Raw genomic sequence first — 144,179 nt, 5'->3', positions numbered from 1 at the left:
GTCAAAATGAACTTTAACTAAATCACGCAAATTTGCTAAATATTAATGAATGAAGAATTAAAAAAATTATATATAGCCATACAGTTTCCTCAGACAAACAAACAAATGAATGTTCAGTGAGCTGGCTGGTCATAAGTGCAGCAGATGACATAATCCCTCCAATGTCCTAGAAAAATACTTCACAAAACAAACTCCATCTAATAGGAGGCATAAGCACAAAGAATGTGCAGATTCATCCACATCTGTCCCGAAGCAGTGTTATTCCACAAAACAAACTCCAGCTGCTAGGCGGAACCAACACTGAAAGAAACAAAAATGACACTCAGCTTCCTCAGACAGCCAAGAGTAAGTACAGCGAGTCAATACACTCCCCTGAGAAACACCAAATGGTTTACTCACCCATTGTTTCTATGAAAGACAAGACTTGTTTGGCACATGTAAATATTTGTGGCTATACTTAGTATCTATTATCAGCTTTGCTGGTAACATCAGAGCAAAAGCGATCTTCCGTTGGTATAAGAGTTTCTTGCATTCATTGAATCGATCATGCTTCTCACTTGTCGAATCCGCAAAACAAGAACAAGAAAATATTGTGGTTCTTCCAAGAAAGCTTTCCTTTGCTGCTCGCCTCATACAAGACAAGATCTTTATCGGATGATCTCAAAAATTTGGCCAGAATCTGTTGTGGCCTGTCTCCCTCAGCGGATCTGCGAGCCGGAACTCCGTGAGCTTGCTCGATTTCCAGCTTATGGCCTGTTATGTCGAGCATACTTGGGAAAAGCTTGTCTAGGAATTTCATCATATCTCGGCCTTCCTCATGGTCAGGAATTCTAACAATTTATACGTTATTTCACCTACTTCGGTCACCAAATCTTCCAAATCTATTTTGGTCATTGGCGAATTAGCAGCTAATTCTCTCTCCGATGTCTCCAGATAATCGATCCGTTTCTCGACATCTGACACTCTTTAAACCTACTCAGAAAATTTTGTTTCCATCGCTTTAATCGATTGACGTATTACAGCAAGATCCTCTAAGTTGGCAACAACTTTCGTCAGCATCACAAACATGTTGGACAGTTGATGCTGTATTTCTCCCGCTGCACCGTCCAAACCAAGTCCCTGGTTTGCAGGGCCATCAGAGGTTTCAGCTTGAACACGTAAGTGTCTATTTATATCTTCAGAGCCCAAGGATTTTGACTTCTTTGCCATGTTGATTTCAAAGCACATATATGTAGCAGGATGTATGAAATATCACCGAATTATGTCAAAATAAAAAAAATAATTCATATCTTGAAAAGTGCGCAGAGCTCGCTGTTTACACGTCTGCTCCTTGCATGGCATCACATGACTCAAAGGATGGAGTGTTCTTAGAACATTGAACATTGCTGTCTGAGTATGGCTGCTGAGTGTAAGTTTGGGGTGAAATGTTGGGATGTCTCTGCATGTATGGAGCTGGGTTAGATGTTAGTTATAAGATGCCACTTAGTCCTGATAGCAGTTGTCCCACATGTCACTCATTCAATCTTGAATTTTCCTCCACAAGACTTGTAGGAGCCTCTCATCACGTTGATGGCTTCTTTCCGGTTGTTGTTCCATCCAATCATTTTGTTTCTCCTGCATCTTTTTCAAGAATGGCTGGTGCTCAGATGACCACACAAGTATTGCTTTTTCATAATGAGAAGTCATTCTTGGTGTACAGTAGGTCCTACAAAGGCATTTTGGATTACATCCACATTATGATATAAATTTAGCATTATCCTGTACATTTTGGTTCAGTCCAGTAAAAGTCCAGTACTAACAATTTCACATTATTTCTTCACCAATTTAACAAGCGGTTCCTTTGTATTTATAAAATTTAAATAATGCTGAAATAGAGTGTAATTTAATTTTTTGTGAGATTTTCAGAATATATGCTAATCCATAAGGGAAACAAAATTCCAACATGCCAAAATAATTACAATTTACAAGACAACAAAAATGCATTGTATATAATCAGAGCTAGTCATATATCTTCAGGAAATCCAACATCCACACCATTCTTTTCTGTGTTAGCATAGGATGTTCTTCCATGAAAGATTTAATAATGTCATAAAAAGGATGGGTTGCATCCACTTTTATCGTTTTGGATCAGTATTGGAGTTAATAATTGTATGAGAATGAACAGAGCACAAGCATCGATAATAGTACGTATTGTAATGTAATATAATGTTATAATATAATTTGAAAACTGAAAAACACATAGTGTTACATAAAGCATTAAGATATGCTCACAGGAGTAATAGGATTGCAGAAAGAGCAATATAATATATAACAAATTTGTTTAGAGTGAATTGTAATAATTTAAGATGTGTTATTGAAGATGCAATTTATATTAACTTTACAGATATGACTAAAAATAGTGAACATTTTCAAGTAGGTGATATTGTCTGGATAATGTTAGATGACAAAAAATTCTAAGAAAACTTTTAAGGATTTAATTACTAGAAAGGGATAAACAATCAAAATAATTGACAATCATACTATTGAGTTATTAAAAATGGTTGTTGGAATAAGAATATTTAGTTTAAGCAAAATGAAAGTAAATCCAAAAGCGTACTTCACATAAAAGCTTATGAGAAACACAAAGAAAACGTATTAAGTTATTGAGCTACATAACAAAAACAAATTATTAAAACTAAGACTAATTTTATAACAAAATAAAAAGCTAATTATATGTCCACAAATGTCATACACAAGACAGTTAGACAAATGAGACAATAACTGTCACCAGTAAAGCTAAAATGTGATAAGGCATATAATGGACAAAATTGTGTTATTTGAGAATGTTCCATTAAAAATGTTTGGTGCAGTAGAGCGGTAATAAAGCCTAGATCTATAAAAAAAGAATTAAGAAAGTATAACTTACCTGTAACATCTTGGATCTTGTAGAGCAGTATTTTTAAACTGCAGGATGAGTAAACGAGGCAGTTTGCCAAGAGTTCAGGCTCAGCAAAGTTGATGTGATAATGTCTCGAGGGATAAGAGGCAGTAATTCTGAGGGCTGTGAGTGTGACTAGACCAAAAGTGGGACCAAATGGATTAAGTGTTTTGAATGTCAGAGAGATGACTCAAAACAGGGCATGGAAAAGAGAAAACCTTTGGCGATTTGAGTAGCAGAGGTAAAGCAAAAAGAATCAAAGGAGTATGTGAATAATTTGAATTATTCATAACAGCTTGGCACTACCGTCGTTAATTTAGGGTCATGGCGTATTTTAATGACTATGGATGACATGCGAAGCAAGTTGGTTGCTAGCCGAACACAAGGGCCCTGGGAGAAAGCTAGAGAGCCTTAAATCTTGCTTTAATGGAAAAAGAGCAAAATGTTCTGACCAGATAAAAAAAATCAGTTGGTCAAAAGAAACAATTGCTAGAATGCTATTAGAGGATAGCGAGAGAAACGCAGCATAACATCACAAAAATTTGACCTTACAAGTTGGAGAATTGTAATGAAAGAAATTATGATATGCATTGCCAATTTGGTCAAATTGGATGAACAATAATGTCGAAATATAATTATAATTAAGCAAAGTCGGGTTTTGTGTATGCCAATAGAGATTTTTCAGAAACAGAAGATCTATTGTCACACTTGAAATCTCTGATCCACAGTTTATTGTACCTTGGAATTGGCAGAAAATGTACGACTCGGAGCTAACTTTACAATGTTGGATGTTTTTTTTTTTGGTTTGTTTTTTTTAACACTTTTTTAACAAGTATAAAAAGAAACTAGTGAGCGAGAGCAATGGGCTAGCATCAATTTGGCATTTAATTTCACTATGCAATTAACTGTAGTGGACTAAATTACTGAAAGAAACATTTTGTACTGCAAATTGTGATGCACCAGAAAAAATATCTGTTCTCAAGTACAACTGCATGTGAATGTAATATATTGGAAAAAGGTAGCCAGTGTGAGGAAATATTTGTTTAAGATAATACTGTTGGAGAATCTACATGTAAAAATGTAGAGGTGTGAGAAAATATATACTTTATAGAGCACAAAATTTAAAATTTGAAATGCCAAAGCATATAATGCAAAAAATACAATAAATTGTCCCTAGAGAAAAACATGATGTTATTGAAGATTGAATTATCGAAAATAAGGAATAACAAATTGATTCAACAATGGTAACAATAGATAGTACAATGGCTGGAAAAGAAAAATCAAGACTTTATAATCCTAAATAATCTTTCAAAGAAATTGTGAAAAATATTATAAACATTGTTTATGAAACATTATAAATAGTTATGGGAATAGGGAGTACAATATGCTAGATTAAATAAAGAGCTTAATAGATATTCTAGAAAGTTGGAAACTTTACAAGTTAAAATTTACAGCAAAGAAATTTGAGAATATACAGATAGAAATACAAGTAAGTGTTATTTACAAGTAAATTTTACAAGTTAAAATTTACAGCAAATAAATTTGAGAATATACAGATAGAAATACAAGTAAGTGTTATGGTGCACAATGTGATTGTAGTTTACGCACCATTATAGTAAAACTATAGCAAATCATAATGGTATAGATAAGGAAAGAGGATATTCTAGTTTGTACTCAGAAAAATAAAGTAAAAAATGGGATTAGGGAGAACATTATTTGGCCAGAGCTTGATTAAAATGGGAAAAGGTAAAAGAATAGATATCTAGTAATCACACATAGCGGTGCAGCAAACATGGTAGTGAAACACAGGCAAGGAGTCACTCATAAATGTCTATGTAACGTTTCCCCACTAAGGAAGGGTCGGAAACAGCGTCAGCTTCAAGGGTAAGCTTTCTTTTAATGTGTATTTTGGTCTTTTACAACAAATGACATCACAGTTAATTCTTGGCATTGGTCTCGGGCTCTCTCTCTCGAAGTTCTGTGGCTGCTGCTTTTTATCCGCTCTCCTCACGCTACTGCAATTAGACACAGGTGTTAGGCTTAATTTAGCTCAGGTGTAAGCGCCCTTACCGCTTTTCTCTCCCGGACGGGTGCTTGACCACGCCCCCGCTGCCACATACCCCCTCCACCCGACTCAGGCCGGGGCGTCATCCGGCCTGCCTACCACTCCCCCCCATTCCTGGAGAGGAAGTCAGCGGCAGCCATCTGCACCCCCGGTCTGTGGACCACCTTGAACGTAAAAGGCTGGAGGGCCAGATACCAACGGGTGATCCGGGCGTTAGTATCTTTCATGCGGTGGAGCCACTGCAGTGGGGCATGATCCGAGCAGAGGGTGAAGGCCCGCCCCAGCAGGTAGTATCGGAGCGTGAGGACCGCCCACTTGATGGCCAGACACTCCTTCTCTACGGTGCTGTACTTGGTCTCCCTCAAGGAGAGCTTCTGGCTAATGTACAGCACCGGGCGTTCCTCCCCCTCCACCACCTGCGAGAGTACGGCCCCCAGCCCTCTGTCTGAAGCGTCCGTCTGCAAAACAAGTGGAACCCCAGATACCGTACCTCCACACGCCCAACCGCGCACTTTTTCGGGTTTGCTGTGAGCCCCGCCCGCCGCAGCGACCTCAGGACGGCCCTCAGATGTTGCATGTGCCGCTGCCAATCTTTGCTATAAATGATTATATCGTCTAGATAGGCAGCGGCGTAAGCAGTGTGCGGTCTGAGGATCCTATCCATGAGATGCTGAAACGTGGCTGGTGCCCCGAACAAACCGAAAGGAAGCATCACGAATTGGTGTAATCCGAACGGCGTGGTGAAGGCCGTTTTTTCATGGGATATTGGTGTCAAGGGGATCTGCCAATAACCCTTCGTTAGATCCAAGGTCGAATAAAACCGAGCAGTACCTAACCGATCGAGCAGTTCATCAACCCGGGGCATTGGGTACGCGTCAAATTTAGACACCGTGTTGACTTTTCTATAATCCACAGAGAAACGTATAGACCCGTCGCTCTTGGGAACAAGCACGACCGGGCTAGACCAATCGCTGTGGAATTCTTCTATTACTCCCATCTCAAGCATCGCGTCCAATTCTTCCCGAACTATTTTCTTCTTATGTTCGGGCAAGTGATAGGGGCGGCAACATACCACCACGCCCGGCTCGGTCTCGATGTGGTGTTGTATGATGTTTGTGTGGCCCGGTATAGGAGAAAACACGTCTGCAAATTCCTTTTGTAGTTTTGGAAACCTCTGCGAGTTGGCGCGGTGAGAGGTGGTCTCCACAAGGAACCGGGGTGTTAGGATTGTAGGCTTTGTTTACCTCCGGTCCGAGCTCCGCCCTCTCCGGAACTACCGTTGCCAACGTCACGGAAGCCACCTCTTCTCTCCACAATTTCAGGAGGTTGAGGTGATATATTTGACGTGCACCCCCTCTATCGGTACGTTTAACCTCATAATCGAGATCCCCTACTCGTCATGTGACCTCAAAGGGTCCTTGCCACTTGGCGAGCAGTTTCGAGCTCGATGTTGGGAGTAATACAAGCACCTTATCTTCCGGTGCAAATTCCCGTAGCTGAGTAGCGTTCTTGAGCCTGGAGCAAATTCTCCTTTGTTAATTGCCCCAGTGTGTGGAGTTTTGCTCGAAGATCAAGAACGTATTGAATTTCATTTTTACAATTAGAAGTTCCCTCCTACCAAGCTTCACAGATGACGTCGAGGACCCCGCGTGGGCGTCGCCCGTACATCAGCTCAAATGGGGAAAACCCTGTGGAGGCTTGCGGAACCTCTCGTACTGCGAATAACAGGGGGTCCAGCCACTTATCCCAATTCCTAGCATCTTTGTGCATGAATTTACGAATCATATTTTTGAGCGTTTTATTAAATCGTTCCACCAGTCCATCTGTCTGAGGATGGTACACGCTAGTGCGAATCGACTTAATGCCCAGTAGTTCGTAAAGTTTGTGAAGTGTTCGTGACATAAAAGTAGTGCCTTGGTCGGTGAGGATTTCTTTCGGAACCCCCACCCGGGAGATTATCTTGAAGAGTGCCCCGGCAACACTACGTGCTGAGATGTTGCTCAGAGGCACTGCTTCCGGATATCGCGTTGCGTAATCCACCAGGACTAACACAAAGCGATGTCCGCGTGCCGTCCGTTCTAATGGCCCGATGAGGTCCATTCCAATTCTCTCGAAGGGGACCTCAATCAATGGAAGGGGGCGCAAAGGCGCTTTTGGGGTGGCCGGTGGGTTTACCAGCTGACATTCGCGGCACGCCACACACCACCTGCGGACGTCGCCGCCAATGCCCGGCCAATAGAAACGGGCTATTAGACGGAGAAGTGTCTTCCTTTCCCCTAGGTGACCGTCCATTGGATTATAGTGAGCCGCCTGGAAAATCATTTCCCGGCGGCTCCGTGGACTCAACAATTGTGTCACCTCCTCCTTCGTTTGAGTGTCCTGCGTCACTCTGTATAACCGATCTTTAATAACTGCAAAATATGGATATGAAATGGCAACGCCCGGCCGGAGTTGTTGACCATCGATTACTCTCACTTGGTCAAACGCATGCTTAAGGGTTTCATCCCGTGACTGCTCCAAGGGGAAGTCCCCCTCCGGGAATTCCCTGAGAGGAGGGGCGACAACCTCGCCCCTTCCCTCGTCATTCGGAGCAGCTGAGGTCGGCCCCGGCTCCGCCTCCCCTGCCAAAGCATCGCACATCACACATCTCTTCACTTTCATGCAGGACCCATCCGCACAAATTCCCTCTAATACATTTCTAAAATTCGGCCAATCAGTACCCAAGATTAGCGGATGGGTGAGGCGGGAACTAACCGCTGCCTCCACACTATGTTTTCCTCCCCGGAATTTGATCGCCAAAGTCACCATGGGATACTTGTGAACATCCCCATGCACACACCTCACCCTCAACCGTTTAGCTGAGCCCAAAGCCCCAGGTTGAACCAAGCGTTGGTGGATGGTGGTCTGGTTACAGCCTGTATCCAACAATGCCTGGTATGTAACCCCCTGGATCCTTACCGGAATCCGGTATGCTCCAGCCCGATCGGAGGCAGCCTGCAGGACATCGGAGACCCGCACCACCGTCCCCACCTCCATCAGCGGACACTGATCCCGGAAGTGGCCCGGGTCTCCGCATCTCCAGCAGGCCGGCCCATGCGCCACGGCCGCACCTGTGTTGGCGGGCACCCCCACCTGAGGAGGAGAGCGGCTGAAGGACGGGGAAGGGGTAGGCAGATTCTCCAATGGCCGGGAAGTTGGTCTCGGGTATCCTCCACGCCTGCGCGGGGCAGGAACGGGCCCTGGGAAGAGAGCAGAGCGAGAAGGCACAGGGGAGGGGAAAAAACAGGGGAAGACACATGGGAAGGGGAGAGAGAGAGAGAGCTCATCGCCGCCATGTGGTCCTCCGCAAGACGAACAGCTTCCTCCAGCGACGCTGGGCGGTGGCACTGGACCCACTCTGCTGTTCTCCTGGGCAAGTGCTGAACAAACTGCTCCAGTACCACCTGATCGACAAGTCCGTCGACGTCGCGGTCCCGCACAAGCAGCCACCTCCGACAGGCATCACGGAGCCGCTGGGCGAACGCAAACGGGCGGTCGGACTTATCCAGTATCATAGCCCGGAAGAGCTTCCATTCTAATTTAAACCATGACCCAGTAATACCCATAAAATGTAATCATAATTAAATGAGTAGCATTTCTCAGATAATTGATAAATTCATATGTGGCATGTGGAATTAGGTAGCAATATAAAACTCTAAAATATCCTAAATTTCAGTGTCTGGTCAACATCAGAAATGAATCCAATTCAGCAGATGGTTTCCAGATGACACTGGTTCATGTCACTCCACTGACATGGAAGGTCTTCTGGCTCTGGAGGGTATGATATCCAAGAGGGACTCCGGTAGCAGGACGGTGGAGACGATCCTGGTCTTGCCGGAGCTCAAGCAGGGATTCTTGGTGGCTCTGATGGAGTGTAGCAAGGGACTGGAGGACTTCCGCCAGCTGGGAGGACTCTATGGGGCGACTCTTTTCCATAGCTTGGACAAAAAAAATATTCCTTCTTTTCCCAGGTTTCGGCACCAGTGTAACGTTTCCCCACTAAGGAAGGGTCGGAAACAGCGTCAGCTTCAAGGGTAAGCTTTCTTTTAATGTGTATTTTGGTCTTTTACAACAAATGACATCACAGTTATTCTTGGCATTGGTCTCGGGCTCTCTCTCTCGATGTTCTGTGGCTGCTGCTTTTTAATCCGCTCTCCTCACGCTACTGCAATTAGACACAGGTGTTAGGCTTAATTTAGCTCAGGTGTAAGCGCCCTTACCGCTTTTCTCTCCCGGACGGGCGCTTGACCACGCCCCCGCTGCCACAGTCTATGAGTTGGGGTCATTCAATTCTTGGGAGAACAGAGCAGTTCATCAAAACCGAGTGGAGACAATACTAGTAAAATGACATGGTATATATATATAAAGTAAGTTATCTTGAGATTTCAGAACAGAGCGTTGATGAACAAATAGGCGATACGCAGAGAAGCAGTAAATCCCTTTGTCAGCGCAGAGGGAAGGTCCAGGGTGTCTACAACAAGGCTAGACACTGACTGAAGGTGAAAGTGTGATATAAGTGAGTGAGTGTGATATAAGTGAGTGTTCTGATGAGTTGCAGGTGTGAGTGATTAGAACGCTTGTGAGTGAGAGCGAGTGACTGACGGTGAAGGAGAGCCCGGTGTGCTTGTGACAGTACCCCCTCCTCAACAGGCCGCTCCTGCAGACCAATGATCCTGATGTCGAGGTTGACATCTACCTCGAGGCGCTGGGCGGTTAGGGTGTAAGGCATGGAATCTGGTAAGTAGAGCGGGATCAAGGATATCCTCTCTTGCTACCCATGATCTTTCCTCAGTGAAGTAACCCTCCCAATCGACCAGGTATTCGAGGCGCCCATCACAATGTCGGGAGTCAAGGATGTAATTGACTAGATATGCCGGTCCACCGTCCAGGAGAAGTGGCAGTGTAGGGCCATCAGCAACACCGGACTCTGTGGTGGAAATCAGACAAAGAAGGTTGTGAGGTTTTAAAAGTGAAGCATGGAAATTAAGGTGAACACGATAGCTGCTGGGGCATTTGAGCAGGTAGGTGACAGGATTGATTTGTCTGACTATAAGGAATGGGCCAATAAACCAGGGACTTAACTTTGAAGCTGGATGTCCCTGGTTAAGAGCCAGACCTTCTGCCCAGGTTGGTACTGTGGATCTCCTGACATCAGCCTGGCTCTTTTGGCTCCGTACTGCCCTGCTCAGGTGGATGTGGGCTGTATCCCATACCCTCTCGCTCTCTTTAAACCAATGGTCCACAGCTGGAACCTCTGATGGGAAACGGGTGGCTGAAAGCAGAGTATGCACTGAAAGGGTGCAAGACCAGTAGCTGCCTGCCAAAGTGAGTTCTGTGCGTACTCGGCCCAGGGTAAAAACCGACACCAGCTGTACTGATTAGCATGGCAGTCCTCAGGAAGCGACCAACATCCTTGATTTTCCTCTCCGCTTGCCTGTTCGTCTGTGGATGGTAACCAGAAGACAGACTCAGTTACACTTAGGAGCAAGAAGAAGCTGCGCCATACCTGTGAGATGAATTGCGTCCCCCTGTCCAACACAATCTCCTCGGGTATTCCAAAGTTTCTGAACACATGGTGGAATAGCAATTCGGCTGTTTCCATGGCAGTGAGCAGTTGTTTTAGGAGGACCAGACGGCAGGCCTTCGAGAACCTGTCCACTGCAACCAAAACACAAGTATTACCTTCGGATTCAGGTAGGTCAGCGATGAAATCAACTCCCAAGAGTGACCATGGATGTTGTGGTACTTGCACAGATGTTTTAGCACCAGGACCACATGCTGACGATAGTCGGACAGGGTCCGGGAGTAAATACACTAGAACGAAACTGTGGAGGTACTCCCGGAACACCGAGTTCATAATCCCTGAAATATGGAGGGGGCATTGACCAGGCCATACGGCATAACTCTGTATTCGTAGTGTCCTCTTGGTGTTACAAAGGCCGTCTTCCACTGATACCCCTTCTGTATACGAAAAAGGTTATGAGCACTGCAGAGGTCGAGCTTTGTGAACACAGTTGATACTTTTAGCAGTTCCAGTGCATCAAGGACGAGGGGAAGGGGATACTTGTACTTGACTAATGTCGTTGAGGCCCCGGTAGTCAATACATGGCCTCAGGCCTCCATCCTTTTTCTGAATAAAGAAGCTTGATGCGACCAGGGAAGTGGATGGACGGACATAACCTTGGGCTAAAGCTTCCTCGATGTTCCCTTCCATGGCCTTCTGTTCTGGGAGTGATGAGGGGTAAATCCTCCCTCTGGACAGTGGTGCACCTGGCAGGAGATCTATGGCACAGTCCCAAGGTCTATGTGGAGGGAGCTAGGAAGCTTTCTTGGAGCAGAAAACGTCGAGATATTGTTGATAGCTTTCAGGAATGTTCAGGGGACTGTCGCTGGCTGGGCTCTCAATGCTGGTAGAAAAAACACATTCACAGGCTCAACCATAGAGATCTCCTTTTCCCTTTGAAGACAGAGTACTGGGCATATACAGGTTTTAAAACACTCCTATAACCACTGGGGGAATGACTACACAACCAGGGACGGCCCAGGATACAATCTGCAGTCAAGCCCTCCAGAACCATTAGCTCAATATCCTCTAGATGCATGAAACTCACCTGCAACGTTACCGGGGTGGTATGGTAATGGCTGTATCCCTTGCCTAGCGGTTGACCAGTCACGGAGTGTGTGGGGAGATCGGTGTCAAAGGGGACCTTAGAGTCAGAGCTTGCAGCAGAGGTTGCCGGCAATGAAATTACCTGCATCCCCGGAGTCAAGGACACGGTGACTGTTAAAGACAGCTAAGCAGAGGACACATTTATTTGTGCATGACGGAACATTGGAGTGAACAGCAATAATAGAAGTCACAGGGGTGCATGAGGGTTTCACAGGGCATGTGGCTATGAAGTGTCCCTGATTGCCACAATATAAAAGTTATTTGTGAATGTCCGGTTTCTCTCCACTGGGGCGAGGCAAGTGTGGTCAAGTTTCATAGGCTCTGGGATGGGTTCTGGAGGACAATTACCAGACTGGTGGTGAACAGGAGGAAATTGTTGGATGGAGCGTACGGTTAAGCAGGACTGCATGCGATGTGCCACTCGTATGGATAACTGGATGAATCCAATAGTTTTATCATAGGCAGTTAGTTGGAGTCTCAGTGGAGGGTCCAGACCCTGGTGGTACTTTGTCATTGAGGCAGGTTCATTCCAACCACTAGCTGTCACCAACATGCGAAATTGGAGAGCATAGTCGGTGATTGGTCATTTCCCCTGACGAATACATGAAGCTGTTCGGTCACAGAGTCACCTGATGGGAGACAAAACACTTCCTTAAAGTGAGTGAGAAAAGTTTCTAAAGTCTCTGTTACGAACCTCCTTGGTCCCAGATGTTTAAGCCCAGTAGCACTCTCCCAGTCAAGAGAGAAACCACGTAAGCGATCCTCGAGCACTCCAAAGGGAAACGCCAAGACTGCATCTCTAGAACAAGCTGGCACTGCTGGATAAAACCATTTCAATCTCCTGTGTATCCCCCGAGTATGGAGTGGGGTTCACTATAGGACTGGCGTGAGGAGAAAGAGAAGCTGGCTCTGGTGCAGGAGGCGTGGCTGGCTGTGTAGGTTCAGGTGTGTGGAGAAGGGCTGCCTGGAGTCGACGTACAAGATCGGTGAACGGATCATCTTCCACACTGGCGGTAACTTCCGCTGTGTTCATATTCCTAATCTTTCTGTAAAGACACAAACACAGGAGCTTTGATGAACCCAGATGCGGGAGTTTATTTCAAGTGAACGCAGGATAAACAGGTAAGTAGATAACACAGAATATGCAGTTAACACAGAATATCAAAAGTCTTATGCAGTGGTCTTCAGATAAACAGGACAATGGTGGTGAAAATAGATCCATAAATGGTAACATAATATTAGGCACTAGACAAAACAGGGACCTTCAGCATCAAGCTGGCATAAAGGTGAGTATCTTCATGTAACACAGGAGCAGGAAATCATTAGAGAGCTTCAGGCAAATGCAGGGTTAACAAAGTCACATATCCAGTAATCACACATAGGGGTGTGGCAAACATGGTAGTGAAACACAGGCAATGAGTCATTCATAAATGTCTATGAGTTGAAGGTCATTCAATCTCCTCAATTCTTGGGAGAACAGAGCAGTTCATCAAAACCCGAGAGGAGTCAATACTAGTAAAATGGCATGCCATATGCTCAGTATATATAAAGTCACTTATCTTGAGATTTCAGAACAGAGTGTTGATAAACAAATAGGCGATATGCAGAGAAGCAGTAAATCCCTTTGTCTGCATGGAGGGAAGGTCCAGGGTGCCTACAACAAGGCTAGAAAAATAATACTAAAATTAAGAAAACCTGTGTGCTAGACTTAAAACTGAAAGTAAAAGATTAAGAACTAAAGCAGAACAATTACATGGAAGAGGATGTTTGCTAAAGCAGAAAGAGAGAAAATAATATAGAAACAGAATAATCATAGATGGATATTACATGACTATATTTAAATTTAGTAATCCTGGCCGGATGCTTTTATAAGGTCCGAAAAAGAGGAAAGGTCCGGGAAAAAGAGAACGTAATGGTCACCATAGGAGGAATGTAAATGATACTGTCAAAGGATGATAAAGTGAAGAAAAAGTGTGTGATTTACTTAAGCCTGAGAATGAAACATAAATGAGTCTGGGTAATTGCATTGAAGGGGATTTTGTGTAATATGGAGAAAATGCAATTACACTGCCTCCTCATTTTAGCCAATATATTAAATAAAATATTTTCCTTACAAAAGATAAATAAAACTGACCGAACTGCTGTTATCTATAAAATGTTATTCAAAGAAAATAGCATTTGTTACACATTAGTGTTGTATAAAATAAATAAGTTAAACATACTTTACTATATAGAGTTAAGATCACAGTGAACATGTCTGAGCATGTTGGGATGTCTGCAAGATGAATTTAAAAAGATCAGAGTGAGAAAAGGGATTAAAGAGTTAGATGTATGACCCAGATGCAAGAAGATGGCTGCATTGTTGAATTTAAAGTCAAGTACTTTGGAGGCGGTTTCTGTGGGTAAGTCCCCCAAACAAAACCAAATGGGAAATTATAGATAGACGTCATCTATAAAAGAGAGATGGACTGAAAGGAAATGGGGCTTTCACACTGGGCACGTTTGATGCGGTCCGATTTCGAGTGCGATTGTTCCCGGTGCTCCCCGCAGCATTGGTCTGGTTTCACACTCACTTGTTTCTATTGAACCCCGGCTGATTTACGTTCATCTTGCACTTACGTACATTCATCTGCATCTTTGTTTACACTGCACGCTTACTTACACTCATGTCCAAGGTTAAGTTATCGCCACTGTCATCTCATATTATACCCTATATTTATAGCCTTTAATAGTATTTTTATATAGTATTTATAAGATAGATAGACAGACAGAATTTATAGTGTTGATTGTACTTGCATGTTATTGTGGTGTCATTACTTTTTTGGGACTCTCAGGAATGAAAAACGCATGCGCAGGTTACTTTACTTCCTGAACGAATGCGCACCCGAGTCCGAGTTGCTTTCACATTCACGTGAATTGCGCTACAGTTCCATTGCAATGGTACTCAGCCCACCTCCTACAGGTAGTCTCGGGTTTGGTACCGTGGTGCGTACCCTGTCCACATGACAGCTTTCACCGCTCTGTTTCAAACTAAACTGCTAGTGTGAAAGCACCCTTAGATGCTGCATCATCTTGAACAGTTTCTCCGATGCCTAGGTGCCAAGCTGATATTACCTTTTATTAAAATATTTTTTACATTTTTTACTTTGTTTTTCTTAACTTTTTATTTTACCAAGAACATTTTTGACTGCTAGAATATAAATTATAACCAATAAATTACATTTTATTGATTACAAGTAATTTGGATATTGAGGTTTTGATTTTTTATGTTTTAAGTTCATGAGCCAGAACAAACTACGAAGGAGTCTTCTGTCCTTGTTGTAAGTATAATTTATGCTTTTAATTTAGGCTAGATTTTTACTTTACCTAACTTAGGTAGTAAGTTTTGTTATGTGAGTTTTACACTGTTTACCTTAGTTTAACTTACCTATGTTAGCCTGTTGGAAACAGAGATAAGAGATCCTAGAGCCTTTTGAGGCTCATACTGGGATCAAACCCACATCACTGGCTTTATTAGCAGCATGCTCTAACCAACTGAGATAACCGGCCAACAACCTCTGAAGCTATTGGCTTAAAATCCTATAAAACACATGAAGAGATGTCATTCTATAGCAGCTATTGTACTGAATCCGTTTGAGGGGCTCATGCCAAAGTAGGCCCCCCTAGCAAACCACACTTTTTTCAAAATGACAGGTGGGCTCGTCCGGAATTTGTACCTGGAACCTCTCGTACCCTAAGTGAGAATTATACCCTTAGACCAAAGTGCCACTGGGTGCTATTCAGCTGGCATCGTCTGGTGAAACAATTTAAACCGCACATGGCTTCAGCTGCATGCTACTTATTAAACCTGTGTCGGCAACTTCTGGTAAGCTGGCATCACCTAACCACTCTATTCAAACTGCACATGGCTTCAGATGCATGGTACGCTCAAACAATCTGTCAGTAAATTATGTGCCTGTGGCATGGTTTGATCAAAGTTATGCTAACAGTTTGTTCATACATCATAGACATAATCAGATTGTTTCCTTCCCACAATTGGCATAAAAGGTCCCACTGAGGTTTACACTTGGATTGTTGATTCAGAGTCCAGACCATTACACCATGGAACCAACTGAGGATGTACACCACTGTTGAAACCCAAGATTGAACCAGATACCTTTAGATCTTCAGGGTAATGTTCTCCCTACTGAGCAATTCAGGCCACATTAGCTGTTTCCTATTCATTCATACTTCATACGTTAGCCTGTTGGAAACTAAGAGAAGAGATTTTATAGCCTTTTGAGGCCTGTACAAGGTTTTGCAGATATTAAATTCAGAGTTTGTTGGCCAATTAGCTCTTAGTAAGGTCTTGGATTCGATCCCTGTACTGGGATCAACAGAGGATGCACAACGCTGCCAAAACCCAGGATTGAACCAAGGTCCTATAGATCTTTAGCCTAACATTCTCCCAACTAAGCTGTTCTGGCTGTGCAGTTTTCCAACCTATGTTAACCTGTTGTAAACAGAGAAGATATCTTAGAAATGTTTTAAGCTTTAAACTACACAACCGAAAGACAATTGTATAATAGCACCACGCTCTAACCAACTGAGCTAATCTCCAACAACCTCTAAATTTAATGGCTGGAAATCCTGTAAAACACATGAAGAGATGTCATTCAATAGCAGCTATTGTACTGATACCATTTGAGGGCACATGCCAAAGTAGGGAATTGAACCCAGGACCACTCACACCCTAAGCAAGAATCATACCCTTAGACCAATGAGCCACTGGGTGCTGTTCAGCTGGCAACGCCTCGTGGAACAATTCAAACTGCACATGTCTTCAGACAAAAGGTGCACTCACACAGACTGTGTCGGTAAATGAAAAATTATAAAAGATGATGCCTTTGGCAGGTGGTTGGATCACAGTTCTGCAAAATCATCTCACTGGTTTTATAAAGCAGAGGGAGCTGTCAGAGAGGAAACGTACAGTTTGTGGGCATCATACATGAGTGGGTTTCTTCCTTTCCACAATTGGTGTAAAAGGCCCTACCAAGATTTGAATTCAGAGTGCAGAGTGCTGACCATCATACCATGAAACCTACAGTGGATGCACGCCACTGCAAACCCAGGAATGAGCCATGGACCTTTAAATCTTCAGACAAACGCTGTCCCAAACTAAGCTATTTTGGCAGTGCTGTCTGATACCGGTGCAGTTTTCCTCCCTATGTTAGCCTGTTTGAATCAGAGAGAAGAGATCCTAGAGCTTATTAAGCAGATTGCTTCCTTCCCTAAGTTAGCCTGTTGGAAACAAAGAGAAGAGAGATCTGAGCATTTTGAGGCTTTAAACTCCACCACCTAAAGATCTTTGGCCTGTACGGGGATCGCATCCACGAATTTGCCATTATGAGCTTACCAGCCAAAAACTATTGTTAAATAGCTTGTTTCATATCCTTCTTGATCTTCGACTGGCATTTCTCCGCTGACAAGTCATTATTTTATTGGCATGTTAGATATTTAACCAATAAATTAAGTAATATTGTGATATTAAGTAGCATTTTAAATGTTAAAAGAAAGTAGAACTTTTTACATGTTTAACTAAAGTGAAAATTGCCTTTGAAATATGTGTGGAGCTTGGCACAAGGTCAAAAGATGAGATCGAAAACTGTCACGCTAAGTTGCTGGGCAAATGCTTTGTATTGAAAGACAAATGTATTAGAATAGAGAAAACTTTAAAAATGTGAATGTGGGAGTCACGTGACGCAATGTGAGGTTCAGACATGTGAACGGCGAGCTCTGCGCACTTTACTAGTTTTGATCATTTTAATTATATAAACCAGTGAGATTTGATACACCCTGATCCACAACTGTTCTAGGAAGACAACATGTCAAAGAATTCAAAATCCTCTGGCTCTGGAGACATTAAAAGACACTTATATGCTCAAGCAGATGCCCCATCCAGAGGCCTCGGATCAGGGAGTCAATTTGGCTGGAGAGTTGAAAGAGATTCGGCATGAATTGCTAAATGTGTCGGCAGTGCTGACGAAGGTCATTGCTGACTTGGAGGATCTTACTTCAATACGTCAATCGATCACTGCCATGGAGACTAAATTAACTGATGTGGTTACAAGAGTGGTGGATGTCAAGAAATGGATTGATTATCTGGAGTCATCATAGAGGGAATTAGCTGCTAATATGCTAATGACCAAAGTAGACTTGGAGTGTGTCTGGTAAAAGTTCATAAATCCTACTCGACGGAACAATGTCCGAATTGCTGGAATTCCTGAGCGAGGAGAGGGTCAGAATATGGTGGAAATTCTGGACGGGCTCTTTCCGAGTCTGCTCGACAAAACAGGCCATAAGCTAGAAATCGAGAAAGCTCACAGTGTTCCGGCTCTGCGATCCACTGAGGGAGACAGGCCCCGATCAATTCTGGCCAAATTTCTGAGATCATCTGATAAAGATCTTGTGTTATGCAAGGCAAGGTGTAAAGGAAGGCTTTCTTGGAAGAACCACAACATTTTCTTATTCCCAGACTTTGCAAATTCGACAAGAAGGAAACGTGATCGATTCAAAGAATGCAAGAAACTCTTACATCAACAGCAGTTCGCTTTTGCACTGATGTAATAGATGCTAAAGATAGCAGCAAAGTATTTACATGTCCCCAACAAGCATTATCCTTCATAAAGTCAATGGACTGAGTAAGTCATTGTGCAATTCTCACATGGTAGCCGAATGGGGCTGACTCGCTGAACATTCACATGACCTTCTGAGGACACTTGTTACCTTTATTGTTTTTTTTCTTTTAATTCACAGGAGGGAACATGACAAACTGTCAGCCATATGGGATGTTTGGGATTGATGGGTTTAGCAACTGCCCCTCTTCTATAACCCATGTCCCTATGTGACTGTCGATGAATGTCTTGTTCCGTTCAGAGGAAAATGTCCCTTTCGGCAGTATATGCCAAGCATGCCTGCGAGATATGGTATAAAGATATGGGCAGCTTGTGATGCCAATAATAGCTATGCTTGGAAATTACAAGTCTACACAGGAAAACCTACTGGAGGTACATCAGAAAAAAAACAGGCTATGAAAGTTGTGTTGGATGTCACTGATGGGCTCTTTGGCTATAATGTGACATGTGACAACTTTTTTTTACTTCATATGCACTAAGACAGTCCATCCTCAGTTGGTTCCATGGTGTAATGGTCTGGACTCTAAATCAACAATCCAAGTATAAACCTCAGTGGGACCTTTTATGCCAATTGTGGGAAGGAAACAATCTGATTATGTGTATGATGTCAACAAACTGTTAGCATAACTTTGATCAAACCATGCCACAGGCACATAATGTACTGACAGATTGTTTGAGCGTACCATGCATCTGAAGCCATGTGCAGTTTGAATAGTGTGGCTAGGTGATGCCAGCTTACCAGAAGTTGCCGACACAGGTTTAATAAGTGTAGCATGCAGCTGAAGCCAGTGTTTCCCAAACTGGGGTATGCGACAATGGAGGTAAGCAAATAACATTCTGAGATTTACCATTTCAGTTTAATCACTGTCTAATATAACATTCAAACCCAGTTCATGTATATCTCACTTTCAACAATTATTTTGTGTGCCCTCTAGTGTAGAAACACCCAAATGGTTGTGTCATAAAGGTCAGAAAATATACAATGAAATAACCCTAACTTTTGCATAAAAAAAAATGCATTTACTCATGTGTCGTGCATCACACAAGTATCTTTTTTCGCCAGCCCAGTCCAGTGCTAGGTGATGTAGCTTAGTTATAGCATGTAAAATACTCCACACTGTTTTACAAGACTCGCACATGTCAGTTGTCCACGATTTTAGTTTAGTTTTTTTTGTTTCACAGTTTAAAATGCAATTTATATTTAAGGTTAGATGCATAGGGAGTTTTGATACTGATGTTATTAGTTCAAAAGCTTTGATGACAGTTGTCAGACATTCAACAGCACCAAATAATTTTCCATATTACATAAGTTTCAATCACATTTGCTCACACGGTAGAGACCTGTTTTTACATTGTTGCATGATGTTTTTTTCAGCAATTGAGCTCAACCTTGCTAACAGTGCCAAATGTGACATAAAAAAGGACCTTGAGCTCCTACAATTGCACAGATACTTACCCGCAATGCTCGAATTCGGCTGGCAATGCCGTACCTGCAGTGATGCGCAATTCCAGGCACAGAACCGAATGCTGTTTTTGGGTTCCATGATGCAATGAAGGAGGAGTTTTCAAGTTATGCAGTTATATCTTATCTAGCATTACCATCTTAATCAGTTAGACATTTATTTAGTTTGTGTATGATTAATATAACATGTACAAAACATGTAAAAATATAACATAACTTATGTGAATTTTATCTACGCGTTAGAGAGGGGGTACACAAAAGGATGTTGAATGTTTGAAGGGGTATGCAACTGTAAAAAGTTTGGGAATCACTGCACTAGGATAAGAACTGCTGAAAAGAAAGCTTACAATGTTGGGTACAATAAGAAAAAACAACCAGAGCTTCCAAAAGAGCTTGTTCAGACTAAAGCAAGGGAGACAACATCGTCCATCTTTGCACTCACTGACACAACTACACTTGTCTCCTACTGCCCCCCCCAAAAAATACAAATGTCCTCCTGATGTGCACATTGCACAGAGATACAACTTTTAGCACAAGCGATGACAAAAACAGACATGGTGTTAGATTACAATTACACAAAAGGAGGTAGACAATCTGGACAAAGTGGTTGCCACATACAGCTGTCAACGAAAGACTGCTCGTTGGCCCCAGGTAATATTCTTCAACATCCTGGATATCAGTGCATACGTAGCGTTTGTGATATGGTTTGCCATTAACAATGAGTGGTGTGGTGGCAAAATGAAACGGAGGAGAACATTCTTGGAGCAGCTAGAAAATGGGGGCTCGTTATTCGAGATTGTAGCTGGGATCAGGTCAGTAATGCCCTTTAGGAATATTTTTTAGAATAAATTGCATGACAGGTATTGTGCTAGAGTGTTGGTTTGAAATATCTGGGTGGGCCTGTTTATCAATTAGCAATTTAATCATTTAATGGTAATTGATTGATTGTCAATTGGGCCTATTTAGGATTGAGGAGTGCTGCATGGATTTATTGATTTGGGGGAAAAATTATTATTTTGTTAACTTTGAAAGTATTTGTACCTTTTTGTTGGATTGTTTCCCTTGAGATGAAAATGCCAAGATCATCCTGCAGTCAAAGTTCTGGTACTTTGATGGGGTCAAGATTTTGATGCATATGAGCGTTCAAGCTGGAGCATTCAAATTTGGGAACAATTATTCCCATGGTTCCTGTCTCAACATCTTCGCCGTGCAATCACCAAATTTATTTCTGAAAACTGCCAGATACTTGTGACAAGATAATCTAAAAGCACATATAATTGGATAAGGGGTTACTGGGCATGAAAAATAAATGTATCGTCATCATCATCTTCATCCTCCATTTGCCTGAGCGGTGCCAGAGTGGATGCCCCCGGAGATTACCTCAAGTGTTGGATTTACTGCTTCAAATTGAAAACTGAGGCAATCTTTCGAGGTAAGACAAGTTATTTAACATGTGTTGTCAATATTGTCAATTGAAAGTCGAAACATTTTAATTACGAAGCATTTATCTGTACAAGTAACGCTAATTATTTCTGGAAAAATTGCATGACCGTTGGCGAGGAGGTGGTGATGGGTTTTGCCTCAATTAATTGGTGTTTGGGCGTAAGGTGAGGGGTCCATTGGCTGCTCTGCAATTTGACATGTAAAACCCATATTGCCTTTTTTGACCCAAGTTACTTTTAGCAGTAGGATGGCCAGTAAAAATCAATCAAATCTTAAAGCCTGGTTTGATCATAGGGCTTAGTGCAGGGACTTTAGCCCTGGTGATCAATTCCTTGCATTGTTCCCCATACAGGTTCACCTGTATTAGTGAAATTTGTGGACCCTTATACAGTTGTTTGTCAGGTGTCGGAATAAAATTATGTACTGTCAATTCCTGACCGTAAAAGATCTACACTGCTCTGTCATGTAAATCTATTGAAACCTTATTACAGTTGTGTGTCCAGGTCAGAAGACACTGTCCAAGGTGCTGAAGTGAAGTCCATCACGCTGGTCACAGGAAATGTATCCGCCTCTTCCTCGCATATGGTGGCAGCTTGTGCTAAGGAGAGGAATGTTCCTGATGACTGTGTTGTCCAGCCTCTGCTTCGTAATTCGGAAGCACTGCTGGCTCATGATGTGCGAATGGCTTGCATGTGCTGCACGAGTCTGTTGGGTGGGTATTCTGCAGTCTTGTCACAATTCTTTGTTTAGCCTCCCATTTAGCTCATGAAAACATGCTGCGTGATCATGAGGAAGGATTACATCAAGATGTAGATTGGAATGCAGGTGAAGCAATTCATGTAAAAAAATAGTTTACTCCTCTCTCGCAATTGCCTCCATGTGACTTATTGCAGCAGTAACCTTATCACAAATTACATAATAGAGGTTTTCTCCCCTATATTCCACTACATAATACACACTGAACATGTGCTACAGAATTATTATTATTATTATTACTGGAAAATCTGTCATCATTCACCATCATGTTGTTCCAAACCCATATGATTTGCATGGAAGAAAGTAACACAGTAAGGAGATATTAGACAGAATGTTTGAGTCACTCAACTTTCAAGAATCACTATTTACTTTCAGTGAATGTTTTTTTCCTCCATATTTTGAAATTGAATGGTGACTGAGACTGTCAGACTATAACATTCTGTCTAACATATTTTGTGTTTCACATAATACAAAGCATCACACAACATAATTTGTAGTTTGGAACAACATAAGGGTAGGGAAATTATGACTGTGCTATAACTTTAAAGAGAGAGTTTGCCCCAAAATGTTTCATTTAACCTCATTATTTACTCACCCTCATGCCTTCCCAGATGTGTATGACTTCCTTTCTTCTGCAGAACACAAATTAAAAATTTTGAAGAATATTTTGGCTATGTAGGCCACAATTTTGATGTTCCAAAAAGCATATAAAACAGCATAAATATAATCCAAAAGACTCCAGAGGTTAAATCCATATCTTCAGAATTGATATGATAGGTGTGGGTGAGAAACAGATCAATATATGTATTTTTTTGCTAGACAGCAGGGAGCGATATGCAGAGAAGAATGTGAATCACCAAAAACACAAGAACATGAACGTTTATGGATTACTTTTATGCTGATTTTTGTGATTTTGTTTAGCTTTAAAATGTTGCCACCTATGGACCTACAGAGCTGAGAAATTCTTCTAAAAATCTTCATTTGAGTTCAGCAGATGAAAGAAAGTCATACACATCTGGGAAGGCATGAGAGTGAGTAAATAATGACAATTGTAATTTTTGGGTGAACTATCCCTTTAAGGGCTCTTGTCAGATCTGGATGAATTTGTCAATAATTGAAATTTGGAAAAAAGTCTAGTAATTATTACAGTGATTAAGTGAAAATGTCCCACAAGGACATTATATATAATGCTGAAATATAAACCAAAGCAAGATTGTGTTTTATTAATGCCTACATTAGCTATTTCATAGCTTTTAAAGTCCTGTGTGGATTCTTATTTCAGTGTTGTTACACTTTTCAGTGTCAAAAGTATTTAGATCATTAGTTCTGTACAGCAGTACAACTGCTCTCTAAATGCATATACACAACCTAGATTATAGGGCACCAACCCCAGTCGTAGAACACTCGCTGTGTCTGAAACTGCCCCCTATATAGTGCACCATTTCAGGTGTCTGCCATTTTGTAGGAGTGTCTGAATTCTGAGTGAGCCATTCATTCCCTACTTTTTTGTTCACTCATTATTACCCATAATGCACTCTTAATTTCGAGTGTACTTTTGATGTATACTCGACGGCTAAGTGCCCACAATCCACCATGGGGAAGATGTACGAGCTGAGAGTTTACCGCTTCCCGTAAAAACTGCTCATGACATGCAGGATGCGGGACAAAGCACACTGATATACTGCTGCACTGATTTAAAAATGTATAATTAAAAACTAGTGTCATACGAGCCCAGTTACATTATCACATTGAAAATGAGCATTTCAGTACACAGAAAAACCAGAGTTAGGATTAGAGCCAAAATGTACCTAAGTGTGCTGCCTTAAATTTGAGCTGTGATTTTAATCTTGCAATATCAGCATGTCTTGGTGTTAAATGAAGGCATTGCATGACTGCGCAGAGTGAAGAATGTGTTTCACTTTGAAGAGCTTGATGCTGAAGCAGTGAATGAGTGACAGTCTTGATGCTGAAGCAGTGATTGAGTGACAGTCTGAGCACGTGCAGCTGTGTGAACATCCGCTCTCGTAAAAGTTCCATTCAATAATCTCTCAATAAATTGCACATTAATTAAAATTAAACCACCCATTGTAAAGAAGTAAATGTAAAAAAATGTCATTAGAAATTTACTTGAGTTAGAGTAAAAAGTACCCACTTTTAAACCTACTCTAAAAGTAAAAACTATTTCCCAAAAGTTACTCACGTAAATGTAATGGAGTAAATGTAGCCTGTTACTACCCACCTCTGAATATAAGTTTGCAGACTATAAATACATTATAGGATTCACCGAAGGTCAAAATATTGCAGCAGTAACCTTATCAAGAGTTTTATGGGTTGAGTTTACTGTGACAGACCCAAGAGAGTGAGAAAAACCTCACTACCAACCTGACAAATTGTCTTCATGTTGAATCTATAATAAAACAATTAAACTGTAGATTATGCAGTTTTTAGATTAAATTTGCAACAAAGAGCACATTTTTTATCCCAAGTCAATATTGACTTGGGATAAAAATGCATCCTCGCCAAAACAGACTCATAAGCTCGTCTGGAGGAATATACTTCTGGGAACTCTAGGAGAGCTGGGGATGTTTTTTTTTTTTGTCTCCAAAGAAGAGATTCTTTCAACACAACAACAAAGGGGCATTTCAATCAGCTCCTTTCTTGTGACTGGGGGAATGGTGCACTTTGATGTCCCATACTTTGATGACTTAATATTGGTGTAAAATAAGGATCAGTCACTTATCAGAGGGAATTAAAAACATGCCAATTTTACACTGAAACTTCTCACTTGTTTCATGAATTTTTTATGACATTTAAGTTGAATCAATACAATACCCTCAGAGGTATGTGGCATGTGCAGAAAATCTATGACTCGAAAACACAAACCACAAGACTGCAAAAATACAAATATAGCATAGAATTTTGAAGACCAAAGAATGCTCTTGAGCACAGAGGAAAACATTCAAATGCTTCCAATATTTATTTATTTAAAAGCTTTGAAAAAGGGGACATTCATTTGAAGGGGAAGTTTGTAATTTTATTCATTTTAAAATATTTCTCCTATACCAACTTCAAATGCAGAAAAAAGTTATATGAACACCATTTGTAGTTTGATTTCCCTGTGTAGTGGGTAGACGCTGTAGCTCTTTGGCACCATCTAAACATCACTCTGTTTGTTGGGCATCCTGAAAAATAATAATAATAATCATAAATGTATCCTCGCCAAAACAGACTCATAAGCTCCTCTGGAGGAATATATATCTGGGAACTGTAGGAGAGCTGGGGATGTTTTTTTAGTCTCCAGAGAAGAGATTCTTTCAACACAAAAACAAAGCGGAATTTCAGTCAGCTCCTTTCTTGTGACTGGGGGAATGGTGCACTTTGATGTCCCATACTTTGATGGCTTAATATTAGTGTAAAATATGGATCAGTCACTTATCAGAGGGAATTAAAAACATGCCAATTTTACACAAACTTCTCACTGGTGTCATGATTTTTTATGACATTTAAGTTGAAAAAATACAATACTCTCAGAGGTATGTGGCATGTGCAGAAAATCTATATGACCCGGAAACACAAACCACAAGAATACAAATATAGCATAGAAGTTTGAAGACTAAAGAATACTCTTGAGCATGGAGGAAAACATTCAAATGCTACCCATATTTATTTAAAATGTATGAAAATGGTGACCTTCATTTAAAGGTGAAGTTTGTAATTTTATTGATTTTAAAATACTTTTATACCAACTTCAAATGCAGAAAAAGCCACATGAATGCCATTCGTAGATTGATTTATCACATGTAACTGTTGGGCCTCATGTATTCAGATACAAGACAAAGGCAGGCCTAACAGTCATAAGTCCTGACTGAGGCCTACAAAAACAAAGTCATAAATCTTACTGATAAAAACCATGCTAAAATCAAACAAAGGGAGTACAAAACCGACTACAAATCCCAAGAAGCCTTGCTCACTTTACAACTGTTTGAAATTCCAAAGGATCGAACTCTCAACTCCTATTGGATGAGGCACTCAACAGAACGCACCTCAACTATGATGTCATCAGGAGTAGAAATACCTCGGAAATCGTTCTGTACCTTGCTTCCAGTGACTTCGCTCGCCGTGCATAGATGCAGTTAATCGCTGCTCTCAGGTGTTGCCTCGTTGCACAAGGAAGTAACGTGCAACTTGAAACTGCGGCCATACAATCTCCATCTTGCTGGAAGAGTTGAGATTAAATTGTGTTCCACCGAACACTTAAACAGATCCGAAGGAAACCGCCGCGCAATCTGCATCTTCATCCGTTTGCCTGCAGAAGTGAAGAAAGAAGGATCCCCTTCCCTCTTCAATCAAGTTGACTGATTTCTCCGCCAGCCCACCAAGAATTAGCAGCTGCCCGCCGACAGAGCGAGGAAACAGCCTCCCGTCATCACCCGAGCCGCGAGGAACCGAGTCCGAGTCAAACGACGGATGAACACACGTTCTACATGCGTCCTCATGCGATCAAGTAAGAGGTTACGTCTGGGCAGAGATAGAATATTTAGGTGTGTTATTCTTGTGGATCAAGTTTATCGTTTGTACAGTTTACGGACCACAGAGTCCGCTCATTGTTGCTAATAATACTCAAGCTATTGATGTAACAAACTGTTATCACAAAAGAGAGTTTGCTGTGTTGTGAATCCAACCACGTTGGACTGTTGTGTATTTCCGCCATTGCGGATGAGACCGGCACACTGTGTTTATCCATTAAAGAACCAAAGGCCGCGGGATGGGTTACGCGTTTACCGTGAGCCGTTCATCGAATCTCTGAGTGATAAACTAACAGTTGCCTTCTCTCTCACGATCGCGAAACCGGCTTCGGCGCCGCCACTTTCTCTCTCTCTCTCTCTCTCTCTCTGTCGTACTAAACACACACGGACCCCTCACAAACATTTGGCTAGTTGATAACTTTGTGATAAAGCTCAGCTTTGTCCCCAAGTTATCGTACAAGCGAAGACATGCCGTACACAGGCAGACGCCATTAACCGGCTTCTCTCCGCCCACATTCGCGGCCATACTCTCTGGCTGGAAATCTCCACGAGAGTCATGTCCGCCATTTTGTGCGTGTCACTCCTCACACACACACACACATACCGTCCTCTCATGTGTTATAGGCTTATTTTGGTTACCATATCTAATCACGTCACTGTTTAGTTTGTAGTTATAGGTCAGATGTTTATTGACTGCATTGTATTAATTATTAATTGATATTACTGCATCAATAAACTTTGTTATATTTCAAAGAGTTTTGGTGTTTTGCATACACATGTGTCAAAGGCTGGCAGGGGATGCCAGTGCTCGAATTCAAACCTTCGTTGTTTCCTTTTGAATCTTGATGATCTACGGACATCAATTGTCCTAAGAGAACAATCTAATATTGAGACTGTTATACTGTCTGGTTATTAGTCCCTGATTCCAGGGTGGTGCCCCGTCGACATTAATCCTAATTCTATTGATTTTGATAATTGACAAGTATCTTTGATTGTTGAATTTGAAGGATCAATAAGCTAGTGTTAAGTCTAATCGATGTTTAATTAATCTTAATAATTAATTATTATCTTTGATAATAATTAATATTCTATTGAATTTGATGATTGTTGATTTAAAGGATTAAAAAGCTAACATTGATTCTAATCAATGTTCTATTGATTTTAATAATTGATAATTATCTATGATAATTATTAATTATTGCTAATAACCAAACCCGCTCCTAAACTGTGAGCCCTACATAACATATATTACATTACCATGTTACAGATATAATCTGACAAATACAAATCTAAACCAAAACCAACTAAGCTTCTGCACAGCGTTCCTCCTAGTCTGTTATAAACAACGCTGCTCGCATGTGCGTAATTTCTGCAGTGAACATGCTAATGTGATTACGGCACACGAGCATACAGCTGCTGACCAGAAGTGATGATTTATAGTTAAAAAGTACTTATTATTGATACTACACACCTGCATATCTAAAGAATCCTCAAAAAGTCCTTCCAGGATTTAGCGATTTTGCAATCACAGAAATTAACACAAAATCAAGCAAACTCTGCAATATTTGGAGGACCTTATAATTTTTTTAAATTACCACAGATTTTCCGCAGATATGGGCCAAGATGTATCATGTGACGTCATCACAATGGCAAAGCCCTCTTCGATTTACGCATGTCGAACACGAGTACAGCTAAAAGGTCTCATTTACCAACAAACTATATCTGCATATTTTACACGAAAGTGGAGGCAAACTGTTTTGTGCAACATTGTCATAGAATATAAAAGAAAACCAACTCAGGAGAGTCACTTTTCCTCTGCGAAGAATAGAAAAATGGCTGACTAAAAATCACCATGACTAAAGCGACTGCATCAAGGTCAGTGGCGACTGCTGAAAGAATCGAGGTGAGTGCAAGATTCTAGATCACGAAAGGCTTGATAGATTAGTCAAATGTAGACTGTGTGAGAGAGCTGGAAACTGGTTTAGGATTATGGGTGGTTTGGGGGCTCATGTAAACAAAGATATCTTACATTCCTCACAAAAATGCTGCCAGCAGGAAAGAAGGCCACCATGGCTCATATATATATATATATATTTAAGAAATGTAATTACATGCAAAACAGCTAGATTTAGCAACTTCAGACAGTCTGACTGTCAGTCAGATTTTTTCTTCGGAAAAGAAGAAAAGCTGAGTTTCACTACTGCTCCAATCACCTCTAACCAGAGCATTGCTGTTGGATCTACGGCGTGTTTCCAGCGGCTTTCTCCTTCTCTGCACACTGTGCAGTTCATGCCCCTCAGCGCTTCGACAGCGCTTCTGTAAAGAGTGAATACCCTCTAAAAGAGAAGTATTTTCCGCCCGAAATGAGAGTATATTTTCATTCTTAAAAGAGTAATAAACAGCAGGCGTTGAATGTCTTTTTAAAGATGCCCTTCCATCTCTGTGTAGTTCCTGGATGCGGTCGATATCTCTCCAGATCTGTGTGCCTGGGCAGCAATCACACCAAGCCTGCGTTTGTGGATGGCACATTTACTCACTGTGAGAATATGACCATGGCAACGTTGCGGTCACTGCTTTCATTTCTTAAAGTGAATGCCACTTCAGCCGCCCCCCGCATTGCTCCTTCTTCCCACGGGATTAAGGATGACCCGGTTGGTGATGGAGGCGATTTGGGGATGGCAGCGGACTCTGTTTCGCCGGGTACGTCCCCACAAACCACCAGCCACACTCGCTTGATTCCATCTGGGCTCGAGGTGAGGGTGGCTCGTATGATGAGGTTGCTGCAACATCGGAGAGCATTCAGGCATCTGACGCAGAAGACTCGACTGGGCTGACACCTTCAGGTCAGCCCGCCCAGTCTGAGGCTGATGCGCAGATGGCCGACATGCTTTCCCAGGCTGCCGTGAGCATCGGGTTGGACTGAAACCCTCCGTCCTCCCCCACAGGCTTCACAGCCTGACGATTGGTACCTTGAGTCAGGGCACCGCTCTCAGCCACGCGACTTCTTTGCCTCCCAAGACAATTCCCACTGCCCGCTCTGGTACTCCCTAACGGAGGTCCCTCTGGGGACAGACGCACTAGGACAAAGCTCGCCCCGGGGGCTGCGCAAGTAGGCATTTACCCCAGTGCACTGCGCCTTCTTGCACTGGCGCTGTGCAAGGTCAGGGAGTTTATCTTACTGGGTCGTTTACGCCATCTCCCCGGCCTACCAGACCCAGGCCGTGCCTGCCTCCTTGTGGGTTTGAGCACACTCGACGAGAAGTGTAGTATCCTTGTGGGCACTGGCCAACGGCACCTCCCTAGCAGACATCTGCAGAGCAGAAGGCTGGGCAACACACAACACCTTTGCAAGGTTCTATAATCTCAGGGTTGAGTTGGTCTCGTACCGTGTTTTATCAGGTCTGAGCCGGTAGAACTTGGTAATGCGGAACAACTGACCGGGTGCACCGCTTGCACTCTGCTCCTTTCCCCTCCACTGAGGTGAACACGTGCACTCTTATCCCAGGAGAGCCCACTAATTAGGCTCCCTGGATGGCTCCTCCATAGCCCTCTGTCCTGTGAATTCAGCGGAGGAATTTGCGACCAGACCCACTACGAGCTTCAAGTGCTCTGTACTGGGGTAGGGCTCAACAGGCCTAATTCCGTCTTCAGGCAACTCCCTGTGATGTATTTTCGGCGGTACGGTTCCCCTGTTGGCGGACCCGTGTCTCCCTTGGACAGTCTCTCTACCCCAGTCACTGTGTTTGTAGAGTTCCTCCCTTACTAGATAGGACCTACACAGCTACACAAGCCACCTCCACATGTGGCTTGCCAACCCATGTGACGTATTTGCCACATGTTACCTCCCCCAGCCTGGGCAGGATGTGGTCTCCACAGAGTCTTTTCCCCCTGAAAGAATAGGAAAGGAAAAGGATGCCTTCCCTGATGCGTTTTATAGCGTGAAACATAGAGAGAGAAAAGTCATGGTTATTGTTGTAACCTCCGTTCCCTGATGGAGGGAATGAGAGATTGTGTCTCCCTTGCCAAGACACTAGACCTACCACTGTAAATGGCCTAACCTTACTCTGACTCCTCAGTGCAAAAACCTGACTGACAGATGCATGTCCGCTTCCCTTTATACCTGTATGTCTGGGGGCGGGACATGCAAATTCTGTCTGACAATTTTTCATTGGCCTTTTCTCAAATCCAGAGGTACGCAAGGCTCTCAAGAAAGACCCCTTGTGTCACTACAATCGACACAACGTCTCAACCCTCCATCAGGGAATGGAGGTAACAACAGTAACCATGATGTTTTCACATATCCTTTGAGTTAATGCATTTTTTGAATTGTGTGAAGATGATGCATAGGTGGCATCCTGTTAAATGGATGCATTGTTTGAATAAGTTGATGCATTAGTTGCACTTTCTGTTATGATGATGCACTGGTTGCATCCTGTTAATATGATGCATTGTTTGCATTCTGTTAAGTTAATGCATTGTTGGCATGCTATAAAATTGATGAATAGCTTGTGTTCTGTTAAATTGCAAAAGACAGATTAACATAAAACTACATAATACAAACAATGGGCACTTTTATTTGGTGCAAATTTTTTATTAAAATGTTGAAATTTTATTTCAGTTATTTTCAGTATTCTCTTTATAAATTAGAGAGCCCAATGGTTCTTGAGGTCAAAAAATTTCACTAAATGTTGTCTGTGGTATACCTTTTAATCATAGAAAGTGATTACATAATGTGTCTTTATTGGTAGTAGTTTAAAAGAAATATCCTGTGCTTGCAATTTTGCCAATTCATGTAGTTTTCTGCCAAAAAAAGCACAAAAAACTGCAAATTATATAGCAAATTTTGAATAAAGCTGCAGCAAAATCAAGCATTTTTTTGCAGCAACAATCACAAAAAAATAAAATAAAACTACTGTACAATGGTCTGCTCAATGGTCAAGAAGCTCTTCTTCAAATTCAGAACATACCCTGATAGTACGACAATGCAAAAACAGCTAGATTTAGCAACTTCAGACAGTCTACTGTTTTTCAGCTCTCATGTTTCTTTTATAACAGTCAGTAGGTACAATCAGCAGAAGTGTTACCAACTGTTTGGGAGAATAATTGACCAATCACTTGATTCATCAGTTCCTGGTAACAGCAGGACAATCTCACTCCCTAATTCTCTCTCAATTGATTGTTGACAACAAACTGAAAGTTTCATACCGAAATAGATGGTAACATTTTTTTTGTTACGTTCATGTTTTTTCTTCAGTTGCACATTGTATATTTACATCCAAGTATTATTATTAGTGGTATTTGTCAAGGCAGGCATCACTTTTAGTATTGCACATAGTTATTTGAACAAATCTCTATTACTAAGTATTAAACTTCTGTGTGTAACTTGTCCCCCACTGTTTGTGCTACAGACAAGAATGATACCTCAAATTGTTCATAATTGAGAAGAGGTGTGCTATTATTAGCATTCCGATTTTTGTCTGGTGGATTAAAAAATAGGTGAAAAATGTCAAACATATATTGAAGGAGCGACCCAAGCCCTAGAAATGTAGATATGAAAGTAGTTTCTTTCTAACTAATTAATATGAAAAGAAGTGTTCAAAATACACCCCCTCAGCCAGCATCAGCAGGGAACCTTTTAAAACAAATCTAATTATGAATCACACAGTAGTAAAGGTTAAACACATAGACCCCTAAACTTGTTAACATATATGAGTGCGGACACTGTTAAAACCACTGCAGCCTTATACTTACAACAGTGATGCAGAAACCTTCTAATCCATCAAGCTAAACAATTCTATTTATTTACTCATATAAAGATATAATTAAAACAATAAAAACTATAATGTCAAGAGGTTGTTGCCAATGGCGATACTATCTTATGGGTCTTGGCTTTGAAGAAGAGGTTAACATCTTCCAAACATCTGCTGCAACCCAAAAAGGCTTGAGTGGTTCAGAATGACCCATCAAAGTTTGGACATTTATTTTGAAATTATTATAAGGCTTTCTGGAATACTTCATTCTGATTGGTCAATAGCTCCATATATCAGTCTGATAAGTAAGCGATAATATACAGTTAGCCTGTTGTTATAGCAATCCTGATGTGAAGCGGACTTCTGCTGGTATTTATTTTGTGAAAATGATCACCTGACTGCCCATAATCCAGCCTATTACAAGACTACTTGCCAAATAAACACATAAATGGACATGAAACATTGATTTGCATTGAAGAATGTAATTATGTGAGAATAAATAAATTGCTGAACAGTTGAAATCCACTTCCGGTTTGCATCAGAGTTCTGTTATTTTGGAATTAATATGTCTGACTGCTCATTGTGTATTTTATTACAAGACCACTTGCCAAAAAAATCAATAAATGGACATGAAACATTGATTTGAGTTTAAATATTTTTATTAGCTTACTTGTAGAGATTGCATAGTGATCCGAGAAGCAGGAAAGATGGCTTGCAAATACCTGCATGAGTGGCCTGATATGTGGTGTGGTTGTTACAGGGAAATATCAGACCACTAGATGGCGCCATTGACCAATCAGAATTGAGTATTCCAGAGTGTTGTGGAATAATTCTGAATTACAATCTGCAATCTGATGATTAAGTGTTATCAGACTAGTCATCCGGTTATTGTGGATAATCTTTTCTACTTTTTGTATAAATTGCAATCACGACATATTTATCAATAATAATAATTTTTTTATAATTTTAAATCAGATCACTGTCCTATTTATTTATTTGGCAAGTAGTCTTATAGTATGCAGGATAATGGGCAGCCAGACATTCATTTTCGCAAAATAAACACCAAGAGAAATCTGACACAACCTGGTGGTGGAATTCAGTTGTTTCTACAGACTCGGCAATTTCTTCATTCTAACTTAACAATTTTAATGCAAATCAATATTTCATGTACATTTATTTATTTATCTGGAAGTCAGGTTTATTTTGCATTATACCATGGGTCTGTTGAATGCTTGATTCTGATTGGTTCACAGATGTTCTAAGGTGTGCAATTATTTTTTAAGTAAATGCACAGCTATAAAGTAGTTCCAGGTCTTGACCGCGTAACGGTTCCATATAAATTTGCCAAATTATTTCAGTTATTTCAAAGCGCCCTACAAGCTACCAACACAAAATAACAATATAAACAAAGTAATTGGTTCAAGTAAATCGGTTAAGAACATCAAACAATGTCTAAAATATCCAACATTTATTTCAATTTCATTTAAAAAGAGCGCTCGTCTCCCCTGCACTTATACAACACACAGAGAGACTCGAGTCACAAACGAAAAATAGAGCTGCACCCCCGTGACTTGATCAATACAACAATTTCTATTTTCCGAAATAATTTTTAATGTTTCAATATATTTCACCCTAATCAGCCTCACATAGCTCTAGTGTAAAACACTGCACTACCCAAATTAGCAAATTAGCACTTGATTGATATTCCTCAAACATTCTGGTTAGGGTTGTTCTGGTTGATCAACCAGAACCGCCAGGCACTAACCCAGATAATTAAACATAAATAATTTAGCCTTAACTGCTTAATGCTTTATGTATTATTTATTCATTTACTATATATAAAATGTCATACTTTTTACAGTGTGATATTGAAGGTTTAAGCTGAAAAAAAAAAAATCTATAATTTTCCCAAATCTGTATTTTCAAATCCCAGTTTGTAAAATGTCCAATGTATTTAAATATCAAATTATCTGAGCTATGCCATCCACATTCATGCTGAAACTCTATGCACTTACTACAGTATATCAGGGTTGCTGCAGAGTTTTTAAATCAAATTTTTAAGACTTTTTAAGACCTTTTTCTGGACCTGAACAAATAAAATTAATACAGTATCCCCATACCAAAACAAATCCACACAATCTCAAAACACATGAGTCTCTTACTTAAACAGGCAGGGGCACACATTCAACATGGCCTTAACATTGCTTATCAGTAAATTCAGGATAGGAAATATGCAAGTTTAAAAGTTGTTTGTGTGTGTGCGTGCGAGTGAGAGTTAGAGATACAGAACAGAAATGAGAGGGCGAGCACAAAGGGGGAAGTGCAGGAGAGAAAAGAATAGGTGAAAGAGAATTTCAGAAACCCAGCTCACGCATCTCAGCACTCAGCCGCATTCTCAATAAGACAGCAGATGATTCCTCTGTTTCAGGAGATGATTTTCAATTTCTATCAGCCAAGAGTGAAATTATGCTGCTGCCAATACTATCTGACAGCCTCTGAGGAAAGGATACGCAACAATAAAATCATGTGTTTATCCAAAAACTAAAGCCCATCACCTGCCTGATAAAGCAGGGTAATTTCATCTGCATTCTTAGGTATTCACACTTAGACACATTTTTGCAATTTTTTTTTATAGACGTGGATATGTACAATATCAATTTATTGACAGTTTCTATATGTAAACCCTGTTTCGGATGTACAACTTAGAATCTTTTCTAGTCTGAACTGGAATATTTGCGAGGGTACCACCCCAGGTAACTGCTCAGACGCAAGCTCATAGCGGGACTATGTAAATCTGTAAATAATTAAGAAATTTTGTCTGAGAATGATCTTAAAAATGGCAAATATATCTAATGTTGTATTATACAGTAAATAAACAAAAAACTACTTGATAATAAAAGTAATAGCTGTAATGTCATTTGCACTATTTGGATGGTTGACTTGAAATATTATCAAAGCTCAATTATCAAAGTTTTTTTTTTTTTTTAAACAACTGACTCCAAAAAAAGAGAAAGAGAATTAAAAGATACATTAATTAATAACACATGGATTGCATGGATCTCATCTTTGGACACACATTACATGGAACGTGTCAAACAAAACTTTTCCTTTCAACACGCAGTGAAATTATCTTGGTGCTAATATTTTTACTGATGAGTGAAATCTGAAAATTGACCAGCCAGTGGCTAATCACAGACATTTTTTTGTTGCATAGAGTTACATTTGGTCAGCCTCAGGTAAGAATTGACTTTGGGATCGTTTTAAATCAAGATTGGGATTAATTGGAAACGTAATACTTTTACCCAGCCCTATAGCTAGAACCACATATTATAAATGAATACTTATGAGAGCAAATTGTATGAAGTGTATCTAGTCATTAACGTAAAACCAGACACATTCTATGGTAGGCAAATGGAGGTGGCCTTTATAATATTTGCTTTAAACATAACATGCAATTAAAATTTTGTAATGCCGCACTTTTCATACTACTGCTTACTTTAGATTAATCACTTATGTTGTATTATTCCTCTTTTGTAAGTTTCTTTGGACAAAAGCATATGCCAAATGAATACATGTAAATGTAAACATAAAAACTACATTTATCATGGTACGAATTGGAAAGTACAACTAGTACAGTAAAATCCGAGGATATATATGTAGAGAGAAGAAAAAGAGAAATGTGAAAAGAACAGAAAAAGTGAATGAAATCTTGAAAGTTTGCTTCTGAAGAGTTCAGCCTATCTAGTTACCGAGACACTCTTTCCCATTAAATAGAAAAGAATATTGATGTTACTATCTCGCAAAGCAGTGAGATTTCTCATTTGGGCTCCTGCACAGTGAACGAAACACAGAAGAAAAGCACTAGTCATTAGGTGAACTGCCACTCAGTAATGCAGGAGAGAGAGAGAGAGAGAGAGACTGACACTTTGACACGGTAAAAATGGACAAATACAATATCTGGCTCAAATTATTTAAGGAACTACTCCTGTCACAAAAAGACACATTTCTCTGTGCTATATACATTCCACCATCGCAGTCCCCCTACAACAGTGAAGACATGTTTAACACATTAGAAAAAGAGACATGCCATTTCCAGACCCAGGGAAATGTACTTTGGGGCTTGAATGCAAGAACAGGACAACAGAATGACTTCACGGACACACAGGGGAGTTCATATATTAAGAACAAATTGACGTGTATAAACAACAATTTTTATCATCTTCACAGACATAACCAGGACCGTATTGTCAATAAGAATGGGAAAGATCTCTTGTAGCTCTTTCAAAGTCTGGGTCTGTACATTGTCAAAGATAGGACACAAGGGGGACACTTTAGGGAGATTTACATTTTGCTTACCTCTTGGGAATAGCACAGTAGATTATATGATAACAGACCTAGATTCTTCATCTCTCAGCGCATTCACTGTTACTAACCCCTCTGTCCGATCACAGACAAATTACTGTATATCTCAAAAGGAAAAGAACTAACATTAATATCACATAACCCAGTAATCTGTACAATATCAGAAAACCATACAGATGGGCTGAAAACAGCACAGAAGTGTACCAGAAAGCAATAAGCAGCCAAACTCAAACTGCTCTTAGATAACTTTCTGGATACCACTTCCAGATTCCCCTTTTATTTTGGTTTTTAAAACTTGACTTAAAACTCATCTATTTTCTTTGGCTTTTAACCTTCCTTGAATCTTATCTGTTCCCTGTAAGTGCATCCTTTTGCAGTTTATAATAGAATGAGTTTGGCCCAGTAAGACTGAATCTCTATAACTACACACTTGGACACTACTTTTAAGTGATCGTGCACTTACATAAGACTGATATTATCAGGCTAGATCTACTGACAACAGAAAAAAAACATTGACGTGGGGCGCTGGCTCGTTGACCATGACGTGGGACAGCCCCACAGTGAAAGTAGAACCAGTGATCCACAGGGCTATGTTGATATACTGAGTGTGGCTGAGAGAGCCGGACCACCAGGCATTAAATAGGAAATCGGCTCATTCAGCCCAAAACGGAAACCAACGGACCACCTCATTAAAGTCCACCTCACTTGCCAGACAGCATAAGTTCCCCACATATTCCTCCAGGGATCGATTCCCCTGACGTAGGCGCAGGAGTCGGACTGCTGGGTTCATGGTTGGTGGTGAGGTATTCTGTAACGATGCTGATGCTGGTAATGACAAAGACGATGTTGACAATGATGATGTGATGAACTCAAGTGCAGTTTATTATAAATCATGATAACCAGAAGCCCTAACTATAAATGTGAATACAACAAAACATAGACAAGAAAGACTTGACTTGACTAGACTAGACTTGACATGACTTGACTAAAACATGACTTGGCTTGACTAAAGTAAAACAACAAAGATACATTTACAATACCTCACAAGAGAGCTTATATACACAAACATGGTTAACAAGACAACCAATTCACAGACAGAACTATAAACAAGATATCAAGACTATTAAACTAAACCAAACCAATGACAAACTAGAACTGATAACAAAGTAATCAAACAATGGAGCAATGAAAACAAGACATATGAACAGGGGAAACACATGACAAGATCACATGAGGGAACAGGAAATCACATGACATGACAACAGGAACTAGATTTCCAAAAAAAAAGACAAAAGAATAAACATGACAGTATGGCTCATAAAATAAGAATATTCTATAATTAAATAAAAAAGGGCAAACATATTTCCTCGTTCACCAAATACACACAATTTGTTAAATACATAAATAAATAGAGATAAACGTGTCAAATAATATGACTTTGTATGATGTTGTGTCAGTAGCAGGACTATACCATTCTTATTTAAAATTTCCACACTTCATGCTGGATGCAAGGAATTAAGTAGACATGTTTTAGTTAACCCTCAAGTTCTGTTGAGTTTGCCTTTACTAACTTTCTGTGTGGGGTCTCTGTGCTGAATGCATAAAAACTTTATTGAAATTAACCTGTAGCAGCCCTTGGGTCCAAAGAAACAAAGAGAGTCTCGACTGATGCATAAGGTGTCCTTTATTTAGTTCGTCAAACCAGCATGACGCTCAACTTTCACTCCATCACCTTAGCACCGTGAAAACTGTATTAAAAACATACAACAAACATTTCACACACACACACACTTGTTTTCACAGCTACAAAAGTCATTACGCAAATAAAACATTCAAAATGACAAACATTAATTATCAGCAAATAAACCATACACATGTACACACTTGTTGAAATATCCATGAATGAAAGCATATCATACCTCGCTGCACTCACCAAGGAATGCAAACAATATCCTTCTTCCGTCATAAACGGGCGTCGAGTTCTTTAAATTCATGCATAAATCACGGGATCTCCAGATAAAATACATATAGACTCACTCTAGTGTTGCCACCTGTCCCGGTTTTACCGGGATTGTCCTTCTTTTTAATAACCAGTCCCGGGAAATTTATCCACTCTCCCGGGACACTAAATGTCCCGGTTTTCGAAAGGCTACGTGAATATGTATATTCAACTATCTATTTTCTCTCCACTTGAAATAGCCTATGCGTTGTGCACAGAGTGGTCCGTGTCTCTTGTGTGTAGAATCCGCTATCATTGGCTCTGGGACGTGTGACGTGACGTGACGTAGGCTACGCCATCTAGCGCGTCTGTCTTCTTGGCAGCTATCCAGTTACTACAGGCGGCAATTTGAGAAGCAGTGTGAAGAAGATTGTACGTCAACGTCGTTCGTTAGCGTTAACATGGGTGGCGAGACGGAAGACGAAGATGACAGTGTGTTCACAAAGACGGACAGGCCAGTAAAAAGAAAATGAAACGTTCGACATATTTTAATAATGACTGGTTGAAAAATTACAATTACTCCACGTGGCTAAAGCCAACACCAGGCTGACCCACTTTATGCTACCTGCTCCGTATGCTCAGTTAAAATTCTGGTTAAACATGAAGGCAAAACTGCTTTGGATGACCATGCTAAAACAAATAATTTTTTTAGCAAGGCAACTGAATCCACTGAGCTGTTGAAAGTAGTTGCTTTTGTTTTTTCCATACCAGTCAGTAATGCCTATGCAGAAAGAGTGTTCAGTCATATGGAGGATGTTTGGTCCGATAAAAGAAACAGACTGTTAGTTGCAATGGTGAAGTCTGAGCTTCAGGTCAGATTGAATTTCAAATTGTCATGCACTGAATTCAAGACATTCATTGAAGAACAGAAACCACTGATAGCTGCAGCAAAGGGAAACGCCAAGTATAGATGGAAGACTAGGTAAGCTAAGGCCCATTTATGTATGATTTTGTTATTCCAATGTCTGATTGAGACATACTAAATAAAAGTGGCTATAGATGTGGCTAAGGTATGGTAAATGCAAATCTAATGTCATCCCTCTACTTATTTCTTTAGCAAAGCAAAAGCAAGCACAAGCACCAGTATCTAAGCAACCAGGTAAGCTATAAGTTAAGATAAGTGAGAATACTTGAGATGTTTAAAATATTCACGACTATGCACAATCTTACTGCACAACGACCAATTGTGTCTTCTGAGTCTAATGTCTAATGGACATTTTCACTTGTGAGCAAAGCGGTGGCCGGGTCATTGATTTGTCCAGGTTTTTTATCAGACATAGGTGGCAACCCTAATTCACTCAAACACAGCTGCCAACCATTCACGCCACCAACCACCTTTAAATATTCATCTTCCCTTATGCAAACTACGGTGCCACCAAAGGGACAAATTTCATCGTTACAGGTGCACCACATTTCTGGTCAATCACATACGAATAACATTAAACACATACAAAGGTAAAAAATACTTGAATAAGGTACAACAATTACACAAATATTTTTACCACTAACCCAAACCATACTTCATTTAATTAACAACATACATTAAACTCCAAAGTGGTCCTTTACATAACCTATTCCAATTATTTTCCCTTAATGTTTTTTAAATAGATTCCTGTGACTTAAATATAGTATTTGAAACAGTGAATGTGCAATAAAAAATAAAATAATAAAAAAATATATATATACACAGTGCATCCGGAAAGTATTCACAGCACTTCACTTTTTCCACATTTTGTTATGTTACAGCCTTGTTCCAAAATGGATTAAATTCATCAAGGATGTCTCTGTACATTGCTGCATTCATCTTTCCCTCAATACTGACTAGTCTCCCAGTTCCTGCTGCTGAAAAACATCCCCACAGCACGATGCTGCCACTACCATGCTTCACTGTAGGGATGGTATTGGCCAGGTGATGAGCGGTGCTTGAATTCCTCCAGACATGACGCTTGCCATTCAGGCCAAAATATTAAATCTTTTGTTTCTCATGGTCTGAGAGTCCTTCAGGTGCCTTTTGGCAAACCCCAGGCAGGCTGTCATGTGCCTTTTACTGAGGAGTGGCTTCCATCTGGCCATACAGGCCTGATTGGTGGAGTGCTGCAGAAATGGTTGTTCTTCTGGAAGGTTCTCCTCTCTCCACAGAAAAATACTGGAGCTCTGTCAGAGTGACCATCGTGTTCTTGGTCACCTCCCTGACTAAGGCCCTTCCCCCCCGATCGCTCAGTTTGGCCGGGCAGCCAGCTCTAGGAAGTCCTGATGTTCCAAACTTCTTCTATTTACGGATGATGGAGGCCACCTCGTTGGGACCTTCAATGCTACAGAAATGTTTCTGTACCCTTCCCCAGATCTGTGCCTCGATACAATCCTGTCTCGGAGGTCTACAGACAATTCCTTGGAATTCATGGCTTGGTTTTCCAAATCCTGTCCAATAAACTGAATTTACCACAGGTGGATTCATCAAGTTGTAGAAACATCTCAAGGATGATCAGTGGAAACAGGATGCACCTGTTGCCATGGCAAAGGCTGTGAATACTTATGTACATGTGATTTTTTTTTATTTTATAAATTTGCAAAGATTTCAAACAAACTACTTTCATGCTGTCATTATGGGGTATTGTTTGTAGCATTTTGAGGAAAATAATGAATTTAATCAATTTTGGAATAAGGCTGTAACATAACAAAATGTGGAAAAAGTGAAGCGCTGTGAATACTTTTCGGATGCACTGTATATATACATATATATATATATAGATATATAGGCCCAGCCTCTGAAGGCCATCCTGCTGCCAGGCTCACAATGGGAGTGAGCAGGAGAGAGAAGAGTCACATAGTTAGCAAGGCTTGTTTGGGCAGCGGGGTGGAACGAGGAACACCTGACGTGTGTTTGGCCTTGTCACCGCTACCAAATAAACATAGAGTGTGTCTCTTCTCAGGAAGCCAGCTCCAGTCTCCTTATATGCACACACTGCTATCCGCACAGATCCAGGAGCAGAGCAGGGAGGGTCCAACTGAGTAAAGCTGCATTCACACTGCCAGCGACTTTGTCGAATGTTCATTATATAATATGTAGAATTAACTGCCATGTATGTTTTTATGATTCAACATGTTATAATATACAGTTGTTCTTTGACTCTATATAAAGAAACAGTTTTATCTGTATTTTTATATATATATATATATATATATATATATATATATATATATATATATAAAACTGTCATTATATTTTTTGTAGGTCAATATGCTCTCTGCTCTATGCTGTACATATACATTTCTGCTTTGACCCATAATACATGTTTCCACAGGTTCCTTGCAACAGCGGATACCGCAGTTTTGCCTTCAGCTACCGTGTTGGGAACAGCACTGTAGCTGGTATTGTGGCAGATGTGGCAAAGGCCATTAGGGACTCCCTGATGGAGGACTACATGCCTTTTCCCAAAGATTGGCAGGACATTGTAGCAGAGTTCTCCCATCGCTGGAATTTTCCAAACTGTCTAGGGGCAAACCAAACCAAATGCTCTTTTAAGAACCACCCACATTATAATAAAAGATCAATGTTTCCATGTGTAATTTCTTGAAACAATGATATCCTGGCTACACTATTAGATATGCCCATTAAACACATCTCCCTAAAATACATAACAGCAATATGAATGAATAAGTATGAATAATAAAGCATAACACCTATTGACTGTAGTATGGTAATGACACTATAAAAGGCTATGAAGTTTAATATATAGTTTAAAATAGTTTCATCTATCAAATCAACATGGGACCCCACTGACTTTCACTGCATGGACAAAAATGCAGACATTCTTCAAAATATAATTTGTGTTATGCAGAAGAACTATCCCCTTAACAATAATCACAAAAAGAAACAGATTGAAAAGTCTGAAACAAATGTTTTTTTTTTTTTTAAATGACCTAACAGTTACTGTGATTTTTTATAACATAAACAACAAAAAACACCTTGCCTGCAGGGTACAGATGACAGGGCCATGAGGGTAAATAAGCTTACTAACACCCCTTAAGGCCTTGTCAGCTGTACCCCGCTCTCTTCCTGAAGCTGTCTGCACTGCGCCTCAAAGATTATTCTGTGTATTTCAAATGTAACCCTTTCCCTCCTTCTTGAATTAAGATTTTTGATTTGTGGCAACAGGCTCTGGAGGAAAAGTTCATATGGGTCTTCAGATGCTGGTGGGGGATGAGATGGTGCTGCCTTTGTCCTATTTAAGGCTGAAATTAGATGTTTCTTCATAAAGAGCCCCCACACACACACACACACACACACATTTGTTGGTTTTGGACTTGGCCAAAATGGGCTCCCCAACCCCTTGACACATGTTTCCACTGGTGACTCTGAACTCCATAAAGGGGTTAAGAAAGCCCATGATGGCACTGTACTTCCAAGTTTTAATGTGAACGCAGCTTTAGATGTCCATGTCGCCTTCCTCTCACACTCGCCACAGCTCCAGAGAAGACCGTCCGCCAATGAGCAGTCGGACTCGGAACCCCCCCCATATGTTAGAGATGATGTGAAATCTGCAGTGTATTAGAGAGTGTGCTGTAGGTAATAATCTGCTTAAGCAAAACCCCAAACCGCATAACCCTCAAACAACAGCCATTATGCTCCTTTAGCCACACGATTATTCCTCAACATGTCCCCTTTTCACTGTCTGAGAAGACTATTTAAATACAAAACATTTAAATCTATCTTTAGTGAATGCTTTTCTATTTATGCAGTATTATGGTTAATAGAATCAGTCACAATGCTGTAGCTTGCAGTTGCACTTTACTAAACCAATTCATGAGGCAGGGTGTCCCCTGTTGATTATATGTCACAGCATAAATGTGTTCATATTATGTTTATTCAGAGTGGAAAAACATAACTAGAGCACTGAATATATTTATCTGTCTCAGCAGATGTCTGGAACATTACATTGTTATTCCATTGAACATGACAGCCTTGGAATTCACATACATTGCATTATTAATGTTAAACGAATAATAAAATACAGTGTAATGATGTGAAATGCATTATCTGAGCAATCACAAAAATGTCTACTTCTACCACAATAATAAAGATATACTTGTAAACAATCCATCTTAAAAAATGCATTTGTAATTAACAACATCTTTCTCCATGCCACGCAATGAAAATAAAACAAATATGTTTAAGAATAATGTTTTTTATACAATTAAAATCACACTGTTATGAGGACAAAAATTACATCAAGTGTTTGTAACATTCAAATGTGACTAAAATGTGAGTAAATATTCTCATATTAAGAGTTTCAGTCTAAATCCACATTTCTAAAATCAAGAAACATGTGTTCCAGTTATATGAAATAACAATTTTGTTGAAGACATAATAACAATCCAATTCATAAATTAAATGAAAACACAGATGACTTAAAGAGTGGTGTTAATCCATTCTGTCTTTTTATATTTCTTGAATGTTGTCAGTCTAAGTGGAGGAAAATTTGGTATAATGTTCCAAATGAGCAGCACATAACTCTCTTGACACCACAACTGACAAGTTATGTTCCTGACCACTCTCCACTGCAGTGTACTTAATCAATACATTATTATTATTACCCTTCTGTGCAATGCAAGAGCGATTCTATTAAAAAAACTATTTAATAGAGCTCATGAGTAAGTTATTGTTGTTGCTGCTACAATAGGTTTTTGTATAATAGCATGCATAAAGATCACTTGAAATAGGTATTATGAGGTCTTAGTGACAGTTCTAGACTCTAAATAGCAAAAAAAACAAACAAAATAAAATGTTTAAGTAAATCAGAAAACTAACCAATCAGAAATGCATTTTGAGTTCTGGCTGATGTCGTTTGGAGGGTGGTATTTTAAAGAGTGGGGCTGTGGTCCATTTCATATTTGTAATCCCTTCCCTCGCTAATTTCTCTCCATCTCATTGACTCTGATGTACATCATTGCTTATGTTGCGTGAATATCAACTACTGGCGGAACCATTGCAAAGGGTTTAAGACCCTGTCCCAAATGGCACATTTGATGTGTCCTCCTTTGGACAATGGTCCAAATCGATAAATCTGTCTCGTCATTTACTCACCCTCATGCCATCCCTGATGTGTATGACTTTCTTCTGTAGAACACAAAGATTTTTAGAAGAATATTTCAGCTCTGTTGGTCCTCATAATGCAATTGAATAGTGACCAGACTCAGAAGGTCCAAACAGCATATAAAGGAAGCATATAGGTAATCTAAACTCAGCAAAAAAAGAAATGTCCTCTCACTTTCAACTGCTTTTATTTTTAGCAAAGTTAACGTGTAAATACTTGTATGAACATAAAAAGATTCAACAACTAAGACATAAACTGAACAAGTTTCACAGACATGTAACTAACAGAAATGTAATAATGTGTCCCTGAACAAAGGGGTGGTCAAAATCAAAAGTAACAGTCAGTATCTGGTGTGGCCACCAGTTACATTAAGTACTGTAGTGCTTAGTCCTCCTCATGGACTGGACCAGATTTGCCAGTTCTTGCTGTGAGATGTTACCCCACTCTTTCACCAAGGCACTTGCAAGTTCCCGGACATTTCTGGGAGCAATGGCCCAAACCCTCACCATCCGATCCAACAGGTCCCAGACGTGCTTTATGGGACTGAGATCCGGGAATTTCGCTGGCCATGGCAGAACACTGACATTCCTGTCTTGCAGGAAATCACGCACAGCACGAGCAGTATGGCTGGTTGCATTGTCATGCTGGAACACATAGCATTGAGATTGCCTGCAATGACAACAAGCTTAGTTCGATCATGGTGTGACACACCGCCCCAGACCATGATGGACCCTCCACCTCCAAATCGATCCCGCTCCAGAGTACAGGCCTCGGTGTAACGGTCATTCCTTCGACGATAAACATGAGTCTGAAAACAATGACTCGTCAACAAAGAGCACTTTTTGCCAGTCCTATCTGGTACAGTAAAGGTGGGTATGTGCCCATAGGCGACGTTGCTGCTGGTGATCTCTGGTAAGGACCTGCCTTACAACAGGCCTACACTGTAAAAAAGAAAAAGTTAGTTCACCTAAAATTTTCAAGGCAACCGACTGCACAGAATTTTTGAGTTGAAGATATCAACTTAATTTTTTAAGTTTTGAAGAACTACAATTATTAAGTTGCGTCAGCTAAGTTTTTCAAGTTCTGACAACTAAGTTTTTTTAATTCAAGTTACTGGAACTTTCAAGTCTGTAAAAGCTTACTATTTTGAGTTCAGATTACCATCCCCTGTAATAACTTACTATTTTGAGTTTAAATCCCCCACATTAAATCATCCACTGACAGTAAACCAGTTAATTTATGCATGTTTATTTGAACGACTTTGGCACAAACAGCTTTACAATTCCACAATGTAAACAAGTAATCTTATGCCCAAAGCAAATACATCAGGTTTCAGAACCGTAATATGGGCAGTTTTTTTTCTTTCCGACTCTTGTTGAGACTTTACAAATAATGCAACATTGTCAAAGATGACCGACAAACAGTTGTATATTGCCTAAGTATTAATTCAGAAATGTGTAAATCCCCAGCTGAAAAAGCCAAATTATCTGAACTTTCTGAATTATCTGAACTTTGAAATTAGCCAAAAATGCAAACATGCAGGCTTTAACAGTAATGGTGAAACACAGCTTGCTTCTACTGAACAATCAATACCGTAGTCTCTTGACAGTAATATGACAGCTACACATAAAAGATTTGTTTTTATTTCAAATAAAGCACTTGTGTGCAGAGCAAATAAGGCACGTGTCAATAAGTTGGGGAAATCAAAAGGAACAACATAAAAACTATAAGGTGGTCTATGTGAAGACTTACAAAATATCCAAACATAATAAATGAACAGACATTATAAAATAAATCTTCCCCATGGACACTTGCCACACCAGCAAAGATGCAGACTATAACAGCAATGCTGAAACAAAGTTTGCTTCTACTGAGAAACAATCAATAGTCTCGTGACAGTTATATGACAGCTACAAATAACAGATTTGTTTTTAGTCAAAATAAAGGAACAACATAAAAACTATAAGATGGTCTATGTGAAGACTTACAAAATATCCAAACATAAATGAACAGACACAATAAAATAAATCTTCCCCATGGAAAATGAATCACTGGTTTAACAGCTTGGTCTTGAAGCTCTGGACACGCTGTGAGCAATTGGTGGACATTTCCATGAAAATGTGCTGGATAGTTTCAAAGGTATACCTGATGTCTTTTGAGAACTCCATGTTGAGGGCATAAAGCAAGCCAAAAAGATACGCAAGCGCAGTCGGGGTGTCTGGGATGTCTTTCAGGACAATGGTTTCCTCCAACACAAGGGCAATATTAATGACTGCGTCGTCATCATCATCAAGCACTGTGAGGACCCCCATCTTGATGCCTTTCATCTGTTTGTCATCTGCATCAGTTGCCTGACAAAACAAAAACACCACTGAAATAATGTCCTGTAGAAAACTAGTCAATAAAGAGTGATGTCTATTTGTGTTTGGCCTCATTGCTATACAACACTACTAAAAGCTGAAGGTCTTCCAAGCTGCACTCACCAGGCATCTAGAGAAAAGCTTCCCAGTATTCTACCGCAGAAATATGGGAAGACCTTCCACAGCTGCCTGTCTGCGATGACTTGTGATTTCAGATGTCTGTTTTGGAAGAATATAAAGACAAACAAATACTTTTGTTTAGCTCTGTGAAATGTACTTGTGCATGTGCACTTGTGCCTGTACTTGTTCAATTTGTATTCCCATTTCTACAATTGTGCATGTAGGCAGATAAAATAATTGCAGCCTCTGTTAGTTTTTTAGTGTTTCTTTTTGTCTTTTAAGGATAAGTTCACTATTTTGCACTTTGAGCCCCCTCTCTGGGTTATCTTGGATGAAATAGAGTGTTTGACGAACAGTCAACGAACACCACTAACCAATCGGTGAGTTGCACATCTTTGAATACGAACATTTAGGGTTGATTTAAAGACAGGTTTGTGAATGCATGTAGCTAGCCATTCTGAAGCATGGCAGGGCCGATTCTAAATCAGCCAAAAGCTCAAGGCTGGACCAATAGTCAAAATTCTGGTGTCAAACACTCTATTTCATCAACCCAGAGAGGGGGCTCGAAGTGCAAAACCGTGAACGTATCCTTTAAATATTACTGTATTAAATAGTCAATCAAGATGGAACTCGCTCACCAATGTAGCTGATGCAAAAAAAGAATTAAGTTATATTACATCAAAAGTGCAGAGTGCTAGCTTGGTAGTTCCTTCTTGATTAATGGTTTAAATATTAGTGGACAAACTGAAGAAAAGGCCTTGTAGTCAATATAACAACCTGTTTGTCAAGCATTTCCAAAAGGGTTTCCATCTCTCGACTAAAGGCACCCTTCCTGGCACGATACAATTTCAGCAGACGAGTGGTGAACATCTCAAGGGCAGCTTTAAATGTTCCCATCAGGTCCTTGGTGGTCACACGAGTAAACTCTTGACAAATCTGAATGAAACAAATGCAATACAAATACAACAAGCTGATAGTGTGATTTCATTGTTATAATTAAGACTGCAAACTCAAAGCCATAATACAAATGAACCTACATACATTATGAAAAAAACATAACACAAATGTAAACAAATGCACCAAGTTCAAGAAAAAAGAAGATGCCTTACCTGTTCTTCAAGAAATAGACCGGGCCACCTCTCCAGAACCTCTGAGACCATGGGGTCCATCTCTACAATCTCCATTCTCCTAAGGGAGAATGTGATGTCCATCTTCTGTCTGATGAACTCCATGTCCTTGTTTTTCTTCTTCATGGCTTCAACCAGGGAAGACCTCAGGTCTTCCAAGTCATCCTCAGTGTAGCTTTCAGGATGATCTGGTACATGGTTGACCTCACCTCGTTTTGGTTTTATCAAGGAAAACCTTCAAGGAAAACCTTCCTCGGACCACCATCCCCATCATCATCATCTCTTCTTCGCCTGTTGACACCATGATCATCCGCCTCCTCCCTTCTTGATCTCCTGTTGACACCAACCTCATTACATCCAGCTTGACTTAGTTTTGATCTGTAGTTCATATGAGTATGTGCGCAGAGAGTTCCACGCATCTTGTGTGTGTAGAGTTTGCGTGTATGTGGATTTCATATGTATTTGTTTGAGCACTGACGTTGACGAGTTAATTCCTTAGGTATCAAAATCTGGAACCGAACAACATGTCATTTTTCGCTACTCGATAGTATCGAGGCAATTCGGTCGGTACCTAAAAAGTATCGAACTCGGTTCCCAGCCCTACACAAAGGTCACATGATAGAAGCTAGATCTATCTAGTTAACTACCATATCAAACCGAAGTTTTGCATCACAGTTTTAGTGCCTTGGTTGCAGCTCATGGTCACGAGCAGCAATGTGAACTATAACCACCGCCAGTGCTGAGGTTTCATGTCAATGAGCAAAGCAGACGTGCATAAAACAATGCCATCATTCATCGAAAATAACAAACATAATGGCAACACAAATCTTTCAGTTAATATGTGGACAATAATTATATTGAGCTTAGCTGTTCAAAATAAGCTAGCTTCTAACCGATTAGCTAGTAGGGGATTTTGTATTGCCATAAACGCCTCGCCTGGTTATGATTTATCGATTTTGTTTCCCGCAATGAAATGTAATACAAATACCAAATGCATATACATATTCATATGATTAGCTTACCCGTTAGACGGAATGTTTCTCTTCGACAAAGACGTCAGGGAAAGTTACCGCTGGCATCGTGAAAATATGGCGGACGCAAACTTTAAAACCATTTGAAACTGGAGCTCCTGGGAAAATCCTTGTAAATCCTATCGCAGCCGGTTGCCATGACAAATTTCAAATGAGCATGCGCAGATAAGTTGACCTCACTATAACTGGGTGTCAACTACAACTTCAAAATAAAATCAACTCTATTTATAACATAAGATTAACTTTTCCTCAGAAACGTCTGAAAGTGAGTTCAAGTGGCTTACAACAGATAGTTCAAGTTCCAACTAGCAATTTTATTGTCAGTGAATGCAAAAATCTTAGTAAGGTGAACAATTTTGAGTTGTCGTTTTTACAGTGTACAAGCCCTCAGTCCAGCCTCTCTCAGCCTATTGCGGACAGTCTGAGCACTCGTGGAGTGATTGTGCGTTCCTGGTGTAACTCAGGCAGTTGTTGTTGTACTTGTCCCGCAAGTTGTGATATTCGGATGTATCGATCTTGTGCAGGTATTGCTACATGTGGTCTGCCAATGCGAGGATGATCAGCTGTCCTTCCTGTCTCCATGTAGCACTGTCTTAGGCATCTCACAGTAAGGACATTGCAATTTATTGCCCTGGCCACATCTGCAGTCCTCATGCCTCCATGCAGCATGCCCAAGGCACATTGACACAGATGAGCAGGGACCCTGAGCATCTTTCTTTTAGTGTTTTTCAGAGCCTGTAGAAAAGTCTCTTCAATGTCCTAAGTTTTTATAACTGTGACCTTAATTGCATACTGTCTGTAAGCAGTTAGTGTCTTAACAACCGTTCCACAGGTGCATGTTATTTAGTTGTTTATGGTTCATTGAACAAGCATGGAAAACGTCTCGGGTTACATGTGTAATCCGGAACGAGATGCTGCGCTTTTGCTAAGCGCTATGGGGAACAATCCTGCATTGTGAACAGCTGTGAATTGTGTGTAACACGTCAATTAACATTGACCGGAATTTATAGCCTCGGCTGGTGATGATCATTAGATGCACCTGTGGCCAGGCTATAAAATAGAGGCGTCACCAGCCTGTCGTCAGATACCTTTTTCTGAAGAGCAGTCCTGGGACGTCGCAGTGCGGCAAAGAAGCGCAGCATCTCGTTCCGCTTTTTTCAGGGAACAAGGGTTACACATGTAACCCGAGACGTTCCCTTTACAAAAAGCTTCACTATGATGCTGCGCTTTTGCTAAGCGCTATGGGGAACGCAATACCCACGCTGCCGCACTGGGGCTGTCCGGACCCCTAAGGTTGTGAAGTGTGCTCACAAAAACGCGAGAGGTCTCAGACATGAGCTTGATGTCGACTCAAGGACGTAAGAGCCCGGAGTAGCATAAACATCTAAACTATAAAATTTGACAAATGTGTGCGGAGAGGACCAGCCTGCTGCATCACAAACTTGTTCAGACGTGAGCTTGAGATGTCGATTCAAGGACGTAAGAGCCTGGAGTAGCAGAAACATCTAACCCATAAAGTTTGATGAACATGTGCGGAAAGGACCAGCCTGCTGCATCACAAACTTGTTCAGACGTGAGCTTGAGATGTCGATTCAAGGACGTAAGAGCCTGGAGTAGCAGAAACATCTAACCCATAAAGTTTGATGAACATGTGTGGAAAGGACCAGCCTGCCGCATCACGAACTTGTTCAGGCATGAGCCTGCCATAAAAACTGATGAATGTGTGCGGAGAGGACCAGCCTGCCGCGTCACAAACTTGTTCAGGCATGAGCTTGGGATGTCGACTCAAGGACGTAAGAGCCCGGAGTAGCATGAACATCCAAACTATAAAATCTGATGAATGTGTGCGGAGAGGACCAGCCTGCCACATCACAAACCTGCTGCAGAGGGACCCCTCTAGCCAAGGCTTTAGAGGAGGTGACCCCTCTGGTGGAATGAGCCCTGACACTGATACTGGTGAAGCTTGACTGCGCACCTCATAGGCCAGGGCAATAGCATCCCTTACCCAATGTGACATAATCTGCTTGGTAGTGGCCACCCCCCTGTTGCAGCTCCCATAGCAGACAAATAATTGCCCTGACTTACGCCACTGGCTACTGCGGTGGACATAAGTCTGAAGGGCACGGACTGGGCAGGGTCCGTGAAGTCTTTCCTGCTCTGGCGTTAAAAATGGCGGGGAGCAGAAGGCTTCCAGAGTGACAGGGTGTAGTGTCGAAAAAGGCACCTTAGGAAGGTAGTCAGGATGAGGATGTAGGATAGCTTTGGCCATACCTGGGGCAAACTCTAAACAGGCCGGCAAAACAGACAGAGCCTGTAGATCCCCGATTCTCTTAAGAGAGGTAATTGCCATAAGAAAAACCAGCTTGAAAGTCAGACGTCTGTCAGACGCTGACTCTAGAGGTTCAAAGGGGGTCTCAACCAGACCCTCCAGGACTATTGCTAAGTCCCATGAGGGAGTTCTGGTCCTAACAGGAGGCCTCAGTCATCTGGCTCCAAGAATGAAGCGAGCGAGGGTGCCTCCCCAAAGGCACCCCGTCCATAAAGGCGTGGCAAGCTGAAATGGCGGCAACATAAACCCTGAGAGTAGCGGGGCATATGCCTGCTGACAGTTTTTCCTGCAGAAAGTCCAGAACTGAAACAATTTGGCAGTTAACTGGATCTGCACCATGTAAACTGCACCACTTTTCGAAGACACCCCATTTATTTGTGTAGATTCTTCTGGTGGAAGGAGCCCTAGCACTAAGAATGGTCTCGATAACTTCAGGTGACAGCCCTGTGTCCCTCAGTTGGTACCCTTCAGGGGCCAAACATGAAGTTTCCACAATTCGGGCCGGGGATGAATTATCGTCCCCTGTGCCTGAGGCAGAAGGTCCCTCCTGTCTGGAATCCAAACGAGGCAAGCCAAGGCGAGCCGTCGAGGCGAGATATCATCTCTGAGAACCAAATGCTGTTCGGCCAGCGAGGTGCTATCAGTAAGAGGCAAGACCCTTGCTGGCGAACTCTGGCCAAGACTCCCGGGAGCAGAGAAACCGGGAAAAACGCATACAGACACATTCTGGGCCATATATGCGCCATCGCGTCCAGACCCAGGGGGGCTGGGTGACTCAGAGAGAAGTAGAGGGGACATTGCGCAGTCTCTTGAGAGGCGAAGAGGTCCACTTCTGCTCTGTAAAATCTCTCCCAAATTTGTTGTACTACCTCGGGGTGGAGTTTACACTCGCCCCTCGGTATGTTTTGTCTGGACAGAAAATCTTCTCCCACATTTAGGCGTCCAGGGATATAAATTGCCCTGAGTGAGAGGAGCTTGCCCTGGGCGCAAAGGAGAAACCGACGTGCCAGCAAATTCAGGTGGCGAGAACGTAGACCTCCTTGATGGTTTATGTGGGAGACTGCTGCTGTGTTGTCCACCCACACAAGGACATGGCAGCCTCTCAGATGTCGGAGGAAGTATTTCAGGGCCAGAAATACCGCCATCAGCTCGAGGCAGTTGATGTGCCAATCAAGCTGATGACCCTCTCATTCCCCTTGGGCTGGACGACCACTTAAGACCGCACCCCAACCCGCCAGAGAGGCATCTGTCATTAGTATCCTGCGATGACATAATGCACCGAGAGTGGGACCCAAGGTAAGAAACCGGGGTCTGAACCACATAGATAGGGAACGAAGTGCTCGGCGCGTAACCCTTATTTGCCTTAGGGGACTGGCCCTTGGATGAAATCCCCTGGCTTTTAGCCACAGCTGAAACGGTCTCATATGGAGAAGGCCCAAAGGAATCACCGTGGACGCAGACGCCATGAGACCTAGTATTCGTTGATACTGACGAACAGTGCAACTTTGACCTAGCCTGAGATTGCTCAGGGAGTTCTGGATGGACCTGACATGAGCGGGAGACAACTGTGCCTGCATCGTGATCGAGTTCCATATAATCCCTAGATAGGTAATTTCCTGGGTCGCAGAAAGAACGCTCTTTTTGACGATGAGTCTCAGACCCAGAGAACCTAGATGAGCCAAGACGATATCTCTGTGCTGAACTGCCAGTTCTTGAGACTCTGCTAGTATCAGCCAGTCGTCAAAATAATTCAGAACGCGGATGCCCTGGAGTCGCAAAAGAGCCAGTGCTGCATCCATGCATTTCGTGAATGTGCGGGGTGATAGGGCTAGGCCGAATGGAAGAACCCAATACTGGAAGGCTTCGTCCCCGAAAGTGAACCTCAGGAACTTCCTGTGCTGTGGCAGAATTCCAATATGGAAATATGCGTCCATGAGATCGATTGTGACCAGCCAATCGTGATGTTGGATCTGAAACTTGACCGACTTGACAGTTGGCATCTTGAACTTGAACACCCTGACCGAGCGGTTCAAGCCTCGAAGATCTAGAATCGGACGCAACCCCCCACCCTTCTTGGGAACCAGAAAGTATCTGCTGTAATAGCCTGACTCTTTCTCTGGAAGGGGAACATGTTCTATGGCCCCTTTTACCAAGAGATTTTGCAGTTCTTTCCACAGTAGGCATGCCTGCTCCGGTCTTACGGTAGTGGGAAACATGCCATTGAAACGCGGAGGGCGGCGAGCGAATTTAATTCTGTAGCCTCTTTCTACTGTCTTTAGAACCCACATAGAAATACCTGGCAGAAGTTTCCACGCTGCCAGGTTCTCTGAGATGGGTACTAATTTCAACACTTCCTGTTGAGGGGGTGTTGAGTGTTCCGTGTCCTGGATTAAGGCAGGAAGCAACGGTACACCCAACTCTTTGTTGGAAGCCTCTATCACCCGAAACACCAAAGGCGGCGGGAGTGAATAGGTTTCGTGAGGGTATTGGGAGGGCCGAAGTGGATGATACATGTGCCCCGTCCCGAAGGGAACTACCCTCACAAGGTTGGGTACAAGACCGTCAGGGTTTCTTTCTTTTAGAAATCACAGCCCTGAGGTCTTGCTTGGGCGAGCACGACTCGCCACGCTCTGTTTTTGAGCCTCCCTCCTAGCAGAATCGGGGCGAGACTGGGTGGCCGATGGCCCCGCCCCCTGAGTGCGGCGAGGAAGAAACTGCCCAAAGGCTTCCTCGTGGCTTTTTGCCCCCTGGAATCTGGAGATAACCGTATTCATGGCATCTCCAAAGAGACCAGAAGGCGAAACCGGGGCATCGAGTAAGAAAACTCTGTCTTTATCCCGGATGCCTGAAATGTTAAGCCATAAATGCCTCTCCGTACTGACTAAAGCGGACATAGACCGGCCAATGGCACGGGCTGACTGCTTGGTCGCACGGAGAGACAAATCTGTAGCTCGACTAAGTTCTGAAAAAGCCTCTTTGTCGAGAGTTTCACCCGCACTCAGGTCTTTTCGCAGGTCAGCCTGGTATGCCTGTAACACAGCCATGGTGTGCAGCGCAGCACCAGCCTGACCTGCCGCTTGATAAGCCCTCCCCACTAGCATGGAGGTAGTTCTGCATGGCTTAGAGGGGAGAGCAGGTTTTTTCAAAGATGAGAGATAACCCGCAAGTGTCTCTTCGACCGCCGGCATCCTTGAATATCCTCGCGCCTCAGCACCCACGATAGTCGAATATAACGACGTCGAGGGCACGTGAACGCACAAGCTATAAGGTTTCCTCCACGAACGAGCAAGCTCATCGTGGAGGTCATCATAGAAGGGAAGGGACTGATGAGGCGTTCCCTTCCCTTGGCCACCAGACAGAAATCTGTCCTCTAACTTGGAGCGTTTGGGGGTTTCTTGGTCACATGGCCAGTCTAATTGAAGTCTGGCCACTGCACGAGTAACCACATCAAGTAACTCTTCAGAGGATTTTGTGTCATGCTTTGAGTGCTCGGATGTGGGTAACTCGAAATCTACAGATCCAAGAGAATCAAGGTCCGTAGCGCGCTTCAAGATCATGCGAAGGACCAGCCGGATCTGGGGAGAGAGCGAGCGAAAGGGACGTACCTGTCTCTCGCTCCTCAGCCAGATCCATACGAGAGCCCCACGAATGAAGTGCGGGCTCTCAGAAGTAAGCGAGGCGAGCGTGAAACATTCTGACCAAAAGAAGGTCACAATGCGTGAACCCGCCCTGCCCCAACGCGAGAGCAGCGTGCTCTTCCCCCAAACAAACAAAACAAAACTCATGCGTGTCCTTGTCAGTCACGTAACGTTGACGCATCGTTTGCACTATTTCTCCGCCATTCTCTTTTTTATATATATATATATATATATATCATCTCTTTCAGAGCAGAGAGAGAAAGGAAAGAAAGTTCTGCGCACTGCCTAACAATTTCTAACTCCTAACAAAAGGGAAGAAAGTTTTTTTTTTAGCAGGTTTGTGAGACACAACACAGAATGCTCTGAATGAAAAATATCTGACGACACGCTGGTGACGCCTCTATTTTATAGCCTGGCCACAGCTGCATCTAATGATCATCACCAGCCGAGGCTATACATTCCGGTCAATGTTCATTGACGTGTTACACACAATTCACAGCTGTTCACAATGCAGGATTGTTCCCCATAGCGCTTACCAAAAGCGCAGCATCATAGTGAAGCTTTTTGTAAAGGGAACATTGTTTAAACCCTTCACAATAAAGATTTGTGAAGTTATGCATTTTTACAAAATTATTTAATAAAATTAACAGTGTCCTGAAAAAGGGACGTTTCTTTGTATGCTGAGTTTACGTGACTCCAGTGGTTAAATCCATATCTTCAGAAACAGATCAATATTAGGACCTTTTTTACTATAAATCTCCACCTTTTACCAGCTCTGACCAGTAAGTGTATGTGCAGCATGTGAAAGTAAAAGTCACTTCCATACCAGAATGTAAGAAGGGAAAGTTTGAAAATGGTGGCTGAAAATTTTAACAGAAACGGTTACTTTAAAGGGGACCTATTATGCAAAATTCACTTTTACATGGTGTTTGTACATAAATGTGAGTCGGCAGTGTGTGTACACAACTACCCTACAATGTTAAAAGTCCACCTGCTCCTCTTTCTTATATTTCTATAAATCAAAAACAGTGTGTCAAAATGAATGTTTTTTGTTTCTGCTCTAAAGTGGCGTCACGTTAGAGCAGGCCTTGCCCACGACTGGTGACGAACTCCTCACTACTCCTCTGAGTGATTTACACACAGTCTGCCATTTTATACATGCTGAAGCAGATACAGTGAGAAGAAGAATGTCTCAGGTTCGTAAGCTTCATAAGTGTTCTGTTGTTGGATGTAAAATTGAACATAAGAGTCTTCATTTACTCCCGGTAACAGAGCCACTGAAAACGCAGTGGACAAGTTTTGTTTTTGACGGAAATGTGCCCCAAAACATACAAAAATTAGTGTGTGTTTGTGCAAATCATTTTACACCGGACTGCGAATGAGTGTCAAAAGCAGGTTTTCAAAACAATTTGATTCTCAAGCATGGATCTGTACCAACTGTTCATGTTCCAGCTAAAGTTACCATTGTTAGTGATTGTATTCACGGAGACCAGAGATATGTCGTTATTCTTAGCTTACTGTCTGTATAATTCATAACGCACCTTTATTATGTACAATACAGTAAGGTTGTCTTTTTGAAAACTATGTACATTTTCTGTGAATATAACAGAGTTGTACTAAAAGTGGAATGTTTACTTGCAAAGGCCAGCTCAACTGCACAACATATCAGTACCACGAGGGATGTTGGTTGTCAGTCTGACTTGAGTTGACCACAATTGTGTAGTGTCAATTAACCATTCAGAAACATCCTGGTTCATTCTAACAGTTGTGACTTCTGTCGGAGTCTCTCCTTCATCAGTGTCCGACTCTGGTTCATACATATATGGTATTTACGCAGTCAGTCATATTGGTTCTGATTTGTTGTTGCTGTAGTATATGTAGTATGCTGTTGTGACCATAATCGGCAAGCATCTTTTTTATATAAAAGTTTTTGCCAGTTTCTGTGAAATTTGCTAAATAAACATTAGCTAGCAATACTATGTAAATTTTTAGCTAAATATCAAACTTTTTTTGCAAATTTTGTCGCTTTGTGAAAAATCCGCCTAAAGTAATGCGAGTCAGAAAGCAGAATTTTATTTATTTTTTGACGTTGTTCACAAGCTTTAAAGACATAGCCCTCTTCCTGAAAGGGGGCGGGGAGCAGCAGGTCATTTGCATTTAAAGAGACACATACGAAAACGTTTGATTCCACCCAAAAAGAGACGTTTACAACATGGTATAATAAATGATCCGTGGGGTATTTTTAGCTGAAACTTCACAGAAACATTCTGGGGACACCCAAAACCTATATTACATCTTGTAAAAAGGGGTATAATAGGTCTCTTTTAAAATTTATTTACAGAAACACTCACATGGAGAAAAAGCTTTTTTATCCCATATTCTCCCCAATTTGGAGTGCCCAATTCCAACTACTAAGAAGGTCCTTGTGGTGGCGCGGCTACTCACCTCAATCCGGGTGATGGAGGACAAGTCCCAGTTGCCTCCGCTTCTGTAACCATCAGTCCACGCAATTTATAATGTGGCTCGTTGTGCATGACACCGCGGGGACTCCCAGCATGTCAAGGCTCATGCTACCCTCCGTGATCCACGCACAACTTACCACGCACCCCATTGAGGGTGAGAACCACTAAATGTGACCACGAGGTGGTTACCCCATGTGACTCTACCCTCCCTAGCAACTGTCTAGAGTCACTCAGCACACCCTGTATTCAAACTCATGACTCCAGGGGTGGTAGTCAGCATCACCCTGAGCTACCCAGTAGGTAAGAATATCCAAACACAAAGTATTCTCAGCGTTCTTAAAGTCAAGTTTCCTGAGCATACAGATATGCTCGTAGTTGAAGAGGTAAGTTTCAAACCGGTCAATAGATATACAGTGTACTTGAATAAGAACTAGTCACTTATCTTGTGTGTCTGGAGAGGATCATAGACAAACATGTTTCTACACTGGGAAGCAGAAAGACATTTTCTCAGGGTCACATGTTGGTTATATCAAGAACAGGTCTTAGACAAACTGGTGAGGATAATCCGGGTAATTAGATTCGCAGAATAACTCTAACCCTATACATTCAGTAGCAGCACGCACGGCTCATCGTGAAGCGCTGCTGTTTTTACCGCAGCTCAAGGTTCTTGTTGGAATGTCCCTCCAAAATAAAACCCCAGAGAGTTTTAAAGTTGAGAAATTATGACTGAAAGGTTATTGTAGTATAAAATAATTTAATTATTATTATTATCATCATCAAATTAATATAATTCATATCCTATATTTAAATTAATAAAAAAAAATCATTTTACATTTTTGGTTGATGCATTTTTTCGATAAAATAAAATGTTTGTCCATAAACTACTCAAAAACAAACAAATTTAGCAAAATTAATAGGTAACATGTTGCAATATGGAATTAAGTATATGTGTTTGTGTGGGTCTCCAAAAAATTACTTAATTTTACAATTGTTCATGAAATTTTCTTTTTCCATTTTGGGCTGGGTGAAATGTAAAAAATATTTTTTATGATAATCGCATTTAAAGTATAACGATATCTGATTATATAGGCAACCCCCAGGTCAGTGAATATTTTTGGTTTATTTATTTTGCTTTAAAAATTAAACTTAATTTATTGAAACAAGAAAAACTTAAACAAAAGACATTTCTAAATTCAAATTGCACTTTAATCTAAAATAACAAAGTGATTAAATAATTTTTATATAACCACCTCCCCAAATCCAAATATTTACCATTTCCAATGGCCCCATTTGCCATCATGCTAGTATCAGTATGTGGCAACAGGTGAAAAATTACTAATAGCATACAAATTAAGAACTAAAGACAATTATAAATGTAAAGATATTTATAATAATCATCATAATAAATAAGCCTAATAAATTCCCTTGTTTTCCCAAAAAATGCTGCCAAATGTGAGTTCTCATGGAATGTGTTTGTATTGCGTTTGTTAATACAGTTTATGGTGCCTAAAGAAAAGAAAATAGAACTACACTTTATTTTCAAGGTGAATGTGTCTTGTATTACTGTCACGAACCCCTTTCCTCTGCCCCATCTCAGCTTCCTCACACACGCACACTATCACCCATACACTCCACGAGCATGCTCGCTTCCCGCTCCCTCGCTCCGCCCCTTGGCTGCGTACGCTCTTTTCCTCCCTCGAGCACTCACGCTCCTTTTGCTATTACTGAGCTCTCGCTCAGTAAACTCTCTCCCCTCTGACTCATGCTCACTTCTCACGCCGCACCAGCCTGAACATTATGACCACTTGCACTCACGCACTTCCTATCCCCACACATTAGATTCACCTGCACTCGTCTCGTCACCTTCATTGTTCACACCTGCACCTTCCCCTATAAATATCCAGCACTTCCGTTTCACGGGTGTTGGTTATTGTATGTATTGTATGTATTTAGATTCCGTGTTTATGCCCTCGCTAGTCTCGTCTAGTTTTGCCCCTGCTAGTTTCGTCTAGTTTCGACCTCCCTCCTCTTGATTATCCTCTTAGCTTGCCAACTCTCTCGTTCCCCTGTCTTTGTTCCCGCTAGTCTCGTCTTGTCCTTCGCCCTAGTTGTTAACTGTTTTCCCCGCTTATCGTTCACCTCCCTCATTAGATCTGCCCCCTTGTTTATATCGTTGTTTCCCCGGCTTCCGACCTTACGCTCCCCCTCGACTACTCTCACTGGATTTCCCTTGTTTTGTACTTTTGCCTGCACTGCTTTTAATAAACATTAAAAGCAGTTTCATCCACATTGTGACTGTCTCATCTTGTGTGTGTGTGACCGGGTTACAGAATAACCAACCCCACCGTTGACAGTCACAATGCCCCGCGCTAAGGAGTCGCGCAGCTCACTAGAGCGGAGATGCACGTCACATTCGGCGCGCGGAGCTACAGTGTGGAGAGATGACCACGCGCTCACGACCCAGGGGCAGCAGGTATGCGCTATTTCTGATTTTTTTACCCGGTTTCACCTGTGTCTGCCCCTGAGCCCGTTCACGCATGTCTGGCGCCGTGAACTCTCCACCCCGGAGAGGTTTTATGGCTCTTCGGACGCAGACCAAGGGTTTTCTATGCAAGGCAGCGGTTATGTAACGCATAACCCGCCCTTGACATTATGGAGCCAGCGGCCCGACTATTGGTGTTAGCGTCAGGGAGTCAACCCTTGGAGGTTTATGTCACTGATTTTTGTGCCCTGGCCAACCAGGTGAATTTTGATGAGGTGGTTCTGAAAGACATTTTTCAAGATGGACTGAATGAGCCAGCCTCATCATACATGCCTGGTGGTCGATGCTCTCTCAACCTGGCTCAGTTTATTGACCTCGCCCTGCTGTGCGTTGGTTCCTCGTTTACTGTGGGGAGGCAGATACTGAACCAGCGCTCCACACCATGGCCCCGTCTCGAAGCCTTACACGGCCCCGTCTCGAAGCCTTACACGGCCCCGTCTCGAAGCCTTACGGCCCCGTTTTAAGCCTGACCGGCCCCAATCCGAGGCCTGTCACGGCCCCAGCCTCAAGCCTGGCATGGCCAGCGAGTCAACGCCCATGCCGCCACGGCCAGAGACCAGCGCCCATGCCCGCCACGGCCAGAGAGCCAGCGCCCATGCCGCCACGCCAGCGAGCCAGCGCCCATGCCGCCACGACCAGCGAGCCAGCGCCCATGCCCGCCACGGCCAGCGAGCCAGCGCCCATGCCCGCCACGACCAGCGAGCCAGCGCCCATGCCCGCCACGGCCAACGAGCCAGCGCCCATGCCCGCCACGGCCAGCGAGCCAGCGCCCATGTCTGCCACGGTCAGCGAGCCAGCGCCTGTAGCCTCGACCGCCCCAGAGCCAGCGCCTGTAGCCTCGACCGTCCCCATGGCCACATCCCCTGTTGGCCGAAGACGTCAGAGAAGGAAGAGGGCCCCTTCTCCCCAGCCTCGTCTTGTGCTCAAGACCGCAGAGACGCCCCAGAGTCTTCCACGGCTCTGCCAGGCTCTGCTCCGCCCCAGAGTCTTCCACGGCTCTGCGGGCTCTGCTCCGCCCCAGAGTCTTCCACGGCTCTGCCGAGCTCTGCTCCGCCCCAGAGTCTTCCACGGCTCTGCCGGGCTCTGCTCCGCCCCAGAGTCTTCCACGGCTCTGCCGGGCTCTGCTCCGCCCCAGAGTCTTCCACGGCTCTGCCGGGCTCTGCTCCGCCCCAGAGTCTTCCACGGCTCTGCCGGGCTCTGCTCCGCCCCAGAGTCTCCCACGGCTCTGTCGGGTTCTGCTCAGCCCCTCTGAGCCCTCCCAGGCTCCGCCTCCACGAGTCTCCAAGGGCCCCTCACGAGCCTCCCAGAGCTCTACCCCTCAAGTCCCTCAGGGCTCCACCCTTCAAGCCTCTCATGGCTTAGCCCCTCCCGAGTCTCTCAAGGCTCCATCCCTCGAGTCTTTCATGGCTCCCCCTCAAGCCTCTCACGGCTTCACCTCTCGAGTCTCTCAGGGCTCCATCCCTCGAGTCTTTCATGGCTCCACCCCTCAAGCCTCTCACGGCTTCGCCTCTCGAGTCTCTCAGGGCTCCATCCCTCGAGTCTTTCATGGCTCCACCCCTCAAGCCTCTCACGGCTTCGCCTCTCGAGTCTCTCAGGGCTCCTCCGCCTCTCACGGCTTCGCCTCTCGAGTCTTTCATGGCTCCACCCCTCAAGCCTCTCACGGCTTCGCCTCTCGAGTCTTTCATGGCTCCACCCCTCAAGCCTCTCCAGCCTCCCAGGGCTCTGCCTCCCGAGCCTCCTACGGCTCTGCCTCCCGAGCCTCCTACGGCTCTGCCTCCCGAGCCTCCTACGGCTCTGCCTCCCGAGCCTCCTACGGCTCTGCCTCCCGAGCCTCCTACGGCTCCCCCTCCAGAGCCTCCTACGGCTCCACCTCCCGAGCCTCCCAGGGCTCGGCCACTAGAGGCTCCTATGGCTCTGCCTCCCGAGGCCTCCCTACGGCTCCCCCTCCAGAGCCTCCCTACGGCTCCACCTCCCGAGCCTCTCATGGCTCTGCTCCCAAAGACTCCAGAGCTTCCTAGGGCTCCGCCTCTCGAGCCTTCCACGGCTCCGCCACCCGGGCCTCCTGCGGCTCTGCTCCCTAAGACTCCAGAGCCTTCTAGAGATTCGCCTCCCGAGCCTCCTACGGCGCCACCTCCCACGGCGTCACCTCCCCGGCTCTGCCTCCAGAGCCTACCAGGGCTTCACTCCTGGAGCCTTCTACTGGCGCCACCTCCCACGGCATCACCTCCCTCGGCTCTGCCTCCAGAGCCTACCAGGGCTTCACTCATGGAGCCTTCTCACGGCGCCACCTCCCACGGCATCACCTCCCTCGGCTCTGCCTCCAGAGCCTTCCAGGGCTTCACCTCTGGAGCCTCCTACTGGCACCACTTCCATGGGCTCCACTTCCTGAGCCTTCCAGGCCTTCGCCCCTAAAGCCCCCCTTGGCTCCACCTCCAGAGCCTTCCAGACCTTCGCCCCTAAAGCCTCCTTCGGCTCCACCTCCAGAGCCTTCCAGGCCTTAGCCCCAAAGCCTCCTTCGGCTCCACCTCCAGAGCCTTCCAGGCCTTCGCCCCTAAAGCCTCCTTCGGCTCCACCTCCAGAGCCTTCAAGCCTTAGCCCTAAAGCCTCCGTCGGCTCCACTTCTAGAGCCTTCAGGCCTTGCCCCTAAAGCCTCCGTCGGCCCCACCTCCGAGCCTTCCAGGACCCCACCTCCAGAGCCACCTCACGGTGCCACCTCTGATGGCTCCGCCTTTCACGGCTCAGCCCGGACTTCCTGACCCTCTACCTGTCCTGTGGCCTCTTCCCTGGCCTCCGGACCCTATTCCTGTCCGGTGGTCACCTTCCAGACCCCGGACCCAGTCCCTGTCCTCCAGTCGCCTTCCAGACCTCCTGACCCAGTCTCTGCCCTATGGCTGCCCCCTAGATCTCCCGACCACCCGCCTGTCCGCTATGTTCCTCCTGACCTTGCCTTGAACTGCCCAGTGACCCCCATGGACTGTTTTATTTCCCTTTTGTACCTTCTATCCCCCTTGGACTGCCCTCATATTATTTGTGTGTTTTGTGGGTTTTCCATTCCCTCGAGCTCACACGCTCGTTCTGCTCCCTCGAGCTCACACGCTCGTTCTGGTCCCTCGGGCTCACACGCTCGTTCTGCACCCCGCGAGCTCACACGCTCGTTCTGTCCCCTCGAGCTCACACGCTCGTTCTGTCCCCTCGCGCTCCTCGCAGCCGAGCGCGGCCGTCAGGAGCCGTCCTATTCAGAGGGGGGAGTACTGTCACGAACCCCTTTCCTCTGCCCCATCTCAGCTTCCTCACACACGCACACTATCACCCATACACTCCACGAGCATGCTCGCTTCCCGCTCCCTCGCTCCGCCCCTTGAGCTGCGACGCTTTTCCTCCCTCGAGCACTCACGCTCCTTTTGCTATTACGAGCTCTCGCTCGTAAACTCTCTCCCCCCTCTGACTCATGCTCACTTCTCACGCGCACCAGCCTGAACATTATGACCACTTGCACTCACGCACTTCCTATCCCCACACATTAGATTCACCTGCACTCGTCTCGTCACCTTCATTGTTCACACCTGCACCTTCCCCTATAAATATCCAGCACTTCCGTTTCACGGTGTTGGTTATTGTATGTATTGTATGTATTTAGATTCCCGTGTTTATGCCCCGCTAGTCTCGTCTAGTTTTGCCCCTGCTAGTTTCGGTCTAGTTTCGACCTCCCTCCTCTTGATTATCCTCTTAGCTTGCCAACTCTCTCGTTCCCTGTCTTTGTTCCCGCTAGTCTCGTCTTGTCCTTCGCCCTAGTTGTTAACTGTTTTCCCCGCTTATCGTTCACCTCCCTCATTAGATCTGCCCCCTTGTTTATATCGTTGTTTCCCCGGCTTCCGACCTTACGCTCCCCCTCGACTACTCTCACTGGATTTCCCTTGTTTTGTACTTTTGCCTGCACTGCTTTTAATAAACATTAAAAGCAGTTTCATCCACATTGTGACTGTCTCATCTTGTGTGTGTGTGACCGGGTTACAATTACTTTATAATTTAATCACTTTCGTCTCTGTTTCTTTAATACAAAGATACAGTATATAATAATGAACATGCAGTTCACAGTGCATATATTACATATATATTACTGAGTTGCATTCACAATGTGTAAGAGCAAACTGCTCCGTGGAAATAAAACAAAACTTGCAGTACCTTATGAGATTATCGGAGATCATTTGCAGCATTGTTATAGATTACATTATTCTTCCAGACAGTTTTCTGTCGAATGAAACAGAGAAAAATGACTGATAACTCTTTACATGCGCTTGCTCTACGAGACAGGGTCCTGTTGCATGCCTCTGAACAAACAGCAAATCAAACACGAGCATTGACGCCTTTTTTTGTCTGTTCTTATATAGTAAAATATAATAAAGTGTATTTCTTCCAGCGTGTCTTTTTGACTAACATAATTTCTTGTCATGTGTCACTCTGAGACGTCTTACAGGTCACCCAACTGTTGTGGGTAGATGAGCAAAATTACTCGTGCATGAAATACATTTGGACCAGGAGCATTTTGCGGGTGGCGGATGCTCCATCACACCCTGGGTGCACATAAATGAACAGACTTTCATAAAATTGCTTGTAGAAAATGCTCTTAAAAGCTAAGATCAATAGTTATTAAGAAATGATGCCCAGAACTCAATGCATGTGTGTGTGTAGGAGAAGCACTTTCATTGCACTCGTGAACAGCAGAGCTCACTGTACACACATCAAATCAGACGTGCATCGGCGGCTTTTCTTTCATCTGTTCTTCAAAATTGAATCACGTTTCGTCAAACACCTGTCTTTGTGTCTAATTTCTTGTCATATAACACTCTGAGAAGGCTTACAGGTCACCTTCCACAGTGGCTGGTACATCAGCAAAATACTCTGCTTGAAAAATATGCATTTGGTGGGTGTTCATTTCAAACCATGTTCACCACGAGTAGGCTGTACGACAAATTCTGAAGAAAGGAAATCAAAACTGCTGCGATGGACTGGCGACCTGTCCAGGGTGTCCCCCGCCTTTCGCCCAATGTTAGCTGGGATAGGCTCCAGCCCCCCGCGACCCTGTACACAGGATAAGCGGTTGACGATGGATGGATGGATGGATGGAAATCAAAACTGTGTCAGTGACTTCAAGCTTTGCAATTGCACCCACACTTTCTGTTGGAAAATAATCACTAGAAAGTTTTAAACGATCATGTGTTGGTGAATGGCGAGACACCCGGCGAGCCACTCGATTTTTAACAAAAAAAAATTTGTTTCCCACCCCTGCACTAAACTAAAGAATCTATTTCACATTCCAGGTCCACATAAAATGTGCCTATTAAGAAAACATTTAATGTAATTCTACTTTGTCGACTTTCGGAATCGGCCAAGAATTTGTATTTCAGTGCACTAATTATAATTATAAATAATTATAAAATAATACATGTAATGTTCCCATTGAAACAAAAAATGTATTGTACTGAACTTCACCTGTGGTTACTCTGCTAGAACATCTGTGTGATCTTGAGGGGAGCTGAATTCATACATCCACGAAAAATCACTTCATTGCTAAAATTATTCTGAAATGTGTACTTAGTTCTGGGAAAGGCTCTAACATCATTTGTTTGCAGATGACTCAAGCTTCAATATTCTGTAATATGACATTTAGACATTTTGATATAATAAGAAATTGATTTGCAGATCCTAACTATGGTATACATAGTATATGATGCATGTTTGTCTCCTGTTAAAGACTATAGAAAGACAGAACAGTGTCTGTTAAAGCACATCCTCGGGACACAGCACCAATGACAAATGCACATGAATATGTGACCGCCTCTGTAGTGAGCGGACCTCAATGTGACCTTGGGTACATTGTTCGGACACGCTCTCACTCACAACCTCAGGTTCATTGCTAGAGAGAGTGCTATATATAGCACCTATACACACTGACGTCAATGTAAAACAATAACATAGCACTTGCTCAGCAGCAGCTTGAGGGGATACGAGTGGAAATAAGTTTGCCTTGCTCTCTCTCAGAGACAGAAATGTAATTATTGCCTGAAAGGGGAAAGAGCAGAGGACACGTTTGCAGCAGAATTAGAAACACACTTGTAATTACAGAATCACTTTTCTTCTTTCAGTAAATATATTTGACTGTACTCTCTCTTCTGAGTGCAGTTTATTTCCAAGAGATGCCCACTTGCATGATAATACAATGTAAATATTTATTGTAATTATAGAAACCCAGACCAAGTGACAGGACATGTTGAGATTAGGAATATACTTTTTTTTTAATGAATTCTAGATTCATTATTAAGGCATCAGTTTTAATATATATGTGTGTGTGTGTGTAATTAATAATTATGAGTTACTTAATGTTTCTCAAATTTCCAAGGAAGAAATATTTTTTTACACTATTCCATACTGTCAGACTACAGTATACAGTATTTTTCTTCTTAAATAATCTTCATCTTCTACACATGTCTAAAGCATATAAAGTGATTAAACTAGTTTTAAACTAATAAACCCCAGTGCTGCTGTAATGGGATCAGTGTACTGTTGACTCGAGAACTGCTGCGAATGACTCAATGTACTGTTGACTCAAGAGTTGCTATCCCAGGATCAGTGTACTGTTGACTCAAGAACTGTAGAATGGATCATCTTCATTCTTTAATAAAACAGTAATTTCTGTTGTACAGCAAAATACATATAAACATCAATTTCACCTCTTATATACACGCATACTCAATGTCAGCAGCTCATCGGTTCTCAGTATGCCGGACACCTCCGAAAGAGGCGATTCTCATTTCAGTGTACTGTTGACTCGAGAACTGTTGCAACCGGATCATCTTCATACATTGATTAAACTGTAATACAATCAACTCGTAAACATATTTCCAGTATATTTTATTTGTTATACTTTCTGTTGTTCAGCAAAATACATCTGAAACATACTGTACATTTCGTCCTTCAATCACATGCATAAGCAATGTCAGCAGCTCATCAGTTCTCAGTATGCCAAACACCTATGTACCAGTTCAGTGTACTGTTGATTCGAGAATTGTTACATTTGACTTATTGTACTGTTGACTGGAGGACTGTTGTGACCGGAGCATTCGGTCTGATTTGATAACTAGTTTGAGTGGTTCATTGCAAAGAAAATTTAGGAAAAGCAGATATCACCAGTTCTAGTATCATATTACTCCCGGTTATCGGCTCATTTCCAGTCGGAGTGTTAGACACATCTGAGAAACAGGTTAAGATACAGTAACTTGTGGATCAGTGTTGACTCGAGACACAAACTGTTTCAAACGATTCAGTCCAATTTGGTGAACTAGTTCAACTCGTTCACTAAAAAGAACCAGTTCAAAAGAACGTTTTGTTCAAGAACTGGACATCACTACTCTGATCATATTAAACAATGTTGAATTGTGGATAGGAGCAGAGACAGACACAGTGATGACAGTCTTGAATAAGATATAACATGAAAAAAGTTAAACATCATGTCTGTATTGTCGTCTTGCTTTTCTGTGGTCTGCAGTCATAGCAACCCAGAGTTTCCTCTTGACACTTGGAACCTAGGAATATAGGTATATCAGAAAACTTTATAATATTTAACAAATATTAACAAATGTAAATTGCTCCAAAGTTGAGCACAATGTACACTTTCTCCAAACATTACAACAATCTAAACGGCTATTGTTTCGAGTAGGGATGTGAAGTTTAAATTTAATCATACTAGTTTCTGATTTTATTGCAATCTGAATTGGAAATGTCTGTGCCCTCACCACCCAGAAGAAAATGTAGGGCCAAATTACCAACCTATTTTTTTCCTTCCCCACAAACACCAGGGTCATTTGCTAATTTAATCATTGTTTCGCAGGAATCTCTTTAAGTTTACAAGCAAGAATTGGCCCAAAAATTGACCAGGGCTAATTGCAGTGAGGCTACCATTTGGCAGTGTGCACTGTGCAGTAATGATAATTTGGACATTTTTGGAACAATGGAAGCATGTTTCAGATAAATGTTTGATCAGATAAAGTAAAGTCAGATACATCTAAATGTTGCATTATAATGACAGCTACAATAGGCACTCACAATGTTGGACACCATCATTAATACCACATTGGAATTCACAGCTGAAATGGTCACCATATTATGTTGTGTTCAATACTATGGAAATAAAACAAACAATAATTGTATTTTTGAAGCCACTTTTGTATTGTCTAAATGCTTTATAATTCAGATGATTCAAATCAGAACATTGTATTGTATCATAATGTTTAATGGGCCAATAGATTATATTTATAATAATTTTAATGATTAAAAATGACCTTTCTCAGTAAATCTTGGTATTGTGATTAATTTGATTAATTAATTAGCAGATGAAGTAATTAATTAGATTACACATTTGAATCAGCTGACAGCCCTTATAGAAAGAGAGAGAGAGAGAGAGATATTTTGTACATATATTAAATATCATTTCTGATTACATTTCAGGGAAAGCCGCACTTCCCATGCAGATAGCCTGAGAAAAGACATGCCGTGCTTGAGAGGTGAAAGAACAGGAGAGAGAAGCAGACTCTTAAACAGACACCAAGCAACACACATATTGTGTACAAATGACAGTCATTGCGTGTTGTCAGCTGAGGTTGTTTTCCTGATGATTGCAGTGCACATGGGTAGGGGACAGCAGCACATTTCTGCTTGGCTGGCCACAGCGAGAGGTCAGTATTGCTGCTCTGCAGGCTAATGACATGGAGGACGGCCCCTAAGATAACAGCATGTGTTGCTGCTGCTGATGTGAAAACCATGAGAATCAGAATCAGCTTTATTGCCAAATATACTTACACATACAAGGAATTTGTCTTGGTGACAGAAGCTTCCAGTGCACAAACAATACAACAGCAAAACAAGAGATAATAATAAAAACAATTGAATAAAAATAAAAGTATAAAAAAGGATATATAGAAATACACAATAGGACTATATATATATATATATATATATATATATATATATATATATATATATATATATATATATATATATATATAGTCCTATTGTGTATTTCTATATATACTTTTTTATACTTTATAATATATACAGTATACAGAAGCAAGGGAATGTAATTGCAGAAGATGTATGGGATGTTGGATAAATATAAATAGACTAAGCTGTGTATTGCACATTAATTATTGCTCAGTTTTGCTGTTTTAACTGTTCATGAGATGGTTAGCTTGAGGGAAATAACTGTTCCTGTACCTGACAGTTCCGGTGCACAATGCTCTGTAGTGCCTGCCAGAAGGCAACAATTCAAAAAGGTAGTGGGCAGGGTGAGTGGGGTCCAGAGTGATTTTCCCAGCCTTTTTCCTCACTTTGGAAGTGTACAGTTCTTAAAGGGAGGGAAGGGGACAACCAACCGTTTTGAGCATGTTCATCTCCAGCTTGTTTTGACTACACCAGTGAGCCAGCAGGGCCTTGACCCAATCAAAATGGCGGAGACGTTGAACTCAGTTTCCCAGTGTCCTTCACAGTTTCCCAGCTGGATGTGAAGTACCGCCCATGGACCCAGTCTCAAACACCATTGGTCAAAAGAGGCCTATGACCGATGACGTCATCTTGTCAATAAAACCAGCAGACAGATGTAGCTCACTCTCTCTGTGCTAAGCTCCAGCTGGCTGTTAAAGAGACATGTGTATTTGTGGACATTCTGAAGGAGTTTCCCCTCCTTTTTGGACAAAAAACAAAGAGACCATGTTTTTCTAACCTCACAATTTGGCCACGGTAGAGTAAGATTAACTTCAGTCTAGTATAATTATAATAACCGGTTCTTTCATTTTTCACTGTAAGACAACAGTGAATTTATTTTGAAAACGGAAAAGGTGACACGCTTCCGTTCTCTCTCATTTTCTATCAACGTTGACTATCTCCTGCATTTCTCTCCAACACCGGACTCCAGCAATAAAGTAGAGATGCATCTTTTCGCTGATGAGCATAAGACAAGGACAAATCCAGACCGTTTCTCCTGATTGCTCAACACTACAGGAATTAAAATGGACAAACCTGTTCAAATCACACAGGATTTCCCATGTAAGGCTTGATATCTGGGCAGATTTAGTTTAGAAACTGAATAAAATTTTATTCTAAATGCTGATGTTTTGAGTATATTTTGTATGTTTAACTCTGATCACTTTTTGCTGATTTGATTTGTGAGATCGTCATTTCTGTGTGAGATGTTGTTTTGTTGAGTGATCTGAACTAGTAATTCCATCCCACTGTTATGAGCGGTCAGCCTCAATTAGATTTCATGCTCCCCTTTTTGTTCACTCTCTCTCTCTCACTCTCTCTCTCCCTGATATTCACAGAGTGAGCAGCGCTGTGGTTTATGTTGGACTCAGGATGGTGTTTCAAATTCTCCCACTTGTTTTGTCTGTTCCTTCGTGTGTTCACTCAATCACATTCATCACGCAGTATTAGCTCCACAGCTCTCGATCTGATCCAGCCATCTTTATTATGATCTTTGGCTCTGCCATTTTGGATCTTTTTTGTTACAATATCTAGACACACACACATACACACACTAGCAAATAACTTCACTATGTTTTGTGTTATATTCAAATAGTATTGTCAGTACTCCTGGTTGTTTTTGCTTGAATATTGTGGTAAAGCCAGCCTTTGAATGTCAAGAACTCCCATATTACCTCAGTCTATTGTTATTTTATTGGTGTTAGAAGCTAACTGTAATTAAGATTACTGTTAGAATTGTATGGCAATAATTTGCCTAGTTCCCCCACTTTTTTGATTATTTTGATTAATTATTAAAGTACTCAACCTTCAGGGTAGATTTTTATGAGACTCAGAATCAGTAACTTACTATAAAACTCACCCTCACCTGTGTCACCCTCACAACGTTCATAATTCAGAAGTTTCAGAATTGTGAACTCGTAAAGAGTTCCTATAGGGTTCCACTGTACATCACCCTCTCACCTGTCTAACCAGGGAGATATGAGTTGCCAGTCCCCATCAGCATTTGGAGCTGAAGAACCCTGGTCAAGTGAGGAAACCTCACTGACCAGCTGGATCGCTGACCTCCTCCTTGTCTCTAGAGAAGAAAGGGAGGAGCTTAACAGCTACACACAATCCCAGTTTGACGCTGAAATGGCCGCCATCCGTGGTGGATATTGCACTCAATCCTCAAGGGAAGGTAACCACTATCCAGGAAGTAGTTGGTAGACTGTTTCTATTTTACCACCACAAGGCCCAGTTACAGATAGCAACACTCAAGGGTGAGTGTGGCAGGGCGGAGGGCGGGGCCGGGTCGTGATTCTACACACCCGGTCCCTTATCAGGCTTATCAAACCTCCGAGAGGGATAAAGGTCGACTGCGGAGGATTGTGCGGGAGAGGTAGTTTATGAACATGTCCGTCATGTGTGTTTGTTTGTCTTCTGTTTGAGTATGAACATTAAACTGTTATTTATATTGACAAGCTGGTTCTCACCTCCTCCTTTCCATTGACTGCTTTACATTGAGGTAAAGACAATTACCGCCCATGATAGTCAGCTCAATGCATGCAATCGCGCCTTACACAGAGACTTCCAGACCAAAAATACGATGCTGGAGGAGTATGTAGAACGACTCCAGCCAGCTGAAAAAGATAGCCGAGATGCCGCGGACGACAAAGTCCGGCAGGATAATTGAGACGGGGCCAAGGCTCAAGAAGGCCAATTGGGCCAAGGCTTAAGAAGTGCTCCACTACCCCGCCTTTGACTAGAGTGGGGCAGAGGACTCAGAGACCAACAATATGTCGAAATACCCCACCCCTGGATCAGGTAGTATTTCAAAACCGTTGTCCCAACTCCCGGAGCTAGAGCTCATCCCTGGTCAGGACACGAGTTCACCACATTTCGGGGGCAAGGTCACATTTCTGCAATCCCAGCAGGGTGCCTTCCTCACCACATACTTACAAGGAAGTAATGAGCCAGGTCTGGAAGAAGAGCGAGGTTTCAGATCTCTCTTCCTTCATAACCTCCACCCCTGAGTGCGAACCCACATTACACTGATGTGTAAACAAGGTAGACCGACCATGCAGGAGATTAGAAAGATGGCATCAGATAACTTGGGAAACAGTCATGCATCCAACTGATAAACAAGAAGATGATGTCAGAGTCCTAGACATCTAGTCTTCAGAGAGGTCAGACTTAGGGCTTGAGGGCTATGAAATGCCTCAACCTAGAGTAAGCAGCAAAGCAGCAGCCCCAAAACGCTTGCCCAACCACCCAAAGGGGTGTTGGAGGAACCAAGGGAATGACCACAAAGGTCAATCCCAGGTTCAGCAAGAGCCAGAAGAACAGAATCCCTTTCCAAAGAAAAGGAATTTAGGTTCGGAGCCTCCTGGAAAGAGTTGATCTTGAGCTGGAGCTCAGCCTCATCCGGGAATGCCTAGTGGATGTGACAAAGCACCTCAATGCTTCTCGCTGTCCCCCCAAAGGGCCAGACGATTGACCACAAGGGGGCTGATAGTGACAATCCATCACCATGACTAGGCCAGACACTTCCCCCCGCAACCGACAGAATCTACTGTGTAGGCTGGGGGAAGAACACAGGGGAGACCCAGGCACTCCCAGTGGCAGTCATGTCCATGCTCCCCTCCTTAAAGACTTGGAAGACCGACAGACGACATCAAGTGTACTGCTGGCCCCCGTATGTGAATGCGAACAGAGGCTGTGTGGCATGAGATACTGGTACAATTGTTGTATTATGGGACCTATACCTTCCTCCTTTTCCTTGGATAGTGGGTATTGTTTTGTAGTACACCGTTATGTCAGAGCGAAATTTTGCAACATATCTGGTCTGATATCATTGAGGCCTTTTTGCTGCTGAGGATTCAGCAGATGTGAAACTGCAGACATCACCACAACATCCTGTATACACAGACTGGGAATATACTGAGGGGAATTGGAGAGAGTTAGAGTCAAATGTTATTTTAGCCCCAATTTTATGTACCAGATCACGACCTAATAAGCAGAATGGAGATTCTGCTTCCATGCCTAGTCTATGTGGTTCCTATGCCAATAGCGTTTTTTATTCTATTTTTCTAATGGAAATGTTATTACTTGAGTGCCAAGTTGTACTTGCATTTTATCAATTTGAACCATCGAGTTGTGCACATATCCCATGTATGTATCAGAGCGTAATATATATATATATATATATATATATATATATATATATATATATATATATATATATATATATATGTTGTAATCTAAAAATGTCATAACTTATCAGATTTGCAAATGCGGATAAAATAAGGTATAACCTTCTATGGTATGGTTCTGTGTTTATATTTCTGAACGTTTTTATACTTTTCTCTTAACCAAGGAAATTCCTTTTCAAAGTTTTACCAGACAGCTTTCATTCCCAACATCCATTCAATACATAAAAGGTGATCTTTTCTTTATTCAGACAACAGTCACTTTCATCATATCCCTTTATAGGGCTTATATTCACACGTGTCCCGGGCTCATACAACATACACATTCTCATATGCACTCACGCTTCAGTCATAATTATCACACTTACAGATACAGATACTCTCACAAGCACACCAAAAAAATTTTAAACAATAACAAACATGTAACAAACAACATACAATTCTCCAAACACTCAGTTCTAACACCTGCTGGACTGGGCACCTTCTTCTAACACTTTTTTTTTTAGTTTTGTTTTTGTAGAACTTTATCCATCCTCTTCCCACCTTAGTGAGGATATGCCTGCTACAGTCAATCTGAGGTATTTTACCTCCTTTCTGTGTATCTCACAGAGCAAATGCTCCCTTTCCAGGGGCACACTGATGCAGAGAAACCCTTTCCAATTTAAATTTAGTTTTTTTCGATGTGCATTTGTTCAAAATGGAGTGATCAGCTCCCTTTCTGCAGCTTTGGCAGAGCAATAACGTTCCCTTTCTTTTTAGGGAGTCCAACAAATGCATGCAATATACGGTTCAAAGATACCCCAACAAACAGGTCAACATAAGTTTGTCAAAATTTACCTTACCTGTTTGTGAGGTATTCCAGCGAGCCCCCAAACTGTTAGGAATATTTCGGATCTAGTCGCGATCTCACATTCCCCAGTCCCGTCTTTCTATGTTCGTGCCCAGTGAGGTGCAGTCGTGAGTCTGAGATTATGGAGACTTTGCGAAGGAAGTAGAAAGAATGACACACACACAATCGGTCTGTATTCAATCTACTCAATGTGTATTAGAGCAGGCATGTCATTTATATTTTCATGAGACAATAAACAGCCAATGGGAAAGCGGTAACCAGGCCTAGGGTCAAGGAGGAGAAAATGGGTGTACAGAAAAGAGGCCATATACAGATGTTCCAGCCGTGATTACATTACGGTTGACTTTGTGGATGGGTGTGACCTTAATCAGATCACAGAAATAAGTATGCGGAACATGATAAAGAGGAAAAACGGTCAGCAGTTGCTAAATATATTGACTCACTATCGTGCACACTGCAGTCTGCATCTGGGGTCAACTGAACACACATGGAAGGCCAGAAACACATACACAGAGCAGAACAGAATGTACAATTTCATATTTCTCACAATGCGTTACACCTACACTCGCCTCCACCACACAACCTTGCAAGGCCATCATCCATGTGGCATTGCGACTATTTGAGGCTCCACCTTCCCTGAGTCTTTGGGTTTTTAGGAACAGGACAGGTTGATGACATGTCTCAAAAATTACTTTCTGACCCCCAATATAGCTACAAAAAACTTCAATTGCCCACACTGTAGCAAGCAAATCTTTCTCACAGCCTGAGAACTTAATCTCTACACTACTGAGTGTCCTACTAGCATAGGCAATAACCCGCTTGTCTTGGTCATGCTTTTGGGAGAGTGCTGCACTGAGGCAGTGCTCGGAAAAATCAGCCTGAAGGCAAAACTCTTTGTCTTTGTCAGGGTAGGCTAGGCATGGGGCAGTACACAACCTGTCCTTCAGTTATTTCATGGCCTCTGTCTGTCTTTCCCCCAGCTAAATTCTCAACCTTTCTGAAGTAGTTAATGCAGTGGTTTGGCGATGTCTGCATAATCTTCTATGAACTGAAGGGAGTAATTGCATACTCCTAGGAAGCTACGTAGTTCAGAGACATTTGAAGGGGGTTTAATAATCTTTACTGCTTCTATTCTACTAGACAGAGGTTGAATACCATCACGGCCAACAGTCATTCCAACATACTCCACTTTTGTTCTGCACCACTGTCTTTGTCTAATGACAGTTTAGCACCTGCCTCTGTGAGCTGGGTGAGAACATGTCGTAGCTCTGCTAGATGATCTGACCAGGTGTGACTATACATAAGGATATCATCAACGTAGATGAAGTTAACACATGTGGCTCATTGCCTTGTGTAGAAATATACTCAGTAGGGGAGTTTGAATAGCCTTCACAATCATAGGAATCCTTAGAAAAGATTTCCTTGTGCTCAAAAAACACCTGCCTTAATTCCTCACACTAAACCTCTGTGTCAAGAGCATCTGCTTGGTCTAGCTGTTGTCGAAGCCAGGGTATGGTTCAGCATACTTTTCTGCATCTTTTTCACAGTTCAATGGTGCATGCGAGTCTTGGGCCATCACAGTATTTACCACTATCTCACCTTCACTTTCAAAGTCTACTCTACACATAGCTCCCTCAAACGCCCATCAAGAGACAATCATCTTGGTAGTGTTGGTGAGATACACTTGCTCACATTTGTCTCTCTCTATAGGCAAGTCAAGAAGCTCTCTTATGACAGGAATAGTTCATTCAAAATCAATAAAGGAGCTATCAATCAGGTATCCTAGAGGGGTGTTTGGAGGAATGCAAATATTTTACTCTGGTGAGATTTTGTACAAGTAGGTAAGATGAGCGGTTGTACAATTCAAGCTGTGTTACCACAGACTGTGAGTCCCAAACTGCAAAAGTGAGCAGAGGGCTGGAAGAAGGCTAGTACTGTCTGGTACATTTCTAGACCCATTTTTATGACAAGTCTGACCGGGACCTCTGCAGTTTGGACAGGGACCACTGTGTCAAACTCATTCATAACCTGACATGCTTGGGGCACTGTCTGACCAGAACGCATGTTAGGATCACTTGATAGTACATTAGGCCCAATATCTGCTCTGGACCACAACACATTGTTAACTGTGTCTAACTGTACCTCTAGTCTCACTAACACATCCAAACCTATGTATACTGAGTGTGTCAGGTCAGGCACCACAAGCATGTAGTGCTTGAACTGTTTATGGCAAGCTTAAGGGAGACAAATAGCAACTGTTTGGGGCAACTAGCAAGCCAAAATTTCTGTTTCTTTTCTACCATGGAAATTATGCAAAGTTTCTCTTGTAACAGTTGATACAGTTCCTGACTTATTGCTGACTTCTCTGACCAGAGTGCAACCACAGCATCTTCGACCAGTACTTCATTAACATGTATGCCCCCACCACCTGCAGATTATATACCTGGTTTTAAGAAGTTCCAGGGCACACAAAAATGCATTTTTCTTCTCTAACAGCTCTATGGGGATCTTGTTCTTGTGAGCAGTGTCTGCTGACTGGGGGCTGATGATTTGCATTTCCCTCACATTGGGTGCCTTTTCATTAAGGTGGGAATCCATTGTCAGCTGACTAGAGTCAGATGTCCTCTCTATCTCCACTGCCTTGCATAGCTTCTGACATGAACTAGTCTCTTTGATGGGCTGTGGGATTCTGACCTGTGCCCACAATTGACAGCTGTGATAGTGATGGTGATGTGATGGTGTGAGCCTATTCAACAAATCCTGACCAATAAGAAGCTGTTCTGTGTCAAAACCAACAACATAAAGAGGGTGAATTATCTTCATCTCACCAAAGGTTAACTCCACCCACACCTGTTGGTTAATAGGGGCCTGATCCTGTGTGTAGCTGGTTATCTTGACCTGACAACTCTCTATCTTGAGCAACTTACCTAGTGAGTTGGTTACTTGGGTGAATTTTTTAAACAACACAGGTGACACCAAAGAAATTTATAAGCCAGTTTCTAGCAGTGTGTCACATGTTAATACACCTTCAATGGACTCATAAATGTAAATCCTTCTGGCCCTGCCTCTCTGTGTCAAGTCACCAAGGAACTGACAGAGACTGGGGTTAGGTCTGCTGACGTCTGATTGATTAGGCCTCACAATCTGTTGCATGGTTTCCCTTCCATTGGCTCTTCCCCCACCCTATGAAGTACATTTTAGTTGGGGGAGTGGCGGGTCCTGGCCTAGTCATTGCTTAGGAGGGTCCTTTTCTTTCTGGGATGTGTGCTCCTCTGACTTAAGGTCCTTGATGCACCGTCGGGTTTGTGCTGTCTTTCCTTCAGGAAGGGCTAGAGAGAAAGGCTGTCTCCCTCATCCCTGAAAGTGTATGTGTCTGCCATAGCAGCATACCATGATACACTGGATGGGAGACCTTCACGACAGCTCGACCTGATCAACAGGTTCCTCAAGGGTGTGAGGAGGTTAAATCCTCCTAGACCGCCCCTGATTCCCTCTTGGGATCACTCTGTCATCCTACCTGCCCTACAGTGATCCCCCTTTGAGCCCCTGAAGCAGGCTGAGCTCAGAACTTTGTTTCTGAAGATGGGCCTCCTGGTGGTGCTCACTTCCATCAAGAGGGTGGGGGACCTGCAAGCACTCTTTGTCACCAGTGAATGCTTGGAGATCGGGTCTTGAGACCCTGGCCCGGTGACGTTCCCACCAAAGTTCCCACCACTCCTTTTTGGGACCAGGTGGAGAACCTGCTAGTGCTCCCTTCAGAGGAGGAAGACACGGCCTTGTCATTGCTGTGTCCAGTTTGCACCCTGTGCACCTATCTGGACCGCACACAGAGCTTTAGATGTTCAGAGCAGCTCTTTGTCTGTTTTGGATAGCAGCAGAAGGGGAAAGCTCTCCCACTGGATTGTAGATGCCATTTTCCTTGCATACCAACTGCAGGACTTGCCGTGCCCCTTGGGAGTCCGGGCGCACTCTTCTAGAGGGTTGTGTCCTCCTGGGCACTGGCAAGGGGGGCCTCTCTAGAAGACATGCCCAGAAGAGTGTTAGGTGGTAAAAGCAGGTAGGCCGGGCGGCCGTACCGCTTGCATCATGCCTTTCCCCTTTTTCAAAGGTGATAATGTGCGCCTTTTGTCCACAACAGTTCCCCATATCCGGTGAACCCCGGACACCTTTTTAATTCTTAAGCACTGTTCGGTGATGAACTCAGCGGAGGAGTTACAGCACCAGGCCCAGTACTCATGGTATGCCCCTTTACAGGTGAGCCCAAGCTTGGGCTCACTGCTCCATATGAGATGATTCCCCTTGGTAATCCCGTATGATGCGTTTCCATTGTTCGGTTTCCCTGTAGGTAAACCCTGTGTTTCCCCTTACCAGAGCTTTCTCTGCCTTGGCCACTGTTGCTTTGTACCCTCTCTGAAGATAGGGTCCGCCGGTGGTATAATTCCACAATTCGTGGTTGCCCTTGTCCACTCTTCCATACCTCCTGACATGGTTCAGCACCTGCAACATTTCCTATAGGAACCTCTAGTGTCACTACATTGGCACTTGAGTGAGTGACAGAGAGGGAACATCTTGGTTACTGATGTAACCTGTTCCCTGATGGAGGCAACGAGACGTTGTGTCCCTCCTGCCTTGGCGCTGAACTGGCAGTAGACATGACCGGGACTCTCTATCAGCTCCTCAGGATAAATCTGAATGCGTGGTGCACCCCATCTCCTTTCATACTCGTATGTCCGGGGCAGAGATTGGCATGCACATTCCACTCACCATTCTTATTGGCCTTTTCTATTTTAAACAAAGGTAATTGGGGCTCTCAATATTGAACGCCTAGTGTCACTACATCGACACAACATCTCGTTCCCTCCATCAGGGAACAGAGGTTACATCAGTAACCAAGACATGTTTTAGTATTGTACTATACAACATGCCAGCAAGACACTTACCCTGATAAACATTTTGCAAGTTCATGTGGGTCAATAATTACAACAATATATTACAATATATTTCTTACTTATTTTACTTATGTAATGTATATAAATGTAAATATGTGAATTTAAGAGGCCAGGTACATGTTGTAATTTATTTTATTTACTTGTATGTCATGTACAGTATGTCAAACTCTTCAGACAGTATTACACCACTGATAACAATCTTCCCAAAAACAAACATTTTACCCTCTTCAACTTCTTTCACACACCCCTTTTACAGTGGCATTACCAGGTGGAAAATTTGTAATACAAATGAGGTCATATGTGGTACAATGTGTGGTACATACAATGGTAAATATAAGCATAATAATAATAATTTTAAAATAAACTATGACCAAAAAGACAGTTTAACACAAATCTCATAAATAGTTGTTTCATAAAGAGGCTACAACAGTAATTCCACTGTAGGTTTAAAGTTTGGACATTAACTTTATTACCACCTTCTGGTGGAATATATCCAAACTGCTGATGTAGGAACTGAGTGTAAACTTATTGCTGAGTTAATATGAAGTTTTCAAATGTCTCTTTTTTTAAGGAAAATAGCAAATTGCGCTTTGGCTGTATTGAATGTTAATGAAGTGGCACACAGTTTGTGTGCATACATCTAAAATAGAGCAAACACTCCCATCCACAGCCATTTGCACTTTGCGGTGGCACTAGAATTAGTGCTTACATGAAAATGAGTAAAGACGATGTGCACGGGGAAGACTTAAAGTACTTAAATACTTTTTTTGCCAATACCAAAATCGATGGTATTGCTTTAGAAGACATTCATTTAATGTCGCATCGATGATGTTTATGCTGACTGTCAGTGATTTTTGAAGCTTAAAAAATTGGATCACCATCCACTTGCATTTTAAGGACCTACTGAGCTAAGATTCTTTAAGTCTTTAAATTGTTGCTGAAAACAGCAGTCATTTATCTCTGGAACTAAGGCTCTTCCTCACAAGTATTCACATGCAGCAGATTGCATAAATGAGAGCCATATTGGATGCATTTATCCACCCTATGATCATAATTAGGATGCCCCTGTACACTGTGGAGAGGACTGGATACAGGGCTCAGCCCATCACAGTGGGTGCACCTAACTCAGAGACACTGATAGATGTCCTCCAGCCATCTGGCTACTGGAGATACTGACAGGGACCCTCCATCATGGGCGCCTTCTGGATTTCATCTCAGGGTACGCATAGAAATCTGCCTTGTATAACCTTACATTTAGGGGAGTCTGTGGGCATGCTCCCCCTAGTGAATGTTTTTGCAAAAACAACACCAAAGCATTCAATTCTGGTGACTCTGAGAAAGTATTTTGTTTTCTCAAGTATGAGTAGCATTCATTTAACTATTGGATGCATGTCTGGTACCTGGACCTACACAGCTGGGAGGGGGTCTTCAGTCTGCTAATGTCTTGTAGTGTTTCACTCTTTTGCCTTCTGTGAAGTTTAAATCTTGATTCATTTGAGCATTTGTGATCAGAATGCTGTCTGTCAACAATGTTCAAGATCTGAAAAACAATTAACAGTTTAGAAAAGGAGGTTATTAAAATTATTATATAAATTACATAATATTATATAAAAATGTTGATTATAATTATTAGCAATAGGGATGTTGGGACAGCATGGGAGCCCAAGGATCTTTAGCACATAATTTTAGATTTCTTTCCTCTTCATAGCATTATCACTTTTGTAAATGATTTTACGCATTACAAAATGTGCAGAATTAGTAGATTCTGCACATTATGCCACCAGTATGCCACCTTCTGAAATGGGACTAGATCATATTTCAAAAACTCCATTTGATTGTATCAGCAGCAGGTGATAACTGGAGACATACAAAGGTGTAATGCATTTCCAGTTCAAAATTAGCTGCTGAGCTAAACAAAGCTACAGGAAAATTAACTGGCACAGACAACATGTCCTCCACCCTCTAGACACATGAGACTTCATACATACCCTAGTTATACACATACAAATAAAATCACAATTCAATATTGCATTTCTATCTTTATTCAAAAATAAAATGCCCTGAATGGCATCAGAAGGGCACCAAAAGTATCAAGCACAATGTACAGTGGAGGCAGAATTATTAACAAATAATTATTTTGTAATGTAACACTTTTAATTGAACTATTTTAATTCAAGTCCTGTTGTCTTGGCTCATCAGGCGTAGTGAATCCTCCACCTCCAAGTCTTTGTGGGGCATGCTTGAGGTGCTCAGACACGTTCACTTTGATGTACTCCAAAGTGGCTGCGGAATCGAATTTCATGATCCCTTCTGCACAAGCAGAAATAGACAAATGATTTAGATATATGCAAAGGCAATCTGCAGTCATACACCCAAGTCCCCACATGTGTAAGCAAAAATATGTTTCCTGTGCATCCACTACCAATACTGGATTAATGCAAAGCCATCTCCGCAACTGTTAACTGTAACAATTAGGCTGTCTACAAGAAGGGACTTGGCAGACTGTACTTTTTGAGAAAGCTTAGATCGTTTAATGTGTGCATTAACATGTTAACAGTGTTTTAAGCCTGTTGTGCTTTGTGCAATTGACAAAAGCTGGTTCTGTGCTTGCAAACACATTGGACTCCATAGAAATTACTATTGAGAAGAGTTTTGCCCAAAAAAAAAAAATATATATTCTGGATAATATAACACATCCACTACATGTTCTACTTGTCAGAGATCAGACTGTTCAGCTGGAGGCTGCTTCAGCTTCAATGTAACAAGGACCACCACAGGAAGTCATTCATACCCACTTGTATAACAGTTTGTAATGACTCACCTTTGTGCTGTGAGAGGAGAATAATATTTTGAGAGAATTGTGACTGTTATTTACCATCTTTTACTTTTAACTTTGCTGTCTTTTGTTTCTTTCTTAATACTGTAACACCTCTTGTGGATGAATAATCTATCTATCTATCAAGATAGAGAATTGGCATTGCTTTTTTTTTTTTAAGTCAGAATGGAAGGAAATGTTTTGTCCAAAGTTATTATTTATAGACTGGTCAACATGAAACTTGGGCTTACCTTGTATTGCTCTATAAAGGTTTGTTCCCTCTAAAGGGCGTTTCCCCCTTTTCCCCTTGCCCTTCAAATTAAATTTGGCCATGAGGCTGTTGGTAAAGAGCCTAAAGAAAAATAAATTTCAATAAATTAATGTGAAGGATATATGTAGGTACAACATTTCACATGCAATAAACCCTTTACACTAGTTGATCAATGTCCCCTAGGGTGGTCCTCCTTTTATCCATCTACTTATCTCCTTGTCAAGCACAGCTGGTCTATCTCACAATGTATTTGGTTATGAACTTGTATTTTCATTTAATTTTCACCATTCTAACATGCTCAGAAAGCAGGCAAATGAGAACATGCAAAAAATGTTGTAGATACCTGTCCAACACTTTGTGGACACAGTCCTTGGTTTTCCGCCCACCAATTCTTGAAATTTGCAGCACCTGTTGGAATAAGTCCATAATAAAGTTGACTGATACTCCCCAGAGGAATCTAACAGTGTGCGAGTGCACTGTATTAATTTATTCTAGGCTATCCATTACTTCCAGACTTGTAAAATCTACCAGGGTATCAAAGGCCTGTGCATCAGAGAGGTGTTGCTCCTGCAACTCAAAGTCCTCCATTGTGTCAATCCTCTCTATATGGACAGCTGAAGAGGCAGGCTGCGTTTCCTTCAGGCGATGGCGGATGTCAACCAGTAGGCTCAGGACCTTTTTCTGGAACACTGAACACACATTTGTTGATGATTACAATGCTCCAATTAGAATACCAAGGTTAGCTTTCTCACAATAGTTTTTGTAATCAGCTTCAGTGTTTGTTATAAGTACAGATCTGTTGGAGAAAGAAACAAAAGTCCAAAGAAATGTAATCATCTGACATGATAGAAACCAAGCCACGTCTATAATTGAAAAGCAATTTCTGTGGACAGAGAGAACAGTGCAGGAAGACAGAAGGTGGTACTATTAAAAGTGTCTTCTCCACTGCCAATAGATAAGTACTTACCACCCCAAGGCAATGGGAAGGCCCATCTTCCAATCACTGCATCTGCACCAGAAATAAATCTGTTTTAGAAGTTATCAAATGATGAAACTTAACAGTTTATTAGAAGAGAAATAATACATCTGAAATCTATCAAACTTGCTGAACTGTAAATTAAATTACTTGATTTCTTGTTCAAAGCAATGTGTGCACTGTAACAGGCAGCCAGGGTGATAGGATCACCAACTGAATAGAATAATAATCCTAATTGAGCGCAGTGTGAACGCAGCCGACAACTCACCATGCCTGTCATGGCTGCTGAGATCACTGCGCTGTGCTCTTTCTTCGTGTCTGGATTTGGCCGGGGGACTGGGGGCATCACTACGGTATCGGTCATCACATCGCTGTGCTCTTTCAACATGTCTGGACCTGGCCGGGGGACTGGGGGCATCACTATGGGATCGGTCATCATGTCTGGACCTGTGCCGTGACCCGTCATGTCTGGACCTGACTGTACAAGTTTGATTAATTAGTCACATTCGGTTATACAAAGTAATATAGCAGTTAAATAAAGACTGTGTGACTCGCACCATCACTGTGCCTGGACCAATCATGTCTGGACCTGAAGGTGTGCCTTGAACAATCACTGTGCCAGGACCTGATGGTGGATCCACTGCTGGACCTAGTAACATTTAAATTTAATCACTTGGCCATACATTTAAAACTGACAATAACATGCCAAGTTTTAACACTGAAACAGACTAACCCCTACTGTTTGACCAAAAATAAGGGCTGGAGACCAACCAGTAGAATCCAGCCACTACTGACGCTGTGCCCTGTCCTGCTTCTTTACCTGGAGCGATGGCCAACCCTCGCATGACCTCTTGCTGCATGACGAGATCCTGAAAAACACAGAATATTTTCACATTTCACAAGGCCTGACAAAATACAAAAGTGACTATTTAAAGTGTGATGGGATGAATACTCACTGGTTGTCGACAGGTCTCTGCTCCGAGGTTCATTGCTTGCATCTTGAGAAAGAAGAAAACAAAGAATATTCAAAGACAAAAAGGTAAGTATTGGCACACTCCGCTCCTCTAAGCCAGACAAGTCTGAAACATGTCATTAAGCCTGTAAAAGAAATCATTACCAAACTTGATTCTCAAGCAGTGAGTAACTCTTTGTCCTGAATAGACTTTTGGTTAGTGCAACAGATAAAAGTGAATACTCACTGGACATTTCCTTGCGCTGAGATCTGGCAGCACATTTCTCCGGGCCAGAGAAGGCTTCCACAAGGCCAAAGGTTTGACTTACAAAGCCTGAAACACATGAGTCAGTCTGTAAGTATGGTCATGTTGCATATACTAAATTAATAATGAAATACTTGAGTCATTCCTATGCTTAATTAACAAGCAGTGAGAAACTACTCGTCTTGAATGGACTATGACTTTGTGCAGTGCGATGGTTGGTGAATGGAGGGGAAAAGTAAATACTCACTAGAAGTGGACATTTCACTGCCCCGGGGACTGTCCGAACGCTCCACTTGGCCAGACATGGCTCCATCTTCATGGGCTGAAACACATGAATGAGCTCATGTTGTACACAACACATTATCATGCTTCTTAAGTTGTCATCAGTACTCACAAGTATTGTGCAACATGTCGGTGTCCTCAATGCACTGCAGCTTCCTTGGTGCAGTAGGGAAGGGGGGTAGCTTGACACCTATACAGAGGTAATAATGTAAAACTAAGACTATATATTTTTGGAGATGGATATGCTTAAAGAATTTGATTCATTTTGAAACTGGAATTATAAATTCATTAAGAGAAAACCATTATCCCTGACACTCTCATCCGAATCCGTTAATTCTGCAACAAACAAAACAAATCATAAACATTGATGTCGCAAATTTGATTTGTATCAACCAATTGTATATTTCAAATGTATAAAGTATTTGGGAATGAGAAACATACCATTTCTAACAAAACCCTCTGGAATTCCTTTTTTAGTGCGCTTCCTTGTCGATCTAATCACCTCATTGTCTTCCTCCTCTGCCTGACTGGTCAGGTTATAGGTGTCACATTCACGACGCTTATCTAGAAATTAGACAATTCACCTTAAAAAACAAAACAAATCAACAATATTTTGACATGGTAATGTATTTAATTTTCTATTAATCTACGTAAAACTTGCCTGAAGTAATTTTTATTTTGATTAATGAGAATGTCATCCAGTCATCCTGGGGGTTAATTTTGTCCTTTATAGCCTTTTCTGTTTTTGTGATGCTCATTTTACGTGGCCATCTGACAGTTTTCATTTCTCTGTTGATCCAACTGTCAGGAACTACACCCTCCTCCTCTCGGGTACCCTCCCTCCAAACAGCCCTTGTGTACATGACCTGGAAAGGAGAAGTTTTTAACATTTTAGTTCAATTTTCTGAAGTTGAGAGGGTTTGGACATGAATGGAAGAGTGATGAGGGTTACATTGGGAGTAGGATATTGTGGCAAGAGGACAGAGAGTGGCCCGGGGAGGTTTATGGATGCAGTGAGAAAGGACATGCAGAAGTCACCGAGGGAGATACAGAAAACAAACGGATGGAAACAGGTGATCAGCTTTGATGATCCCTGATGGGACTTTAGAAAAAATAATAACAAAATTGAACCTTAATATGTGTGTTCCAGTCCATGGCGAAGGGGTATGAGGACAAAACCACCAGCTTCTTGAGGGAGGCAGGCCACCTTCCGGAACAGATCCCTTTCTTGCAGTAGTGCATTTTTCATCCTGACACGACCATTTCCTATGCACACTATGTTCAGAAGTCCAGAGCTACACGGTTGTTGAAATAATGGTGAAGTGTGACATTGGCGCAAAATTTCACAAGCAAAAGTCCCGTCTGCATTTTTCTGTCGAACAAAAGCAAAGCTGTTGTCCCTCAAAAGAAAACAACTGTCCTTTTCTTTAACAGAGGCAAACACTTTAGGGTGTCTTTGGCTATTGTCCACTTCTGATTGCTCGATTTCAAACAATCGCCTAGTCACTTGTTCCAAGGGACTTCTCCCGCTCCTCACGTGTTTCTTGACTTGTTGCAGGTAGTTTTCAAATGGAAAACAGGAAATGTAATTTAAGGAACAGTTGAAGTGGCTAGCATCCTCTTGGAGATGAATTAGACCATGTACATTGTATACAGGAAAGGTCTTGCCATACAGGTCAGCACAGCACATGACAAAATGTTTGAATAGTTCTAGAGAATATTGGAGATAGGCATTTCGAATTCGCTCATCTGACTCCAGCATTATCGACATGGATACTGTCAAGGACAAGAAATGTTTGTATTTCTCAGGGGACAACGCAGTTTTCAAAACCACAGGACCTGTATACAGCAAAAACTACCTTAGTTCAGTGGCTTTCCACCTATCAATTTCATGCAAACCCCGCGGTTGTCGAGCAAATTCACTTGGCATCTTCCCTCTCAGTGCAATTAGTTTTTGAGAAATTGCATCCTTTTGCCTCACAGATAACCGACAGACTTTTGGGCCACGAGTCAAGTAAATTAACAGGCACCTAACTACTCCCAAGCAGACGATATGCATGTAATCTAGGACAAAGGAGCTAACACAAGGAATGCCTGCAGCAATGAAGGGGCTGATACCAGTTTGGTGGTTACTGTACTCCACTCTGGAGTCATCTGTTCGAGAAGTGCATTCCTTTTCACTGAAAACTATTCTTCTCTCAACACGAGTACCTCTGATTAAGCATCTTTCACAACTCTCATAGGCAGTATGACCCTTAATACATTTCAGATATGCCCTTGCTGGCGCATCACATATCAGTGCATCAATATTCACAGTGTAAGTCTGGCCTTTAAAAACTATTCCATTGTCCTTGAGATGTTTGTATTCAGTCACAAAGTCTTTTAAATACTCCTCAAGAGGACTTGGCTTACTTTGTCCACTAAACATGGCTACAATAAATGGATCAAAATGGCCACACTTCACCAGTATTGGCCAGAATTGGACACCACTACTTCTGAAAAGTGGGATGCCATCAACGTTTACGCTGAGGTGCACATCATTACTCTCCATCTGACTTAAATAACGACAGATACCCTTTTCTAAGCCGTAGTACTTGTACTGCCCACCACATTTAGGCTCTGTTGTGTTATGCCGTGGTGTAGCAAGGAGTGTCCGGCAATCCACAGGCAATTGGTGCCCTTGCTTTCTTAATATGGACAATAGACCATTAAGCGCTCTGTGTGTCAATCTGTACTCTAAGGCCCACTGTCTCAGTTCGTCCTCAAAGCTGGTCACTTCAGCTTCATTTGGTTCCTGTTCCGAGTCAGTAGAACAATAGTCCACATCAGTGTCAAAGTCAAAATCATCTGATGGCCCAAGAACACTGTCACTCATTAAACTATCTGGGGTCCCAGGCACACCGTCACTGCTACAACTACTTTGAGTCCAAGGCACACTGTTGCAATTATTTTCAACGCCCTCTTCATCACTGTCAGAATAACGTAGCAGTTTATCTAGTTCTCTCTGGCATTTTCGCCACTGTCTTACTCTCAAAGTCATCTGTAAACACAGTCATTAATCCAAATTAGTTTAGTTCTATTGTTTATTTGACTGGGGCCTGTACAAAAAAAGAGAGGATGAGATCACAACATGTACCTTGTTTAGGTGGTTTATCTCCTAACAGGGAAGGACACCTCACTCCTTAGAGCACCTTAGAGACAAAGAAAATGGGTTAAACACCTTAAAGTTTTCATTCTCCATCACACAACAGTTAAATGATTAATTCACTTTCCAAAAAAAAAATCCTGATAATTTACTGTAAATTATTTATAATTTAAAATGACAGATCGTTTCGCTGGATAACACCCTTATTTCTCAACTGGGATCGTGTAGACTTTGAATCTGCATTGAGACTGACATTTGAACCTTCTTTGAACATTTGAATAGTTGGTTGCCATTATATGGAGAAAAATCCTGGAATATTTTCCTCAAAAATGTTGAGGCCTACTTTCTTTTCGACTGAAGAAAGAAAGACATAGGCATCTTGGATGACATGGGGGTGAGTAAATAATCAGGAAATTTTTATTTGAAAGTGAACTAACGTTAATCCTTTAAGAGTTGCAGTGTTACAAACTAAGATATCCTAGAGCAGGGGTGCACGCACTTTTTTGCATGATGATCTACTTTTAAACGGCCAACTCAAGATCTACCAAAAAAAAAAAAAAACACTTTCATTTTTTTTAAATGCTTGTTGGGACTACTGCATGTATCCCTACATGGAATTAATCTTCTAATTAATAAAAAATATATATATGTAATAATGTTCAATGTTGATATCATTCAGTTTTAACAGTAAACTCAAAACACTTACAGCACAGTAGATTACAACTAGATAGGTACATTTCCTGAAGAAAATGTGAGTGGTGCTTGCCGTGGCAAATCTTGTCAAATAGCATTTTCTAACTTGTTGCTAAGCACTAAATTAATGATCATAGAATGTTGTTAGCATGTGTTTTTCATGATGGTAGCATGTAGAAGTTATGTTTTTGTAAGCAAATATTTTTTAGAATATTTTAGCACTTCACTAGGTGATGCTAGCATGTGTTAGCATGATATTAGCACGTTTTTAGCATGTTTTAGCACTTCGTAACGTGATGCTAACATGTGTTAGCATGATAATAGCATGTTTTAGCACTTGCTAGGTGATGCTAACATGTGTTAGCTTGATGCTAGCACGTTTTTAGCATGTTTTAACACTTCGCTAGGCGATGTTAACATGTGTTAGCATGATGCTAGCACGTTTTTAGCATGTTTGAGCACTTCGCTAGGTGATGCTAGCATGTGTTAGCATGATGCTAGCACGTTTCTAGTGTGTTTTAGCACTTCGCTAGGCGATGCTAACATGATGCTAGCACATTTTTAGCATGTTTTAGCACTTCGCTAGGCGATGTTAGCATGTGTTAGCATGATGCTAACACGTTTTTAGCATGTTTTAACACTTTGCTAGGCGATTTTAGCATGATGCTAGCACGTTTTTAGCATGTTTTAGCACTTCGCTAGGCGAAGTTAGCATGTGTTAGCATGAGGCTAGCACGTTTTTAGCATGTTTTAGCACTTCGCTAGGCGATGCTAGCATGTTTTAGGGTGTGGCTATGAAGATTTTAGGTCATTACTTATTGGCTGCTTGATAATATAAATCCTCTGAGGGAGAGAGAGAGGGAGAGATACAGGGCTGACAGGCCCTTTTTGACTGTGTGTGTGAAAATGTCAGTTGGGATTTGAATTTCTGAACATTCCGCAATGTTAAGTCAATGGGACTTGTTTGGCCGCTTTTTTCATTAAAGTGAATTGGTTCAAAGGAGTCATAGTTCGCGAATCGGACGTGTACTGGAGAGTGCGCGCGCAGCAGTCAAATGATCCAGTAAGGCTTTGGCGGGTCAAAACTTCGTTATGACGGCCTTCAAAAAAATTTGATTTTGATATGAATTTCTTACATACATTATATTTGCACTTTGTGGTTTATGATTAGAGAATTCTGTCAGTGAGCAGTGAAATCAGTTCTCAACGGATTTCTTCACCGGAGACTAATCAAACCGCCTTCGATTGGTCGTTGCATTTTTAAACTCAGCAGAAACGTGTGTGATTGGATGTACTGCTCAACGCATGCCTTTGATTGACATGAACAATTTGTAATGCATCAATCAACATTATTGGATCATAATTCTTTAGTACCATAAAATATATTCTAAATATTACTGAACTAAAATATAGTGAATCTATTTTTAATTGATAAAAGTTACACTTAAGGTGTTTGGTCAGGTTTGAGTCTGACGCATAATCTATAAGGAATATCTGAGGGTTAAACACAAGAAAAACATATTAAAGTTGTGTCTCCATCACTCCTCAAAATACTGTGAATGTCGTCAACGTAGTAATATATGCGTCACATCATACGTTAATATTTACCAAAAATTGCTGCCATCACGTGACCGCAAGGCGCGAAAGCAAGTTTCTCTCAACTCACTCTTGAGTAATACCAGTAAAAAAAAAAACACTCATGGAACTCCTGTTATATTAAATAAAGCTAACTACAGAGCAACATTAATTTCTTACATACATTATATTTGTACTTTGTGGTTTATGATTAGATAATTTTGTCAGAGAGCACTGGAATCGGTTCTCACCGGATTTCTTCAGCGGAGACTAATCTAACCGCCTTCGATTAGAAACGTCGACTCTGCCTTTTATTGACATGAAGCGACCTGCATCAATCGACAATTTTTATTCTAATATATCTGCATCCATATGCACTAATGTAAAATACTACTAATTTGTACATCACCACATAAGTTACCATTGAGGATGCTTTAGCTTAAAATAACCGACAAAATGAATACACTCATCACGCAGTATTTAAGCTATTGTAAGCTACACAAAAAGCAAAAACCAAAGGACGTAATATCCATCAGACACACAAAAAATATCATGTTACGTTTTCACACAAAGATAGAAGTGTAGCTAGCTGACATAACTTATCATACATTACCCTCTTTACAGAGAAAAAGGCAGCTTCAATGTATACATACAAAAACGATGTATTAACTACATCTCATATTATAATACGAATAATATTACCTACATTTAATTCAAATAAAGAGCTGCATTTGACAATACACGGCTTTATAAAACAGCATATTTGAAAACAACCGTGTCCACTCACCTCAAGAGAATAATGCGGGAGGTACATCGGATCTGCTCCCGTGAAGTCGATCTCGCAGCCAATCAGCAGTGAGCTTTGATTGTACAACCAATAAAATCACACCTTGTAGTGATGAATCGGTCATGAACAATTTGTTCATTGTGAACAAATCTTTAATATGGCTCGGGAATACCTGCTCGCAGAAACAGCTTCGTCACACATAGTGATAGAACTAATTTTATCTTACTTACTTCATAAAATAATATTAATAACAATCATAATGCCTTTTTGTGTAATTATATATATCTCCGTGCCAGCTTTGTAGTTTCATCGATTGAATTGGTTTATCATGCTTAATATGTGTATAATCATTAAATACATAATCATTAATAGTTGGTTATTAGGTGATTGCTAGGCTGTTCTGGGTGGTTGCTATGATGTTGCTAGGCGGTTGCTAGGGTATTCTGGGTGGTTCCTATGGTGTTGCAATGTGATACTAGGCGGTTGCTATGGTGTTCTGGGCTGTTGCTAGTCGGTTGCTAAGTTATTCTGGGTGATTTCTAGGCAGTTGCTATGGTGTTCTGGGTGATTGCTATGGTGTTGCTAGGTGGTTGCTAAGGTATTCTGGGTGGTTGCTAGAATGTTTCTAGTTGGTTGCTAAGGTGTTCTGGGTTGTTGCTAGGGTGTTCTGGGTGATTGCTATGGTGTTGGTAGGTGGTTGCTAAGGTATTCTGGGTGATTTCTAGGAGGTTGCTATGGTGTTACTAGGCAGTTGCTATGGTGTTCTGGGTGGTTGCTATGGTGTTGCTAGGCGGATGCTAAGGTATTCTGGGTGGTTGATAGGATGTTTCTAGTTGGTTGCTATCGTGTTCTGGGTTGTTGCTATGGTGTTGCTAGGGTGTTCTGGGTGATTGCTATGATGTTGGTAGGTGGTTGCTAAGGTATTCTGGGTGATTTCTAGGTGGTTGCTATGGTGTTACTAGGCAGTTGCTATGGTGTTCTGGGTGGTTGCTATGGTGCCATCTACAATGGCATTGGTAAATACAGGTAAATGAGTATTAAGCAAGACACGTATCAGTTAAATTAAATAAAAAAACTTTTTAAAAAAACTACAAAGGGGTCTCTTTATTCCTCTTTTAAGATATCAACGTCTCTTATTATTCCAGCCAATTTCTGGGCCTTTTTACTTTTCATACATTCCAACGCTGGAAAGAAATTACAAATCAAGTCTCTTTTAAATACAGAAAAATAAGGTTTCGTCTTCATACATTTGCATTTATGAATGAAAAAATTGCCCAGAATGAACATTAATAAGAAATTAATTTATTTTCTCGTCCAACAGCATTCCAAACATATGTTTCCTAGCAAAAGTGGGCAGTGAATGAATTCCAACCAATAAGACATATTTTGCACTTGATAGAGCTGTCCTCGGCTGTCCTTGACTTTTCTGCTGCTGTTGGTTCTTTTTAAGTTAGGAATACGGTGGATAGGCCTAATATAAGCTACCATGAAATTATTTTCTGAACTATAATTTCCCACAAATTGCATTTCCAAATAAATAAAATTAAAATAAACCAGTTAAAGAAAAACAGGAAAAAAAAGAAATAAAAAAACATGAACTACTACACATAATAAATGGTGTTTGTTTATAAATAATATCTGAAGTGTTTATATCTGTATTCATATGTATTAATCATGTTGATAACAACAATGTTGATATTTGTAAAAATAATAATAATAATAATAATAATATATATATATATATATATATATATATATATATATATATATATATATATATATATATATATATATTAATCATGTAAATTTACTGCACCTGTCATAGACGTCCAAATGACGTCCAAAAAAAATTACCCAGTTCAGGTCAAATGTTGAACGTCAAGATGACGTCCAGGTTGGGTCATGGTTGGACGTCCAAATAGTGGACCTAGTTTTGACGTCGAATAGAGGTCCAGAATTGGTCATGGACCAACGGACCCAATATAGACATGATCTGCACGTCTATCCGACGTCCAAGGTTTATTGGGTGTGTTGATGTGGTGAGCTTAATGTATATTAAGAGCCTTTCTCACGGGAGGAAAGGCATTTATTTGGGCTTTACTGGATTGGTTTATAAGGGTTCCAATTTTATGTTTTTAAGTGTACTCATAATACATTTTTTTCTTTATACCTGTTTCTTTACATCTGTTCCTGCGTGCTGTTTCATTCTGCATTATACAGTGCAAAACATTAAAAGACAGTGGAAAAAATACTTAATTATAGAAAGCATGAGTGTGTACTGTATGTTGTTCCAGAAATTAAAATCCGACAGATACACATACAAAAAATATATTTTATAATGAATGCTAGCCAAATAAGTGCAATCTCAAATGAGTTTATCAGGTGAATTAAATAAGGCAGAAATTCAGATCCAGATTGGGTTTCGTGATAATAACGTGGGAAATTGCGCTATAAAAGAAACTTACACCAGCGTGTATAATCCACAGAATGTATATGAATATCTGGCAACCACACTGCACACTTCCAATCACAATCAGCGCATTTTCAGCTGTGTACCAACATCAATCAAGCTGGCAATATTTATTCCTACAAATATAACATTTGCGTGCAATATACACTACGATTGTTGCTGTGTAAATATATTTAAAGATGGGTTAAAGATGGATGGCTCTCGATAAGCATTTAGTGAGCCACGTCCACATCAGAAACTTGCAGAATGAAGAACTGTTGAGAAATAGCAGTCATAAACAACAATAATATGAATAGGTAAAATATGGGATAAAGTACTGCAAAGAATAAAAGAGGGAAAATAACTTTAAGTGGAGTTCTGTCATGGTTAGATGTGTTTTAGTTCATGTTTTGATTCCATGTCTTTTATTTTGAAAAGTTTAGTTCCTGATTCCCCAGTCATGTGATGTCCTGATTTCTCTCCATGTTCATGTGTCTGGTTCTCATTGGTTTATTTTTTCATTAGGTTGTTATCAGTTCTAGTTTGCCATTGGTTTAGTCTTGTTATCTTGTTTAGTGTTCTGTTTGATCATTGGTTTATGTTTCCCCACGTCATGTATTTAAGCCCTAATGTTGCCATTGTCCATTGTGGAGCATTGTTAATGTAACACTGTTGTATTTGGGCAAGCCATGCTAGTTTAGTGTGACACATATTGTAACATACAGTAGATATGTATTAAAATGTATACCTCACTTTTTAAAAAACATCTCCTACGAAATTATTCACAAAACATATAAGATAACAGTTAAAAAAACAAAAAGATAAGATGAGTAAAAATACAAACAAACAAAAGCACCCAAAATAAGTGTCAGTAATAAAAGAGATAGAAAATAAAATGTATGAAAATGTGTTTCATTTATTTATAAAATATGCAAGCAAGCCTAGTTAAAATCCTTATTGTAATACACTGCATTGTTGTCACATGACCTCATTATTTTGTTTAATTTCTGCATGTGGCATCCAGTTGTCATCTTGAAAATAAATTATTTATTTGCATTTGCATTTTTAGCTAATTTTGTGTCAAAATATATTATTCCTTGTCAATCCAATCAAATAATAGGTTAGTAAGAAGTAAAAATTTTTTAATATTGTAGTTGACCACAAATTCCCTTCTGTTTGTCTTTGGCCTTCCATTAAGAAAACAAATCGGTTACTAACGTAACCTCGGTTCTCTCTAGATGAGGGAACGAGTATTGCGTAAGCTAGCTTACGCTACGGGAAAGATTAATCTTTTCTGAGATATTGAAGCCAAAAAATTGTCCTTAATTTTGTATCCATTGTCAACGCAGTGCGGCAGCTGCAGACCTTGAGCGGGCTAGCTAGCGAGCTCATAGGTTGCTCTGCGGCAACTGCTGCAGCCTATAGACGAGCTTGGGCGAACTCGCATCCAATGAGAGGCGTCCGTGCGCTCACTGCATCAAAGCCCGCCAAAATGGGCGTGACTAGAGTTCATATAAGCGTAGTTCGTAGGCTGGAACCCTGGTTTTCATTGAATGAAGCGAAAAATCGCTCGTGGCGCGAGCACGGCCGGTTACGCAATACTCGTTCCCTCATCTAGAGAGAACCGAGGTTACGTTAGTAACCGATTCGTTCTCTTACGAGAGGTTCTCTCGTATTGCATAAGCTAGCTTACACTACGGGAACCCTTTGTCAACGCCGTCGCGCTCAAGCATCCACTGCATGAGCCCCAGGGAATTAAGGGGGACCGGGGAGCCCTTGTGAGTGGGGAATTAATATTTGGCCGGCAAGAGTCGCGGGCCAGTGTGTGTGTAGTACATAAGCACATAGACAGAGCGGCGGTGCCGGTCTGTGTGGAATGTGTCCCATTAATGCAGCTCACCAGGGGAGCTGTAGCGTATAAACCGCTAGCAGTTTAGCCTGCAGGCGGGTACTTCCAGATTGTAAAATCTGACAAAGGTGGAGGAAGCCCAGCCGGCTGCCACACATATGTCGTGAATGGAAATCCCGCTGGACCATGCCCACGAGGAGGCCATGCCTCAAGTGGAGTGAGCCCTAATGCCTAGCGGGCATGGTAGTACGCGGCAGCAATAGCGTCCACTATCCATCTGGACAGTGTCTGTTTCGAGGCGGCGAGACCTTTGGTGCGCCCTCCAAACGAATCGAAAAGCTGCTCAGAGCGTCTGAAAGATGCGGAGCGCGCAGTATACAATCTCAGTGCTCTGACTGGGCAAAGGAGATTGGCGTTGCGTTCGCTATCAGATGCTGGTAGCGCCGACAAGGAAATGATCTGTGCTCTGAAAGGAGTACCGATCACCTTGGGGACATAGCCGTGTCTAGGCTTTAAAATGACCTTGGAGTCACTTGGTCCAAACTCAAGACACGCAGCGCTAACAGACAGCGCGTGAAGATCTCCCACCCGTTTAACTGATGATAGGGCAGTTAGAAAAGCGGTTTTAAGTGAGAGGTGTTTCACATCCACGGATTGAAGCGGTTCGAAGGGAGGGGCTTTCATAGCTTCGAGAACTATAGAAAGATCCCAGATAGGAACCGATGGAAGCGCGGAGGGTTCATCCTTCTAGCTCCCCTGAGGAAGCGGATGACCAGCTCGTTTTTACCCTGTGACTGGCCGTGCAGGGGTTCAGCGAGCGCCGCGGCGGCCGCCACGCATACTTTGAGCGTGGATGGGGATCTGCCCTTATCCAGCAGCTCTTGTAAAAACACGAGCAGCGGCGATACCCCACATGTGTCTCTGTCGGTACACCATTTTGAAAACACAGACCATTTTGACGCATAGAGTCTTCTCGTAGAGGGGGCTCTAGCGTGTATGATGGTGTTTATTACTCTTTCTGGCAAAGCGACGGGTAGTCGTTGATCACCCACGCGTGTAGCGCCCATCGCTCTGGGTGGGGATGCCAGATCGTGCCGCGAGCTTGCGAGAGGAGATCTGCTCTCACTGGGATGGGCCACGGGGCTGTCAGTGACAGCTGCGTAAGCTCCGGGAACCATGTTTGATTCTCCCAGCGCGGGGCTATGAGGAGCACCGAGTGGCGCGTTTTCCTGATCCTCTGCATTACCTGTGGCAATAGCGAGACGGGAGGGAAGGCGTAAAGCGGGCGGTTGGGCCAGTCCTGGGCCAGTGCGTCCTCGCTTTTCGAGAAAAATATTGGGCAGTGAGAGTTCTCTTCTGGCGCAAAGAGGTCTATCTCTGCTCTGCGAATATGCGCCATAGCGTCTGGACTGTTTGAGCGTGCAAGGACCATTCCCTGGGGAATATTGTCTCTGGACAGTCTGTCTGGGCCGTCGTTCAGGTGGCCTGGCACGTGCGTCGCCCTCAGCGGCGCAGGTGGCTCTGGGACCAACTCAGTATGCGTTTAGGTCAGATGGAAAGGTTCCTGGATCTGACACCGCCCTGGCGGTTTAGATAGGATACCACAGATCTGTTGTCGAGCGGACCAGGGCGTGGTGACCCTGAATGACCGGGAGGAAGCGCACGAGCGCGTACTCGACCGCTATAATTTCCAGACAATTTATGTGAAGGAGCTTTTCCTGAACTGACCATAGGCCAAAAACCGGAGAGCCCTCGCAGACCGCGCCCCAACCCGTGTTGGACGCGTCTGTCGAAATGACTTTTCGGCGAGATACAGCTCCCATCGTCACTCCCTGCTGCTACCATTCGGCCACTGTCCAGGGCTGCAGAGCTGAGATACAGGTCTGAGTCACTCTGATCGTCTGGCGGCCTGTGGCCCAAGCCCGGCGAGATGCGCGGGTGTTTAGCCAATGCTGAAGCGGGCACATGCGCAGTAAACCCAGCTGAAGTACTGCTGCGGCTGAGGCCATGTAACCTAGCACTCTCTGAAATTTTTTCAGAGGCGTGAGGCTGTTCATCTGAAAGGACGCGGCTAGTCGCTGAACACGGCGCGCGCGCTGTGTAGATAAGCGAGCCGTCATTGCCACTGAGTCTAGTTCTATTCCAAGGAAGGAAATTGCCTAACTGGGCTGTAGTGAGCTCTTGGTCCAATTGACTGCAAGGCCCAAACTGTTCAGATGACTGAGGAGAACTGTCCTGTGAGACAGGAGTTCCGTATGTGATTGTGCCAAAATCAGCCAATCGTCCAAATAGTTCAGAATTCGCAAACCCTGACTCCGCAGGGGTGCGAGCGCCACGTCCATGCACTTCGTGAAAGTACGGGGTGCTAAGGACAGGCCGAACGGAAGGACGGTGTATTGATAAACCTGGCCGTCGAGGCGAATCTCAAGAATGGCCTGTGACAGGGATTTATCTGAATCTGAAAGTATGCATCTTTCAGATCGAGAGAAATAAACCAGTCCCCTGGTGCACATGCTGCGAGGAGTTTGCTGGTTGTAAGCATTTTGAGCGGTCTTTTTGCAAGCACTTTGTTCAAAACCCTGAGATCTAATATTGGTCTGAGGCCGCCGTCTTTCTTGGGGACAAGAAAATAACGGCTGTAAAACCCGACTCGCTCAGAGGTGGCGGCACTCTCTCTATGGCCCTTTTGCACAGAAGGTTTGCTATTTCTGAACGAAGCATGCATGCTGCTACCGTGTTCACAGTAGTTTCGAGCGCGCTCTGAAGCGAGGAGGACGGCGATCGAACTGTAGCAAATAGCCCTGTTTTATTGTGCTTAACACCCATTCGGATATCCCTGGAATATCTTCCCACGCTTTGAAGCGTAATGTTAGAGGGTGAATGGCCAAATCGCCCTGATTGCCGCACACAGCAGCTGAACAGAATGTGTGAGCGCGCTTAGTGTGTTTATGCATGACTGCTCGCAGACAGCAGAGACACGCTGTTCTGTGAGTGACTTCCGATTGGGGTAAATGGGGAAAGAGTCACATCTGATAAGTGATGTGCGAGCATAGTCACGGGCACGGGACTTACATGCGGAGAGGTGTTTGCTGGCCGTGTGACAGAGCGGGCAGAGGAGGAGCGCGCGACGGGCTCGTGGGCGCGTTTATTAACTCTAACACTCGAGCGGTTCGTAACCGTTTTATGTGAGTGTGCTCTGATAGGGACACGGGATGTGTAATGCTTGTGTGTAGGGGTGAACACTGGGTTGTGGGCACATTTTCTACACATAGGGCATGTTTGCTCTTTACAAGATTTCTTTGGGTCGCCGTGAAAACGGCATTTGAGCGCAGGCAAGCGGGTGTTAACACCGGCTTGTTGGCTGCTGAATCTACCACTGTAGTAGCCTGAGAGAAGGGGACTGACAGGGGGGCGAAGCTTTGACGGTGGTCCGGCCGCGGCGGGACTGATCCGTCGTTTTGTCAACAAAGCTAGGAGGACTTCGGTTGTTCAGGTTTCAGCGCGATTCTAGGCCGAGGCCCGTGGGGCGGCGGTCTGCGGCGGCTGTCTGAGCGCGATCGAGGGCGGCCGCCCTGTCGACGCTGAGAAGTCTGGCTTTGCTGAGCTGGGCGCTGTGAAGAGGCTCGTGCAGGAGGCTCACGTGGGCGGCCTGCAGAGGAGTTAGCGCGACGAGGCAGAAAGAGATTCATGGCTTGTGTGGCTTTTTGGACCTCTGAAAACCGGTCAATGATACCACTCACCGCGGAGCCGAAGAGACCGGATGGAGAGAGCGGTGCGTTGAGGAACGTAGAGCGCTCTGCTTCTCCAATGTCGGCTAGCGTTAGCCACAGATGTCTCTCGGTCACAGTCAGCGCGGCCATGCACTTCCCTATAGCTTGGGCTGCAAAAGGTCGAGAAAGGCGCGTTCCAAGATTTGGAAAGCTCGGCGTGGAGTTCCGGCAGGAAGGGAGCGGCCCGGGTAGCGGGTGCTGCGCGGCGGCGGCTCTGAAGAAAGCAGCCGTCGAGTCTGTTGGGTGCCTGCTCAGGGGGCGGTGACCACTCGAGCCCGAGGCGGTCGACGGCCTGTGTGAGGAGGCGTGTTAGTTCCCCTTCGACTCCAGCGCAGGTCCTGCTGGATTCCTGGGCCGAGGAGGAGGCGTGTGAGCCTGACCACTCCTCGTTGTCCGAAGCCATGATGGAACATGCTTCTTCGTCTGAGATGGCAGCAGAGCAGCCGCTCGGCGGCAACTGCGCGTCCCGGGTGGGCGGGGAGGGTGAAGGCGATGCTCGAGGGATGGGCTCCGACGAGGCAATCGCTTCTACCACTGGTTCCGGCAGCCTTTGAGAGCGGCGCTTTTTTCTGCGCGGCTGAATAGAAGGCAGCTCCTCGCAGAGATCGCATCCGCCTTCAGCGAGGGCGAGCTCTGCATGCCCCAGTCCCAGGCAGAGAGCGCAGATGATGTGGCGGTCTCCGGTGCTGAGAGGGGCATGAGGCGCTAGTGGAGCGATGCATCTTTAAAAAGACGCTCGTACTCTTTTGTGAAGTTCTTAAGAACTAGCTTGCTTTAAAAAGGATACGTCGCCGGATGGCGTAGCTCGCAGGACGGCTGAAGGTGGCGAAGACGGCCGGCTTCTTCGAGCGCTGTCCACGCTTGCTTGATGCCCCTCGAATGGCGACGCGGCTTCTTGTTCAGAGATGCGAAGAGCTTCGCTGAAGAGATGAAAATCAGGGTTCCAGCCTACGAACTACGCTTATATGCACTCTAGTCATGCCCATTTTGGCGGGCTTTGATGCAGTGAGCGCGCGGACGCCTCTCATTGGATGCGAGTTCGCCCAAGCTCGTCTATAGGCTGCAGCAGTTGCCGCAGAGCAACCTATGAGCTCGCTAGCTAGCCCGCTCAAGGTCTGCAGCTGCCGCACTGCGTTGACAATGGATACAAAATTAAGGATAATTTTTTGGCTTCAATATCTCAGAAAAGATTAATCTTTCCCGTAGCGTAAGCTAGCTTACACAATACGAGAGAACCTCTCGTAAGAGAACATTAGTGTCAAACTCCACATCTAATTTTAAGAAACAAGCTATTTAGATTCACTTAGAATTGAAGGTGTAGCACTTCAGATAATATAATAATGACATATTACACATAATTCTTCCAATTGTGCCTTGCCTTTATATATGTATTCTAAAAGTATTCTGAATACATTACTTTTTATTTGATGTATATGGAATATATTTTAGAAAGAGAATTTAGTATTCAGCCCAGAATACTTAGGTTACATCTACATTAATCTGGATACATTTGAAAACGGTGTTTTTGTTACAAAACTCTCTCCGTCCACACTAACGTTTTCAAGCATTTTCCAAAAGTTGCTCATCCACACTGAAACAGGAAATGCGGAAAACCCCCGCTGCATGTATAGTCTGAAACGCAAATGTCCTGGTGTTCCGTCGCCGGACACCAATTCCGAGTAAACTTCCCTTCGCCTTTGCAGGAATGCAATGTGAAAGTTGTTCAAAGTGACATTTATTTTTAACAACGCTATCAAAGTGAGTATCAGGCACAACAGCGCAGCTATAGCACAGGCCGCCATCTTGATTGTTTTGGTTGGATAGATCACATGACTAAAAATGCTTCATCGTTTTCCAAAACATCCATTTTCACAGTCCACACTACAACGCGAAAACTGTGTTTTTATATTTATTCACTTTCGAGTGCGATTTGAAAAAGCTCAGTTTTCGTGGACAAAAATGCCATCTCAGTGTGGACAGAAAGCCAAAACGGAGAGAAAAATATGCGTTTTCAAACAAAAACGTAATCGTGTGGACTAGGCCTTAAAGTAATCTGCCCAACCCTGGGTCTGTAAGAAAACTGTATTAAGCTAGTGTATTTTCAATTTGGTTTGGTCATGATGGTAGAATATTCTTCCAAAAACTGGCAAGTCGATAAGTGAGGTTCAGTGGTGTAGTCGGGGCCATATGCACATATATGCCTTATGCTTACTTTTTTCCCCAGGGCTGTTTGCCTATAATGACTTCTAAGGCTCAATATTTGCATATACCCTTGGTATACCCACTTGTTTGGTTGCTTCAGAAGCCCATAATCTACTGTTGTTAGTTTCCCTTTAACTGTATTGAGATATTTTGTTGTAGCTGACTCATTATCACTTGAATTCTGCCATTCCCCACCATCATCGACTGCGGAAATTTATGACAGTGAGTGGAGAGAGAGAGACACACTCACACTTAAGCAGTATAAGGTAATATTAACAAAATATATCAAACTTCCTGTAAAATAAGGAACCATATTGTAAATAAGGGGAAAAAATTGTGTTCCGTTTGAAATACATACGCAATGCCTTTTGTCCCGTATTTTAATGTCACACACCCAAACTGCTGAGAATGTTTCACATCCATCCATCCATCCATCGTCAACCGCTTATCCTGTGTACAGGGTCGTGGGGGAATGTTTTAACACAGACGCAACACTTGATAGATATGGCTGGGGGAATGATCAGTGGCAATCAGCATACATCGTCTCTGGAGTTTTCTGTCAGAAGCAGGAGAATTGTGTCAAAATCATAGAGCATTCGAGTGCATGTTAATTGTTTCCCACCATTGTGATTATAAAACGCCAGTAAACTCACCTATTCATGACATTGGACATATTCCCCTTGTGATAAACACAGCTAACTGCAACAACACTAATCCAAGGAAAAATACACTATTTTCATGTTAAGTCTTTTTTTCTCCCTTTCTCTCTGCTTCCTGGTCATTGTAGTAAAGCTTTCTTCATTTTAAGTTTAGTAGAGGACGTCCAAGCTGTTTTTCATTGTAAAGCAGTGTCTCGCACAGGAACAGCTGTAAATATGGGTAATTCCTGCAATTATATGACATTTTAAGTCCCCATTACAAGTGTGTGTGGTAATTATATTGTTTAATTTCACCCAGTTATAATTTTGTTAAAAATAAAGACATTTTATAATGTTACACACTTCTGTGGGCTTAAAAGTTACATTTTAAATAACTGAAATCCTTTTCTATTTCACCATCAGTTCCTCATTTCCCCAAAACTGCACATCAAACATCAAAAAGATATATGTAAGGAAATTACATCACTCACATGGGAGGTGTACATCACTCATTCTGAAAAATTACTTTGAGTTATTTGAAGTTTATAACTCTATTGTTTTATTTATTTTGTGGTGTTAGTCATATGTGGTCAATCATAACATATCCACCCTGTTATGGGAAGATAAATGGGAAATTCATATCATTTTTAAAAGTCAATTTACTGTATTTATGTTATTAAATATTAGTTTACAAATATGTTTCCTAGATATCAATTACAGATCATGTAGTGGCTAATTTATCATGGACATCTGCATTTTTTAGTAATTTAGCTTGACCAGTATGACTATTACAATCTTTAATGTGTCCCTGTAATGATAAAACATGAAGAAACTACGAGAATTGAAGGAATGACCCATTTATGATATGTACGGAGTTGCAGTTCCGCTGCTCTCTATTCACAGATTAGGCAGTCTACAGTAAGCATAAAGTACAATCTAGAGTAACAGTAAAAATCTAAAGCTTCCACAGACACTGATTCACAAACACGGACATGTTCTACTTGTCTAAAACATATAAAGAAAATAAAGTAGTCTTAATCAACTCACCTGCATGCACAATAAACTAGTCCTCGGTACACACATGCTCAATGTATCATCAGCTCTTCGGTAATCCTCTGCAAACTTCGACAGTTATTTAGATCTACTCATTTGGTTCTTTTTGAGTCGGACACAACTGAAAATCAGACTTTCGATTCTGCCTGTATGACTTGTTCATTTTGAACAGGTTCTTAATAACTGATCTAGTAACTCGCAAGAGCTACCTGACCCGCATGAGTCCAATTTGTTAATTTCAATTTCAATCTCAGTCTCAGGCTACTAGTCATCTGTATTTTGCATTGTTTTAGTATGTTGTTGCTGATACATAAGTTAATGAACTCCAGATTTCTTGAAAATGTCCATCACTGCTAACTACACAATTAATTATGTCTAATAAAAATAAATAAAAACACAACTACAAAACGAATATATTATTAATAATTAGAATTAGTAACACAATAGATTAAAAATGCCTATTTCATTCTCGACCTTATAACCTTCTTTTAAACCTTTGTTCAAAAATATTTTTTAAATAATAATAAAAATAGCACAGAAAGAAACATATGAAGGTTTTATGCTTTCTTTGGCTACTGCCATTAACGCCTCAACATACAGTAAGTCCTCTGTAATCCTCTGCAAATTTCAACAGTTTGTGGAACCAGGTCATTTTGTTCATTTTGAAATGCTGATATCTGATTCAGCTTGAAGGTTTGAATCCTTCATTTTGAACAGGTTCTTAGGTTCAATAACCGGTCTAGTAACTTATAAGAGTCGCCTAGCCTGTATAAGAGTCCAATTAGTTCCTTCATTCATCTCAGGCTACTAGTTGTCTGCAGTTAGCATCGTTTTAGTATGTTGTTGTTGATACATACGTTAATATCCATCACATTCAGCTACACAATTCATTAAGTCTAAATAAAAAATACAAATGCAACTAAAAAAACTAATATATTTGCCTATTAATAATTTGTATTATTAACATCAACGAGTAAACATGCCTACTAAAGCCTAAAAATGCCTACAAATATTTAATAAATAACACAGAACAAATCTGTAGGTTTATAAATGTTTTATTCAGCTACTGCCATTAATGTCTCAACACATAGCAAGTCCTTGGTAATCCTCTGCAAATTTCGACTGTTAGTAAGACCGGGTCAATCGGTTCTTTTTGAGTTAGACAGTTCGATGTGCTGCGTAGCCAGTACATGTACTTCAGCTGTGCATTTTGCGTCATCAACCTGTAACTAAAGATTGGTTTAGTTCGATTTTGTGAACCGGCTCGACCAGTTACTTGCTGAGAATCGGCTCAAAAGAATGATTCATTCAAGAATCGGACATCACTAACAAGAATGTGTTCTATGTAAACGCGCCTATAGTTCAGATCTTTTTGAAAAATGACTATTCAACCAGTCATCCTACCAACCCACCGACTAATATGTAGTTTTACACTTCCCTAATTTTCAAAATTGTATTTATGATCTATGAACACCGACATCATAAATCACTGTTGATGGGAATTCAGAGGAGAAGTCTGGATTGCAGTGGTTTCACAGATGTACACTGGATAAATGACACTGAGCATTATAATAAATAACATGGGAGATTATTTCCTGTGAGACTCACACAGAGTGCTTGAAACATTCTGGGGAGCTTCATTTTACATCGGAAACAGAAACCCTCACAGTTGGCTGCAGCAAAGCTCTCAAAATGTTTCTGCTTCCCACCGATCATATTAAGTGACAATTTGGCAAATGGTGCAGATGTTTAACTTTTATTGTTTTCACTAACATTATTTTATTTATTTGCCTGAATTTCTGTCTAAGAAACAAAATAATATTTAGAAAAATATATTAAATGTTTGCAAATACTAAAATGGCCAGATCATAGAAGACACAGCAAAAATAAATAAATAAATATTTATTGTGTTCATATTTGAGTTTGGCATTTGCAGACTTGCAGTGCAATATGGGCTTCAACGTGTCACTCTTACACACAGATCCAAATGTAGTAAACAGTTTTTCTCAACATGGGTACTTTTGAGTTAAATGTGGGATAACTATCTGTGAGTCTTGCTAAATGGGGGAAACTGATGTGGAACAAACATGACTGTCAAAATCTGCAGATAAAATAGTGCCTATTCACAAACAACCCAGCTAACACATTTATATTGTGGCAATGTTTTTACTCATTCAAAAAGATTTCAATATGGCCAAGATATACTAGAACTTGAAACCTTGGATACACATGGTCTCAGAGAGAAATTCTCTAAAAGCTTATATACCTTTCAGAGGACAAATATGAATAGCAGAGTCTTAGAATGGATTTTGAAAACTTTTGAAGACTATATTACATTAGTAAATATCACCACAAACAAGATTGCAAGCTAACTTTTAGATGACTATGTTCATCAATGCTACTGATGTCAAAAGTACCAGCACTTCTGTACCAAGTCATTACTCAAATAAAAAAAGATGTCATGATACCATGTTGATCTTAAATCTGATATTTTAAAGATGTTTTGCAGATATATATTTGATTGTGTTGCGTTCCTGAATAAAATATCTAAAACGGACATCTCTGGGACGTATGTGTGCTATCTGGGTATTACCGAGCACCGAATTATTTTGGTCCCAGAGCGCTGTCTGACTGACACACGACAGTTTTTAAATCCTCATACACTTATTGAGTGTGTGCTCGGTTACTCCTTTTACACTGAAATGACAATTAATGAAATTAAAATTGTGATATGACCTAGTGTGATTATTAAACCGCAAAAGGCTGCAATCTTAGTCTATATGAGCTGCTTGGTATAAATTAATGTGTGAAGCCAACCGCTCATACACTGAAAACTTCACAGACATGACGAATCATGTATGAGAGATGACAAAGCAGAGCAATAATCCCCTGTGAAGCATGCAGCACCTGTTGACAATACATTTATAGAATTAAATCATCATTTGCGCTTTAACGATCACACTGTGCCATTTAGCAAATGTGTATTCAGACTTGTGAAGCTTCTGTCAAAAAAAGCTCACATCAAAATAAAAGCATGATTAAAAATAAAAGCTAGACACTTGAAATTAAAGAAATTGCAACAGAAATATTTTATAACTGTGTAGTAAAATGTAATATTCACTGTAGTAATAATAATGTATCCAAGTGGAGAAATTTAATGTAATTTTAACTAGTCATAAATTGGATGTGGCACCTTTAAGAACCTGAGTTCCCTGTCTGTCACTCGACATTGTGTCAATGTAGTGACACTAGGGGTTTGCTCTTGAGAGCCACAATCACCTTTGGTTTATTCAGAAAAGACCAATGAAAATTGGCAAGCGGAATTTGCCACTCTCTGCCCCGGACATACGGGTATAAGAGGAGATGGCATGCACCACTCGTCCCGTCATCTCGTTATTTGCTGCTGGAATTACGGCACGTATCGACACAAGTGTTTTGATTCCCTTGGAGTCTACAGGAGTAAAAAAAAAAAAAAAGAATATATTAAAGAATATATTTTCTCTAAAAGAGCTTGCACAATCAATTGGCATCTTTTTAATGATGTCCTTTCGTCTTTGTGCTACTATGTGTGCCCGTTATCTCTCCCCACCGGATGGCCATGAAATCTATCTCGAGTGCTGGGTCCCCAGCATGCCGAGGCAGCTTTTGTGGAAGGGTCACGGTCTCACTGTGAGAACGTGCCCTTGAGAACTTTTTGGTCATTGCTCTTTCCCTTCTTTGTGAAGCAGACAGCCACTGCGGCTGCTTCCTGACCCCATCTTTCCTTTGTTGAAACTCAGGCGGCTGGGTCGGCGAGTTCCATGGGTGATTTGGATGTGGATATGGGAGTTTCTCCTCCAGCTCAGTTCCCTATCCCTCAGCACGCTCGTTCTGCCTGGTAGAGTTCCGCCTCTGGGTGGATTTAATGTCTCATTCGGGGATCACAACAAGGATGTGTTGTTGGTCGCAGCATCAGAGGGTGGGCGGATGAGTCTACTGAGCTCCCGCTCTCGGGCAGTAGAACTCAGTATGAAGCGGATGCTGAGTTGGCAGCCGTGCTTACCCAGGGCTCATGCATGAACTGTGCACTGTGACTGACCTCACTCTATGGGCGACGAAAGTGTGGCGCGCCCTGGGTCAGACGATGTCCACTTTGGTGGTCCAAGAGTGACACCAGTGGCTCAACCTTGTGGAGATGCGCAAGGCCGAGATGGTCCGCCTTCTTGATGCGTCTCCCAAGGGGGGCTCTTTGGCGACACTGTCGAGGACTTCACCCATCAGTTCTCGATGGTGAAGAAGCAGATGGAGGCCATTAAACACATCCTGCCACGTCAAAGTTCTGCTCCCCGTCTGCTTCTCGCAAGTCTGTCCTCCTGCGGCGTCGGCCCAAGCTCCCCCACCATCGGAGCCCACTCACTGGCTTCTGAGAAGAAAATCCTCCCGCAGGAAGGTGGCCCTGCCTGCCTGTCAACCGACCACCAAGAACCCTGGACAACCCAGATGCAACCCCTGAGACATGTGAAAAGTTTCTTGAATTTTTTATTGACAAAATGCAAGACATTAGAACACATGTCATGGGCCCAGCTGTGATACACTCTGAACCCACACTGCCTTCCAGTTCTTTTAGTCACTTTGACCCTGTTTCATCTGCTCAACTGTCGGATATAATTTTGTTAATGAAACCTGCAAATTCTCCCATGGATGTCATACCATCACAGCCTCTCAAAGATGTTTTTATTACTGTTGCCTCCATTATGCTGGCCATAATCAACAGGTCTTTGAGAAATTGAGCAGTCCCTGCCAGTTTTTAACATGCTGTGGTTCAACCTCTGCTGAAAAAACCTAACCTTGATCCTATAGTTTTTAAGAATTATAGGCCTATTTCAAAATTGCCTTTTCTGTCCAAAATCTTGGAAAAGGTGGTTTATTTGCAGCTGTATTCTTATCTAACCACCTTCGGCATATTTGACAAATTTCAATCAGGCTTTCGGTTACTGCATAATACTGAGACTGCACTATTAAAGGTGACAAATGACATTTTAGTCTCCCTGCATTCTGACAATGGGGCCATTTTAATCCTTCTAGACCTCAGTGCAGCATTTAACACGATCAATCATTCCATTCTCTTACATCGTCTTGAGAAGGTGGTTGGCATCAATGGAGTTGTATTAAACTGGTTTTCATCATATCTGAAGGAAATAACTTTTTCTATCAATATTGATAATCACTTCTCTTCCACAACACTGCTCACATGTGGCGTTCCACAACGCTCAATGTTGGGTCCTCTGCTTTTTTATCTTTATATGCTTCCTTTTAGGCTATATCTTTCAGAAGTACAGTGTAGCTTATCATTGTTATGCTGATGACACACAATTTTACCTTCCTGTCAGGTCTAATGATTGTTGTTCCATCAGTAATCTCATCTCCTGTCTTGAGGAAGTAAAATTACGGATATCTGAAAACTTCCTCATGCTTAATGAGGAAAAAACCGAGGTCATTGCTTTTGGCTCTTCGCTACATATCGCTGACATTGAAAATCAGTTAGGTCATTTGTCTTTAACCATGCACAATAGAGTTAAAAACCTGGGTGTCATCTTTGATTCTGACTTATTATTTGATAAGCAGATAAATGCTGTTGTTAAAGGAAGCTTTTTTCATCTAAGGTCCATTGCTAAATTAAAACAGTTTCTTGCATAGAAGGACTTGGAAATTGTGATCCATGCTTGTATTACATACTGGCTGGACTACTGCAATGCCTTATAAGAGGATCTGTCTCAATCATCTTTTTCACGTCTGCAAGTAGTCCAAAATGCAGCAGCTAGACTTCTAACGGGTACCAAGAAAAGAGAGCATATTACCCCAGTTCTCGCTTCCCTACATTGACTTTCAGTTAGATACAGAGTCAATTTCAAGGTTGTGCTGTATGTTTATAAGGCCTTGCATGGTTTAGCCCTTCGGTACATTTCTGATTTACTTCAACATTCTGCACCTATGTCTCTTCGATCATCAAATCAGTTACTCCTCTTTGTTCCTCGTTCCCTTTTGAAAACTAAAGGTGATCGGGAATTTGTAGTTGCGGCCCCCAGGTTGTGGAATGCACTCCCATTTGCTGTTAGGTCTTCCTCCTCACTGCCGATATTTAAATCTAAATTGAAGACACATTTTTTATCTTTAGCCTTTAATATTGTTTGAGAATTATAAGAGTTTTCTATGTAGGTTTTATAATGTTTTACTAATTCGTTTTTTTTAACATTTTATAAGTTTTATAAGTTCTATTAAATTCTGTTATTAATGTTTGTAAAAAATGTACAGCACTTTGGTTACAACATTTGTTGTTTTTAAGTGTGCTTTATAAATAAACTTGACTTGACTTCAAAGCGGCCCTGGGACAGGCAACCAAGGGACGAGGTTGCTGACTCTGACTGGCCTGACCCAGGTAAGCATACGGGCTCCATTCCTGCCAAAACATCACCGGGTGCCATCTGGGCCCTGGCACACAGTTTGTCAGTAAAGGAGCAGTTTCCTCACTCCCTGGGTCATTCTCATATGCTCGGCCCTTCCGGCCCTCACGTTTGCGACGACCAGACGCTGAAATTCTTTCCGGCCAACGGGCGGGATGCGAGTGTCTTGCATTCTCTTGTTCTCTGTCAAAAGGAAGCCGGCAAACAGGTAAGTACGGCGGTTTTCAGTGTGGCTCGGCCTGCTCAAGCCACCGGCCACCATTGCGGGCTCGCTGGGCAGCACGCTAAACGCCCACCACAGGGCTTTGAAGCCCGTTAATATGGCTCATTTTGGCTCCAATTTGCCAAATGGCTGCCCAGTTTCAGTGAAGTCCTCTCCTCCGCTGTGCGAGGATATCTCTATCCATCAAGCGGAGGTCGCCAACCTTCTGGTGAAGGGAGCGATAGAGCCCGTCCCCTTAGCCGAGATGCACAAGGGCTTTTACAGCCCTTATTTTATCGTGCCCAAGAGAGGGGATGGGATCAGCATTCTGAATCTGCGTGTGTAATACAGCTTCACAGAAGAAGGGAAGGAGAAGGGAGGGAAGCACTTTTTTCCAGGCTCAGGTAGGACTATCAGCCACTTCAATGCTTTACAACTTCACAAACTCATCAGCTTCACCAGCACGCAGCCACTTAAACACATTAGCTTCACAGGTATGTAGTAATTTGAACACATCAGCTTCCTTGTGCCAGACTCTCTCTCTCCTCTGATGGTGGCGTGGCTGCTTATATGCCGCTCTCCCCATGCTCACTGAAATAAGAAACCGGTGTTAAACATAATCTAGCTCAGGTGCAAGTGCCCTCACCGCTTTCTCTCTCTCCGGAGGGATGCTTGACCACGCCCCCGCTGCCACATATTCCCACTGCCCGACTCAGGCCGGGACATCTGGCCTGTCTACCACTCCCCCCATTTCTGGAAAGGAAGTCAGCGACAGACTGCGCTCCTGCTCCATGGACCACCTTGAATTAAATGGCTGAAGAGCCAGATACCAACAGGTGACCCATGTGTTGGTATCTTTCTTGCAGTGTAGCCATTGGAGTGGGGCGTGACCGAGAAGAGGATGAAGGCCTGCCCCAACAGGTAGTACCGGAGAGTGAGGACCGCCCACTTGATGGCAAGATAATGGGCCCTCCACGAACTGACCATGTGACTGTCCACGAAGAATGCATTTGGCGCAGTTTAAAAACATTGGAACTTCCTGTATGAAGAAGAGATATTGATGGGGGGGGGGTGGGTATTTATTAGCATCTACCTGTACAACTTCTAGTACATCACTCAACTTCCTGTACAATTTTTTTTTTAATAAAAGGACACTATTAATAAGAAGAATATGATCAACATGACCAAGAGCTAGAATAGTTTATTGAACAAAATTATTAGGAGGTAAAAACATCTGAACGTGATTTAGAATACAAACAACAATAACTTAAATAACAATATATAAAACAGTAACAGAACAACAACAAGAGCAATTAAAATGTAATTTAAAAAACACATAACATATTTAAGTTATTACATTTCAAATTCCTCCAAAGTGTGTCTATTTTGTGGAGGTCATGCCCACGTCCAATTCTGGGATGGATTCTAAGAAACAAAACAAAAAACAAGCCAAGGTTTTTTTTGTTGTATATCTCAGGAATGCACATTAATCGCCATAAATGTATTATTATCTACCTGTAGAACTTCTAGTACATCACTCAACTTCCTGTACAATTGTTTTTTAATAAAAGGACTCAATTAATAAGAAGAATATGATCGACATGACCAAGCGCTAGAATAGTTTATTGAACAAAATTATTAGGAGGTAAAAACATCTGAACATGATTTAGAATATAAATAACAATATATAAAACAGTAACAGAACAACAACAAGAACAATTAAAATGTAATATAAAAAAACATATAACATATTTAAGTTAATTAAATAATTAAATTTCAAGTTCCTCCAAAGTGTGTCTATTTTGTGTAGGTCGTGCCCACATCCAATTCTGGGATGGATTCTAAAAACAAAACAAAAAACAAGCCAAGGTTTGTTTTGTTTTATATCTCAGGAATGCACATTAATCACCATAAATAATATAGTAAACACCAACACCTATCCAGGTCTTTGATGAACTCATTTATGAAGGCTTCATCTTCGACACCTCCCTCTCCTCTGACAGCCTCTTCAAGGGGCAAGGGCTTCTTTTCTAAAGACTCTGAAAAACATAACATCGGTCTCACCTTATGAAAGACAATGGAACACACATCATACTATGGTGACCACTCATCACTAACCAAACAGCTGGAACAGCTCCTCCATCACAACAGCTGTAGCCTTGTTGACCTTCTCAGTGGGGTCTGGGCGGACCTCTGAAAAACAAACCAACAGTTCAGTGTTCCACTGTGGAAAACAAATGAGTAATGTTCAGAAAATCTGTTCCTACACCTACCCATCGGCTGGGGGTCCTTTTCTTCTGGACCCTGGTCTAGAACCCCTGGAGAATCAATTAAATTAAAGGTTGTGCCAAGTCGAATAGCTGGGTTGCTGGCCCACAGCTGCTGCAATTGGTCCACTGTCACCTCCTGCTAAAGGTCTTTGATTATTATTATTATTATTTTTTTCAGAAGTCTAAAACAGACATGTTGACATCGGTGAATTGCTTACTGTTTGATGTATTATTGTAATAAAGAACACAAAAATTCTATAAAATAAAGTTACATTTTAAATGTGACTTACCATTAGGCCTATGTGTTTGGTTAATGTGGTTTTGCACATATTTAAATTCTTTGGAACACAGGGGGTAGGGTTGCACCCTAAAAAAAACCCTGCCCTTTGCCAACCTTAATAAAATGTGCCTTTCCTGGAAATTTTTTATTAAATGGAAAAGCTTTAAGTGCTGCCTCAACTTGGTCAGCTTCTTGGGGCATAGGGGGCACTTATCCATGTTCTATAAAACAACAGAAAATAAAAACATAATTTATGTGCCTTTCAAACCTGGCAAACACACTTTATGTAAATAAGTTAATATGTTTTTTAAATACTCTGAATTTATTTTATAAAAATAAAAGCACAGGAATATATAGGTTTAAACATGTGGAATAAACACTCTCACACATGCACACACACATGCACACGCACAATTAGAAAGTTACTTACATTTGGGATAAAAGTCTACATCGAATGTCACACTTATACTCTGAAAAAATGGAATAAATTTGACATAAGATTCTGATTTATCCAATGTGACTAAAATCCCATATTCCTAATATATAGAATAATCTGCAATCTGTACAAGCCCATTTCTAATGTGTTAACAGTGTTTAAACCATCTTTACATTTTTGAAGTTATATATTTTTAAACATAATTTTTTTTTTCTAATCAAAGTCTGAAAATAAATGATTGATGAACAGTTTTATTACCTTTAATTGCTGCAGGATGTTGTCACACAGGAGAAATGGACAGAAGAAGAGTCCATGGACATTAAGTCACAAGAGATAGACTTGAATTTGGCGTACCATTGTAATAGACTTGAATTTAGAGTAGGGGTTTGGGACTCCAAATTGAGGTTGTAGTGGGGCAGTACAGTATGCTTTATTATGTACATTTATTCAATACTACGTGACTCAACAGTAGGTTTGTTGGCAATTCATTTTAAAGACTAAGTAACTTTTACATTCAAATTGATTGTCAAAATCCCCTTGTCAGCACTCAGAATACAGAATGCAACATGTTTATGTAACTTACAACTCATAAATATGATAATAATTAGCTTAAAAATTACTGTCCACGAACCATGGCGTTGTTTAAAAAGATTGGAAGTGGCACTTCCTGAATGGTTCAGTGAAAAAACCCTTTAATCTTATGCCAGCAACTACAGGCATCGAATACTCCTACGTGGGGCCTTCAAATACAACATATTAAAAACTCATGTCCCTCAGTGTTAGGAAAGTACTGTAAAAAAAAAATCAAGAAAAAAATTAAAAGTCACATTACACTCACAGGTCAGCCAATAAAGCAATTAACCATGTCAAAAAGACTTGAAACCTTTCACACTGTCTAAGGGGCCCCTGAGAAGTAATACATTTAAAACTGGAGTGAGTTGGAGCATTCTGAGTGGTGTCCATAAAAGCATTACAGACGTGAATGGCATAAATTGTATGTGGGGTGCACTCTGGACACAGTGATACAACGAGTGCCCCTTATCAACATACTAAGAGGACTAAGGCCTAGGGTGCAGAAAAGTATTTTTCATTGTTTTCAGCAAATCTATCTGCCTATCATAGGAATCAATGAGACTTGTAGATCCGTGTGTAACAGTATATTCATCAGAGGCTTTAATACTTAGCAAGGGCCTCCAAAATCTAGGACCTGACTCTGGGGCCCCTGATAATCGAGGATCTTGATTGAATCCAGATGAATCCAGTTCGCCACACTTGGGTTAATTTTCCGTGTCAAGCGTTCATTGAAAAACATCCAATAGCACTTTTGTCCATAAAAGTGATAAATCGGAGAAATATTGATATATTCTCCATTGTTTACATGAGATCTCTCCTGAAAGAATTACCCTTCGTCATCGTTATTCAACAAACTATGCAATCTGAGCAGCATTCATGTTGTAAAACTGTATATTATGTTATATATTAGAGTCTTGTAGTTTTATTTAGAATAGCCAAGCAGAGTAGTAAGATTTTATGTCATCTTGAAAGGCGGAGCCTTAATTTTACTCTATATACTGGCAGCAATTTTCAGAGAAAAAAGCTTGCAGGAACCTACATTTTTGTTAGATTATCTTCAAATTTACCGTCTAGTGGACCTATGTTTTGAGCTGGTTCCGCCTAGCAGCTGGAGATTGTTTTGTGGCATATACAGGTGCTGGTCATATAATTAGAATATCATCAAAAAGTTGATTTATTTCAGTAATTCCATTCAAAAAGTGAAACTTGGATAATGTATACATTCATTCCACACAGACTGATATATTTCAAGTGTTCATTCCTTTTAATTTTGATGATTATAACTGACAACTAATGAAAAACCCCAAAATCAGTATCTCCGTAAATTAGAATATTGTGTAAAGGTTCAATATTGAAGACACCGGGTGCCACACTCTAATCAGCTAATTAACTCAAAACACCTGCAAAGGCCTTTAAATAGTCTCTCAGTCTAGTTCTGTAGGCTACACAATCATGGGGAAGACTGCTGACTTGACAGCTGTCCAAAAGATGACCATTGACACCTTGCACAAGGAGGGCAAGACACAAAAGGTCATTGCTAAAGAGGCTGGCTGTTCACAGAGCTCTGTGTCCAAGCACATTAATAGAGAGGCGAAGGGAAGGAAAAGATGTGGTAGAAAAAAAAAGTGTACAAGCAATAGGGATAACTGCACCCTGGAGAGGATTGTGAAACAAAATTAAAAAATGTGGGGGAGATTCACAAAGAGTGGACTGCAGCTGGAGTCATTGCAAGACATGGGTTTCAGCTGTCGCATTCCTTGTGTCAAGCCACTCTTGAACAAGACACAGCATCAGAAGTGTCTCGCCTGGGCTTAAGACAAAAAGGACTGGACTGTTGCTGAGTGGTCCAAAATTATGTTCTCTGATGAAAGTAAATTTTGCATTTCCTTTGGAAATCAAGGTCCCAGAGTCTGGAGGAAGAGAGGAGAGGCACAGAATCCAAGTTGCTTGAAGTCCAGTGTAAAGTTTCCACAGTCAGTGATGGTTTGGGGTGCCATGTCATCTGCTGGTGTTGGTCCACTGTGTTTTCTGAGGTCCAAGGTCAACGCAGCCGTCTACCAGGAAGTTTTAGAGCACTTCATGCTTCCTGCTGCTGACCAACATTATGGAGATGCAGATTTCATTTTCCAACAGGACTTGGCACCTGCACACAGTGCCAAAGCTACCAGTACCTGGTTGAAGGACCATGGTATCCCTGTTCTTTATTGGCCAGCAAACTCGCTTGACCTTAACCCTATAGAAAATCTATGGGGTATTGTGAAGAGGAAGATTCGATGCGCCAGACCCAATAATGCAGAAGAGCTGAAAGCCAATATTAGAGCAACATGGGCTCTCTTAACACCCGAGCAGTGCCACAGACTGATCGACTCCATGCCACGCCGCTTTGCTGCAGTAATTCAAGCAAAAGGAGCCCCAACTAAGTATTGAGTGCTGTACATGCTCATACTTTTCATGTTCATACTTTCAGTTGGCCAACATTTCTAAAAATCCTTTTTTTGTATTGGTCTTAATTAATATTCAAATTTTCGGAGATACTGAATTTGGGATTTTCATTAGTTGTCAGTTTTATTCATCACAATTAAATGAAATAAACATCTGAAATATACATATCAGTCTGTGTGTAATGAATGAATATAATATCCAAGTTTCACTTTTTGAATGGAATTACTGAAATAAATCAACTTTTTGATGAAATTCTAATTATATGACCAGCACCTGTAATTTCTTCAGGACAGCGGATGAATCTGCTTGTTTTGGGTGCTTATGCCTTCTGTTGGCTGGAGTTAATTTTGTGCAATATTTCTTGCAGGACATTGTAGTGAGTTTAACTGCCCGAAGTACTGCACAACGCTTTTTTTTTTTGTGCTGGTTCTGCTAGCTGCTGGATCTTGTTTTGAGGAGGCACACGCCTTCGAGACAATTAAGTGGATGAATCTACACTTTTTTTGTGTCTTTATTCCGTTTATGGTCTGGAGTTTGTTTTATAGATTATTTTCTGTTGCATAATTCTGTATTACAAATTTTTGTATAGAAGCACCGGACTTGAGTAATCCAATGGCATAGTTGTTGCGGGGACTCTTGTAGGCGTACATGGACTGTTTGAGTTTAGAGGGATGAATGTCGGTTGGCGCTGTCGTGGGGTTAATGTGCATATTTAAAAAAAAAATTGTTCAGGGGAAATTTCGGGCTTTAATTGTTTTACCAATGTGGAATGTGGTCTTTATAATTGTATTTTTGACACACAATCTTATTTCTCTAATATGTCAAATGTTAAAATGAGTGGATTGTCTCTATCCTCGTGTCTATGAATATTAAAAGTGCCGAGGCAGAACTGAATCACCGAATGTCATCTGATGTCCTCAGAGAATTGACCTGATTGAAATACAGATATAATACTATTTTGCCACAGAAGGTGGAGTTTTGGCGTTTCAGGGCAAGACAGTCATACTTTGAGTCTGGGGATTCCCTACCATTCACTCAGTGAAATTTGCTGGTGGTGAAATATTTACCTCAGCCATTGATATTAATAATGCTTTTAAAGAACTCTATCTTGATCTTTACAGTTCCACATCTTCATCTACCGATGAAGATATTAGAAAACTTTGTGGAACCATTAGAACTCCCTAAACGGATAACTGATCAAAACAATTATCTTGATTATGAGATAACCTTGGAGGAGCTAAGCAAGGTAATTAAAGCCTTGCCTACAGGCAAGGCTACCTGACCAGATGGCTTTGCCGCTGAGTTTTTTAGATCTTCTGCTACAGAACTGGCTCCACTTTTGTTAGAAATTTTATGGAATCATTAAAGAATGGAAAGCTTCCACCAACTATGATTCAAGCCCGGATCAGTCCGATTCTTAAAAAGGACAAAGATCCAATTTAGTGCAAGAGTTACCATCCAATTTCCATGATCCAGCTAGAAGTAAAAATATTGTCACAAATTCTGGATAACCAATTAAGTAAAGTTATGACATCTCATATACATATAGATCAGGTAGGGTTTATTCGGGGCTACGGTTCTTTTGATAACATTATTCATCTCATCAATATCATGTGTTCAGTGGCGAATGATCAGACTGCCGAAAAGACGTTTGATATGGTAGAATGGGATTAACTTTTTAAGATTTTGAAAACGTATGGGTTTGAGAATACTTTTAATGGATGGATTAAGTTACTTTATTGACAACCGGTAGCAGTGGTACAAACAAATTGATTATTTTACTCTGGATGGGGGCACCAAACAGGGTTGCCCTCTATCCTCGTTGTTCTGTCTTGCCCTGGAACCATTAGCAGCCGCGTTAAGAATGGAGGATGATTTTTCAGGGGTGGTGGTGGGAGGTATGGCACATAAGGATTGGCTTTACGCAGATATTAATTCCTTTTCTAAGTAAGATACAGAGTCAGTTGGTCTAAATCCGAAGCATTGGCTCCGACAGCATACCTCCCAGTAATGACAGTCTTCCTGTGGCCTAAACAGGGCATTAAGTATTTGGGCATTTCATTCCCAGCAAATTTGTCTGATTTATTTAGAGTTCATTTTGACCCCTTAATAAATAGGTTTTCGAGCGATATTGGCAGGTGGGCTTTATTTAATTTATCTATGATTCGGAAGGTTAATGTAATTAAAATGAATTGTAAATGTAAAATGTAACTACTTGATACTATTTAATCCTGTAGATGTCCCCTTCTCTTATTTCAAGCATTTTGATAGTATAGCGAAGTACTTCATTTGGAATGTAAATGTATACGTCATAGATTACATTTTAATAAGTTAAATAGGTCAATTGACTAAGGTGGGCTAGGCCTACCCAAGATCTTGTTTTATTTTTGCATTTATGTTTGAATTCAGTCTCAGACATTTGGCTCATTGGTCACTTCCACCTGAGGAAGCCCCTCCCTGGTTTTGTAGTGAACAGGATGTTCTTGCCCCTATTTTTCTATTATAAAGACTTTATATTAAACTAACCAGAGAAGTTAAGTCACACCCTGTTATCTCACATTTGCCCTCGGTATGGACAAAAGTGTCCAGAGTGTTTAATTCAGACATTTATTTAAATGTTGTCTCGAGCATTTGGCTGAACCCTAAATTATGTATTGAAAGGTCCCCTTTCTGCTGGTCAGATTGGAATGTGAGGTCGGTTACTGCACTCTGTGACCTACATTAGAGTGAAATGTTGAGATCTTTTGAAAATTTGGTTCAACTCTTTGAGATTCCAAGATCTCAGTTCTATAGGTATTTACAGCTGCGCCACCTGCTCTGTACTATTTTTGGGAGAAGCTCACACCCCCTAAAGTGGCAGATACTCTGGGAGAAGTGATTGCATTTGGAAAAGGTCATGAGGCATCAGTGTATTTATCCTTGTTAATTTAGAGTCTGTGGGAAGGAGCTTTAACTTCTATGAAGAGATTATGGGAGAAAGATTTAAACTAGGCATTGGAGGAAGAAGTGTGGGCTAAGATTGTAAAAATAATAAGTCTACATCACAGGATGCGCCTTTTGCTATTCAAGATATTACATCGCCCCACACCCACCTGCTGGCGATGCAATCAGAAGATGGAGACACAATCCATGTTTATCGGGGGGTGGGGGGGGGGTGTTATGATCCAAGAATTTTGGTTGAAATTTCAGAGTTGTATGTGTGATGTTTTGGGCAATAAAATTTTACTTTGTCCAAGACTGTGTATTTTGGGTGATGGGGCGGTCATAAATTTTGAGGATAATCATATAAGAAATTGGGGAGGGATATTAGTGGGGTTTGTATGTGAAATGATGATTTTTGTATATGTGTTGTTGTTTTCTTTGTTGTGTGTATATATTAATCAATACAAATGATTAATTACAAATAATTAATTTGATTAGATGCGATGCGATTTTTACGGTGGCCGGGAAGTGCAAAGCAACATTACAAAGACTGAAACACTTTTACAAAGCTCGAGACAAATTTACATTTTGGAAAACATTTTTACCTACCATAAAACACAATTACATGGGCAAAACACTTTTACCAAGGACAAAACAAATTAACATTTTAGAAAACAAATTAACAAGATGCAAAACACTTTTACCAGTCCCGAAACAAATTTACAAACGATAGATTCCTCACGGAAAGGGAATGTACCACATACCGGAAGTGAAGAGGTGAAAGCCGGTGATAGGTGTTGTTGGTGAGCTCGGTCAATTCGTGTTGTCAATGTGGAGTATATGGCGTGAACTAAGTTTATGGTGACCGAACATGGACTGCGGCCGAGGAATGTTTTGCCCGATTTGTGGCAAACACATGAACACCTTTACGCGGTTTTGCTTTACGTGTGGTCAGTGTTTGGAGTTTTTAAAGGACGCGTACCAGACGGAAACACCAGACATATTGCATCATTGCGTTCAATATTTTAACGAGGGCCACTCGTACGCTGTAATCGTGAACATGATGTCAAGTCTACATGGTGTAAACATCAGCTTGAGGACTCTTAAAAATTTCTATAGGTCTCAGTTCTGGATGGTTATTTGCAGACCTTAGAGATGCTGGATACTTCAACGGGAGTCATGAGCATCAGTGCCTATTGAGATATTGCTTTGGTGATGTTATTCAGAAGGACTTTGATGAGTGTGTGAGACTGTGGAACAGTCATAGGATTCGCCCTTCCAGAACAGCAGCATGTCCAGGAGGAGTGCCCAATGAACTCTACTACTTACCACACAGGTGATACATTGGTGATAAACAATGTATAAACAACGGATTTCAAATGGAACAGGCTGAACTGGATGCCCTTCCTGAGGCCAGCCTGTCAATGACTCCTTGTGGGGACCCAAACATGCAGGAGTACTTGGACTTTGCCATGGAACACAATCAGTTACAGAAGCCAGAGAACTGGGAGTCTGCATCAGAACTGTATATGAAACTAAAAGAAAAGGCTCAGCTATGAAATGATATTTCTGTCATTAAATGAATCAAAAATAGTATCAAATGAGTATTTATTACACTTTGTAGTATAGAAAACAAAAGTTCTTGTTTCTTTATCTAAAACAGGGATCCCAGTTTGAGAGTCATGGATCTAAAACATTTTCAAAATGTTAACTGAGAAAAGAACATGCTCACATACTGTAACATTATAAAAACAACTTTGGCAACTGCACTTTAACTCTTTCCCCGCCAGCGTTTTTAAAAAAAGTTGCCAGCCACCGCCAGGGTTTTTGACGATTTTCACTAAACTTTAATGGCCCGCAGAATATTTTCTTCCATGAATATATGAAGATGCTATACATCAAAATAAAGATCTGAGCCTCTGCTTTTAGGCAAAAAAAACGATTTTATTTTATCTTCATTTGTTCTTTTTTTATTGCCACTTGAACAGAGATAGGTTTTATCAAAGACAACATTTCGGACAAAAAGCTGAGAAAAAGGCATTTTTATCAAACAAGTGCTTTAGTATTAGTATGGTGTTCCACTTCACGTTTGAGACGATCGCAGTCTGTTTCTTTGATCAAAGAGTTGCGTACTCTTTCAAAACATGCGTGCGGGTCTTCCTTACCGTATACCACCTAAAACACGGATACCCGGAAAATTCCGTGTTTGGCGGGGAAGCGTTTTTTCATAAAACCCGGAAAATTCCGTGTTTGGCGGGGAAAGAGTTAAAGTGCACCTTTAACAACAACTTTTGCAGAGTCTTAACTCTAGGGGTCATCCATCATATAGCTTAGAAACAGCCGAATCCTGGACTATTTTTAATTCCAATGTCCATTTGTGACTTAAAGTGTATGAGTCTAGGAGTGGTAATCTTAAGGAGTTTTAACATGTATTTGCCATTGGGAACAAGAGTCATCCAGGAACTCTATTTGTGGCAGTGGTTCCAAGCCAGATGGGGGAAGTGAAGACAGCCCAGTACCAAACATCAAAACATCTTCCACAGACACAGCAGCCTGGCCTTCTGCAAAGAAAAAAACAATTCAGATACATCATTGCCATGTGTTTTCTTAACTAGTTATACAAAACAAATTAACTAACTAACAAACTTTCACAATCAAGGAGATAGTCTGCCCAGTAGGCCATGGTTTGAATTTCTTTAAGTCTTTGATTATTCCCTGAGCAACAAAAGCAGTGAGTCACCTTTCAGAGTGGTACAGAACAGGGGCCAGCAAAGTAGGGTGTTGCTGTAGTGCAGTCAAAAACTCCAGGGTTGAAAGACCGTCTCTGAATCTACAGAGTGAACACAAACATTGTTTCACTGCTGTGTAGTGCCAATTTAATTTAAATTATCTTAAGAAAACTATTAAATATTCTCTTCTCTACCATTACTATCCACCTTAACAAACATACTGAAAAAAAAACGATTGTTGAAAATTTATTTAACAAACCCTATTTTTGCGTTGCACATTAAATGTTAATTGTTACAAACTAAGTATAACACATAGAAACAAAAGACTGGAATGACACAGATGGCTGGGTGGCCTGAGCACTCATACGATGCCTTCAGAAAGCCTACACACCCCATGCACTTTTTCAAAACTTTGTTGCGTTATATATTCGATTTAAAATAGTAATATTAATCTTTTTCCTCATCAGTCTACACACAATACATCATAATGACAAAGCAAAAACAGGTTTTTAGAAATTGTAGCAAATTTAATACAAATTAAAAACTGAAATATCACATTCACACAAGTTAATGAACCATTTTCTCAGTACGCTGTTTAAGTACCTTTGGAAGTAATTCCAGCCTGGATTCCTTGTGTATGAAGCTACAGGCTTTACACGCCCATCAACATCACCACACTCTTTATATCTGATTTTATATTATATAATATAACCTATATAACCCTTTACACACCCATCAACATCACCAAACTCTTTATAACTGATTTTCAGGGACACTCACAAGAGATACTGAAACATCTCTGCATGTCATGATCTCTATGAGAACTGAGGTCAGAAATAGATTTAGATCACTTTAAGGAGTAACTGGACTGATTTTCCTCTATGGAAGAGTTAGTCATGTGGAGAAACCTGAGATCTAATTTCTGTTTTTGCTTTGTCATTATGATGTATTGTGTGTAGATTGATGAGGAAAAGGATTAATATATATTTTAAATTGAATCTATAAGGTGTGAAGACTTTATGAAGGCACTGTAGTTTGACACAGAATGAAGCAACATCACATATAAGGTACAAATTCTGTCACAGTGACAAATTGATAACAGATATACATGCCTGCATAAACCAAAGAAGGGGACCATGATGCATTTCAAACAAAAAATTCTTACATAAATTCATAAAAAAAAATCTCATCACCACAAATATCATCTTACCTGTCAATTACAGATGAGTTGCGGTCAATAATATACCATTGGAGGTAGTCTGACATGATTTCTTTCTTTTCTTCCACAGTAGACACATGTCTCAGACAACCTGCTGTCTGTAACATTGTGCTGTGTCTCATCATACATTCTTGCAGAGCATCCAATGAAGCAGCATTTTCAATCTGAAAGACATGAAAATGGGCATAAACACCCCAGTCAATAACTGTGCACTGTATCTCCTTGCCTATTTTTTAATGACATACATAGCATGGTGTAATCTTACACTATCAAAAACGAATAAATTAATGAAATTAATTCTGCACGTGATATAGGAAGTAAACATTGTCTCAAAACACTGCAGGAACTATGTAAAATTCTGCCCTACCATACCCTAGCCTGATGCTATTCTCACCTCTTGCAAAGCTTTCCCTATTTCTTCATCAGTTATTAAATTATTTGTTGCTTTGAATGAATGATTTATCCTCCAGCAAAGTATCTAAATATGTAAAAATATTGAATTATGAGATCCACTAACCTCTTTTAAAGTGTTTTTCTAGGCAAATAAAAAAAGTAATCCTGGAATATGCCTTTGCTATTTTTCCTTTTTATATTCTGCCAATTTAAATTGCCTTTCTGACCCAGGCACATGGACCACCTCTGAGCAGTCTGGATACAAAAGGACATAAGGTCCTTCGTGCATGTCCTTGTTAAATGTTCTCATTTTCTGGACAGCTTGTTTCAGTAGATCAGGTGCTGCTACCTCTGGGTCTGTAAATAACGGGAGTGTTTTCCCTCTTAGAGGTTTTAAATCAGTTCCATCAGTTCCATGTGGCCCCATCAATCCTACGTTTATCTAGTAAAATAACAAAGACATAATTAATGTATAGGTAAAATAAATATACACAGACACAAATACATATAGAACATTGCAAAATTGTATAGGACGGTCAGTACACTTACCTGGACGTGTTTTCTTTCTTTAGGCCTATATCTTCCTTTTGGCCCATAGTTAAAAGACTGTCGTTCTTTTTGACTTCGAGATTCTGTACTCCATGAACTGTTTGTATGATGGGCATAGTTGTTCTGCTGAAATAGACAGAGTTCCGTTTCAAAATAGAAAGTTAGAAGCCGCTCGAAATATCATTAGCATTACTACTCACTTTTATTCACATGTCCTCAGGTAGCTAGCGTTTTGCTACAATTACTTTGCTTAGCACTGTCCGGCTGTCGAGAAGTCCCCTGTGTTTCCGTCTGGTCCGCGTCCTTTAAAAACTCCAAACACCGACCACACGTAAAGCAAAACTGCGTTAAGGTGTTCATGTGTTTGCCACAAATCGGGCAAAACATCCCTCGGCCGCAGTCCATGTTTGGTCACCATAAACTTAGTTCACGCCATATACTCCACATTGACAACACGAATTGACCGCGCTCACCAACAACACCTATCACCCGCTTTCACCTCTTCACTTCCGGTATGTGGTACATTCCCTTTCTGTGAGGAATCTATCGTTTGTAAATTTGTTTCGGGACTGGTAAAAGTGTTTTGCGTCTTGTTAATTTGTTTTCTAAAATGTAAATTTGTCTCGAGCTTTGTAAAAGTGTTTCAGTCTTTGTAATGTTGCTTTGCACTTCCCGGCCACCGTAGATTTTGATGATGAAAATAAATTCAACAATAAAACATGGAATTCAGGAAACAATATAAAATAAATAAGGAATTTGGGACAAATTGAACAGATTTTGAGAGGGCCCCTCTAAAAAGCACCAAAGCAAATGCATACTTGAGAAACACGTGAAGGAAACACGTTAACGTTTTACTTTAAATAGGCTAAAGGAGTGTGTTCAATAGCAAATTACTATATTAGCCATTTTTGCTGTGGTATAGAAATTGGTATCGAGAACTGTGAAATTTCACTGGTATCAGTATCGGCTACTGAAATTATGGTATCGTGATAACACTAGTTAGTACAATGAGCTAGTCGTCACTGGTGTAGAAAATAAATTAGCCTTTGTAATAGAAGTCCCCGATTATAGGTATTGTGTTTTGTACAATTATTTACCAGCCTAATTTTTCTGATATATTTTAGCTCGAAAAACTACAGCAAAATATCAACAGACCGTCCAGTCAATAAAATAACTGAGGAAAGTCCATGCTTCAGGACTGTGACACATGTTCTCCAGGTTGTCCAGACAACATAAGTAGAACCTTAATTAATGTCTGTAATCCACAACAAAAAAACACAAATATATTACACTCTGCTGCCTCTGTAGGTTTTGGAACATTTTCCCCATGGAAAGGCTGTTCAAAATTGTTGGCAACTTAATTATGCTGCCCCCTAAGATACCATATTTTGGTCAAATCATGGGGTGCATCAAAAACGGGATGTTTTTTGTTTCTGGCACCATTCAAAGTAAATTCTAGAGGCTGTTGTGTGTGAAAATCCCAGGCAATCAGCAGTTATACTCAAACCAGCCCATCTGGCACCAACAATCATGCCACGGTCCAAACTACTGAGATCAATTTTTTTCAGCATTCTGATAGTTGATGTGAACATTAACGGAAGCTCCTGGCCCATATCTGCATGATTTTATACACTGCTGCCACAAGATTGGCTGATTAGATAATCGCATAGATGATTGTTGGTGCCAGATGGGCTGGTTTGAGTATTTCCGTAACTGCTGATCGCCTGGGATTTTCACACACAACAGTTTCTAGAATTTACACAGAATGGTGCCAAAAACAAAAAACACCCAGTGAGAGGCAGTTCTGCAGATGGAAACACCTTGTTAATGAGAGAGGTCAACAGAGAATGCCCTGACTAGTTCGGTCTGACTAGTTTGGACTGACAAATTCTATGATAACTCAGATAACTGCTCTGTGCAACTGTGGTGAGAAGAATAGCATCTCAGAATGCTATTCTGAGATGCGGGCTGCCGCTGTTTTGGTGGCACGAGGGAACCTACACAATATTAGGCAGGTGGTTTTAATGTTGTGGCTGATCTGTGTATATCCTTTTGGTGGAGACACATTGATGTAGCCACGTGTAATGGAATATGTGTATTCAATCGGATAGAAATCAGATCATTAAAAAACGCATGAAGTGACCAAGTGTAAATACCCCCTTTGCAATGAGAGAATAGTGGTCTTCTGAAAAGTCTTAGCGCAATAACCAATTTCTCAGGAAAAAAGAAAATTGCTCTTACAATTCATTAACACACAATACACCCACAAATTGCTCATAAACACCCACAGACAGCTTAAACACTCCCACCCATGCCCACATGCACTGTTATGACAATTAGACGAGGGGTTATGCACAGACTTTGTGTGTTCTGCTGCACCTAGCTCGGACATGAAAATAGAGCTCATTGAGATGTTATCACTGAACCTCCTTCACTCTAAAAACTCACGTCCATCTGAAAGAAAACTTTTGTGCTTTTCTTTCTTTTTCGGTGTAATTACACATGATAATTAGAGGTCAAATTGGAAAGGCATTAGCAATTAGAATTCTGGAGGCCAACAAGGTACGTAATTATAGTCAATGTGTGATTAAGGAAAAAGGTTCAATACATTTCATTAACATACTTTGAAAGTCAGAGAGGAGATTCTAAAATAGGCTGAAGACAGATTCAAGTATTGATTTCACATCCATGATGGAAATGTATGTGGTAACAACATAGGAACGAAGCCTGTTTCACATGAACATAATCAGAGACTCCTAAACTTCAGACTAAATTCAATAGAGATATGTGACAGGGCGAGGGCGGAGCCGGGTTGTGATTTTACCCACCCGGTCCCTTATCAGGCTAATTAATCATCAGAGAGGGATAAAGGCAGACTGCGAATGGTGGTGTGATAGAGAGATTGTTTACGGGCAGTTGTCCGTCATTTGTGTCTTTTTGTTTAAGTTTATCATTAAAATATTATTTATATTGTCAAGCCAGTTCTCGCCTCCTCCTTTCCATTGAACTCCCTTTACACTGGTGCTGAAACTTGGGAAGGATGGGGTGAGAACCGGCTTTACAATAAAAATAATATTTTAACACCTTCTTTAAGGAACTGATTACCCAATGTTAAAAGCAGCCCCAGTCCACATTCACTTTAATTACTTGGTAAAAAGTGGCCAAGGTATTCCTTTTTGTGTTTCATGAAAGAAAGACTGAAACTGACTAAAAAGCCCTGTAACAAAGAAAGAGCAAACACATTTTGAAACACAGTTGGCATGGGCTAATGCAGGAGATAAAAAGAGTTAACAAAGACTGTTTTATGTTTAATGTGCAACATAATGATCGAGAGAATCACCATATAGGAAGAAGTCTTGAAACTGCATCCCACATCCAATTAAGCACACATTAATTCCATTTTTTTACATGCTCATACATACCTCATCTTTGTCTATACTTCCCTTTGATCTCCTTGACGGTAATTTTCTCAGGCAAACTAGGTGTGCTCTTTAATGAGCCATTAAGTTCACAAATGCATTCAATGCCAGGAAACCTCTGAGAGGTTGGCTGTAATTGATGGGACAGGGCATTGGAGTGTAGCAAGGCTAATTTCTGAAAGGTGATTGAGGGAGGTTGTCTCGGAGTAAAGACGCTGCTCACTTTGGCTCACTTTGACTCTCTGGACAATTGCCCCATCTTCTTGAAGTTTTAAAAGAGAGAGGAGGGAAGATGGAGGATAGAGTCATTGGGGACTTGTACAGACTACTGGCACAACATGAAACACAGCTGCCGGCTTTAACTGACTTTTTGGTTGGAGAAGATTTTCTCGTTCAAGGACCCGCACCCTCAAATCTGCTTAGAGGGCTACTGGCAGAGGCTTCCATCCTCAGTCCAATGCCATGTTTTATTCTGCATGCTGATGGATTGGCACAAAGATAACATGTCTGTAGTAAGGTACTGAAACTTCTGCTGTTCTATTGTGGGGTGGTGGAACCTAATTGCATGTTGCACTTCAATTATTAAACTTATTAAAGCTTTTCAGACAAATTGCACCAGCCACAACAAAACTCCTCTCTTCTAGGGAATATTTTTAGGTCATTTCCTTCATAAACTACACAGAAGCCATTGGAACCTACAGTATTATAGCACTGAACAGACACTTTGCATTGCTATTTTAGGCTGGGTGTACACGGTGCAAGCTCTGACACTCAAGAGGTTAACCATGTATTGCGTAGTGCAAAATAAAGTGACCTGTTGATTGTGGAAGCTGCACTTTAAGGATGTTCACCACATAAGCAAAGATGGCAGCATTTAGGTCACATACATACAGGGGTACATGCACCAGCTGAGCAACTATTGAGATGAATGGGAATGCTAACAGATAGCTCTCTCAATTGTCTTGCCAATGACAGGCTGATGAAGAGGTTTCCCTGTGCCTTGTCATTTCTGAATGCCATTTGTTTTTAAGACTTCCTGTTTCGCTTTTTTTTTTTTATACTGAACCTCACAATCCATTATCCAGCTGTCCAGTGGTATTAGGAAGACATAACTGTTAACTGTCAGCAATGACTTTTTAAGTAATGTGACAGAGTCCATAACAAAACCCATTGATTTAGGCAAAAAGTCAAAGATGCATGAGATCATTAAGTGAATGAGTCCTTCAAGGTGATGTTAGCTGTTTCTGTGTCACTTATAGCACCACTTGACTTACCACCCAATTGACTCTAATCTGTTTCAGATTTTGTTATCTGAACCATCATATAAAATGAAGACAAAGTGTGCCACTTAATATTTTAGCTCTAATAAGGCACTTGTACCTGTGATATGCTCTATACATGTTTATGCATTTATCACAACAGGAACCAAATGTGTTATGTGTCACAGGTGTGACTAATTGGCCTAAATGCTGATTGCTTGTTTGGGCATAATTGATTAAAATTTGAAGATGGATCCCAATTAGCTGGTTAAGATGGTTTAAATCGATTATAAGTGCCCAGAGAATGGAGAGGAGGAGAGCAAAGATTTGAGTTGGTACAACAGAAGGATCACTTGCATTTGCGTACTATTTGTCTTAAATAGTGTGCAAAATCTAAAATAATGTATCCCACTAGAGGAGTTTATGATGCTTTTCAATATTTCTTTAGTTGAAGAGAAATGGCAAGGAAAGTACAGCCGAAGATGCCGCAGCAGTTTTTATATGTACTGTATGAACCTAAAAGTGAAGTGATAATGAATTGTCATACAATTGTACAATAAAATTGTGATTTGAATCAATAATTTGCTATCAGTGAATATGTAAAGCCCCATAATGACAAAGGAAAAACATGTTTTTAAAAGGTTTGTGAATTTAGCAAAAATAAAGAAATATAAAATAAAGAAAATTAAACCTTAAAATGACTGATTATACACAGTAATATCCAACTTATTATAATTATATCCAAATGTTCAACTACACCTCTTTAAACATGCAAATCTACTTTCCGCTGAAGCTACTTTCCAAAAGAGCCGTGGTGTCCATTATTATCCAGTTTTGATTGATCATGACATTTCCAAGAATGAATTCATGAACCCGAATGGGTCTATAACAGAGACAAGTGAAGAACTGGTATGGGATTGGGGTATCTATACTTACTAGGGAAAGAGTGTCTATTTTCTGTATTTGGGCTTTACAGAAAATAAAAAAGTGATTGCAAAATTCACCTGACCTGCTTTTGGCATAGTAGAAGTCATGGATCATTTTGTGTGTGTGTGTGTGTGTGCCATCCTTGTACACTAATTTGGATCTCTGTCTGAGAACAGATGGGACAATTTTTAACAGGTTTAAACTCTAATGATTGATGAGAGGTGCAACCTAATCAATGTAGGTTGTCATAATTGCAGCGTGATAAGTGTTTACTGTGTAGATTACTGCTATGCTTTGTGGAGTGGCACTCCTTGCAGTTTTGACATAATCAGCACATTGCGACATGAACAGCTGTCTCATTGAGTCAGCTTCTACACTGAGACACAGCAAACTATGTGCTGATTATTAATCACTTCAAAACCAGATTTTGATATTTCACTCCAATAAATGCCATTATTATTTTGGCTTGAAGTTAGTAAGATCGTGAACTTAGTAAAGCTCATTACAAAGAAGACATACTCAGACACTGATAATACTAAAAAGTGTAATCATTCTATTGTTATTTTATTATGAACTTTGGAATTTGCTATGTGGAAAACCACAAAAGAAATCAAACTGTAAGCAGAGTTTATCAATGAATAGCAACAGACTGGAAGACTTTGGGAAACCAGTTTGAAAACCATAATTATTTTTGCAATTCCAGTTGGTTGCACAAATGGCACAGAAATGAAACACTTCAACTTTAAGAAGGAAAAAAAAATGCTCAAATTGAGATGATGCATTGTTTGCATCTAAAAGCTCTGTAGTCAGCCAAGAGAGTATCTTGAGCAATTACTGCTTGGAAAGAGTGTTTGATAAATCATGCCAAGTTTGCAGTTAATGCCTTGGCTCCCATATACACCCAGCATGTCTCATCACTGGCCTGGACTGGCACCATCACAGGTAACCTCTTATCATCACTCAGATGGCTGCATTTTTTAAAATGGTCACAGTACATACCCACAGCAAATATAAAAAGTCACGAGGATTTTGAGTTCAACATTGCAGGCCTAGAAGTGAGTAAAAAAGTTATTTTGTGGATGTAAAATACAGCATATCATCTTCTTAATGCCAGCATCAATAGGATGTTTAGAGTCAGGAATTAAATTCTCTTAATTAGCCGTGTATGGTTGTGGAATGACAGCAACCACAGCACTGCAGTGATTGTGGGGGTTCCAGGAAATTAATTTAGTCAGAAAATTTCCAATTATTCTATTGCTATTTTTGTAATATTTATTTTTTAAAGAAATACAATGCAAAAGGGAACTGTCATTATTTCATGGACATTTGTCATTTTATGATGCTAAAACCATTCAGAACAAAATATTACACAAAACACACACGTAAACAAATCCAGCAATCTATTTATATATTTATATATAATTCAGATATCACTGGGGTAAAATATTCTCATGAGTTTGATAGGTATAGTTCATTTACTAAACTGTTAGATGTTATTTTTTATTTATTTGTTTTATTCTGTGGAATCCAGTGGAGATTTTTTTGTAGGGTCTGTATGCAGATATTTTCCATTCAACAACATTTAAAGTCCAAGTCTATATAATCTTCCTTTCCACAAATACTTTGAAATCCATGTTTAGTCCAGTTTTCAGATAAGAAACTTGTGTTCCATGCCAGGTATGTCACTGATTCCAAATGTCATTGTTTCTTGCATAATGTGTAGGTATGGGTGGGCAGGGGTGAGGCTGGGCCAACCCACTCCGCTGTCTGGCCCATCCAATCACAGTGCACAATTATGTCTAATTCAATATTACTGAAAAACCAACGTGGGTACAAAGCCAGCCAGTCAGCTACAGCTGTTAAATTAAGACACCACAAATTAGCTATTGTGACCAATAAAATCAATTGAACACAAATCAGACATCTTAATCTAATTGGACAGCAGTATATCTTACTGGAGATATCTCTCTTTGTCACTCACAAATGCAGTGTTTGCATTAAAATGCAGCAAAAATGTTGAATGCTAAACAAAGTTAAGTTATTTCAATTTCTCAAATGAAAACAAACAGACAAGGAGAAAGAAGTGGATGAAATCACACCTCATTCTTCTCCATCGACAGCCCCTGCTGTAATTCCGACGAAAGATGCAACTGTTCCACCTTTTGATTAAATGTGCATGCCTGGTGATATACAAGAGCTTAACATGGCTCCCCACTCCAGCCCATCTCCTGCAAATGCAGATACACCACAGCCTACTATTTCCATAGATTCAGGTATGCCTGCTGTGCTGCTAACCCCATCAGACTTGTCAGTGATTGATGAGCCTCCGACCCAGCCACATTTAAAATCATTCCCTACAACAAAGACTGTGACAGGTAAAATCCGAAGTTCTACTGCCCAGTGGTACAGTAAATGTAACTGCCTCTAGTACAGCATAATACAGGATGCAGTGTTTTGTAAGGCCTGACTTCATTTTTCAGCAACAATTGGAGAGGATAGATTCACTGTTAAAGGCTTTAAAGACTGGAAACATATCTCACAGTTTTGTTCAAACATGAGCAGAGCAAGCAACATATTTTAGCACTGGAATGAGCTGAAATATTCAAGGAGAGTCACAACCAAGGAGGACGAGGAAATATAATTAATCAGACAAATGAGGATCTAACCAGTCTTTTCTTGAGATAATCCATGAACACTTACGATTAGTCATTGATCTTGTCTTACTTTCAGCCAAGCAGGATATAAGACTTCAGAGGACATCGTGAAACTGAGGAAGCATTGAACAAAAGGAACTTTTTGGAAATATTGACATTGATTTGTTAGTATGACCCTGACATAAAAAGACATTTGGATGAACTTCCAAATATTAGCAAACTTTTGAGCAATTCCATCCAGATTGAATTATTGGAGATGTCTGCATCTTTAATCATCCACAAAATAAAAGCAGAATTGCATGATCAGCCAGACACATACTACGCTATAGGCTACTAGAATATTGTAGGGCCTCATGTATTCAGATACAAGACAAAGGCAGGCCTAACACAGTCGTAAAGCCTGACTGAGGCCTACAAAATCAAAGTCATAAATCTTACTGATAAAAACCGCGCCAAAATCAAACAAAGGGAGTACAAAACGGACTACAACTCCCAAGAAGCCTTGCTCACTTTACAACTGTGTTAAATTCCAAAGGAACCAATCGAACTCTCAACTCCTTTTGGATAAGGCACTCAAAAGAACGCACCTCAAATATGATGTCATCAGGAGTAGAAAAACCGCAAAAATCGTTCTGTACCTCGCTTCCAGTGACTTCGTCCGCCGTGCATAGACGCAGTCATCACTGCTCTCAGGTGTTGCCTCGTTGCAAAAGGAAGTAACGTGTAACTTGAAACTGCGGCCATACAATCTCCATCTCGCTGGACGAGTTGAGATTACATTGTGTTCCACCGAACACTTTAACGAATCCGAAGGAAACCGCCGAGCAATCCGCATCTTCATCCGTTTGCCTGCAGAAGTGAAGAAAGAAGGATTCCCTTTCCTCTTCAGTCAAGTTAACGTCGCTGATTTCTCCGCCAGCCGTCGAGAATCAGCAGCCGCCCACCGACAGAGCGAGATAACGGCCTCCCGTCAGTACTCAAGCCTCAAGGAACCGAGTCGGAGTCAAACGACCGATGAACACACGTTTTACATGTGCCCTCAAGCAATACAAGTAATAGGTTACGTCTGGGCAGAGATAGGATATTTAGGTGTTTTATTCTTGTGGATCAAGTTTATTGTTTGTACAGTTTAAAGACCGCAGAGTCCGCTCATTTGTTGCTAATAATACTCAAGCTATTGATGTAACAAACTGTTATCACAAAAGAGAGTTTGCTGTGTTGTAATCCAACTACGTTGGACTGTTGTGTTTTTTACGCCATCGCGGATGAGACCGGCAAACTGTTTATCCATAACAGTTGCCTTCTCTCCCACGATCGCGAAACCGGCTTCGCCACCGCCACTTTCTCTCTCTCTCTCTCTGTCGTACTAACAACACACACACACACACACACACACACACACAAGACGTACAAGCGAAAGAAACGCTGCACACGGGCAGACGCCATTAACCGGCTTCTCTCCGCCCACATTCGCGGCCATACTCTCTGGCTGGAAATCTCGTGTGACGTACACTCCACGAGAGTCACGTCCGCCATTTTGTGCGTGTCACTCCTCTCACACACACATACACACACACATACCATCCTCTCATGTGTTATAGGCATATTTTTGTTTCTATATCTAATCATCTCACTGTTTAGTTTGTCGTTGAATATCGGAAGTTTATTGACTGTATTGATTATTAATTTATATTATATTTTCAATAAACTTCGTTATAATTAAAAGAGAAGTGTTTTGGTTTGTTTTGCATACACATGTGTCAAAGGCTGGCAGGGGATACCAGTGCTCGAATTCAACCCTTCGTTGTTCCCTTTTTAATCTTGATGATCTACGGACATCAATTTTCCTAAGAGAACAATCTAACATTGAGACTGTTATACTGTCTGGTTATTAGTCTCTGATTCCAGGGTGGTGCCCCATCTACATTGATTCTAATCAATGTTCTATTGATTTTAATAATTAATGATTATCTATGATAATTATTAATTATTGCTAATAACCAAACCCGCTCCTAAACTGTGAGCCCTACAAGATGAATGCAAAGACCTGTCCAAAAGAGAACTGGTTGCTGTCTGCATAAGATATCTTCACAAGGGTGTGATAAAGGAGAGGGCTGTTGGCTTTGTAGATATGGAGGACCTGACTGCAAATGGTATATTTAAGAAAATTGGAACCTCTGGACAGCGGTGGGTAGAGTAGCCAAAAACTTCACTCAAGTAAAAGTACAATTACTTCAAAAACATAATTACTCATGTAGAAGTAAAAATACTAACATAAATAATTATATATATATATATATATAGAATTTTGAAAGTGAATGGTGACCGAGACGGTTTGTGTTCCACATAATACAAAGCCTCACATGGTTTGTAACAACATGAGGGTAGAGAAATGATGACAGAATATTAAATTATGGCTGAGCTATCACTTTAAATATAGTTTACCCAAAAATTAAAATTATCTCATCATTTACTCACCCTCATGCCATCCCAGATGTGTTTGACTTTCTTTCTTCTGCGGAACACAAATGAAGATTTTTGTTCTGTAGGCCAAAATTTTGATGCTCCAAAAAGCACATAAAGGCAGTATAAATGTAATCCATAAGTCTCCAGTGGTTTAGTCCATGTTTTCAGAAGTGTTATGATAGGTGTGGGTGAGAAATTGATATTTGTCATTTTTTGCTAGACAGCAGGAGGCGATATGCAGAGAAGAATGTGAATCACAAAAATCACAAGAAGAATGTGAAAGTGATCTGTTTCCCTGTTTCTCATCCACACCCATCACTTCTGAAGATACTGATTTAACCACTAGAGTCTTATGGATTATTTATAGTTTGTTTAGCTTTAAAATGTTGCCACCAGAGTATGTGAGCAGAGTGGAGCAACAATTTCCCCTCCGCGCTCAAAGTATTCTTTAATCACTCCGCTCCAGCTCCACTCTGGGTTGTCCATTTCCTGCTCCTCGCTCACTTCACACTCCTGGATTAGAAAAACCCCGCTCTGTGTTCGCTCCATGGCAAAATTACTGTAAAGTTATTTCAGTATGCTTATTAACATCACAACCTTCCATGCTGAAGGTGTAAAAAAAAACATTAAATTAAAAATATCAATTACCAAACAATTTTTTTTTTAATAAATTACCAGAACAAAAACAAAACATTAAATTAAATTAATAAATTACCAAAAAAAAAAAACATTATTAGGTCTATGTAGTATTGCCTAATTATTGCCTATTCCTTTCTTTTATTGCACTTCTTTTATTTAACCTTGCCCTATAATTCTGAGAACAAAAAATAAATACATTCTCAGAATGTTCAACACTTTTTTTTTAATCAAAACAAGATAAGACTGTCAAAACTATATGTCTAATGCAGAGTACACTTTTAGAAATACTAGCGTTTTTAAATCTTTAATCTGTTTTCATATTTGCTGAGTGTCCTCATCGGCAAATTTATAATTTGTAAGATTATATATGCAGAAGAATTCCAGCAACATGATTTGAAACATTACACACAGTCTTTCAGTTTGGAATGTTGCAACTTCATAAATAACAGGCCTTCAACCAGAACCCCCACACAGAGTGAACCAGTATTCTCTTTTGTAAGGTTATAAGGACCATCAGAAGACATTTCATCTTAATCTAGCCTTGCTAGATAATGCTGAAAATCGCTTTGAACTTTGGTACCGTTTGTACCCGAAAAATGTATGATTATAGACTGATGGACCTCTTTAAGTAAGGAGGCAAACTTAACTCGTAGACAACGGAGTTGGCCTTGGACGAAGGTTAGCGGAAAGGAGTTCTGCTTCCAAATTCAGCTTCACGTTTAGAACTGGGAGGGCAAGTGAACTAGGTTTGCTTGCAGAGACTTGACAATGAAGAAGTGGCAGAGTGAATATTTATAGTGGTGAGTGATGAGCCATTGATTGGGATCAGGTGCGGGCAAATAATAATCAGGGGAGAGAGAGTGGAGTGTGGAATGGGAGACTGATGTGGATGTGATATTACCCCCTCCTCTACGGGCCGCTCCAGGATGTCGTCCCGAGTTACCCACAATCTTTCATCAGGGCCATATACCTCCCAGTCAACGAGGTACTCAAGATGACCTCTTTGACATCGAGAGTCCAGGATGGTTGATGTAAGGTACATCTGAAAGTTTCCCTGACGAAGGGATTAGGGGAGGTTGTAAACCGAGTGAGACTCCAGTGGTGGAGGTGTCTACCAGGTGGCCAAGACTGGGCTGCCTGTAACTTCCCTTGGTCTCCACTCCCTCAGGGCCGATGTTGTATCCCAGGAACTGGACTGAGGGCTGATAGAAGGTGCATTTCTCAGATTTGAGGAACAGACGTTGTTCGGATAGCTTTTGCAGGACCTGCGTGACGTGACGAATGTGTTTCGGGACACTTCGGGAGAAGATGAGGATGTCGTCTATTTATACGATAATGAAGCATTGGAGATAGCTTGTTCTCGAAACTCGAAACTGACAAAGGCGGTTTTCCACTCATCCCCCTTCCATATCCGGATCAAGGGCAGCTGGAAGCAAGGGATGGGGATAGCGGTATTTGACGGTGACACTGTTGAGGGCCCGTTAGCCTATGCAGGATCTTAGGCCCCCATTCTTCATGGCCATGAAGAGGAAGCTGGAAGCGGAAGGGAAGTGGATGGATGAATGTATACTTGGGACAGGGCTTCCTCGATGTACTCCTCCATTGCCTTCTGTTCGGGTAGTAGATTGATGGCGCAACACCAAGGTCGGTGAGGAGGAAGTTGCGAGGCAAGCTGAAGGCTGAAGACATCCTGGAACTCAGAGTAGGCTGGGGAAATGTTAATCTGATGGTTAAGCAGGGGACTCTCCACGGCGGTTGCCAAGATCTGGGCTGGAGTAGGGCCCTTGGTGGGGACCGTATTTCTTGGCAGTCGGTGAGGCAGGACTAGACATTCCTGAAAGCAGTTAGGACCCCATCACAGTACCTCGCCTGATGTCCAGGACAAGATAGGGGAATGCTGAACCAGCCAGAGATGACCAAGTATGACATCTGAAGTTGTGCCATCCAAAACCAGGAAGGAAATAGATTCTAGGTGGGTCGCACCCAGTCGCAGGTATATTAGAGCTGTCTGGTGAGTGACAAACCCCTTGCCAATGGTTGGACAATTACAGAGTGGACTAGGTAGGTGTTGGTGCTATTGGTCAGATGGAGCTGGAGCCATTGGCAGAGAGCCCGTGAGATGAAGTTGGCCTCAACACTGGAGTCGAGGAGGGCGAAGACTGGGAAGGAGTAAGTTGCAGACAAGATGGTCACTGTGGTGCTCAAGGGCGAATAGATGGCAGGTGTGGTGGTGGCTGAACTCAACGCCACAGTAGAGATGAATGCAAAATTGTCCTTCAGAAGGGCTCCGGCGAGAGGAGTCTACTTGCATGGGCTCCTCTGATGGCCCAGGGTGATGGCTGGAAGATACTGGACTGAGTGGTGAATGGGTACACTCAACCAAACAGGATTCATCTGATTGGCCACACATATGGAGATATGGATAAAACGTTCTAGTCCCAAACTGTCATCATAAGCAGAGAGCTGAAGCCGGAGAGCTGGTTCCAGTCCCTGACGAGAGATGGTAAGGAGAGCTGATTCATTCCATCTGCTTGCAGCTGCCAGGGTTCGAAATTGGAGGGCATAGTCTGACACTTGTCGGCTGCCTTGGCAGAGTTGATAAAGCTGTTCATGGACCTGAGAGTCCCCAACTGGGCATCCAAACTCCTTCTTGGAATGTGCCACAAAAGAACTGTAGGCTTGAATCACAGGAACATCTTGATTCCATATGGTGGTTGCCCACTGCAGACCTCTCCCAGAGAGAGGAGATATCATATATGCCACCTTGTAACATTACGTAGTGAATCTACCTGGCTGCATCTCCATAGACAAAGAACATTGCAAAAGCAAACCACTGCAGTCCTCCGCCGAGAAGGGTGCAGGCGGCGCTATGAGCGTGGGAAAGAGCATTGAGGAGGATGCGGAAGTAGTGGAAGCCAAGGCTGCCGGCGTCTCACTTGGCTCGTGTTGTGATGATACCGGGGCATTGTTGGCTGCAGCGGTGAGTAATGTTTGTCTCCGTTGATTCACTAGTAGTGAGTCTAGGTTTCCTTGCGGAGACTTGACAATGTAGAAGTGAATATTTATAGTGGTGAGTGATGAGCCATGGATTGGGAACAGGTGCGGGCAATTAATAATCAGGGGAGAGAGAGTGGAGTGTGGAATGGGAGTCCGGTGTGGATGTGACAATATTCTATGGCTGATGCTTGCTTATCACTTTCTACATTTATTTTACAGAAAAACAATTTACAATTGTTAATATACAATTACACAATAAAAATACAACACAGCATGTTTATTTTAGCCGAAACATAATATATTTGTTATGTTTATCTATTACTGATGCATCTATTTCCATAGAAATACTAATTCCATAGAAATACAAAAAAGTGGCATGTATGCATGGTGCTTCAGATTTAGTTTTCATTGTTGATGCACATATAAATAGAAAAAAGGAAATTTGAGAGTGCGTGTCGAGTTTTGAGAGAAAGCAACGAAAATCTGTGTGGGAATGCAGAGATTCGTGCTCACGCAACCAGGTATGACATGCATAAGTGCAGAACTCAAAAGTTAGTGGTTGTATCAAGTCCTGTCCTCCAAGTCAGAATGCACCCAATGCTCGAGTCCAAGTAGAAGTCTGAGTCATTAGTGTTCGAGTCCTGGATTCGAGTACTACCACACGGTTTTAGACATCCAGGGACTGTTTTCTATATATAAGACTATATATTTTGACAAGGTTTAAAACCTCTTCCCAATCCTGTAAAATTAGCCTAAAACACCTAATCAAGACATACCCAAAGTAAATTTAAAGCTGTTCTTGAACCTTTTGGAATACATGCATGGTTTTGGTCACTTTCAAAAAGTGACACTCTGAAGTTGTTTCCCAAGCAGTCAGAATTACAGTAAGTGCTACTGATTTTGAGTAATAGAAGTTTGAACACAATGAAATAGAAGTTTGTTTTTCAACCTGAATTTAGCTTGAAAACACAATGGGATCACAGCATGAAGCCTTACCTTGTCCAAGTTCAAATTTTATAACAACACCATATTGTTTTTCTAAGGGTACACCCAGGCGTTTTACAATAGAGCCTTTTGGATGCTCCAAAAGGACCCTTTGGTAACCATGGAAATATACCTAGGATAAAAAGGCTACTACTTTTGAATGCTTCAACGTACAGTCATAAATGTGGGCTCTACTGAAAGATAACACTTAGAGCTATCATATTCTATATCCACTATTAGTTTTTCTGACACCGAGTAACTGATACATAAACACATTAGAGTGCCTTTTCCCTTCTTGAAACTAAAAGTTGTGCATATAAAAGAGTCAAAATTAGTGCTATGGTGGAAAATATGTTTATATAAAAAATACACATCAAACTATTTACATACATATTTACACAAAGTATTTACAAACAATTATACAATTTTACATGTTTCTAGCAACATGCCAGTCATTGTAGCAGTCACGTTTGGGTAAAAAGCACAAAGGCACATCACAGGAGAAGCACTTCACTGGTGTCTTTGCATGACACTGCCTGCACTTCAGACAACCAGCGGTGCTAGATTCGGTGATGTGCACCGGCCTGTGATGTGCTCTTTGTGGAACAGAAGATACGGGTCTGGCTGTGGAGTGAAAGCCCAACTCTGCCAGCTCCTCAGCAAGGGTCTCTCTGAAAGCCTTCTGGTTCATAGGGACTTCTCCTTTTCCTTTGGTGATATCTTTGTGGAGGAGGAAGGCGTTCACAATTGCAATGTCCATGAAATGGTAGAAGAATGTCTTGTACCACCTCTGGATCTTGTGGAGAACTTTATAGTACCCTATCAGGGCGTCAGAAAGGTCATGTCAAAAATTCTAGAAAAAGTTGTAGCTGAAAAACTCACCCTTTTCCTAGAGAATCATGAGTTATTTGACAAATTCCAGTCTGGTTTTCACAAAAAACATTCCACAGAAACGGCGTTACTTAAAGTTTCAAGTGATATTATGATGTCAGCTGACTCTAAAAAATATACAGTGTTGGTCTTATTGCACCTCTCAGCAGCTTTTGACACAATTGATCATAATGTTATGATAAATAGACTTCGTGATCTGGTTGGCATGTCGGGATCAGTTTTAAAATGGTTTTCATCCTACCTGTCAGGTAGAAGCTTTAGTGTTAATATGAATCAGATTATGTCTGAAACTGCAGAGTTGTCGTGTGGGGTACCGCAGGGTTCTGTCTTGGGTCCTAGTTTGTTCCTCTTGTATATATTTCCTCTCGGTAAGGTTATTAGTCAGTTTAGCGACATATCTTACCACCTGTATGTGGATGATATCCAACTGTATTGCTCCTTTAAGGAAACTGAGTTGTTTAAATTGTCCTCTTTAATTAACTGTCTGTCTAGTATTAAAAAGTGGTTATATGAGAACTTTTTGCTCCCAGGCTGTGGAATGCTTTGCCTCTTGTTTTACGTTGCGCAAACTCAGTTGATTCTTTTAAAAAACAACTGAAGACTTTGCTCTTCAAGCAGGCTTTTGGTTAGTCGAGGGGTTTCTTTTATAGTTGTTTGTTGTTTGTATTTTGGGGAATATATTTAAATTGTTCTTGTATTACATTTTACTGTGAAGCACTTTGTGATGTTTATCTGTGAAAAGTGCTATATAAATAAATTTTACTTACTACTTACTTACTTACACTGCACCCATGCACCTGGAAGGACAGAAAAAAACAACATTGAGAAAAATGTACCAAAACATACATATAGAGAGAGAGAGAGAGAGAGAGAGAGAGAGCGAGAGCATAAAACATAGTTGAATATATTGTACATACTTGTACTCCTTTACCACAGGTGGAACTGGGATGTCCTTCAGTACCCAGCGCTGATCTGCACTTGTGACCCTCCTTTGCACTGTGTCCTCCGCATGTGCCATGTGGAGTGTTGAACACAGGAAGACATCCCTTGTGTCTCGCCACTGGACAAAATGAAGGGAGTCGTTCCTGATCCAGCGTATGCTGCCACGGGGAGATTTTGACTCCAGACTGTTGACTTTTGTTTTCGGGAATCCAATTCTGTTTGTGCGGATGGTTCCACATGCCCAGATCCTCTTCTGAAGGAGGTCACGGAAAAGGGTGGGACTTATGAAAAAATTGTCAACAAAGAGCTTGTATCCAGTGCCCCGCAACCGTGTGTCCATTAGCTCCATCACTGACTCATAACTGAGCCCCTTGCCACTGTTTCCCTGAAGCTTTCCCTCATAGACTAAAAAGTCCCACGTGTAACCGTTCTTGGAGTCCGCCAGAACGAAGAGTTTATATCCCCAGTGAACAGGCTTATTTTTCATGTACTGTTTGAGGCTATATCGGGCTTTGGAGGCAACCATTCGCTCGTCAATGGGAATGTCCTGGCCAGGGTGATAGTTCCTTTTGCAGGCTTCTCTAATCTCCTGGTAAAGTGGTTTTATTTTGCAAAGATGATCGAATGCTGCTGTGCCTCTCCTCTGCTTGTTAGCAGCATCCACCACCAAGCTACTGAGGTATAGGGATCAGCATATTGTGATGAACTTCTTACCGGTCATAACCCGTTTTGGGAACGGCAAGCTGTACAGTTTACTCCCTCGCTGGTAATCAGTAAATGCAGAGCATGTTACTACACCCATGTAGATGATCATGGACATGAATTAAAACATGTCCTGCAATGTCAGATCAGTTCATGGGTTAGTGGGTGTTGAGTGGTGAGTCGAGCCAGAGTCATTGGTATTTAAAATTTTTGTCTGTAAAATAGAATAAGTAAATACAAATTTGGAAAAGCTGCAGCGTTGTGTAAGCAGCTGTTCGTATGAACTGGGGCCCTGGTGAATTGGCGGGTCTGAAGATCGGCTGTGGTGGTGTTATGTCTGGAACATCAACATCATTCCTTCTCTCTCCAGATGTACATCCCAGCTTGACTGCTGCTGCCACCTCTCCTTTGTCCTCTGCCTCTTGGTCTTCTCCTGCTGGCAGAACCTTTCTTGGGAGTTCGGAGATGGGGCTCCTCTCTTGATGAGGTGCTGTCCTGCTGCTCCACTCTATGTGGCCGCTTGCTGAGTGGCTCCCAATCGCTATCTGATTCATCAGATAATTGCCTACAGTGAAAATAAAGAAATAAACGTAATTTACAAAGCTAGACAAAACTTTTCCATCATTTCTGTATTCTACCTTTTTACAGCTTGCTTCCTCACATCTCAGCAATTTACACAATGAAACACACATACACCTCCCCCAAAGGTCAGCAGTGAAACCAAGACACACACACACACAACTTATATTCTTATATTCAACTTTTTTTTCTTTTTTTTGAGTGTGTAAATATATCTTTGTGTATATATATTTACTGTAAATACTGTATGCTTTGGCAATGAAAACATCTATATACCACGCTAATATAGCTAGATCTGCAACAAACAACGAACTAAAGCCTCACACACACAAAGAAATACAAACAACTCCCGCAAACAGTTCAAGACACTCTCTGGGGAAACATGTGACAAAAGGTAACTACAAAATGTGTACTCATTATTCAAACTAAAGCTTATTTATGCGGAATATACAGTAATATATGTTATAAAATACAAGAAAACACTTGTACAGAGTAATGTCTCCTCCCTCCATAAACATTTCCTCCGCTTCGGAATCAACATATGACGAATCATCCGTATTTTTCTCAGAAATGTAATCTCCAGACAAATTGCTTTCACGCCGTGTGCATTCTTCCAACACATCCTGGAGCGAAAATCTTGTTTCCCTCGTTTTGCCATTGTTCAATCTGCATATGTGTAAACAGCTCCAAAATGGCACTCCTCAGCTTTTGCGCACAGACGCAAAAAAGATTTGGTAATGGCAAGTAAACTTTACGCACCCGCTTTATAGAAAAACAAAAGTTTTTTTTTTTTTTAAACTTCCCACTAAAGCCTGAAGTTTATCTTTCTTCCATTTCTTAGAACCTGTATGGTCTCATTTAACCACGGTTCAGGCTTTGAATTTTGAGGTTTAGTTTTAAAAGGAGCCACTTCATCTAAAATCGTAATGCAGGCGGAGTTAAACAAGCTGAGGTGCTCAACTGCATTTGAATTGTGTAGATGTATCTATAAGGCTTTAACCGCCTCATTGAAAGCAGCAGAAAATTCTCACTGGTTGTGGATGTAAGTATTCTCGACCGGCGGCTGTCTTGAACAGCGTTGTCCGTATATGATCTAAAAGGCACTGAATACACGATAGCATTATGGTCAGAAATGCCAAAATCATTGATGGATAAAGCAATGTGGTAACACCAGGACCAATGTGTGGCCGAGTAGATGGGTTGGGCCTTTCACCCACTGTACTAAATCAAAGGACTCAATGAGACTGGTGAATTTGTTTGCAAATGATTTTGTCGGGCAGCACATATGAATGTTGAAGTCTCAGAATTAACAGTTTATCAAAATTCGGAAACTTTTCAAATTAAAGTATTACGCTTTAAAGTATTAAAGTATTACGCATTGTCTTTAAAAATAGAAATCAAACATTCAGGCTGTAGAAGTCCTCGTAAGGCAAAAAAGTAAATTAGGATAAAAGTCTTATTTAACACCGATCTGGCATTGATCAAATCAATTTTCAGCTTCACCAAATCATGCAGCTCTTGTGGTGCCAGACACAATGATCGCAGGTGACACACATCCACACCGCCACAGCAAAATCGGGGTGGTCGATAAAGAGAGGGCTGGGCTGTTGTATCCTGACTATATCCTGATTTAGTGTGTTCAATATCCTACCATAAAATGTTTATAGCACCACCATTCTGAATTAATTGTATGAATATAATGTAACCTATCAGAAGGTAGGAATATATTAATGTGATGAAAGATGTGTAATTTCCAGTAAACTGAATGTTAATTTAAATTCAAAGTAAACTTTAGTTTAATTACAGTATTTATAGTAGAATTTTTGACTTTAGTATTGGACCCTATCTCCCTATTTGTGTTGAACAAAGCAGATATTGACATGTGAGAATCAGTGGTGTTTGGTGTCATGTCTGCTATCATATGGTTTCAGAACACTTGGAATATACTTTTATGTTGTTTGCAAGCTTTGTTTTGGTCCTTTTTCGAGCTTGACATTCTCAAATCACTGTTTGTTTTCATTGTATGAAAAAGAGCAGCACGAACATTCTGTAAAACTTATTTTGTGCTTCACGTATGAAAATCATATGGGTTTGGAACAAAATAAGTGTGAGTAAATGATGACAGAATAAACATTTTTGGGTAACCTATCCCATTAA

This window comes from Xyrauchen texanus, chromosome 17, assembly GCF_025860055.1.
Source record: "Xyrauchen texanus isolate HMW12.3.18 chromosome 17, RBS_HiC_50CHRs, whole genome shotgun sequence".
Taxonomy (NCBI): Eukaryota; Metazoa; Chordata; class Actinopteri; order Cypriniformes; family Catostomidae; genus Xyrauchen; species Xyrauchen texanus.
The sequence above is the reverse complement of the archived record's forward strand: the minus strand, read 5'-3'. Positions refer to the sequence as shown.